At 41.3% G+C, this 129,637-nt stretch overlaps 3 protein-coding genes across 3 annotated transcripts; 2 read left to right on the plus strand and 1 right to left on the minus strand.

Annotated features, from left to right (window-relative positions):
* Nucleotides 1–21,875: 21,875 nt before the first annotated feature.
* LOC311207798 (plasminogen-like) lies at nucleotides 21,876–47,607 on the plus strand (the record flags this gene model as incomplete). Its single annotated transcript, XM_084284096.1, has 19 exons — nucleotides 21,876–21,924; nucleotides 23,235–23,370; nucleotides 24,603–24,709; nucleotides 28,287–28,401; nucleotides 29,310–29,482; nucleotides 30,067–30,196; nucleotides 30,324–30,442; nucleotides 32,768–32,930; nucleotides 33,836–33,966; nucleotides 34,837–34,996; nucleotides 36,560–36,741; nucleotides 37,704–37,852; nucleotides 38,589–38,682; nucleotides 39,900–40,017; nucleotides 41,116–41,190; nucleotides 42,204–42,344; nucleotides 44,719–44,825; nucleotides 46,272–46,417; nucleotides 47,446–47,607. The coding sequence occupies 19 exons, from the start codon at nucleotides 21,876–21,878 to the stop codon at nucleotides 47,605–47,607; spliced, it is 2,457 nt and encodes an 818-aa protein (XP_084140222.1).
* Nucleotides 47,608–57,150: 9,543 nt separating this feature from the next.
* LOC311207797 (plasminogen-like) lies at nucleotides 57,151–82,874 on the plus strand (the record flags this gene model as incomplete). The annotated part of the gene is made up of 19 exons (XM_084284095.1): nucleotides 57,151–57,199; nucleotides 59,918–60,053; nucleotides 62,475–62,581; nucleotides 67,991–68,105; nucleotides 68,941–69,080; nucleotides 69,667–69,787; nucleotides 69,915–70,033; nucleotides 70,794–70,956; nucleotides 71,548–71,678; nucleotides 72,441–72,606; nucleotides 73,450–73,616; nucleotides 74,501–74,649; nucleotides 76,520–76,613; nucleotides 78,120–78,240; nucleotides 79,053–79,127; nucleotides 79,497–79,637; nucleotides 80,356–80,462; nucleotides 81,418–81,563; nucleotides 82,713–82,874. The coding sequence occupies 19 exons, from the start codon at nucleotides 57,151–57,153 to the stop codon at nucleotides 82,872–82,874; spliced, it is 2,409 nt and encodes an 802-aa protein (XP_084140221.1).
* Nucleotides 82,875–87,001: 4,127 nt separating this feature from the next.
* On the minus strand, nucleotides 87,002–113,830 carry SLC22A3 (solute carrier family 22 member 3; the record flags this gene model as incomplete). Its single annotated transcript, XM_084284356.1, has 11 exons — nucleotides 87,002–87,136; nucleotides 87,911–88,010; nucleotides 89,281–89,393; nucleotides 89,618–89,726; nucleotides 92,747–92,961; nucleotides 93,098–93,195; nucleotides 98,375–98,492; nucleotides 99,569–99,734; nucleotides 101,993–102,147; nucleotides 104,143–104,246; nucleotides 113,417–113,830. 11 exons carry the CDS (start codon nucleotides 113,828–113,830, stop codon nucleotides 87,079–87,081), a joined length of 1,650 nt encoding a protein of 549 aa, XP_084140482.1. The 3' UTR covers nucleotides 87,002–87,078.
* Nucleotides 113,831–129,637: the final 15,807 nt, after the last annotated feature.

The following is a 129,637-nucleotide window of genomic DNA, read 5'->3' on the forward strand; positions in this document are numbered from 1 at the left end:
AATGAACTTTTTTTTTTTTTTTTTTTTTCTTTTCTGTAGTAAAAGGTTTTTGTCTGTTAAACTGTTGGATATTTTGTCACTATTCTGATTCAAGAATAAAAAATTAATTGAGTTCTTTAAAGTTCTTGGGGAGAGGATGACTATTCCCCTCACTGTCCCATCCAACTTCCCCTGTACAAACACTTATGGTAGGAAATGCTCTGTGTATCCAGCAGAACTATTCCTGGATAGGAATCCCTACTCAAACTCATATGCATATGCATTCATGAGTCCTTAAGCCTAAAAATTAGAAGGGACTGATGAATTGTTATTCAATATCTGACAGTGAAAAAAAAGATCTTTTCAATTTTATGGTGAGCTACCGTTCATGAAAGATATGGCTGAGGTCAAAAGTGAATTAAAAAAAAAACACAAAAGGATATTTTCTGAAGTTGCATATTTGCATATGTATTCTAATGAATGTCAATAAAGAGGAAAACTACATCGTCAGGCATTACTCAGCTAGTCAGTGTATTTGTACAGCCAATGGTTAAGACTCCACATGCATAGTTAAGTTTATCAAGAATGAAATGGACATTTTTATGGACAAAATATATCCTGCTATTTATGTCATATTGATAACTTTTTCTTTGTTTGTACTTGGTAAAGATATGAATTCTGTGATATTGAGTAAAACAACAAATTTGTACCATTTCTGTACTTTACATGTCATCTGTTCTGTGAAATGTTCCCACACATTTTTGCAGGGCTCCGTACATGAGCCAAGGTGCAATATACTTATTTCTGGGGATCTAGGAAAGATTTATTTCTGAAACCTGGATAATGATATAGCCCCATGGGTCCCGTGGTGTTACACTACTGCTCCTATGGTGAGATGGGAGTACTGTAACCCACACAAGTGTGGCAATGAAGGACACCTTGTTTCACCTGAACCACCTCATGCACCAGGAGAAGCAGACAGTGATATGACAGATATAAACTAAACAAGTAACCAACTTGGGGTGAGTGTGCACTGGTGTGCAGAAGTCAAGGGCTGCATAGGGCAGGCATAGTACCAGCAGCTGCACCCCAGGAGCGTGTATACTTTTAAGCTCCTGACCTCATCTGAGCCATTCCTGTATGTGGTCTTCTGTAGCTTCTGTTCTTTGTCCAAGTGCAACTAACATTCTACTTTTACCTATATCAAATTATTAGTATCTCTGCTAATATTTTATATGCTTTTTCTTTTGCTTATTTCTCTAATTAAAATCCTTGCTGACCGAAACTGTATTTTCCATGTGGTAAAGCATCATAATGGGCAGTTTTTTGGGAAAAAAAAAAAAAAAAGTAGGAAAACATTAAATACATGGTGCTGCAAGGTACTGAGTACTCTGTGCAAGGCCTTGCAAGGAGCAATTTTTTAACATACTTGCAAATGCACACACATCCAGATCCTTCCCTCTGACAATACTGAGAACCACTTAAGCTTAACTTTGCTTTTAAAAATGTTGTCTAATTCTTCTGGCTGAAGCAAAAAGCTTGCAAATGAAAAGCTGGAAATGAAGAGATTGTAAACAACATATTGGTATCTGCTGGAGATGGCAAAGAACCTGAAACAATATCTGTGGCAACATTTTAACTCTGAAATGGGTCTAACTCTACTATATCAAAAACAGTATGATGGAGGCTTCTCAATGTTTTTGTAGTGTATGTGATAGCTGATAGCAGTGTCTACAAATCAACATATTCTTTGAACTGGTATTTTTAACAGACGAATGCTTCAGTGCAATTTTTCTCAGAGTATCAGCCATCAAAAAATCTTCTTTATGTAAGCAGGAGGGAAGAAAATTCTCCCATCTGTTTATTTCCATTTAACTTGGAATTTATCCCAATGATTCACAGTAAAAATATAATTATTTTTCCCCTCCCTTTACATTATGTATTACTGGAAATAGTAAAGATTATCATGACGCAGTCACAAACTCTAGAAGTGGCAGGACTTGTCAAGATTGGTGTTCTGAAGAGCCTCACTGCCAGTTTGCTCACTCCAGACACTGATCCAAGATCCGGCCTGGATAAAAATGTAAGCAGCTGTTAATGCAGTATCTTCATCTGGTGTTGCTTCCCTCCACTCAGACATTCCCAGTCAACACCAATTGTCTGGGAAATTAACCCATGTTCTTGGAATGAACTAAGCATCTAATCTCACTAAATTTTACTGGTATAAGTGGTCAGTGTTCTTTTAATGAGGTGGGTCCAGGAGTCCTGTCACATTCTCTTTCAGCCCAGTGGTATATTTTCTCTCTGGCTCTGCCAAAAATGATGGGTAGCACTTTTAGAGAGGACCTGTCAAATGACAAGGCTTCCTGGCCACCTGGGGACCACAAAGCCTGCTCTCCAGCCAAAGCCCCTGTCACTCCTGCTAGGAGGAACAGGTTGGAAGAACTGCCCTACAGCAGCGAAAGAGATAGAGAGTGAAAATCTATTTCAGGCTTGTTTAGCTATCTTTTTACCACGATGTTCAGTACCACATACTTCTCCAATTTAGCAAATGTAGTTCACTGCACTAGGACACAGAAACACAAAAATCCCATTCTAGCTCCCTAGCAATCTTTTCTCTTCTTCCAACTCACTTTAACATGCCTCATTCCAGGCAGTGTCTTCACTTGTTCTGGTGTTTCATACTCTATTTACTGCTTTTCTTGTGCTGTGGTATGAATCATTTCCTCTACAACCACACAATTTTACAGCTCACTGACCATTCTCCTTGTGATGTGAGATTCTTGGCTCTTCATCAAATTTCAGTGTAGTCTGGGAAGATGTCCTCTTATGTTACTGTTTCCTAAACAAAAGCAGACATCCAGTCATTGCTTTCTTTCTCCCTCCTGATAATTATGAAGATATCTTAGACAAGGGAAGAGCAGAAGGAACAGCAAGTGTCATTCTTACTAGAGAGAAAGGGGATGGACAGAGGAAAGAACAGAAAGTCTATCAACTTTGAAAACTGATTCACATGTTATTCTCTCACTTGTCCCTTCTTTCACATGAAAGCAGCTCAACCTGCTCTTCAGTCCTTCCCCTGCTTTTTATTTGTCCTTAGACCACCCTGCCCTGAGAAGGAAAGACAGTGAAGAAAATTAGGAGGCTGAAGGAGCACAGAGAACTTAGTGCTGGGTTGGCAGAGAGCAAATAAGAATGCCAGTGACAGAAGAAACTGGATGCTCTATACCGGGAACCAGTCAGTAGAAGAGACAAATTCTGTCTTCTACATTTCTGAGAGCTAACAGTAATGTAATTGATGTGCATGTATGTACAGTGTGTACATACACACAGGACAGATATGCATCCTAATATTGATTTTAAATCTCATAATTTGGGACTGGGCATCATCATTGAAGCTAACTGATCTCTGAGGAGAAGTGTGATGACAAAGGGATGTTTTCAGAGAGCAGACCTGAAAGCACTGGCAGTCTCCTCATGGCTTTGACAGTGCCAGTAAATTAAACAAGACCAGATCAAGAGCTATATCTTACCTTGTGCCTACAGAACAACCAGGCCTCATCTACACTGCTTGCTGGGAAAGTCCCTAGGCTGTGTCAGCCCCAAAATTATGTTTTGGCACTGTCTGAGACAATGCTAATCATCATGGGCCAAAGTCAGGGAACGTGTTTAACAGTTGAACAGCTTGCATGATCACAACATAGGGTGCAAGCCCAAGCTTTGGCCATAATTAATTTTCTAGTATAGACATAGTCTTTGTCCTTTCTTCACCAGACAAGGGACATCCTGGTACAAAAATCACTGCCAGTCAGACAGAAAGGAGTAGGATCACTATAAGAGCATCCCAGCTTTGGGATGAGTTTGGAACAATGAAAAGACTGCATGTATTTACTCAGGGAGTCAGCAGCACCTCCGCCTCTGGACATAGACAGCGATCAGCTTCTGAGATGGGTCATAGTTGTATATGCTGAAGTGAAGACAGTATTTTGTGTGTACTACTGAGTCAGCAAAAGATGTGATCCTGGCACCATGTCAGCTGGCAGTAAAAGCCTGGCAAGAGGAGCAGATGATTTAGGACTGGGGAGTGCATCAGGGCAAGGGAGATATCACAAGACACAACCACAGCTTACTAAAATGGAAGCAAATTCAGAAACAGATATTCTTGTCCTTCCACAAGTTCACAGGAGCAAAACTCCCAATGAAGGTGGAAAATAAACAGAAAAAAAGAAAGTAGACTTCTCTGAAAAAGGGCAATGTTGCTAACAAAACATTCCCTTTGACTGTTGCCAGAAAAAAAAAAAAAAGTTCTCACACGTATTGTATGTTATGCACATGTATTTATGTGCATAATTATTTCTGACTGTCCATTTGGACAACATGTTGGACTATTGACAAGCAGAAGGGAACACAGACTGTTCTATGATCATTCTTGCCCTTTGGATGATGCATCTTCCTGCCTATCAAATGCATTTATCTTTGGCTCTTGTCTCAGACTCTAAAGGAACTGGAAAATGTGGATTTGACTGTAATATGGGTAGACAGTAAGACAGCCAGTGAACTAACATCAATTTCAGAAAGATCTTGGTCCAATTTCCAGCTGATATAGTGAAGTGAAATGAAACTCAGTTTCATAAATAGTTCTAACCTAATATTTCCTAATAAACAACTGCTACACTTCCCTCCCAAAGGACCTGGCTTTCAACAGCATAGTATGAAATTCTTTATCCTAATCCACTGACTGTGTTTATCCACAAAAGCCCATAAAATAATTTAAAACAGAATTCTAGAAAGCTTCTTACACTTTTCACAGCTAGCAGAGGAGACAAGCACAATGCCTGGCGCCTACTACTCAAAGCACTGATGTGGGATATGACATGGGTTGGCAAACCATGCAAATGAAAATTACATGGTCCTTGGCCCTTCAAAATATGAGTTACATTGTGCTTGTCAGAGCAATGCCCTTTGCTGCTTGCCCAGTAATATGAAAACTGAAGAGGGGTCTAAGGATTCTCAAGTGTTTAGCTAGCTGTTTGCTGTTGAACTAAGTGGCATTAAGGCTAAGCCAACAACTGGTGCACAGAGCAAAACCCCATTCTCTGTCTATCTCTACATCTCAGGAGTTTTTAGAATCCTGCATCTTCTGCCTGCCTCTGATAACCAACCCTCCTTCTATGTTTATTGTATTTTATTTCTAATGGCTTTGAGAAAAATAAATGAAACATTATGTGCATAGGAAAGACAAATCTGTCATGAACAAAAAAGAATATCAAAACCCTGTTCAAAATTTAGATTTTGTATTAGTGATAGATATAAACTAGGAAATCAGGAAGTATTTATATCTTGAAGCTGAGGCTTTATGTTCTTTATTTCATTCCTTGTTAGACTATTGCAGAAATTCTGATGGAGGTGGTGCTACCCAACAGACCTTGGTGCTATCCAACAGACCCCCAGAAAACTTGGGAATACCATGAAATCCTCAAGTATGGTAATGATTGTTTCATAGATTCTTATAAATCTTGATAGGAAGATCACTAAAAACAGGTCAGATCAGGTGTGGCTTTGCTTCACCAAGGCTTGAAAACCTCCAAGCATGTGTATTCCACAGCTCCCCAGGGACCTTGCTGCAGTACCATTCTCATTATTTTTTTTCCTGGTCTGAAAAACAAACTCTCAAAGCCAGTGTGTGACCGTTGCCCCTTGTTATCTTATCTGGCACTACCAAGAAGAGTTTGCCTCTGTTGTCTTTGCTGCTCCCCTTCAGGTAGTTGTAGGTAGCTGTAGGATCTTCTATTACCCTCCTCTTTGCCAGGCTAAACAAGCCCAGCTCTCTCAGTGTCTCCTCTAAGGCCATGTGCTGTATGCTTCTGACCCTATTGGTAGGCTCATCTGGATTCTCCTCAGAATCTCAAACTCCTTCCTGAACTGATGACTCACAACCAGACAACAAGATTTCAGATGCAGCATCATCAGCACTGGATAAAGAGGGACAAAACCTCCCTTGTTCTGATTCCCATGTTCTTTTTAAGGCACTGAAATACACAAAGTGCCTTATTCCTATCAAGAGTGCACTGCTCACTCATATTCTTCCTGCACTCTGCAACCCGCGCAAATTTTGTGACATCCTCCTCAACCAGCTGCTTTCCAGCACAAGGGCTTTTTGTACCCCTGGTGCAGACCTAGGGGTCTGTCTCAGCCACCCTCCTACATTAATGCAATCCTCAAAGTTGATGATATAACAGTCAGTGCCATCATTTCGACCACTAATGAAGATATTGACCATATGGATCCCAGTTTTGTCCCCTGAAGATCACTGCTCGTTGTTGCTCAGGCAGACACTGAGTCACGGATCCCTGTGCTTTGAACCACACGTAGTTATAAACTCACCTAACAGTCCAGAACACAGCTCCTGAGGCTGAGATTTTGCTTTTGTTTTTGCAGTCTTTTATTACAGTTGTGAAAGGTAGCTTCATTTTTCAATCCAAACACAAAAGCAGTCTAAGGACAGCTGTAGATTTGAATTATGTCCATGTGCAGCTGGCAAAAGTATTTGCCTATGATAAATACCTAGCTACTTATACTAATGTCAAGAGCCCACTAAAGAAGCATTATCTGTCTCAGAGAATCAATACAACATTTTTTCTCTGCCCTTCTAGTTTGTTTGTGCAGTCAGTGTGCAATACATTGTCATTTTAAGAGCCCTAACCAAATCCACAAGAGGAAGTATGAAGTAGGATCACAAATCCTATTCTGCTGCTGCTGTGCTTTCTGAAGGAGCTATTCATTGTCACTCATACTTTTACTTCCTGATCACTGATATCCAAATGATACCAACTTAATTTGAAGTAATTTGTGGGATATTGCTATATGGAAAGTAAAATCTTAGCCACAAACTTTTGCATCAGAAGTGACGTTACCAGTACCCTTATATCTGTTCAGCATTCTTCTTCAGAGAAATCTTCACATTTAACAGCACAAAGCTTCGGGCATGTATAACAACAAGATTTGCATAGTTAAGTGTGCCACCATTTGTGTGTGATTATATCTTACAGGCCATGAAAGCCTTCTTCCTCCAGGTCTTGCTTGGACTATGCGTGGGAAAGGCTTTAGAGCCATCTGTGCAAATCTCAGGGTTTGACTATATTCCAGGGAACCTATGGAGCAGGTGATGTCCCAGAAGCTGAGCAGGTAACATTTCCCTGCCAGCATTCTTTATTAATTCCTTTATTCTGATCTCAGAAAGCTTGAAAACTGGCTGCTGATAATGGTATATTCTTAGAGTATTCCATCTTAGAAACTGCAAAGTGTGATTTACCAAGGCATGAAGTACAGAGAGCTTGAGCATAGTATCTTAGACGAGTTCAGGAGTGTCTGTGCCAGGTGCTGTTAAGGTAAAGTACATCATCTGCTGTATCTTGTTGATGTGGCTTCTCTGCTTTTATTCCAGAGCAGAGTTCAAGGCTCCCTTAGGTGAGTCACATACCTGGCAGAGACAGGTAGGGAGAGGACAGGGATGATCATAAGTAAAGAAAAGCAGACTGGCTCATTGCATTTTGCAGAAACAGCCCCTCATATTGTTCCATAAAAAGATAAAGCAAAAAAAAATTGAAATGTAATGATATTAAATAAATAGAAAAATGAAATAGCATAAAATGAAAGGTCAATCTCTCTTTGCTGCCTCTAGAGCTCTCCATAGCGTACATATTTATGATAGTTATGTAATAGGTAGGAAGAAGTCTTCCCTAGCCAAAGTTCAGGTTATGCTATTTACTTGCCCTTGTGCAGCTGCGGTGACATATTCACTTCACTTCTGTGCCTCCTTCTTGCACATTACTGATTACCAATATGCTGTCACTAACATATTTACATTCTTTCTTCTTTAAAGAGACAGTGGAGGACTGTTAGTTTTTATTCTCCACAACAGTTTTGTCCAATATGGAATCACCTTTTAGGGTCTTGGTTGTGCCCTGCCTAAGAAAATTTCTGTTTTTGACAGAGTTTCTAGTTACTCTTCCTGGATTAAGAACATAATGGGAGCCAACTGATCCTGGGAATGGACTGCCCTCTCCTGGAAAACCATATGCATATTAGAGACTCCAAGTACTACATCAAAATTATATTAAAATTTAAGAGTCACAAACAAATGCCATCCATTAAAAATTACTGTAAATGAACACTCTGATGAGTAGTAATCAATCTCATGGCTTGTTACCTTTTCTCTGTATGTTCTATTTCAGTGTATTCTACAATAAATGCATGTGAAGCACACATTCAGAACATGCTGTTCTGTGTATAGCTGAACCTCACACATTACTTGTTCTCATGGAAACCTATAGAAAGGTTGCATTGTTCTGGGTCTTTGCATTCTCAGTGTTTTCACTGACCTCCTGCATTTTCACATTTTCTCCCAGGGCCTCTATAGGTCATGAAGGCATCAGGCTGAATTGTGGGAGGCAGAGTTTCTTCATAGGTGGGCTTGGGACTTTTGAATGCCTCTTTCAGTCAGCAGTACGTGGCTCTGGTAGTCTACATGCCTTGGAATTTACCTAACAGCCATCACGGGGATTGCTAGGTAGCTGCCTACCAGTATGAGGATTATTGTATCCTCCAGATGCTGTGCAGGCAGAGGAAAAGAGTCAGCAAAGAACCCTCCTGTTTGAGAAGTTCCTCATTATTGATGGTTGGCAGTAGGCAGGATTTTCTCAGGGTATGGTTTGGTGCAAAGGAAAGAGACTTTGTGTGTGTGTGTCTGTGTGTCTGTGTGTGTTCAGAACTGTTAATGAGTCTCAACACTAAAGTACACATGATACAATAAAATACTTGACTCAAAAACTTTTCCATAGGGCAGGTTGATGCTAGTCTTCAGAGCACTTCAGCACTGTTGCTGCCAACCCATTACAGTAAAAAGCAAAAATGACTTCAGATCCTTAGTACCCACCTTCATTTACTGCGTAAATATCAGAGGTGGGATTTAACTGCCTAAAAATAGATGCCTATGGACATTCAAAAACCTATTGAGATTTGTGGATGGGCTGTCAGAAAAATTACAGGGGGAACCAGACCTTTCTGAAGCGGCAACTGTAGTCCAGGCTGGATTCCTTAAGAAGTCTAAACTGGCATTAGATGCTTTGCTTAAATGAGTCTCAATTGACCTGTAAATCTTCTGTCTTATTTGGGTAGGATTTATATAATAAAGAGGCTAATGAGTTGTTGTTTTATTTTTTTCCCCATTACCTTTTAAGATAGATAAATATGTTTACTGCTTGCTCATAATTTAAGCTGTACAACAGAAGAAAACAAATAATATGTAAGGTATTGTAGAACAACGTTCTCTTTGCCATGCTTTATAATATTAAAGTGGTGAACTATCAGATCTCAGCGTGGCTATTTTAATGTTTCATTTTGCACTGGTAGTAGTTCATTATTCAGTAGCTCATTCTATCATGGTCATCCCTACATCCAGACAATACTATTTCTCCCTGTGTGTGTCATAGCATTAGTTTTCTTTCTGACAATATAATGAAGTGCAATCTTTAAGAAAAAGACTGTCAAGCTATCTAGAAATGTCAATACACCCAAAAAATCATCTGCCATTCATAGCCTGAGGAATAATTTTCACCCTATTCTTAAATAACAAGCATCCTGGACTAGATTCAAATATTCAAATTGCACAAGACTTTCATCATCCTGCTCTTCTCCTTGGAGAGCAGAGAATAGAAAGGAATCAGTTTTTAAGGACTTCAGGCTGTCTGAGATGTCAATTTTGCTGCCTGTGGTTTGGTCACGTTAATTCCATTAACTCCATTAACTCATATATACATATATATGTATATATATATATGTATGTATATATATTCCATTAACTCCTTTATATATATATATGCTTTTTTAATTTTTAAAATATTTTTTTTAATAAACTTTGTTTATTTCCCTGCAGAGTCAATATAGATATCAAAGGCTAACCTGACTTTAATCTTTCCTCTTCAGCATCAATCTTCTAAATTCCAATTTAAAAATATTGGTCTGAAAGAGTACTGTCCTAAAACCAGTTTGAAGATATATTATCAGTTAAAATGTTACTGTGTCTTTTATTCCATATCCTCATTTACTACTTTTACTGGTTCAGTAGAGCTGAGAAATCTTTGAAGAAAATAACCCAGTTATTTCCCACACTAAACATTCTGTACAGATAACGTCAATTGAATATCTACTGCCTAAAAGAATTGTGTAGAAATTACTAGATTCATTATAATAAATGCACACTTATGCAGTAGAAAGAGAATAATGGCATAAGACAGGTATTGCTATTGAATAAGTTTTCTAACAAAGCAAAAACCTAAGAGTTGAAATCATGCCCATTATCCTGGCAAGAGCTAAGCAGATGATATATAACAGAAAACATTACAGTAACAGTTCTTTTTCTATCTCACCTATACTATGTCTTGATTCCCCTGCTACGACCTTAACTGTTTGGAGTTAGAGGTAATGCAATTTTTAATTTTTAAAGATAACATATTTTACCAGCCCAACTGGCATGGCTGGAAAAATGAGATGACATTTTGGGCAAAAAGAAGGGCTCGTATGCACAAAAGCTTGTCTAATTTTTCCCACTATATTAGTTGACCTAACAGAAAGTATTAACTTTACCTGTAAATCTTATCTTGATTATGTCCTTAGATCACCATCACAGCAAAAGCAAACAACCAAAAAGCCTTTTCCACCTTTATTTGCTTGGAGTGGAACTTTGTTCCAAAGGATTCTCAGTCTACAAAACGATTTCCACCTCTTTAGAAGATAACTGGACTGACAGATTTTTCCACCTAAATTATTCTGATGTAGTTAAACTGACAAAAATATCCCCAAATAACCATAGGTATAGACGAGTTCATGCTAATGCAGATTCTGGCTGTGCCATGTCCAGTGTGAGCTGCACTTCTGTGTATATTTTTATTCCTATATCTGTATCTTTATTAGAATTTTCATTGGTGTGACTTTGCTAGCTAAGCTTTCTAAATGAGATCTAGCCATAGCTCACCTGTGACTTTTAGCTTAAGATGTACATAGGTAAATCACCATTCTGACCACTAAAAATAGATCCATTAAAAGTGGATGAAAAATCCAAGTCTTTGCCCAGTACCAGGAACAATTTGTTGAAGATGTCCCACAGGTGAGTTGTTCAATTTTGAATAGTTTTTCAGTCCAGTTTTATGCTCTATTTGCCAAGAATATTATGACAGCAATACCCAATACCCTTGACTGTGAACAAAAGCCTGGTTGCTGCTTTAGTAGTAACCCTCCTCCCTTCCTTCCTTCCTTCTCTTTTTAGCAGTAGTTAAGTTGATTGAAAGAAACATCAGTTTTTTGAACATAAATCTCTCTGTGTTCATCTCTCTGTGTGAAGGGTGATAAAACCTAATATGCTTTCTGGAAGAATTCATGAGATGGACAGCTAAAACCATCGCTATCCTAACACATCAAGTGGGCTTGTTTTGCATTGTTAATGTGTGGGCCAGGTTCAGAATAGGAATTGCACTTGTGCAACATCTCTGAACATCGAGGCCTCTTTCCCAGGGTACCTAAGTCTGCATTAATTTGCAAATGTAGGGCTAAACGTTAAAAAAAAAAAAAAAAAAAAAAAAAAAAAAGCATTTGCAAGCCCACAAATCTGCAAATTCAATCATGGTCAAATATCTGCCGATTTGCAGGTGATTAAGGGATCACATTGTAAAGCTTCTGCATTCTTCTGCACTTCTGCCTGAGTGCTCTTGTCTCCAGGTTTGCTCTCACATCTGGAGGTGAGAGTGCAGGATATGAGAAGAGGGACATTTTCTGCAACTATCCTACCTGAAAGGGATCCACCTCCCTTTCACTTCAAGCAGACAAATTAGATCCTTCTTTACACAAGTACATCTAATGCCTCTGTCAAGAAGCAGCAAAGCCAGTGATTCTATTGTTTCAGTCTCCTCCAAGAAAAGCAAAGCAAAGCAAAACAAATCAAAACATAATCTCTTCATGGAAATCTGCAGAATTTGACAGTTTGAAACTCTATAAGCATGGGATAGGCCAGAGGAGAACCTGAATGATGACTGCACAGAGGGTAGAAAATCATGATGCTGGGAAGCTGCTTGCTAACTCACCAGGGAAAAACGTGGCATGACCTCACATCAGAAAAGAAAGGAAAATAAAAATAGCTCATTACAGCATATGTTGGCCAGCCTGTCCTAATACAAACGCAAGTAGCTTCTGCCTGTAGGAATTTAGTGTCAAGTTCTTTCCAAGGAAAATAAAACTGTGATTAAAAGGGACTTCATCCAAAAGCACATAGTCTAAAGTGGTTTTAGAGATGGAAGAGTTACAGCTCTTTTGATCTCCTAAAAGCAGGTCCTTTACAGGAAAGAAGAGTAATTAGGTTTTTCTTTTCTTTTCTTTTCTTTTCTTTTCTTTTCTTTTCTTTTCTTTTCTTTTCTTTTCTTTTCTTTTCTTTTCTTTTCTTTTCTTTTCTTTTCTTTTCTTTTCTTTTCTTTTCTTTTCTTTTCTTTTCTTCTCTTCTCTTCTCTTCTCTTCTCTTCTCTTCTCTTCTCTTCTCTTCTCTTCTCTTCTCTTCTCTTCTCTTCTCTTCTCTTCTCATTTTTCTCTTTCTCCTTTCTCCTTCTCTTTTTTCCTTTTTTTTTTTTTTTTTCTTTTTCTTTTCTCTAGATAGCCCAGTTGCCAATAACACAAAGTTTTGAATTTTCTGGAGAGCAGGAGCTGAGGTTGTCTGAGATCATTTCAGGCTTTATGTTACAACTGAAAAAAAACAATATATTGCTTTCATTTTAATGAACAAAATTAGCTTCTACCTGTGTTCTGAGCTGACTGTTGACAACTCATTTAAATTTAATGTATGTAGTCATCACAGTTGTTTGGCATTTATTTTATGCTAGTGAATTTCAGTGATGGATGAATGGCCTGTGACTAGATATGCAGCTGATCGCTGTCATTTCTAACAGAGAAAAAGGAGAGGTATTGGTAGGAAATGTTTCCCTCAGATGAGAAGGAACGAGATTCTTTTTAAAGGGATGCCCTTCTTAGGACAGAAAACTGAATTTCAACACAATACATGAAAAGGCAGGTAGGGGGAAACAAAACAAATGTAGGGCTAAATAGTCTGGCCATTGTAGATGTAAGATATTGGTCAGCACTGTAGCTTGCTGTGGTCTAATGCATAGTTTTGACATTTACTTTAAACCCAATAAAACATACTAATAAATGTCATAGCAGATTATTATCTCCATGGTTAATGAAATGTCCAAGAGGAATAAGCAAGTTTGTCCAAAAGTTTTGCGAGGTGATTGTGACAAGCTGCCCTGTGCTAGCCCAGTTCCCAGGCCAGAGACATATAGGAAAGAACATGGTGGACAGAAGCATGGAAAAAATCATGGGAAAGGTCCTTACTGATGCTACATTCATATATCTGCAGGTACAGAGATAGCAGGCAGTCAAGTGTCCTAAACATTCAACTTCTCCATTGAAAGAAACTGTTTTCACAGACTTTTTCTCTCCAGAAATGCCTCAATTCTTGGATCATTCTCTGCTGTCAATGCTGAAAGCTAGCTTGGTCTGGGAAGAACAGAAAGGCATTTAAAAGATGTGAAATTAGATGGGCTTCTTCTACACAGAAGGCATTTATAACAAAAGAAACTAATGTGTGGAGAAGTGGGAATTTTAGGTGTGATACAGGTGCAAGACAGAGAAAAAAGCTATTATTAATTTCCTTAGACTGTGGTTGTCAGTACCCTGGGGACACTGCCAGCCCTGCCCCAGACCCAGTGAGGCCACAGCAACGCCGGGCTCCAGTTCCCCACAGCCCTGCTCCACCACAGGCCCAAATCCCAGCCCCGAGGTTCTGCCTGGAGCTGGGGCTGGGATTGCCCTCGTGCCCCCAGTGCCCTGCTCCTGATGCGGTGGGGGACAGGGTAGGCTGCCAGGCCCTGCCCTTACAGACACATGGGCAGCCACTGCTGATCCCAGCTCCAGTTTCTCAGGGAGCAGAATGGTTTTCTCCATCGTCTTTGCCATAAGGAAATTGTTTGTGCCTGTCTCCATACAGTGATTCCCTCCATGGGCAAGGTTTGAGTCCAAGCCAATACAGGAGAGGATGTACAAGAAGTGGTTGTCTGTGCAAGGACAGGTAGCATGGTCGGCTCAGGTCTTCTGCAAAGCACCCTCCACGCTGGCTGCACAGAGCTGCCTCACAGACTTCATGAGCCATCTCTCCACATTCACCCCAGTAGTATTTATGCTGTCTCCAGCCCTGTCTGAGCTTGTTTCACAGCAGGAGCAGGTTAGAACCCCTCATGTGAAGTTGTCCTGAGCCAGGTTTTTCTCTGAACCAAAGATCTGGAAGTGTGCCCTTAGCCCAAGGCTTCCCGTCTGTCAGGAGGGTATTTATCACCTGAGGTGTTAGAGCAGGTGCAGAGTACCAGCAGGTATAGCTTTGGCTGCAGTTACAATCGAGCCCCCCTAGGACTGCTTACAGAAGAATAAACATGAACAACATGGGAAACAACAGAGATGTAGCCCTTCTGGCATTGCCTGTGTGCAAGCTTTGCTCAGACAACGAGCAGCCTGACTGGTTCAACTGGACCACAAATAAGTGGAGTATGGGGACACATGGCGTAAGGGTGGCAATAAGGCTGTGACTCGGCAGAGCGCTATGAGACATGGTAATCTCAAAAAGGTCAGCTCAGATATTTGCTCTCAAACAGCAGTTTAAGACATAATTGTTATAGGCCTACTTGCTTTAGCAATGCTGAAATTTGTCATGAATATCTTATGAATATGTAATATGTAGTATGCATAGTTATATGTGTTTTGCTTGAGGTATTTTGTATGTAGTTCAAATCTAACATTGCATCAAGTTGTTTGATTCCATTTCAAAAAGCCCACCATTGTATTTGTTTATCGGGTTTATGTGGCAAGGCTTTGGTAGCGGGGAGCTGCAAGGGTGGCCTGTGAGCAGAGCTCAGCAGCTGCCCCATGGCAGATCAGAGCCAGCTCCAGCCAGCTCCAAAACTGCTGGCCAGAGCTGATTTAAGAAAGGGAAAAAAAAAAAAAAAAAGCTGCACAACAGCAGCTGGGAGAGAGGAGTGAAAACCAGCCCTGCAGCCCCCAAGGTCAGTGTAACAGGAGTGCAGGAGGTGCTCCAGGCAGGCAGCAGCAGTTCCCTTGCAGCCTGTGGAGAGGCCCCTGGTGGAGCAGGCTGTCCCCCTGCAGCCCATGGGTCCCACATGGAGCAGATCTCCATGCTACAGCCCCCCCGTGGGTGGAGGAGCCCCTGGTGGAGCAGGTGGATGTGGCCTGGAGGAGGCTGTGGCCCATGGAGAGCCCCCGCAGGAGCTTTCCTGAGAAGGGTATGGAGTTGCCATCCTGGGAAGTTTTTAAGTGGTGGTTGTTCAGCCATCAGCCAGGAACGACATGGTACAATTGATCCCATTTGAGGGCAGATGGATTAGGTGGCTCCTGGGGACCCATTTCCAGCCCTTGTATTGTTATAGTAAAGGGCACAAATTCACATTTCGGGCGTAAGCAGTGCATTTCAAATTAGAAATTCAGTTGTTTATATCCACATATAGTAGAAGGAAAGATGGTACCAAACAACTGCAGGAGGAAATCTGTGCCTCAAAGGCAGCAAACTACAAAGACATTCCATTTTGGAAGGAGTTAGACCTAGATAACCAACTGTTTCTGACTATTAATGGGGCCATCATTCTGCTGAGTATGCTCCATCAGAGTGCTCTGTCTTTCAGGTGGGTCTCAATCGTCTACTAAAATGATTGCAGCTCATGCAGGCTAAAGTGAGTGTCAGTCTTTTATTTAGCGAGGCCATTTTTGTCAAGATATTTTTCTGAAGCCTTTTATTACCTGCTAGTTCATTATCTGGCTATTCCAGGTGAAGAGCTCTGAGCACTCTGAGCGGCACTGGGAGCGTGCAAGTAACACCTGTGGTGCTGATGCTGAGAGAGGCTGGCTGCACGGGAGCCTGAGGCAGGACAGCAGTGGCTGGGTGGGAGCCAGACCCCCAGTTTGGTGGGTGCTGGGAGAAAAGAAACTCTCCCTCACCAGCTGCAGGAGAACTGGCAGAGGCCAGGAGATCAGGCCTCAACAAGTCTGATTTGCATGTGTTTCTCATCATAGCTGTGGGGCACTCCTGCTAAAAACAATTGAACTATCAAGGTGAGGCAAAAACAGCAGTCAAAATTATGTTGTGAAAAGCAGGGGCAAACCAACTGTGCTCTGTGTGCCCTGGGGCAGGGGGAGCTTGTATGGAAAGATGCTCAAAGTTTTATGATGAAGACATTTTGAGAAACGAGATTTCTGGACGTTCCCTGGGCAGTTTGGAAAAGAAGAGATCTTTCTTTAAAGAGGTTTATTCTGCTCAGGAAGTCTTCCTCAAGCAGGGATTCTGTGTGTTGTACTCTTTCTGAAGGAAACTAAAATGCTCTAACAGGTGAGCTGCAGCACTGAACTGCAGCCCGTGAACTGAGCAAGGCATGTGGAAATAACAGGGGTGGTTAACGGGCACAGTGGCAGCAGGAGCTCAAGTATGTAGATCTAGGAATTTTTGTGGAGTCCTGGAATTTAATTTCCTCTTTTCATGTCTTCAAGCTGTAACAGGAGACCAGTGGAGAAGACAGGCAGTGAGCAAGTGCAAAGACATACTTCAGAAAAAAAGAGAAGGCTTACTTCCAGTGGCTTGTGGAGCGTGCTATCACTGCTGTTTTGAGGATTTTGGGGGGGCCTAAATCGGATTCACAGAATTAGAGGAATTAGAGGAAAAGGACAACAAAAAGGATTACCTAGTTCAACCATAGCGGGGTAGGAACATAGGGAGATTTGAAATGTCTGTCAACTGTTCATCAAACCTGTTCTTGAAACTTCCAGTGACAAATATACCACAACCTCCCCAGGCAAAATGTCAGTGCTTTACTCTCCATATCTTCAAAGAGATTTTTTTTTTCTAATCTTGATCTTAAATTTCTTTTGTATATTTAAATCCATACTGCTGGACTTATTCTCCACATTTATGATGAACTGACTAACTACACTTCTTTGCAGTATTCATTATATATATAACATATATATATACATATTTACATATATATATACATATTTATATATTTATACATCTGTATTTGAAGGTTATTCTGTATTCCTCTTGTAATATAATCTCTGGCCAAAACAACTGATTCTTTTTTATCATTTCTCCCTTTCTCCAATCTACCCCACACAGCTTCCCAGCAAGTTCTGTTTAATTTGAAGAGTTGTTTAAGTTGGGAGGAGGAAGGTGTTGCTGTGACAGACAGACTTGTTTGATTTTTCAGGTGTATAGATCAGGCCTCATGTCAGCATTATTTACACAATCTAAATATTTATACAATCTGCAGATTTTGAACCTTACCTACCTTCTAGCCTGGTAAAAGGATTATGCTTAACAGTAGTGCAATTTTTTCCTTTTGTCTCCAAAATAAGCCTGGATTTACCTGTCCTCACAACAGAGAGGCAGTGAAGCATGTCTCTGTTTTATAAATAGGAAACTTGCTGCAGTGTTTTCTCCAGGAGACATCATCGATGGGACAGGCATTAACATGCAGGTGCCTCAGAAACATTCTTGAGCTCCTGGTACACATTAAGCAGAACCATTTCCCCTGGCAGGGAAAACTAGCTTCTTGCCTTCTTCTCATCTCCTTTCTCACAGCCACTCCCTCCTTTGGTTAGAAAGGCAAGCAACAGGCTGTTGTGAGTGGAGCTAAGAGCTCACACTCACCAGTTACTGGGGCAGGCAGTGTCCATGTGGATTTCTGACCATACCACTGCCTTGTCTATGACATTACATTTATTCACCCCTTGCCTGCTTATGGAATAAACTCTCCAGGCTTGAGACGCTCTCACATCTATCTGTAGCACTTAGTGTTTTAGCTCTGATTTCAGGTGGAGGCTCTGATATTAACAAAAATCACCATCATTCTTAGTATCCTCTAGCAAAAATGTTAGGTATCTACTAGAACAAATAAATGATTAGTAATAGACCTCTCCAATAAGATACCAAAATTATAAAAATGTCTTTCATGTGTAGCTGATGAATGGAGTGAGGTCCTGTTTTGTGTTTAGTGTATCTGAACAGTGCACTAATAGTCCTCTTGATTCAGTTTTGTGTCAATGGAAAAGACTGCTGTCAAGCAGGAAAACACTAATGAAAGTTAGAGGATGCTGCATTCACTCCCCTTGGAAACCAGGTCGAGAATGCTGATGCTGTGACTAGATAGCTGAATATACATGTAAAACTGAAAAACAAAAACGGCCAATAAATACAAAAGCTGTACCCACCACTCAATATCCACTCAATGACTTCTTGTAGCTGATTTTTCACTTGCTACTCTAATTAATGCATTCTTCACTAGGAAAGAACAACTAGAGATTAGAGAAAGTAGTTTAGAATCTGTTTCTTCAGAACGTATTTGCATCTGATGGGAAAACTGGAACTTTTCCATGTTTTGTGGAGGTCATGACACACATCATTTGGTTCAGGGAAGTATAAAGAGATGGGTTTCAGAGAAATTATTCTGTTATTATGTCCTTGTAGAAGGAACTGTCCTTGATGATGGATGCTTGATTTCTCACTCACTTGTTGGGAGATGCATTCGTTCTCTTTCCTGTTCCTGGATTTGTTTTCCTATGAAAGTCTTTAACTCAATTTTAACATTTACAAATCCCACAGGGCCTGTCTAAAAGCCCTCTGAAGGTAACAGAAATATTTCTATGCCACTGACAGAGTTTACTGAATCAGTGCCAGGAAGTATGTCTTTGGTTAATGGACAAGTCTGCTGTGCATCACTTAAGAAAATGTAAACTGGAAGCCAGTGCAGCAGAGCTGCATGATGTTCCATGTGAAGGTATAAAATGAACAAGCATGTGCAAATCTCTCTTTTTCTTCAAGCTGAAAGCCTGATAAAAGTATTTTACAATTTGACACTAGGCATTTTTTTTTCTGTTTTTATTAGTACGTAGCTTTATTGTGCTGTTTTTCCAAATTAATCTAAAAACATTAGTCTCAGCTCACAAGCCACTTGTTCATTTTGTCCATATTTATTTTCCTTTTCAAGGGAATCTTCCTTCTCCTTCTAATTTTTCAAATTCAGGTGAAATCTGCTACACTGTCTCATTTTTTGTTGTTCTTGTTCCAAATAGGTGCCTTTATTTTTTACCACATCTTTATGTTTTTCAGTATCTTAGAATGATAATGTTTCATTTGTTGTTTGTTTTGTGTGTGTGTGTGTTTGTTTTTTTTTTCTCCACTGTTCTTTCTCACTCATTTTTTTTTCTGTTTTTCACGCTTGTATGCTGTCTTTGATAGAGGGAATATGGTTTTGAGAAAATGAAGCTTTTGAGCCTACTAATATTAAATATTCAAACCAACCAGCTTTAAGTCTCTTTTATTTCAACAATCAATATCTTTTTCAGAAACACAGAAAATGCAATAATGAAATTATTGCGTGTTTCGTAGTCTGCAGGAAAAAGCAAACATCTTGTCAATACTGTCATCTTCCTTTTGTTGGCATCCAGACTAGTGCTGAAGGTTTGTAAAAGCCAGCATGAGACCCTCAGCCTCCTTGGAGGGACACAGCTGTAGAGGTGGTGGAAAAGGACAAATTTGCCTGCAGAGTTTCTGTGATATGGTGGGGTTGAAGGCAGACACGTTTGCAAGTTGCTCCCTGGGTGCACAGTTAAATCTTCTGACAAACTTCCATGCTCTCCTTCTATCAGCAACTGAACTTTCAGTCTTGAATTATCTTTTCCTCTTTTCCTTATCATTCCTTTTCATTGTCTTGGTATTCTACTGATACTGTGGTGGCAAGGGAGGGGGAAAGAACTGAAAAAGCAAATAAGAGCATATTTGCATAGGACAGATTTCCTTATGAGTGCTGTGAGATAAAAAAGGAAATAATAAATCCCTTGGGAATTTTTCAGTTGTATGGACAAACATCTGACACCTTTGCCTATGCTGGGCGTTTAGTGTCACCCGCTTTTCCAAAAAAAATATCATCTGCTGCACCCTTCTGGACATTACCAGGACAGCACATTCCTCAGAAAATCCCAAACAAAATCAGGTAAGATTACATCATAGCTTTCATGAGCGGTTATGTGGCTTCCATTGCTTCTAACAGAAAATATGCACAAAATCACAGAATGGCTTGGATGGGAAGGCAGCTTAAAGACCATCTATTTCCAGTCCCCCTTGCCATGGGCAGGGACACCTCCCACCAGACCAGGTTGCTCAAAGCCCCATCCAACCTGGCCTCAAATGCTTCCAAGGGTGTCCCACAACCTCTCTGGGCAAAATCTCTCTCTGTTTCTGATTGACCCAAGGTTTAAATTAAATCCAAGAGAAAAGGCTTTTCCATTATATTTGCTAGTAGATCTAGACTGGCTTCAGACTCCCTCATTTACAGTCTGTAGCAATTGTTATTTGAGAGAACAGCAAATAATGCTGTTGGTGGAAGAATAAATGAGGTTTGGCTCTGCATCATTCATATCCCTGCTCTTTGTCTCCCCCCTATCTCTTGGTAAGCCCAGATCTCTCCTATACCAAACCTGAAAAACCTTTAGGTCCTCCATGCCTTCCTCACCTACAAATGGTCCCTTAATCCTTCTTCTGATGCAGATGAACCATAGGCATGCTGGTACATGGACACAACTGTCCATAAAACAGCTAACCAAGAACAACCATTTTCCTACTGATGTCTGTTCTGCCCATCCTGGCTGAAGGCTACACACAGGCTCACTGCTGAGAGCCCCTTGCACTGTCTCAGAACTGAGAAAAAAATGCCACCTCCCCACTCCCTTCCTACCTGTGCTCACCTTTTGACCACTGCTTTTTCCCCAGGTGGCCAGTCTAGTCAGCAGTGCTCACAGGGATGTGGCTGCTGCACATGCCATTTCCAAAAATGTCATTCTTCCAGCACAGAGGGGAATTATGCAGGATTCCTGCCTTGCTCCTAACTTTGCTTTGTTCTGCCCCTGCCCCGCCAGCCTCAGCTGCAGGCTTTATCCACTTGGCAAACCAGCTGAAACTCCCAAGGGCACTCAGGATGGGATTGTCTGGCTTGACTTGACTGAGCCCCGTGGGGTGGATGTGTTGCTGAATTGTGTGGGACATTCTGCATGCACCTTGAGGTCTAAGAAGTCTTAAGATTTCAGGAGCTTTACCTGGGGAACAAAGGTACATGACACACAGCACCAAAGCAAACCCTGCCTCTGAAGTCATGAGCAATCCACAGCAGAAACAACCCATAACTATGATAAAACTTAGGGAAATAAGCTTCTTCCCTTCAGGATGGAAAATGAATGTTGTTGAAATAAATTCTGAGACAGAGTTAACATTATGCGTGTCTGGTTTTAGGATGTGGCTTACGAAGCAGTGTAAATCAGAAGCAGTTCCAACCTGAACTGTGCAAGTTTGTGACTGAAAATGGCATTGCAACCTGGGGCAGAATACACAGGACTGTGCAGAATTAGTGTGCCTGGAGATAGTTCCCATACTTTCCACCACCATCACCTCCATCTCTGCTTTAGTAAAGTGATACCAAACAATTTGAGAACAAAAACATGTCTCACAAAACAGGAAAGTGCCTTCACATTTCCCAGCATCCAATAATACAAATGTCTGAGCCTGATTTGGTAATATATCCAATTCAAGGTTGTTTGAACGTCCACTCCACGGCAAAGGGGGTCACAGCATGGGAGAATGATTAACTTAATCTGCCTGCCCTGTTTGTTTGATGCCGCCTCACTCCAGTGCAAGTCAATAAAACTTTGTGCACCGACACACACAACTTCCAGCACCTTCCAGCTGGGCCAAAATGGGAATTAGCAAAGCTGCCTTGCTCTTTCTTCTTGTGCTCAGCTCGGGTAAGAGTCCTTTGCCTTCCACTTGCAAGGGGGAGATGGGGGCCAAATGCTTTCAAGCTCCATGTTGTGAATATGGGTCCCAAAACCCATGTATCAACACTTACCTGGATGAGGGTGGGTTTGGGGCTTGCTGGCCAGCAAGAATTGTTGTTGAACAAAGCAAGAGCTGCGGTTGCTCTGGTGTGTTTGTTAGAGACATGAGAAGAGTAACAGCCTTGGTGTGTGCATGGGAACAAATGGCCTGTGAGAATGCTGTACTAAATATCAACGTAAGGAGAAAATGGATGTAAGTGGGGAAAAGCCCCTTTGCTGATGCAGGGGCTGGGGTTCCTCAGAGAAAACACTTATGAATTTCCTGTGTCTATAACTGATCTTGAAAAATGAAATATTTAAATCGCATCTCTGACATAACTCTGTAGCCTAATGCTGGATATGGAAATAAATTGCTGTTAAGATTAGGAATAGAAACATAGAATCTTTACAGACATAAAAAAAAAAAAAAAAAAAAAAAAAAAAAAAAAAAAGATTGCGTGGCAAACTTCTTTATGAGCATAAACCTTTTAGAGTTAATTATTAAATCTATAAGCATGTATTTCTACACATCTTATGCATATGTGGCTTTCCAATATAATCATACTAATTGATTTACTAATTTACAGCCTTGGATTACTTTGTTGCAACACAGATGCAGCCTTACAAATTCGTTATTAAGACTAGTTGAGCCATTGCAACAAAAAACATGGTGGCCATTGTAAAAGGCCATGCAGTCATCTTATGATTGAGATTTCTTGCTCCAGGGCAAGACAGCTGAGGACAAGCAGCTACTTGGTGACCAGCTCAACTGTAGTGATTGTGGGTTCCATATAGGAGGACATAAGCTCACATCATCCCAATTCATGCTTCTCCAAAACTTTAATATCAATACCTCTTCCCAAGGTTCTCTGAGTGGTCCCTCTCTCTGCTCCTTGTTACTCTGTTTTTTCACATTTCTTTTTCTCAGTTTCAAACCCATACATAACTCCATTCAGAGCTTCATTTCTGTGTCTTCCTTCTGCTGTTTTTTTGTTTGTTTGTTTGTTTGTTTGTTTTCCTATGATGTGTTCCATGCAGCTGTGTTTGTGACTGGAACACAGGAACAGAATAGAACAGGAACAGAAATTTCCTCAGAGTTTATGGCCTTTCACCCAGAATCACGCAAAATAAATAAGGACCTCACCTGTCAATGCTACGTGGAAGAGGGGACTTGAAGTCACAGATCTTAACTGCAGCATTCTCATTTTTAATGCCTGGTTCTTTTTCATCCCTTGTAGTGAAAGGAGATGTACTGGATGACTATTTAAGAACGGATGGTGTTTGGATCCTTACAAGAAATAAGCAGTTTTATGAGACAAATAATGAAATAGAATGTGCAGAGAAATGTGAAGCTGAAAGAAATTTTAATTGCAGGTAATTTCTGTTGAATCTTAAAGCTATACCTTTGTGAATGACTAGTTGATCAGTGATATGTTCCTCCTGTTGTTCAGAAGTAAGCATTCACACTCAAATTTGGATGGAAAGCACTACAAAACAAAACAAAACAAAACCAAAAAAAAAGCCAACAACAACAAACACACACACACAAAAGCTAAGAAGGTGAATTACTGGGACATGCAGTTGGAAAGAGATGATTTGGAAGAGGCAAATGAGTATTTATTTATTTTATTTTATTTTATTTTATTTTATTTTATTTTATTTTATTTTATTTTATTTTAATTTCATTTCATTTCATTTTTAATTTCAACACTTATAGTGAAGTGGGGCATATTTTTGCCAAGAAACATTGTAATACAATAATACTGAGTCTTCTTCAGCCTTTTTGCTCTACACATCCAACTCAATAACATGCTACTCAGAAACCAGGATGAGAACTTCAGTATGAGATTTACATGAACACATTTGTATAAAACAAGTCCAGAGTGCCTGGGGAACACAAGGTGCTGTCACACGGGTGTCAGGTCATGGGAAGCCACTCCTGGAAAGCCACATTTTTTCCTCCATAGGTCAGGGCAGGTGACTGTCCAGGCAACAGGAGCTGCCTGAAGAGCCGATGGCACCATCTGCACCCCTTGGTGACCCAGGACAAAGTTAGGAGCCAGGTACTGCAGCTCTGCCTATAGCAGCATTGCCCATGCCTGTGCATTTGGCTTGTGGCTTTTCTCCACTCATAAATTACAAGGTCAAATAAAGGGTGCATTTACATTGCATCAGTCTTTCTGTAGTAAATGCCCAATTTCCCTCTCCTATCCAATGCTAACTGGAGAGCTGTTTATGCCTCTATAGCTGAATGCTGCCTTGTTTCACAAAGGAACAGTGAGATGTTTTCATTTCGTTGCAGGGAAAGGCACTAACCTGTGCAGCTAGAATGCCATTGGTAATGTTTTGCCAACCCAGTAGCTAGCTTCCCACACAGTAACTTATTCACATAGCCTTGCATCCTGAAAAAGTCAGACACTTCAGAGCAGCAGAAAATGTCACTGTCCCTTGGTGTCTCAGGTACTGAATACAGTCTCTGAAAGACGTAAGTGGATATAATAAAGTGCTGTTAAAATAATAATTTCTAGAAAATGAATTAGCAATTGCACAATTGGAAACAAATTAAAAATATTGTTTCCTATGTTCTGTGTTCTCAATTTCAACAGGGCCTTCCTATTCACCAGGAAAAAGCTACAGTGTTTAACACTGGCTGAAAATACCAAAACAACACTGATATTCAGCAGCACAGATTCAGTTCTCTATGAGAAGAGAAGTAAGTATGTTATATAACACTATACATTTACATATTAAGCCTGTTTTAACTGCATCCTTGCATTCTCTGATTCAGTGCTGGAGCAAGCAGTTGCAGGCAGTGATAGTTTCAGTGAGGTGGGCTTGCACTCACCTTGCACCCCTTATGAACTGGGTTGAATCTGCCAGAAAATTTCCCATACAGCATCAAGGATTCTTACATTTGACTTGGACTGGACTCAGTCCAATCTCCTTTAGTCATATGTTACTGAGACCCTGCAGAATAAACATATCCCAAAGCAAAAATAATGCCTTTTTCTTCCCACTAAGTATTTAAAGTCCTCTGCTTCATTAAGCTAACGGAGTCCTTAGTAATACAAAATTTCAAGGCTATGGGATTATCTGTGTACCCACCTGCCTAATTTTTGTGTAATAATTCAGTTGAGAATTGTTTGACTGAAATACTTTATCTATCAGGTATATCCTATTTTCTGTTGGCACCCAGTGCAGCAGATACTGTAGGCAGCTCTGTCTCAGCTGCAGTTCCCTTCAAACATCCTGGTCTCAGTCATGAAGAACCACAAAGGAGACACAGAAGGCAGTGAAAGATTTGAGATGTCGCTCTTGGCTTTTGTGCATATCTCTTGAATTTCCTTATGAGTCCAGTGTGTCTGTGCACATCTGATATCGTCATAATGGAATAAAAATTAAAAAACACCTTATCAGGTGATGTCACCATAGAATAGCCTGATATATTTATCTTTTCTGCCTCCTTATCTTTGAAGACAAACCCAAGTAGCTCTGATTCATAGGCTTATCTTCATATGCTGACTTCTGTAGTCTTCTGAAAATCACTGCCACCATCTTTTTGAAGTATCTGGATAATCCAAATGGCATGATATTCTACCTGTAATGGTCCTGATCCACCTCAAAATAGAGATATTTCTCATAAGACTGATTATGAGTATTGTAAAAGTGAGATTCAGCTTTCAGAAGCAACCTAATTATCATAGCTGACATCACCCAGGCTGAACTTGAATTTGCAAATAAAGACAGTAAGTCTGTTCTGAAGTCTCAGAAATATTTTCTGTACCCATCATGACTCCTCAGCACTAGGTAACTGCCTCTGTAAAACTCCTTTCAGCTAAAATAAGATGGAATTTCTTCTGCTTGAAGGAAGCAATCTCCAGCACTTTTTGTGACTGCCACTCCCTTAGGCTCATGTTGACTTTACAATCACACCTGTGCTTAATTCAGACCTCGAAGTTTGTAACAGCTGCTCTGGAGTCCTTCTTGACAGAGTTTATTTTCCTTGAGATTGGATGCAAAAGATTTTCATAAAACAACTATCTTAAAACCAAAAGATTCATCCCTCTGTGAGCCCAACAGTTTGTCTGGCTGTGCTAGGCCACACAATATTATGCAGTCACATTTTACTCCGCCACAGAAAATTTCATTCTGTATGTAGACCATATTCTGGATTGTCCATAGTCACAAAAGAAACTCCATGAACATGTGTCTCATAGTTCCAGTTTTATCTTCTCGTTGTTAATAGCAAAACTCTGTCTTTATGAGGAATCCTCTTCTGATTACAACCTCCTTGTTAAGAGCAGCAACAATCCACAATACACAAAATAGGCTTTTGTGGACTATGCTTACTACATTATATTAAGTCAGATTTCTTTGCATGCATGCCTCTGAGAGTCTTTTCTTTGATCCTAATTTTCCTCTCAGAGTTTAAGAACTGACTTTTTTATCAATTTAGAACATGACTTTTTTATTAGATTAATTAGGCACTGAAATATTCCTTAACAACCTGGTTAGGGATTTCCCTCTCTTTATGGAGCAGCTTCCCCACTGGAACCTTAATTTTGTCTTGACATATAGTTTGGCTCTTGGTCCCATCACTCTTTTCAGGAAAGTGGACTTTCAGCAGTTATAGACCATCAGAGCAATCTCCTATATGGGACAGGAAAGTAGGAGAGATATTGGGGGTTAAGCAGAAAGAAGGCTTATTACTGAACATTTTGTTTCAGAGGGTTCGTATACCAAAGCCTCAGTGTGTGGTAGTCTCCATGTGCCATATGAGCCAGGAAGTTACTTGCTTGTTCTTCGTTCCTGATACAGCTATGCAGAACCTCCACTTCCTCTCTTCAGGTGTCATCTAGACGTGCCCAGGCTTTTTATTTAGATAGGTTAACACAATGTAAGAGGTACCTGGCAACATCAGAAAGCCCATGGGCAAGACTATTAACCACAGATAGTCATGCTGGGACCTGCTACTGGAGTATCAGAGTTGAAGTGGCAGTGACAAGACCCCTGGGCATTCCAGGGGTAACCAGACAACCAGGCAGCAGTTCTCACAAGAGGCATTGTTGGTAAGACATGCAGCACAAATGATGCAAGATGTGTGAGGAGCAGCTGAGGTCATTTGGTTTGTTCAACTTAGAAGGTCAAGGGATGATTTCACTACAGCTGACAGATTCCTCAGGAAGGGGAGTGAAGGGGAAGGCACTGATCTCTTCTCCCTTCCAGGGAGAAGAAAAGATCTCTCATGGACCCACAGGAATGTCGTGAAGTTGCATCAGGGGACGTTCATATTAAATATTAGGAAAAGGCTCTCCACTGAGAGGATGGTCAGGCACCCCAGAGCAGTGGTCATAGAACCAAGCCTGCTGGAGTTTGAGAAGCATTTGGACAACACTCTCGGACATAGTTTTATTTTTAGGTGGTCCTGTGTGGAGCCAGAAGCTGGACTGAATGATTATTGTGGGTCCCTTCCACCTTGGAATTTCTATGATTCCATCATTTGCACACCCAATCACACACTGTGATGGCAATAACCATAGCAAGGTGCCTGAGCAAGGCTCAGTTTATCCTATTAGGTTGGTCTCATATTATTGCTCTATCATCTTTATTTTTTATTTGGGGATTTAGGGCATCCTCCATGTGCAAACAAATTACAGGAAAGGGGAAATTAGGGTCACTCCCAATGACTGGAGATATTTCAGTATCTGTTAATAAAAGCATCACCAATGGTCTTTGCATTCTCCCTTTCAAGGAATCCCACCAGAAAGCATCTGAGGTCTGAGTCTAAGAGGAATCAAAGGTGTCACTTCTGTGACAAACATATTCAGATAACTAAAAAATGATCTGTCCTGAAGGGATGGTTGCATGATACCCATACTGTGAATGGCCTTATGAACGATACATTTCTGTTAATCCCCAGGTGATGGTGAAAGACCTTCTTTCTTATCTCAGTAATATGACAATATAAATATGTATTTCATACACAATATATATATATAGTAACTTGTTATATCTGCTTTCCTGATGTGATTTTATTAGCTTCATAACATTCTTCAAGAATTTTCCTCTCTAGTTGCTCAGTCATTTCTAACTATTAATTTTAAAATATCTTATGGAATCACATCTCTGTGTTTGCATGAACAAGAGATTCAAAACATGGGTAAATCTAAACTGTTCAAAACATGGGTAAATCTAATCTGATTAACTTCAGAGTTAAATCTGCAAACTCTCAGATTCAAGAGATGCAATGCTATAACACCACTGAATTAACAAAGCCAATTCCATTTCAGTTTACCTTCTACAATGTAAAAGAGGAATTGGGAAGGACTACAGAGGAACAGAAGCCAAAACTTGGAGAGGTATTCCATGCCAGAAGTGGACGGAAAAAACACCCCACGATCCAAAGTATGGCCTTTTTTATATTTGTCTTCATGTTGTTCTGAATCTTTTCCAAGCTTCTTCATGTATATAAATGACTTTATAGCATGTTATTAAAGCCAAATGTCAGGTGATTTTTTTAAGACACAATTTTGTCTTCATCTCTCTTGTTACTTTTCATTCTACTGTCAGAGAACTGCAATGGTCTGGATAATGAAAGGCTGCATTGTCAGCTAGAGGAGCTATGTCTATGTGCTGGGGCTCCTAAGGAGGTGAAATGCTGCTTCCACCAATTCATGATGAAAATTTTGCTATTTGTGACTGTGGGGCTAGAATTTCTCTCTTTTGTATGAGGTGTGAAAAAAAAAATGAGCAGTGGTAAAATGAGCAGTGGTGTCTGTCCAGCTTTATGACTCCCCTGCTAGCCTTCATTCTAATGAAACTTGGAAGCACTTATCTAGGTCTGTTGTTTAAAACCTTTTAGTCTTTTCTTGGAGGACTGCTATTGGTAAAACCATAGGGTCACTTGCTTCAAAGTCTCTGAAAGTTTGAGTCCACTTGCATTTGGTCAATAGATTCTAGAAATATTCCACTTTTAAAGCAGTAGCCTTAGGAAAAATACATCAGAAAGCCTCAGGATGCAATTAGCTGACTGATCAGCTGGATGCAAGTATTAAAGACAATAATTTACCTTTGAGATTGGCATAGTTCTTACAAGATCGTTCATTAGTGGCAGCTGGGGTCTAGGAAGAGTCTACTAGTAACGGTAATTACAGCATGGTGTTCAGATTTCATTTACGTGTTAGAACAGGGAATCTGTTTCTCTCATTTTTGCTACAAATCAATAGAGCCCAAAGATAGCTGAGAAAGCTGGGCATTTCCCTTCTGCTCTTCTGACTGGATTGAATTAAAATGTAATTTTAATACTGTTGCAGTATTACACCTGAAAAATACCCCAGTGCAGGGTTGGAGGAAAACTACTGTAGAAATCCTGATGACGATGTAAATGGACCCTGGTGTTATACAACAGATCCTGCGATCAGGTTTGATTACTGCAACATCCCAGAGTGTGAGGGACAGGTCATGCAGACTGCAGAAGCTGCAGAAGGTATGTTTATTTTTCAGGGAAGGGGCTTTCAAGTAGGTAATATTATTCCTGCAATTTACTCCTACTTTATTCTTGCCAATTGGTTTCAAATGTGAATTTAGATCAAGCTGGAATGTAAAAATTCATCAACACAAAGGTTGTTTTCATAACTGGCTCCAGTTTCAACAAAATTTATAAATATAGAAGAAATTAACAATTATAATAATTTGCTGGTTTTGTTCTACGCTTAACCCTAATATTTTTTTTTTATTTTAACAACAGTAAAGATTGACCCAAGTGCTGTGTTACATATTGAACCCCTGCTGCTACCAGTACACATGGATACATGGCAAAGCTCCACCCTGATATATAGAGATATCCCTAAAGCTTTTAGGGATATACGTGTCCCTAAAGTTTAATTCACTTGGATAGGGTGTAACCCGTGGTCTTCTGGATTCCTTTCATCATCACCTGGAGCAAAAGCCTCTAAAAGAACAGCAAATATTTATTATTTCTGCTTTCCTTTCAATGTAGTCTTTCATGAGTGGATCAGGATCAGAGTTCAAGAGCTAGTGCAAACCTTGCTTTGTTTTCATTCTGTATAGGTCCCACAGTGGAGTGCATGATGTGTAATGGTGAAGACTACCATGGAAATGTTTCCAGAACAGAGTCCGGGCTGGACTGCCAGCGTTGGGATGCCCAAGAACCTCATATGCATGGATATACACTGAAACAGTGAGTCATACCCACTGCTGAACTGCCCCCACTCATTTCCACAGTGCCTGGGAAACCCTGCCTGCAGACAGCCTAGTTGCTACAGCTAGGCTGACTCACAAACCTGTCTTCCATTTTCGATGTGCAGCTTTCCAGGGAAGGATCTGAAGATGAATTATTGCCGTAATCCTGATGGTGAACTTCGGCCTTGGTGTTTCACCACCAGCCCCACTAAACGCTGGGAGTATTGTAACATTCCTCGTTGCAGTGAGTCTGACTTCTTGAGATCACTCCACAGGGTAGCTCTTCTAATTAAAATTATGCAGGGAGGGGAAAGACAAGAAATGACAGCTGTGAGTATCCTGAGGAAATCCCTGTGAATCAGGCAAATTATGCATTAATGAGCAGAACCACTCACTGTGTTTCTGTTGCATAAAATCATGTAAGGTCACTGAGAGTGGAGGTGTCACAAAGTGCAACAATGCCAGAGGTGTTATGGAAAACAGAATTTGTCTTCAACCACCTTACTTTTCAATTTATCTGAGAAGGCAGAGCTTTCAGTTTAAATCTCAGGTGGTAGTTTTCAGTTGAATTGCTGACTCATGGAAAATACATAAGCCACCATGGCCATTCTGTGATATTTTACCTGGATTTGGCCAGCACAGCCAACACTGCCTTTTCCTTAGTGAGAGATAAATCCTGAGAAAAAAGTTCAGACCTCAGGAGAAAATCTGATTTATCACTGAGCTAGATTAATGCATTAAGTTGAGCACACTAGATCTGGACTTTTCCAAGGACTGAATAATGAGATTAGCACTACCATTAGTAGAACTGTACTGCACTTTGAGAAAAGAAAAAACAAACAAACAAACAAACAAAAAAAAAACACCTTTGCATTTCTATCTCTAGAGCTTGCTTTCTTAACATCTGCTCTTGACAGTGCTCTAAGCAACAGCATGTGTTTACTAGATCTAGTTTACTTCAGCATAAACAATTATAGATGGAAGAATAAGTATATAGAATTCTGCATGATGAAGTAGATTGTGAAAGATACTATAGCATCTCCATTTTGTGCCTAAAACATAAAGTTTAAATAGGACCTATTAGAGGCCTATTTGTCTGCTCTGAAAATTACATATACAATGTAATAGGCATGCATTGTAAATTCATTTTCTCTTTGGCTTCTGCAGGTTCTGTGGCTCTGATCATTAGTCTTACTTTGATGTTCCCCACATACCAGACAAATTCATTTTCTTTCACACTTTCTCCTGCCTCACTTTCCCAATCCACTGATACTGGAGCCTTACCTCTGAAGACTGTTGTGCTTTCTCTCAGCATTTCTTCTTAGCCCTTATCTTTACCCTTTCTGCCCTTCTACCCTACCTATACATATTATCACAGAATCACAGAATCACAGAATCACAGAATTTCTAGGTTGGAAGAGACCTCAAGGTCATCGAGTCCAACCTCCAACCTAACGCTAACAGCCCTCCACTAAACCATATCCCTAAGCTCTACATCTAAACGTCTTTTGAAGACTTCCAGGGATGGTGACTCCACCACTTCCCTGGGCAGCCTGTTCCAATGTCTAACAACCCTTTCAGTGAAGAAGTTCTTCCTAACATCTAACCTAAAACTCCCCTGGCTCAACTTAAGCCCATTCCCCCTCGTCCTGTCACCAGGCACGTGGGAGAACAGGCCAACCCCCACCTCGCTACAGCCTCCCTTGAGGTACCTATAGAGAGCGATAAGGTCGCCCCTGAGCCTCCTCTTCTCCAGGCTGAACAAGCCCAGCTCCCTCAGCCGCTCCTCGTAGGACTTGTTCTCCAGACCCCTCACCAGCTTCGTCGCCCTTCTCTGCACCCGCTCAAGCACCTCGATGTCCTTCTTGTAGCGAGGGGCCCAAAACTGAACACAGTACTCGAGGTGCGGCCTCACCAGAGCTGAGTACAGGGGGATGATCACCTCCCTCGCCCTGCTGGTCACGCTGTTCCTGATACAAGCCAGGATGCCGTTGGCCTTCTTGGCCACCTGAGCACACTGCTGGCTCATATTCAGCTGACTATCCACCATCACTCCCAGGTCCTTCTCCGCCTGGCAGCTCTCCAACCATTCCTCTCCCAGTCTGTAGTTCTGCTTGGGGTTATTGCGCCCCAGGTGCAGGACCCGGCACTTGGCCTTGTTGAACTTCATGCAGTTGACCTCAGCCCATCGGTGCAGCCTAAATTATTATATTATACTAATGTGCTCCCTTCATCCCACTTGTCTTTACAAGACCATAAAGGACTGCTTATTGCCTTTCTAGCTCTGCTCTCAAGGGACTGCAGGCACAGCATCTGGCTTGTCTCAGCAAACTTATTTACTGACTGATGTGAAGGGGCAGACAGAGGACACCCATTTGGCAGCCTGAGTTCTTGTGATAACATACATTTCGGCTTTGCCATGGCTTTTCACCAATGTCATCTCTGCTAAAATAAAAAAATACACGTTCACCATTACAGACATCAAAGGTGTTTTGATATATTTGAAGGCATTCATTAGCTATGTTTTTTTTCTTTTTTCTTTTTTCTTTTTTTTTTAATCCTGTTACAGCTACGCGCCCACCAGTTTCTGGCTTGAGTTCCCAGTGTATTTCAGGGCATGGAGAAGACTATCGAGGCAGGATAGCTATCACAGAATCGGGAAATGTTTGCCAGCACTGGAACATGCAGTTTCCTCACAAACATGGCTGGATTCCTGACAGATATCCCTGCAAGTATGCTGAGACTCCTCATTTTAATGAATACCCAAGAACATAGTTAGCCCTTAGCGAACAAGATGAATAGGCAACAGGAGCACAGGTTTTCTGAGTTATGATGATATTTTCTCTCCTTTTGTCACCTTTCATATTGCTGTTCAGGTCTTGCTTTTTTTTTTTTTTTCTTTCTTCTTTTCTTTTCTTTTTTTTTTTTTTTCCTACGTTCCTTTTTTATTTTTAACCAACAGCTTTGATCTCATGTACTTGTCTCACCTGTACTTGCACTTCTCCTCATCCCATTGCACAGATATGGGTATTTACTGCTTTTATATTAACAGTGTGCTTTTATATTGACTTTGTGCTTTAACACACTTTCAGTGTATTACTCTCCTGAGGAGCATTGCTCCAAGGCCCAAAATGCTCCTAGGTCAGAGGAGATGGGTCTATAGAGCATTGCCAATAGGCAGGGGTAGCTGGGAATGACCAGGCTTTTAGCTCTGTATTTGGATCCAGTGGGTTATGAAATGGATTCTTCAAGTTTCCCTGGGCATGTGAAATCCTGTCCATCATCACTGCAGAAAGCTGCTGAGAGCAGAGAGAAACAAGTGACATCCAGACTTGCCTGGTTTTTGTAGTAAGGGTCAGGTACACCGAAGACTTCAATATCAGCTTTTACTGCCCTATATTGGCTAAAAAACAAGAGCAGAAAGTGTAACCATTGTAAAAGTTCTTCATATAACATCAACATTTAAACGGGAAATTCAAAGGCTGTTGGCTAGCCCAGAATAATGGTACATGAGGCAACAAATCTGTAAGAATAAATATAACCTCTGAGTTGAGTTCTGCATGCAGTAATTGTTAAGTCTTGCACATAACCCTTCTTGATTTCCATGAGTAATTTAAAGCCAGTGTTACTGTTTCAGGGGCTTAGAGGAAAACTACTGCAGAAACCCTGATGGAGAGAAGAGGCCTTGGTGCTACACTAGCAACAGCAGTGTTCGGTGGGAATACTGTTCAATTCCCCGTTGTGATGGGACAGAGCAAGGGAGCGCTGGTATGAGTAACTGGAGTGTACTTGAGATAAAGACTTCAGAGCTGTGAAACACTTCTTGTTTCTCATTGTAATTTCAGTTCTTGTTTCTCCTGGCAAATCTTTTTCGGTCACTTTTTCACTGTTGTTTATGCAGTTGCTTTGCTTGGCATGTTGGAAAACCTGTCAGATTTTGGACTTTCAATGGTTAGTAAGTGCAGTGAAGGCCGTAAGTCATCAGCTGACCCAGCAGAAGAATTACAGTATCAAAAAATATAAATATATTTTTTATTCCTTTTATTTTTTCCCCCAAAGGTAGGGCATTTCTAGGAAGTTCACTGAAGAATGAAAAAGAGCTTTAAAGAGATTTTTAAAAGTGCTAAATAAAAGGAAGTCCTATCTTTGGAAAGTAACCATGGAAGAGAGGACAGTAGATTCCAAAGTCCAAAAATATTAAAAAATCTCATCTGAAACATCCATCCATTCAAGCACAGAAAATAACAAGAAAGTGTTAGTGCAATCAAAAGAGTAATAGAAGAATAGGAGTTTAACATCATCTATATTTTTGAATTATTTGAGACAAAATAGCTAACATCTCTAACCTTTGAGGATTTTTCATTTTCAACTCAAACATTTCCACAAATGCCAAAATGAAACTGAGGAATGCACTTTCCACCAGCCAGCATCTGACATATAAGGGTAATCTGTGAAATCTCTAAATAACTTTGGAAATGCCCTTCCGTTTTTCACACTGGCCAAGATGTTCTCACTGGAAGCCCTCTGTATGAATGAGTCAATCCCTTCTGTTTTCTTGTCTGTTTGATTTTTCTTGTGCCTGTTCAATATGAAGATAAAGCCATGATGCAAGGGACAGGTTTCTGCTGTTTGCTGCAGATGTGCCAGCACAGATTCCCCAGGTGGAGGAGTGCTATCGAGGCAAAGGCCTAAGTTATCGTGGCACAACTTCCGTCACTGAATCAGGAAGGAAATGCCAAGCCTGGAACTCCAAGTCCCCACACAATCTTGAAAAGATCCTGAAAAAATTCCCAAACGCGTATGTATCTCACTTTTTTTAACTTTTTTTTTTTTTTTTTTTTTGCTCTGACAGTGATCATTGCTGAAATTTTTGCTATCTTTGCACATTTATGCTATTAAAAACTAATAGGGAATGTACATATAAAAGAGAATTTCTTTCACTATCATTTTACCAAGATACAGAAACATTTTCTGTTAGTCTCATTTATAAAAGCTGTGTTTACCTGTAATTTAAATTCTTAGTAAAATACCACTGTAACCCTTTATTCATAAACCTGAGCTGGTATAACCAAATCTGGGAGGCCTGTAATCAGAGTTTGGTATCTACTGAATGCCTTTTGTTAAGAATTTGAGATGTTCATGGGGGCCTTTCTACTTGTTTCATCTGGGGAAAACACAGCATTTGTGTTGCAAACTACACAGACAAGTGCATTATGATTAGAACTATCATTTTAGATGTTCTTTGTGGTTGTAACTGGGCATCCAGAATTTCATTTAGAGAATTTTTGCCGTTGATTTATTTACTTTCTTATTCAGAGTAAAAATACTGGATTAAGTAACAACTTAGAGATCTAGCCATAATTACTAATGTGCCAGTTGTCAATAAGCATACAAAAGCAACAAGACTATTGCTATGACATCCATCACTGCTTGGTGGATTACAAGTATGGGCAGGATCTTTAGTATTTTTCTATTTTTTTGCCTTTTTTTTTTAAATAATGTCACCCTAAATAATTTTATTTGGAATTTTTCAGTCTTTTTTTGTCATAAAAATAACAACATATTGAAATATACTCAGAGAAGGCACATTTTTTCACAGACATTTTTAAAAAATGAAATTTAGCTGTGAAAATGTGGAACTTGTGTATTCTGGCATATCTGAAAACAAACAAAAAAAAGTATTTCAACTTTTTTCAAGATGGGGAAATACCACAACTCTGCAAATTGTTGGAGAAAAATACTCTAATTCCCCCCTGCCCCAGCAAGTTCAGTCATGGGAGTATTCCTGCTGAATTAAGTGTTGTGGGGTTTGTGTCTTTTTTTTTGTTTTGTTTTTGTTTTTTGTTTGTTTGTTTTTTGTTTGTTTGTTTGTTTGTTTTTGAAATAAATAAAAAAGTTAATAATAATTTGCATGAGTATTTAATTTCCATGCTTCTTCATATAAGAAAGAACCCTCTGGCATTAAAAAATATATATATAACCTTCCAGCATATTTATTGCTAATTTGCACATTCACACAATTGTGTATGCTCATACATATTGCTTTGAAATAAATTTATTGTCATATCAAGCATTTATTTAACTACTCAGTACTTTGACATATTGCAGCCAGAATTTAAATTTGTGGTTGAATTACATTTCTTTATGTATAAATATATTCATGACTCTGATGTACATGGGAAATATAACTCTCCGGTTGTATCACAGCCATTAATGTTTTTGATGGTAATACGGTACCTGGCAATAGTAAAAGAATTAATACATGTATATATCTCTGCATAGTACATATTCTTTTTGGCAAGATATTCCCATGATTACTTTCTGTCTTATGCAGAATGAATATTTGTACCTATTTTCACAGGGATTTGAGGGAGAACTATTGTAGGAACCCAGACGGTGATGACCGCCCGTGGTGTTTCACCACAGACCCCAACAAGATCTGGGAGTACTGCAATCTCAGGAGATGTGATGATCATACAGAAGACGCCACACCAAATGACCGGAAGGAACAAAGTGTTGTCCTGACTACACCCACCACGTCTGGTAACAGATGGCTATAGCTGTCACCTCCTGTCACCACAAATAGCAATATCTTTCAGAGTTATTCTTGAGTAGTACTAGAACATACGCGTTATATCCCTCCTCCAGATTTCAGAACCATACTGCTGTCAGATTATATCCTGTAGCCTGTATCATTTTACAGTACTTTCTGTGGGATATCTTTTTCATTTAGGGGACTGAGAAGAAAATAGACAACAATTTCTGTTGTTGTGTGCTATTGAAATAAAATAACAGTAAATGTTGTTAAGAGAATTTTGCTTGTGCTGTGCTTTATGTTTTTAGGATGTTGTCCTTATCTTGCTGTATTGTTCATAGGCAACCATGTTATTGAAAATGTGTACACCAACAGAGGAAGGCTTTTGCCCTGTCTTTCATTAATACTTCCTTAATTAATATGACCTCTTGGTCAAAGCAGTGTGACTTTTCAGAATGTTTGGTAGAGCTTTCCATTGAATATTTATTTTGCAAGGGAATTTGGCGGGGTTAGATAAAAAATTCACTCCTAAATGGCAATGTACTCTTACTCACATGCAACAGGAAAAAGTAGCTGAAGTGATGCCCTTGGAAACAACAACCGCTCTCTCAGTATAATGGCCTGATGACCCTTAAACATGCTTTTCTCTTGAAAGGTGTTTACTGATCCTAGGTTAGCAAGGATCTTGGAGTCTTTTCAGATATTTGCAGTATGTTACAGAAAATATTTAGCCTGAAGTTCCTTGATTTTTTTTTGCAGTTCAATTACTCTGTATGTCCAGGAAGACATCCGTCTTGACAAACTAAGAGATCACATCCCAGGGTACATTTTTGTCTTTCCACTATAGACAGTAAAGAGCGTGTAAATCCTGAAAGTACTTAATCTGACTTAGTTCTGCTTACCACCACCAAATATAGATTCAACAGGTAACAATCATTTATTTTTATTTTTATTATTTTTTTTTCCACAGACTGCATTAATGGCAATGGTAAAGACTATCGCGGCACAGTCGCAAAAACTGGAAATGGCAGGACTTGTCAAGAGTGGAGTTCTCAGAGCCCTCATAGCCACAAATACTTCACTCCTCTGACTCATCCAAGAGCAGGCCTGGATAAAAATGTAAACAGTTGCTAATTCACCTGATGTCATTGAACGTTGTCTCCTTTCTCCATGACCCCTCAGTAAACACTTCATATTGAGTCTCTATAGACCAAGCTAAGTGTACCTGGAAGTCATCATGTTGATATCCTAGACCTACAGCAGTGCTGGAGAGGGAATGATGCATTTAACATTACCTAGGATGTTGTTATTTCAAGCACAGCATAAGGTTGATGATGACATGCAAACAATGCAGAAAAAAATGATGCAGGGCTTTTCTTATTTCTGCAAGCACCAGAGCAATGCATTTTGCTGTTTGTCACCAACTGAGCAGGTTTCTGGCATACTCTCAGGGCTGACCTAATTTGCTGTCACTGACTTCAGTAGAAGGATTAAGCCAACAATAGGTGTTTTAGTGCAAAGCGCTTAATCATCCCACATCAAACTTTACTTCTACAAACTTTACTTCTCAGAAGACCTTAAAAAGCATTAAATCTAGGCTGAACTCTTGGTGGATGAAGAAAATTATAGTAGCTTTGTCATATTTATATAATTTTACTATTGGTTTTGAGATAACAAAAATTAGAATTTTGTGTTTAGTGGCAACAGAAAGCACATAACACCTAATGAAGAAATGGTTGGGGGAAATGATTCAAAAATTTTGATTAACACTTTTTAGAAAGCATGCATCCATAAACTTCTTTATTCTGTGGCTAACATTTGGAGTCTTCATTCTTTGTTTTTGTAATTATTACAGTATTGCAGGAATCCTGATGGAGATGTAAATGGTCTTTGGTGCTTCACAACAGACCCAGAAAAAAAATGGGAGTACTGTGAAATCCCGCGCTGCTGTAATTATCCTTAAAGACTTCTCTGTTTTCCCATTCTACAACCTATCATGATAGTTACAAAAAGTTTTCAGTCCAGCAGCAAACAACTCTAGTAGGCAGTAGCTTTAGATTTGAATTTAGATCTGTATGGCATTTTGACAAAACCTGTAATATTCAGCCAGTTTAGATAGCGTGGTGCCAAAAATCATCAATAAGACTTCATAGATAACAATTCATATGCTCTTTATTATCAGTGAGGCTAAGCACTCAGAGTTGCTAGATGAATTTGAGATATCCAGTGAAGCTGTGGAAAGAGGCACTCCTTCCCTGGAGTGATCAAACACAGGAGAGGATTTCCTTGACATGCATGTCAAGGAGTGTGCTTTCCAAGCACTTTGTGGCAGGACTAATGCCTTGAGAACCTGCTAAAACGAATTAATTATCTGTTAGTTGGGAGTACTAGAGATTAATTTTTTATCATTTACTGACATCATTTGTATTCTGATCTGGATGTTAAAATAATTTGTCCCTTGACATGTCGCCTTTCTTTTGGGAAGTTAGTGAATTTGGTCCTGGATATTTATGCAGGTTTCCTTCATTCATTCTCTTCTGGGATAGTAATTGTTATACTGAGTGGATGTACTGTTTGTTGAAAATTCAGCAGAAAAAGATGTTTTAGCTTCTCTGGTGTCCTGGCAATGGATGCCAATAACAATTGTAAAGTACTGGGAGCGCTATGTGGTGCACCTGCTAGAGGCATCTCACTTGCTTTGCTCTTTGATCAAGGTGTAGCCTGTAATGTTTTGAATATTTTAGAAATTCTTATTATATTGAATTGATCTGGGCAATAAACTTACTTTCTTTAACTCCCTTTCCCTTCAATTTCCACCCCAAATTTTCATTTTGGGGGAGGGCTCACTGTAGTTTTACCTATGTTATCTGACGACATCCAAGTACTTAGCTGACAATTTTTGCCAGGTAAATTAATGTCTTATGTCGAAGGTGATGTATTAGCTCCAGGTTAAAATGCTCCAGGTAATGATAACATAATGTCGTCTAAGGGTCTGGTTGTTTCCTTATTCTTAGTTCCTATTAAAGAACATAAACAGTGAAAGCCTAAAGAAGATATAAAAATGCTTTATCTCTTTCTCTTTCATCAGATTGCACTGTGAATAGCATTACAGATGTGCATTAAAACCTTTCATTGTAGCTTTTTTTTTTTTTTCTCAATGCTGTAGCTTCTTCTGATCATGACTGTGGAAAATTTCCAATGAGAAGTGGGAGAATCTGTGAGCAATATGGCATGTGTGATGCATCTCCAGGGTCTTGGCCTTGGCATGTCAGTCTCAGGTCAAGGTATTGATATTCCAGACTGTATCACCACTAGTAAACACCAGGGTTTCACAAGAAACAGGTATCAGGAAGGGACTGGTATGAAACAATGCATATGTTTCTGGAGACTGGACTTGGTTTCTACATAAAATAACTTTACATTTAAAATTAACTTTTTGTTTGTTTGTTTGTTTGTTTGTTTGTTTTGTTTTGTTTTGTTTTGTTTTGTTTTGTTTTGTTTTGTTTTGTTTTGTTTGTGTGTGTGTGTGTGTCATAATGTTGACAGGTAGTTACTATTAAGTCATTAGTCCCAAACTCTCCACTTTCTCCCTAATCTCTAGAGAGCAAATTTGAACCGCAGACCTTGAATATGGTTTGATTTACTGAAATGGGGAAGTAATAATTCCCACTGAGGATAATGACAGTTATTGGCATTCTGCAATGGGCCCAAGAATGTTCAAATGTAAATTGCTGTTGTGACTACACTAGTTGTGCTAGAAGTCCTGTGAAGATCACTGTCTCTCTGTATTAAAAAAGAAAAAAAAAGATTTATGCATAGCATTTCCACAGCTGCGGAGTGGCTGAACAGGATATGAAGAAGGCTAATGAAAATTTGTATAGAATTGTTGACAATCACCATAAAAAAATAATAGCCCAAGAGAAGTTGAAAGTCCATAGTAAGACTTAGTAAATAACTAGTCCAAGACATCCCCACAGATAAGCAGGATGTAGCCTTTTTTTAATTGCTTATCAGGACAAACGCATTACATCACAAGTGAAATTTTTAGGAAATGCAATTACTTTTATTAAATTCCTGAAAGCACACCTCTAGCCTCTAAAGTATACCTCTAAACTGGATCATTGTAGCAAAAGTGTCACCTGGGTATCAAATTTCTGTTTATATCTGTCATGTTTTGATGCAGATAAAGTTTGTCCTTTGAAAATCTGTATTTGACTTCTCTTGCGATTGGTAGGTGACAATCTCTGAGTGTTAAAAGATTTCAATATGGGGATTATTGCTTGTTTGCTAGTAGCTAGTGTTTCCCATTGGGCACAGCACAGGTGGTAGAGAATTGACCGTGCACTCTTACATTAATGTGATTATTATCTTCTCTTTTCTAGCACCAACACACACCATTGTTCTGGCACTCTGATACATCCACAGTGGGTCCTTACTGCAGCTCAGTGCTTGCAAGAGTGAGTATCCACTAGAATGAGTGACAAGCATTCCTTACAGCTTGATGAGAAAATCAACAGAGGTGCAAGATGTACCTGCAAAGGCACTTTACTGACCTTGGAGGGCGGTTCCTTGGCCTGTGCAACATCTGCACAGTCTCTGCATGTTAAAGCAGGCAAGGAGCATCTCTAATGTCTGAAGTGAGCAACTGTGTGTCTTGGGGAATCACTTAATAAGTTAAAGCCTTAATAACACTGATGACTGATAAAGGCAATACACTCTACTGAGACATGAGAAGTTTATAGAATAGCAAAGCCATATCCAAAGTAGTAAGTTACCTGATAGCACAGTTAATGTCATTGCAAGCACTGTAGTATGGTCATTTTGGTTTTTGCCCTACAGTATGCAGGGTCCTTGTTTTGTTTCCTTTTCTTTTTACTACTCTTAAAAGCTGTAGTTCAACTGCTCCCATCATTCTTTTGGTGATGCAAAAAGAAGTAAGTGTTTCCCTTTGAGGCTGGTTAGAGCAGAACCAGGGCTTGTGTCAAGAAATTTCCAGCTGCTTGCTACAGCCTCCCAACCTACGCCTTACTTCCTGTCTTTTCTTGCCAGCAGGTAGATTTGTCTGCTGCTTCTGTCTCAGTCAAATAGATGCAGAGCACAACAGAGGTTACCTCCTCCATCTGCTGTATCTCTCACCCCAAAGCATGCTGAATGGCAGCTGTGATGGTGCTAATTGTACTTAGAAAAATTGTGGCTAGCAGCTGACCCTCAGGGCTTCAGCAGTTAAGAACACTGCAAGAAGGTGCCACATTGTTTACAGCTCATGGGATTTTTCATTACTATAATAATCAAACTGTCAAAAAAATCTAATTTTTCTCCTCCCCAAGAGTAAATGTGGACGTCCATAGTTACAAACAGCAGCCTAGCCATCTTGTTTATTGCAGTTCTCTTGGGAAATGAGCAAATTTTATGAGTGACATTCCTGATTCTATGCATGGGTCTATAACGTTGCTACTGTCATTTCTTCCAGGTCAACAGATCCCTCTTCCTATATGGTCTTTCTTGGGATACAGAATCTAAACGCACCAGCACCATCCCTTCAAATACGAAGTGTTCAGAAATTATTAAAAGAACCAGGCGGAGCTGACATTGCCCTGCTAAAGCTGCACAGGTGCCATTTCAATCCGAGTTTTCCTCACTTTTCTACATCTTTATTCTGAAGTCGTGAGTTACCTTAGCCTAGATTTGTGTGAGTGTGAGAGTCCCTTTGAGTATTAGCTTACACACCTATTCAAGGGCAAATACTGAGCATCTGTCCTCCTGAAAGACCCCCCCCCCGTGTGAGCCTGTGTGAGCTACACACACAGTTTAGGAAAGACAACCCCAGTTTAGGATGGGAGGGATTGCCATGGGGGATTCCACTCACCACCTGCTAAGTGGTGTCTCCACTGAAACAGGGAGTGTGGAGGTAAACCAAAGCAAAGTTGTGGCTTCGAGGCTTTTTCTGCTCAGCCATGAGGGCTGTGAGCACCAGCTGAAGTTTTGGCCAAGAAGCACCACAGCTTCTTTATGGAGCAAGTGGAAAGGTCCAGTTTCCTTGACAGTGCTGCAGGCCAGGTCATACGCATGTTTCATGAGCACCAGATGTGGCCAAAAACTCTGTAAAACCAGACCCAACTTGTGATACAGTGAAAATCCCTGTGCATAATTGCAATTTCCTGAAGCCCTCTTTTGTGTCTCGCTTATGTGTCTGAACAGTCTGCTCAAATCTGTGCTGTTATTCCAACACTATTAGTTTTCTTTTGGAATTCTCCTGCAATTTTTTTTTTTCTTAGTCATTAGTTTTCTTCTTGTTCTTATGCTCACCACACATAGATTAAAGAGAATAAAAAGCTTGTGTTTGACCCAAGAATTTCTCTTTAAAACATTCACCATAACATTTTTAATTTTAATGAATTTAGAACATTTCCACTAAATTTCAAACTTAAGTTCTCAGGTGCTTGATTAATGAAAATTCCACTAATTTCAGGTGAGAATAAGAAACTTGTGCTCCACCTGTTTTTCTCTTGCCATTGCTTCTAACTAGTTCATCCATTTCCTCTTCCATTGTGTGCTCTGTGCACATTTGCATGGTAGATACATGCATGCTACAGCACTGCAGTCAGTTTTAGATCAGCAGCACTCACCATCTGAACACATTCTGCATGTGAGATGCCATAAATAGCAGATATGGATATGGACACAGATCCATCAATTTCTGACTTTGGATCAACTTTGCTTATTTTCAACTGCATTAAATCCTCCCTTCATATTTTTTTTTTCACCTTTCTTTGTGGGCCTCATTATTTCCAAATCATACAGACCATACCTACAGTGGAATCACACCTGAGTTGTTAAATACAACCTTGAAGATAAAGGTACTGGAGAAAGAGTGATAGAAAACTGGGGGAGAAGCCACCAAGCTGAGCTTTCTCACTTTATTCTCCTCTTGCCTATCTTGCCTACCAATTTTCAGGATTATTTTTTTTTTTGACAAAAATGGGCTTTATTGAGAAGTGAATGAACAATTTTTGGAAACTACAGAACTGAATTTCATTCCTAAAAGAATAAGGAATTATGCAGGATTAATTTAATGGAACTATGAGAGAGTGGAGGTTAGAAATTCCCATCTTGAACTTCAGAGATCTGGAGGATAGAGTTCAAAATGGTGGTAATGCATTGGCATATCTGTAGCTTTAGCAAAGGAGATGGTTAGCATCTCCTACCCTTCTGGACTGTTTCATTCAGATCATTGTTTTGAAGAAACTTTTACTATCAAATGGGTCAGAATCAGTTCCATTTAGTCTTCCATTCTCCTGTATCTTCATGGGGCTCATGGCCCTTGCACAGCCTAATTAGGAACGGGGGATTTATTAGTTCCTTTAACTGGACATTGGAGATCTTGTTGGCTATCATGTCACATACTTTGAAAATCATTCTGGGCCTGAAAAGAGCCCATATAAAGAGAGGTTTATTTTACTCTGACCCAACATTTGGAGTTTACTCAGATCCTTTTGCTCTCTTTAAAAAGCAAGACCAACCTTTGCAGGGATGGTTCCTGACAGTGGTACATCTCATTTAATATCTTCTTCAGACACAGCTTTGCTATACTGAACCTTCCTTCCTCTTATAAAGTCTCTAGAAATATCCTCTGAGTCAGGGAGGATCTAAGAGAAGTCAGGCTTACCCCACCTGCAAGGGGTGCTAAGGCTGTGCTTGGGCTTGTACATGTTCCTATTACGCTACCTGGGTAATCAGATATCAGCTTGTTAGCACTATGCTGCAAACACACTCACATTGTGGCTGTGCCCACAAACACATCTCAGAGACTTTTGGTTGCTGATAGGTAACCTGCTGGTAGGTAACTTTAAGATGCTGTCATCTTGTCCATCTTTCCCCATCTACCCATCTACCCACTTCCTGGCACAGCCTACTGAATAAGAAGACTGAACAAGTAGATGATCATTTTTATAAGTATCTTTCTTTTTTCTTTGTTTGTTTTACAGTCCTGTAAGAATTGGTGACCATGTAAAACCAGTTTGTTTGCCTGAAACAAGTCTTATGGTGGAAAGAAACTCAGTATGTTTTCTAACTGCCTTTGGAAAAACAAGAGGTAAAGCATATTCAGTGAGGCTGAAAACTTAGGAGGGTTTTTGAATCCAAATTCCAAAATATATGTACTTTGGGAGCCTGGAAAAATTAATTTTGTTTAAGATTTAACTAAGTCAGAAGTCACTGGGCAACATTATTTGTCCTATTTCTTTCTCTCAGACCTCGATCTCACCTCCTCCTCCTTCTCCCCCCCCTCCCCCCCATCACTCACATTAACTCATTAACTGAATTCATTAAACAAGAGAAAACAGAGGTAAATTTTTCTCTCTCTCTCTTTTTTTTTTTTTTTTTTTTTTTGTGTGTCTTTCTTCAGCTTACACATATGCTGTATTTGCACAAATAAGGACAATAGTCAAGTAATATCCTTGACTTTAACTTTGATATTACGATATAAGTTTTTTAAACATATGAATGAAGTTTGTGCTTGCCTTCCTTTGGTTTAAACATTACTGTCTGCAGAGTCTTCTGTATGTTCACTCCAGACAGGTAGGATATACAAGCAAGCACAAGCCTTAAGGCCTTATTCCTGAAACAAGAGAGCATCCCTGGAACTGTGGCTCTGTTCAGTTAGAGCTTACTCAGACCCAACTACACAGGCAAAGGAATTCAAGCTGAAGGTTTTTAATGTCAGTAAAATCTCCACCTGAATTTGTTTCAGAGTCTAGAGTTAAAAAATGAGCTATGTGGACTCCTGCTGCCCATCTCTCACTCTACCTGTGCTCAAGGGTTGAGAATAACCAGCCATTTTCCACTCGCTTTTGCTGCAGCATTATCAAGCAGCATTATCATCAGCATTATCAAGAAACACTTTTCTCTGGTGTGCTTTTTGTTGTTGCTTTTGTTTAGCTTGCCACACGGTGGCAGCTGCTTGCCATGTTCTTGTGATCACAGCCACAAGAAAATGGTACAGGCTAGATTTTTTCTGGTAGTGCATTAGGGTGGGAAAATCAACAGACTATTGTTGTTCTTAAACCGTAGGAGAGGATCCTGCCATGTCATGCAGCTACTTTCTGAAAGGGGGAGCAGAGCTAGAGACCCACATCTAAATATACTCTGCTTTGGGAAAATTCAACCTTAGTTTCAAAAAACTTTGCTTATCTTTAAAACGCTATCTTTAGGCTTGAAAGAATTCAAAACAATGCAAAGTAAATCCAGGCCTTTTCCCTTTGAAATAAGCATGAAATAATGAAAGCCTACAATAGGCACAATGTTTCTGCATACGAAGCATCTGTTTTTATGTATTTTGAAACTCTCTGCAAAGAAGAATAATCACTGCTTATTGAGAGCAGGCATGATCCAATTACATAAAATTTAAAAGATTTATCAAGGTACTTCAGGACCTCAGCATCTATAGTAGAGCTGGGGACAGATCCCAGTCCTTTTGTTACTCAGGCATGACAGTGCCTAGGCTACCATTTACAGGTGCATTTTCTTGTTCTTCACAAAGGTACTAATGCAGGCAAGACATTAAAAGACATTGAATTCCCTGTGCTTGAAAACAGAATGTGCCATCGCCCTGACTTTTTACATGGGAGTATCAATAATCATGAATTTTGCGGTGGATTTACTTTTCGAAGCGTACGTTACTGCGAGGTAAGAATAATCTAGCTTTGAGTGTGAGCACATCAAACGGCAGTTTTTGTTTTCAAGGCTCAGAAATAGCTTCCGTGTTTCAAGGCCTCTGCATGAGGCATAAGTCCTGAGGTATACAGAGCATTTTTTCTTCCTTCACACTGTCAACCAGAGTAGCTGGGAAATTGCATAGGGTAATTTCTCCTTCCTCCCCAAAAGGCATCCTGACATGTCCTACTGGTAGTAGCCCAAGACTGTGAATATCCCATCCCAGCACAAATAAAGACAGTGATATACTACCTGCACTTTCCTTTGTTCCTAGGCAGAGACAGAAAACTAGTGAATGCTTCAGGTGTCCACCTGGTGTTGTACCACATTTTTATTTAATCCCCTGATTGCTAATGCTCGAAGTGCTTCTGGTTTTCTAATTTTCACAAGCATATGAAAATACTTTTAAAATATGATTTTCTTAATAGAGGATATCATGTCGGATATTCTTCAATAAAAATCTGTTGACTACTTGGTGACAGAAAGAAAATGGTAGTCTGTGTGAGCAGGTATTCAGTGCTAGTACAAATGCCATCTCTGAGAGTATGGATGGTGCATTCACTGATAGGCACATAAATTACTGGACAAGGTATTCATATCCTACTATGCCTGGATTTTAAGAAATAACATTATAATTATAATCATTTTGTCTGGAATTAATTAGGTCGGAGGATGTGGAAAATTGAGAGACTTCCTTTTGCTGTGTAATTGGCCTCACAAAGATCTGAGGATATTCCTATATCCATGACTGGTACTTGGGTCTTTCTTCTTCAGACCAAAGACATGGCCTGTGTGCTTGGGAAAAGCTTTTTCCCAAAAATTTTTGTGTACAAAAGGTAGAAGAAAATACTCTCCCTCTCTCTACAGTCCTCACCTCAGCTATATTTCAGAGTTACCACAATGCTTCAGTTACCACAGTCTTATTCCTGCCAATGTTTTGTTGTTTGCATGTCTAGTGTCATCACTAGGGGACTTACCTTATTCTCTCTTCTTGTCCTTAGGCTGAAGTTGGAGGACCTCTGGTCTGCCAAAATAAAGACAGATTTGTCCAATATGGAGTCACCTCTTGGGGACTAGACTGTAGCCAGCCATCAAAGCCTACTGGTTTTGTCCAAATTCCTAGCTTTCTTTCTTGGATCAAGAATGTAATGGCTGCCCACTGAATCTGGATGCAGGCTAGCTTTTCTGCGTCAGAAATGACATTCCTAGTATAGTTTAAAAATCAAAATAATTCGTAAGAATCTTAAATAAATATTGTTACTGGCTGAGAATAAGTAGTTATCAGAAAGAAATAGCTATGTTGACCAATTATTACCATCTGTCAGTATGTTGGTGTTGTGCACAGGTAAGTCAGCCACGCTGCATGTGGCAGTGGCTGTCAAGTTCCTGCTTCAAACCTCTCCTCTGAGAAATGCTCCAGCTCATGAAAATTACTTCCTTTCTGTTCAGACACCCACCGTTCTGCTTTGTACATGCAAGCAACTTGCCTATTTCTAGGCACTAGGTCTTCCTAAAAACCTGTGCAAGAAACCTTCTCCCAAACAAGCATGTTCCTGTACCCACCACTGCCATCTGTCCCCCTTTCTGCTGCTTCCCCAGGACTGGGAAGGTAACAACCAAACCCAGACACCACCTTGGGTAAGGACAAGACACTGTGACCATGCTGCCAGGAGCTGGTGGCTTTGCTTCTTCCTGGGGCTAATACCCCCATTCTCACCACTCTAGATGAGCTTTGAATTGTACTGTGCAATCACCTAAATTTCCTGGGTTTACATTCGTATGGAAAAAATGACTGTCTATTCCAGTGGGCAAAGTGGTGAGCTGGATGGCATGTAACATGTTTGTGTGGCGCTTGCACAGAAACCCTGTTTTCACTTGCAACACCAACAGTTCACCCCTGACATTGACTTTGGGAATTAAAATTAACTGTTCTTCCTCAGTTTATTTCCAGAAGAGGCAAGGATGTCTCAGAGGGCAGGGAAGCTGGGCAAGGGAAGCTGTGCACCAGGGCACTGCTGCTTGACTCATTAGGCTTGGCAGCCTGTGCTCTTGTGTGCTCCGCAGCAGGGAGGTAAAGAAAGCAAGGGAACCACCAGATTAGTCAAGCCTCCCAGAGCCAAGAGATGTGGCCTGGTTGCCACTCAGAGCTATGGGAAAAGACTGCTATCAAAGCTGTCAAGAAAAGCTGAGTTGGAAAATGTCTCTTCAAGCAGCAACCAAAGGAAACCACAGAGATGTGTTCCAGGAGCAACAGAAACCCACCTGTCCCATTGACTCCAAGTCAGTTACTGAAGCTAGTTCCAGCATTTGCATATGTTGTTCCATTTTTCTGTGTATCAGTTTAAAACACACCACTTCCAAGCAGAATATGTATTGTCCTAATAGCAGAAGCGTACGCCTGTTGGTGGATCTGTAATCTGAACATGTATTTCTGTATGTTTTAGTCTTCCCATTTTGTGTCTGATTTGAAGTATACTACAAGTCTCTATTCAGTACTTAGGTACTTTATTATTGCTCTAAGGAACTCTTTGGAGATGAGGCTTTATAAATTCATTTTAGGATTAAAAAAAAAAAAAAAGTTTTAAAAAAAGAAAACATTTGCAGATTCTCTACTCACTCCTTGGTGTTTTCTAACAATTCCTCATGGTTTCTATTAAGACCAACTCAGCAATTTCCATTGGTCATTGTGATACTGTTTGAGTAACTGTTCTCTAACCCAGTCTTTCTTGACAATATCTTCTTGGATTCCTTCCAGATTCTTAATATTGTCTCCATCTCCCAGCTTCTGCTCTCCCTTCATCCAGCCTGCCCGTGTTCATGTACTCCCACCATGGCCACAGGAGCAGGCCATCTTTTTTAAAGGATGTGGCCCTAGCATGCAGTTTCTCACACTGCCACAGATCTCTGTGCTCTGACCAAGAGGAGCTGGAGATGCTGGTGGGCCTCTTTCACTTTTCTTCTGTGTGATCAACTGAGCATGTGACAAGCTGTTACAGGATAACATACTTCAGGCTACGACCACTTCTGCAGCCTGTCATTACCATTCACCTCACTTAACAACCTGCGAGATGTGGTTGGACCAGCACTTGAAGTGTGTCCCACAGGAACAGTTTGTTTTGCTCTGTCACCAATATAGCACACTCTCCAGTGGCAAAAGTTTTCTTCTTAAGTATAACCCTCAGTGTTTCCCTACGTAGTTCTCCTCTAGTAATATAGCCAGAGGAGAATATAGCCAAGGCATTTCTTGAGGTATATGTTCAAAATATGCTCAGTAAACTTGGATGCTTTCAGAATCTGTTGAGTGTAGTCCTTCCTTGAGCACATGAAAGGCTTCCTGCCTTCTGGCACTTGCTGTCTATTCCCCATGTACTGGTGTTTTGGTAAGTTCTGCCAGTAGTGCTATTCCTTCAAAAAACATTGGCACAAATTCTTTACAATAACTGGCCAGACCTAGAAACTGTTCCTGTTTCTCTTGGTGTCTGTAAGCTATTCCTCAGTGCCTGTAGGTATTGCCTAATGGAATTTTTGAGTATTTGATATCTTTTGCTGGCCTATGCTGAGCTCTGCCTGCTGGTAGTCTGCCTGCCTAAGCAATAGCATTGCTTGCAGAGTCTTTGTACAGTCTGATGGTAATTTGCAGATCACGCAGCACAGACCTGTGCATACTCCACTTGGAACCCAACAACACTGTCTATTTGTTACTGAAATGTTGCTGCTGTTTCATATAAACCAAAGGCTACCCTTGACTTCAACATTTAAGAAAGGCCATTCTGTGTGGAAGCTCATATCAGAGTACCTCCCAATAGTAATTAGTTAGATTTGGGTTGACTTGGATTGATGTAGCTCTCCCTAAACACCCTAATAAATATGATGGTTTTCATGTGACTATTCATCACATTTGGAAATTGGGTTTCTTTCCCAGAAATCCATGAGATTCATTAGCAATCCATCCTACCTCTACATTATGCTTTCAGGGGCAGAAAACTCCACTTTACTTTAGCCTTCACTTTACAATATTCTCTGAATATGCTTTATCTTCATTCTGCAGCTGAGTCCTTTCTGGATGTCTTTTATTCTTGATAACTGCATACATCAAACTTTCTGAGGTGCTGGTTGCTTTTTTGCTGTTGTTTGTATGTTTGGTTGGTTGGTTGGGTTTTTGTTTGTTTTGTTGTTGTTGTTGTTTAGCGTTATGAGGATACAGTTTGGAAATCCTGCATTATTTTCTCCAGATGAGAAAATGACTTTATACTTACAGTGCAACACATTAGTACTAAGACAGGATCAACACATTGTCACAGAAGTTAGGAACATGGACCCTAGAACTGATAATAACACCAGCACTATCATCAGATGGCACAGTACATCCGTGGCACACAAGTACCACCCTTTATTATTTCATCCATGCTTTTTGTGACTGCTTTGTTGCTCTGTATGTTTACTATGTCTTACCTGTAAATGTACCACTGGGTCTGGTTTTATCTGTATCCTAAGCTTGTAGACAACAGCAGCACTTCGAACCTTCCTGACTGCTAGGAGTATATTTTCTTGAAGAAGTTATTGTATACAAAATGTTATGACTAATGGACAGTTGCTAACTAGGGAAGGTGTTGCAAACTTTGAAAGCAAGTTTTGAAAAAAAAAAATTATGAAGATAACTCCAGTTGCTCGGAGTATCACCTACTAAAGTTTTCACCCCACTTTCATCCTCCTTCCATCTCATTGTTTGGGATGAATCTTATAATTTTGCCCTTTCTCTGGCAAAAATAGAATACAATATGTTACAGTCTTTTGGACACATGACATATGTTAATGGCATATATTTCAGAAATTTAATTTACATTAAAATATAATAGAAGGAAATGATAAAGCTGATCAGCAATTTTTCTAAGATTTCTAAAGCAAAGCTCCTTGAGCTTAGCTGAGAATTTTACACATGAAAGTTTGGGGGGGTAGGGGGGAGGGAATTAAAAAAAAAAAAAAATTTCCTGTGCTGCCTCCTGCAAATATATATTATGGATTTTTTTTTTAATTATTATTATTTTTAATTATTTTGGCATTCTTTTTGTAGTGCTCAAAGACTAAAAGATTTTTATATAACATGTATTAAGCTGGAGCCATCATAAATGTTTTTTTAAACTGCTTAAAAACACAGATGTTACTGCTTGTGTTAGCACTGGGAGGTACCTCTGCATTGATGGTTTAGCAAACACCAGGTTAATTTGAGGCATTAATTGGTGGATCATAGAATCATAGAATCATTAAGGTTGGACAAGACCTCCAAGATTATCTGGTCCAACCATCCCCCTACCACCAATGTCATCCACTAAACCTTGTCCCTAAGCATCATGTCCAACGTTTCCTTGAACACTCCTGGGGACAGTGATGCCACCACCACCCTGGGCAACCCATCCCAATGCCTGACTGCTCTTTCTGAGAAGAAATGTCTCCTCATTGCCAACCTAAACCTCCAGACTTCTGTAAATAACTTCAGACTGTCACGGGTACACAGAGTACAGGACTTTAATGAATGACGTTGTTCATGTTCTTAAATAACAAGGACCAAATAATTAGCTATTGGGATAAATCTAATCTAATTCCATTGTTGACCTTCCTTTGAAAAGTAGGTTGGATTAGAGAGCACCCAGGGTCCCCACCAATCTGAGTAATTCTGTGACTCTGTGAAAAACACATGGAACACAACCTTGGACTAGGAACGTAGAAGTGTCAGTGCAAATACCTCAGACAAAAATCAATTTCTTTCTTAAACATTCACACATACATAAACACACATGCTCATACTCATATGTGCACAGACACACACACACATAAAATCTGTTCATTTTTCTAGCCAAAATAGTTAATTCTGCAGGCAATATTCTTACTCCACTGAAATGGTGGTAAAAGTCTCTTTGACTCAAGTGGGTTGAACTGATACCACTCAACACAAACCTTGAGTGAAATATAACATAATTTAATAACCTTTTAGCACTTAATGCAATTAGATTAAACCAGTGAGAACATCCTTCCTCTATGCAAGTCAAGAACAAGCATGGAAATAAACCTACATGTAAGTGATGAGTAGAAACCACACTGACAATTTCAGTATATGTATATATTGCATGAAAAACAGAGGTAGCTTATTCCTCATTTCTGAGACTGTCATAAAAACAAGGACTTACAAACATTCATCCTATTTCAGTGCCATTTCTAGACAGTTGATTTCATAATTAGTACTCAGATGCTGAAATCATTGTTAAATTATACACTGCTACAGGGATAATTGTGTAATGTAGCTACTCAGTATTGTAGTGTGAGTAGAAAAATACCAAAACCACACTTTACAAATCGCAGACATTTGCTTGGGTCTTGGAAAGCATTTTGTAATTGTTGGGGAAAATGCAAAATCTCTTTCTTGACCACATTACCAATTTTTTCCCACACTTTCTCTCTTCTGCTTTTCTTTCCAGAATTGGAAGAGTGGTTATGCTTTTTTTCTTTCCCCCCACCCTTCATTTTCTCTTCTACATTCCACTTTCAAACAGCCCTACCCCTACGGAAGGACTGATAAGAGTTCAATAACCCTACCTCCGCACAAGCTCCAGAACAGCAGTCACAGCTGGGTCCTGTGATTTGGGGCAGCAGAGACAGGAAATACTTTCCAGCTAAACCCCAAACAGTGTAGCCATGACCCTCTGGGCACTGGTCTTCGAGGAGCCCAAGTGCAAACAGTTACTCTCTTCTTCATAGACTTTTCCAAGAAGAAAACAGAATTAAAAATAAATATAGGCACGTGAGTAGACTTTCAGGCCCTATTATATGATGCTTCTCCATTTCTGTTGTGCATCCCTACCTTATGGAGTGTCTAGCACTTGCAGGTAGCATAGTATTCTTATAAAATAACAAATTAAAAAAAAAAAAAAGAAGAAGGTTGAAGGCAGACATGCTCCCACTCACAGAAATGTGCAGTAGGCTACGGATCACCAAAGCAGTGCTACTGCTGGGCATCACATGCTGGGACACTCAGGCAGGACTCAAAGCTGCCCACTGGGTCTCTGTGCTGTACGCCACTCTTTAACCTAGCTATAGATTCTCTGAAGTGCTCTGTCTCAGAAATGGAGAATGGTTTTGCCCTCTTACTTGGTATCTTCTGAGTTTGCTGCCCAAAGTACGCTTTGGCTCTGTGACTCAGGGCAAGTGATTCTTGTTGTTTTTGTCTTTTTCTGATTCTGAAATATAAGCAAATTATGCCTATATAAATTTATTTAATAAGGTATGACCCATGTTCTGACACTGTTTGCAATTTCCTTTGCAGGGGATTTTTCTGAGCTTACAGTAAACCCAATTTCAAGGGTCAACTTCTATTTAAAAAGCCTTCTACTGTTGTTTATATTTTAACCACTGTGCTAACTAAAGTACCCTGACTCTGAAACAAGATCTGATAAACTTCCACCTATGGTAGGCCTCACAGTGGTCAAATAAACGAGAACAAACACTACAGGATCAAAACTGGGGAAAGATTAAGACAATATATGGATCTTATGACAGAAAAGAGGAAAGGAGGAAATACAGAAGTAGACAGATAACTCAACAGTTTTAAACAGCTCATTTTAAACATGATGCCATGAGAGGTCACTTCCTTGTCACAAGACAGTAGTGAGGATCATCAGCCTGGCTGATGAAACACTTCTTGCATTTTGACATTTGCACATTGAGAACTTACAGAATAAGCATTCTTATACCAAAATAGATTTCTGACTATACTCCCATATCCAGTTTTCTAGTACCAGATTCATTAACACAGAGATAGATTATTTTTCTCCAAATTTGGATTATCAAATCCAGAGTTTCTTTTCTCAGATGCACTGAAGTAGACACATTTTAACCAGGTTTAATGCAATGAAATTGAGACAAGAACCAAGCCTAAAAGAGGAAACTGCTACAAACCCGCAGACAATATGTGGGCCTTTAACATGAAGAAGGCTTACAAGAGAGTGCTTGCTTGCATGGTGCCTGAAAATGTTCCCAAACATATGGACTCCTGGATGGAGTGCTGGATGGAGCAACACATCTTTGGCTACACGGAGTAGATCTTTCGGTTTTGAAAACTTTTAGAAAAAGCTTTTCTGACTACAATTCCTAAAACATCATGTTTATCAATGTTCTACAAACTCAGTTTAAAAGATTTTCAAATCCTCCCCCTTCTCCCAAATAAATTGTTGTTGTTGTTTTTTTGTTTGTAACTCAAGCAAACTGAGCCATGGACAGTATAAACAGCTTGCTCATGAGAACCACTAGTGTCACCACCAGCAAAGGGCAGACTTGGATACTTGGAGGGGTTGTCCTCCACCTGCAGCCTCATGTCAGGCCCAGATGATATATAACATGGTGTGTCAGGTACGGCACTCATCCCACAGGCACTTGCAACTCCCTATCCCTAGCCTCCCAAACTCTGCCTGCTCACAGAGGCAGCTGATCAACCTGACACTGAATCAGCCCCTGGCAGGAAAATGGGGACTGAGGATGGTCCCAAGGCCCTGCTGGGAGGGCCAGAAAGGAGGGTATCAACTCCAGTGTGCATAGGAGAAACAACCACATCTAAGCCAAATATGTAGCTCTGTTCTTACACTTTAACCACCAGATGGGCGCCGTAATGTGGCAACCCAGAGAATACCTCTGGAAATGCAGAATGCAGAGGAGTGGGGAAGAAGGCAGAGGCACTGGAGAGGGCAGGGCTGTTCTGAGGAGGAAGGAGAAAAGTGCAGCCAGAGAGCAACCATATCCCACCAAGGCGTTGGGCCCATGCAGCAGCTCCAAGTGGCCAAACCAGACTGCACCAAGGCTGTGGGGCAGCACTGTGTCCACCAAAGGTGCCAGCTGCCCCCTCTGTGTGTGGCAGTGCAAATTCAGGAAGGTCATAGGCAAGCTAACAAGACATGAGGATAGGTGAGCACACACTGACTGGGCTGGGCCAAGATGGTAGAAGGGGCACCAGAGGTATGGAATGGGTGAGAGGAAACCAGGATCTGGAGTGAAAACAGAAAATGGGGTTAAGATTGTGAATATCATGTGGGACTAAATGAGCCTTCAGTAGCTCTCCAAAGCCTGTTTGCCACAAAGCTTACTTTGTGATACGCTCCTTCATTTCATCCTTCTTTCCCAATGATTAATTGTTCCTAAAACTGGTAACCCCAATCCCACATAATTGCAAAGCATCTAATTCCTCTCTATCACTCTCCAAGGGTTTTCCTCAGCTAGTCCAGCTCCCATCAGCTACTCTCTTGGGCCCATCTGCTTTGGTTCCCTGCTGGTCTCCCAAGATTCTACAGATGGCCTATGCTTTGCTGTATTTCACAAGTCACATTAAAATAACATCAAACATAGAAAAATAGATAACACAGTATTATAGCACCCTACATAAAACTACAAGCAGGACCAGCTCTGGAGTTTTCATAGAATGTGTAAAATAGCAGCTAATCTGGTACCCATTTGTAAAATAGCAGCTAATCTGGTACCCACACTACAGTTCTGCTCTCATATACATTTACTCCTTCATCCCTAACCTTATCCCAGACTCTCACTACAATGTGGGTTAGACTTAAAGTAGGTGCAAAAAGGTCATGGATAGGCTTGCTATTTTTTAGATACAGCACATGATTCTACGAACTTTTTGCCTTCACTTGCAAAAGTCTGAACTTCTTGGCCCAGTGGTGCACATTCAAGCCTGTTTTCCTCATCCAGCATCCCATCCTGCCTCAGGTGAGTCACTAGCATATTTGATACTACAAATTGTTTTGAAGCTCCAGCAGTGACCTAACATGCAAGAGAAGCCATTAAACAGTTCTGCATTGTAACTTTTCCAAGGCAAAGACCACTTGGGAAATGCAGAGGAGAGCTGATGTTGAAATCAGTGTAATAATGAACAAAGTCTGACACCCTCACTGGATGAGTTTATGCGTACAATATGAGGTTAAATGTCTGGGAAGGAAGAACACCAAATAGCTATCTGTGGGTCTTAAACATAAAGTTATGACATGCTAGGCATTGAACCAAAATGACCTCTAAGTCTTACAAAATAATAATAAAAAAAAAAAAAACAAACACCACCACCAAAAAAAAAATCTAAGAAACATAGGAGAGAATGAATTATTTGATTAAAAATTAATTAATTAATTAATTAATTAATTAAAGTTACATTAAACCATCTTTCAAGTTAATATTGTCTCAGTCTGATAATACCCTGAGATTACCCTGAGTGCTTACCCTGAGATTAAAATGAAGTTGGTCCTTACACACCAGTATAAGTGTGCATGGCCGAAATTACCAGTGGGACCCTAGTGTTAAGAAAAAAAAACAAGTTCTGCCTGGACAAACCATTTCCCATGCTTCCCAGTAACATTGTTCTTGACTATTCTCTAGCAAAGTGATACCAAACAATTTGAGAACAAAAACATGTCTCACAAAACAAGAAAGTGCCTTCACATTTCCCAGCATCCAATAATACAAATGTCTGAGCCTGATTTGGTAATATATCCAATTCAAGGTTGTTTGAACGTCCACTCCACGGCAAAGGGGGTCACAGCATGGGAGAATGATTAACTTAATCTGCCTGCCCTGTTTGTTTGATGCCGCCTCACTCCAGTGCAAGTCAATAAAACTTTGTGCACCGACACACACAACTTCCAGCACCTTCCAGCTGGGCCAAAATGGGAATTAGCAAAGCTGCCTTGCTCTTTCTTCTTGTGCTCAGCTCGGGTAAGAGTCTTTTGCCTTCCACTTGCAAGGGGGAGATGGGGGCCAAATGCTTTCAAGCTCCATGTTGTGAAGACGGGTCCCCAAATCCATGTGCCACCACTTACCTGGATGAGGGTGGGTTTGGGGCTTACTGGCCAGCAAGAATTGTTGTTGAACAGAGTGAGAGCTGCGGTTGCTCTGGTTAGAGACATGAGAAGAGCAACAGCCTTGGTGTGTGCATGGGAACAAATGGCAAGCATTTGCCAACATGCCAAATGGCCAGAAATGGTGGTACCTTTGGCAAGGACATGTGTTTTTCATGTGTAATTGGAAAATATAAAAGGGGTCACAATTAGAAAAGTGTATGAATAGGTTTTAGCAACTAGAAATATTAGAGGCAAGTCCCAGCATTAAAAATTCTAGATAATGTTTAATATTAAGAATAATCATCTTTAAATTCTAGTTTCTAAACTGAATTTTTCAAAAACACCCTAAATCAAATCAAATACACCTCACAAATAAGTAAGAATTATATAAGGAGGTGGAAAATATAGGATTTTTACTTTTGTCTACAATACTCTATTTCTGCTTGCAAGTCTTTCATTGAATAGCTATAAATATTTGCATTTCTGAAAAAGGCAGTAGTATGTCTTTGTTACACTGAAAAAATCCATAGACTTTGAGAAAGTGGTAGCAAGAAAATGTATCACATTTTTACTGTAGTTGCATGTAGTTTCATTGTTTTCTTAAAGTGTTATGCCCTTCCTAACAAGTTATGACCCAATCAATATTGTTAAAAAATCAAATGCTATAAATATTATGATAATGTTATGCCAAAGAGTCAACAGAACAGAATTAAGGTTGCAAGGAGGCTACACCATAGAGGGAATTCTTCGATTCTTCACTTGAATCTCTTGATGTTGTGGAAAGCATTACAGCACCACTGTGACATTTTATTTTTTTAATCCAGGTTAATGTTTTCATTCACAATTGACTTAATCTAAATGTCATTTTTGTTTTGAAATATCTAGTGGAATCTGTGAGCCCTGTGCCTGTCATGTGAATTTTTATTGTATCCTTTTCCACTTTATCTTCATTTTATTTTTAACTATGCTTTTCTTTCATGCACAAACTGTCACCACTTAGGGCCACTCTGTCCCATAGCATACACACAGAAAAAAACATCTAGTAACTTCTCTGGATTTGCAGTGGTATGAGAGGAAGTATAGTCTAGCTCTTATATCCATGTTATCAACTCTACATTGTAGATGCAAATTTATCAGAAAGAGCAATACTCAACTGCAGGCACTCAATTGAAGGAAATTAACTGTACCAGGACTCATGCCAGCCTGTTTCACACTACAGAAGAACGTTTCTTAGGGAAGGGTGAAGTAGTTGCCTGAAAGAAATTTCCTCAGTATCAAAGACATAACTAAATAGCCCTGCAAAGTCTCTTGATCAGAGGCTATAGGTCTGAGTTGAAGGAGGCTGCCTTCTCCCCATCCTGCTGCCATTGGGCAATGGCTCAGAAGGAAAAGGGTTAGAAGATGAAGAAAGAAGTTCCTCTTTAGCATGTCTGTCACTTATGAGGGGGAAGCCATGATTCGTAGCCTGTATGCCTTTTGTTCTGCAACTGTGTAAATCAGAACGCAGAACAGTGGACAGAGCAGGACGGGGGTATGCTGCAAAGACCATGGGCCAAATGCCTGTTTGGGGTTGAAACCATGCAGAATGGATAACTGCCAGAGCCAAATGTTTGTCAGTAGAATCATAGAATCATATGCTCATCCAATAAAGAAACTGTAAAAAAATCACAAGACTCCTGCAACTCCATGTCCCTGCAGCTGTGAGTCATGAAAGTCATAGTCTGGTCAACTATATCTAAGCATTCAGAAATTGCATAGCTGCAATAGGAAACAAACAAACAAACAATAACAACAACAACAACAGAAGCACTAAATGGCAAACTCCTTTACAAGAGGATTTTATTTGAGCATTTTTGGTGTTAATTGGTTCACACAAGACTACCTTTTAGTGTCACATATATGGATCACGCAGCTGTAGCTCAGAAGCTGTAAGATTAATTTATTTACCGGTTTATTGTCCTGTGTTCTTTCATTGCAATAGAGGGCAACATCTGCTACCTTAATAATTAGGTAAGATCAAATACAGACTTATTTTTTAAAAAATGATAAACTGAACATGACTACAGTGATAACACCAAAATGATGGCTCATTTCTTGCAAGAGAATTTTAACAGATATAAATATGGTGTGACTAATAAAACTGAAATGGTCCCATATGGGTAGAGATCAGCAACGGACAACAGTTTCATATCTTTCCTGAGTCCCACTTCTACACTTTCTCCAAAGTATGGACAATCAATATATTCTTTATGTCTCTGAAAACACACTACTTTTTTTCATTTTTCTTTGTTCTCTTCACTTTATACATTAGGTTTGTGTTATGTTTAATGAGTTTTAGAATGACACAAAGCACTGTTCAAGCCACATCTCTGTCTTGCTTTCCACTGGGTTTTCAGTGACACCACCCTTTACCACACCATGCAAGAAAAGCCTTTTTAAATTAATTAATCAGCTAATGTCACCATTAACTGATTTCTTACTGTAACTAAATGATGATGTTGCTCATCAAGGTGACAAAGAATTTAACATGGAGGTTTGAAATTAATAATTTCTGCACTCACATTCTTACCTCTTTCTCTCTTTTTCCTTTTAGTGCAAGGAAGCATACTAGACAGCTATGTGAGAACAGAGGGAGCTTGGCTGCTTAACCCAAAAAAGCAGATTTATAAGACAAATACTATAGAAGAATGTGCGGAGCAGTGTGAAACTGAAACTAAATTCACTTGCAGGTAATTTCTGCTGGTTCCTATATATATGTTTCAGATGGTGGAAACATGCACATGTACAGATGATGGAGTAGTCTACTTTATCTATTGACTAAACTTTAGAAAAATATCCCAGGAACATGTTCTTCTGAGGTTTGTTGGAAAACCAGAAAGCATATAGAAAGTTAATGCCTGAGAGACACGGATGAAGACAGAGAACAATTAAGAAAATTATGTCAGATTTTTACTGGAAAATATTATTATCTCTTAATGTCTAGCTTCACATGCTGAAAACCAGCTTGACATAGTTTCATTAGGACTCTTACACTCCTTTTGCAGTAGAGTCATAAGTAATTGCTTGGAAATCTATGGTAGCAATAATCACATTGCTCATGTTCATTGCCTTACGTATTATCTTGAAGACATGTCCATTATTCTGAATTTTACATTTTTTGGACTTGGGTAACTTCTATTTACTGTGAGAAGGAGACAGGCATCTAAATCTAAGTCATTTTTCTGGCCAAGCACTCTCTCTGCATTTGCATTTAACAAGGCCCAGGCGATTAGGAAGGATGAAAGATGTTAACCAGTCTATACAACCAGCTTTTGCCCAGGATCCTGTCTTAGCAGAGCCTCTTGCTTTGAGCCTAAGGCTTCTGAGCCTTCCAGACCTCAGCTTCAGGAGCCCATTCATTTTATCTCAGCTGTAAAGAAGGCAACTGGAGTAATGAGGAGAGAAAACTGTGACTGCAGTGAGAGGCTGTCCTCCCATGTGAGGCAGGGAGGTTTTCTCTTCTAATCATCATGAGTCCTTGATCTACCACTTCTGCAGAATATCTTTTTGAACTCAGAATATTGACTGTCTGCAGCGCTCTTTCCAGCACTTGGTTCTTTTTCAGGTTTTTATCAGGCAGGGATACCCTGGTGCTGACTGCTTTATGTATTTTATAACTTTGTGTTTTGAATCTGAAAAAGGTGAGGACCTGACAGTAAAAGGGAAAATGATGCTTATTTTAAAGAGATATAATAACCCTAAAGGATGACAGAGGTTTGCTGACAGCATAAAGTATCACTTACTCCCTTTGATCTGACTCCCCTCTCTGAAAACTACACAGAGAAAGTAAATCTTCAGTAGTACTTAGCCCAGGCAGGTAGGAATGAAGGCAGAGAGGATGAGAGTCTATGTTAAGATTATATATTCACAATTTGTAAGGAGTTATTGCTCCCTTTTGGGCTCAATATCATTCCTTATCTTCTACCTCAGGTCCTTAGCCTCTACCTCAGGTCCATCACATGACAGTGGAGTGACTTTAGGATGTTTTGTCCTTGCATCCCTGATTAATTGTGAGATCTCTTAAGACCAGTAGAGAACAGGCTCTATCTGGCAGGGAAGAATCTGGGGGACGAAAGGTAGATGTTAAGCAGAATTTCAAGACCAGGCCAGCACAGTCATCTCAGTGCTTCAGACCAATGAATGTAGGCCAATACTTCTGCCTTAGCTGACTGTTGGACCATGCTTGTAAGATCCAACCCTAATGTAAATTTAGCGTTACTGAGAGCTTGGTTTGGATCAGGGGGAAGAACTGAGTTCACTTTTGACCTAGAACAACCAGTACTTCTCAGAGAACTCACGGACTCAGCAGGAAGTTCAGATGTGATTGCTCCTCTGGGAAGAGGCTGTGCGAACTGAGAAGTACAGGCACACCTGGACCATGCCAGTTGATCTCGGGGCTACAGAGCAGTTTTGTCATTGTTTAATTTCCTAGAGTAGACCTGCCTGCTTAATGCTATGTTTCTATTGCTCTTCATTGGTTCAGAAAAGTCAACAATAGAAATTACTTAGCCTCCCAAGAGTTTTCCTTGGATGCAGTTGTAAAGGTTACACCACTAGTTTTGCAGACTTAACAGCCTTGACACTTACTGAACAAATAGCTGTGTTTTCCAAAGTGCTTACATTGCTTCAAGTAATGATGACCTAAAACATTTATCACAAGGTAATTTATGGTGTTGGTTTGTTGTGTTTCACCTGTTCCTTGGTAACTGCTGAATACTGTAGAATATTCCGCTTCTTGAATGAACACGAATATTTTTGAAACAAGGTCAAGGTCCTTTGTGCATGTATCCTCTTTGATATGTTCTCTGGCATTTCTGGCACATTATAAATGTTGGTGGGATTTTTTGTTTTGTTTTGTTTTACCCTACGCATGATTTCGTCATATAGCTCCTTTTCAACCTGACTTTGATATGGAGACTCAGAAGTCAAATCACCACTGAAAATGGGAGCTGGGATACTAAATGATTTGTGAAACAGTGGCTGGATCTTAAATGTTGCTGAAATGCCATGCTTCCAAAATGATAACTGAATACTAGAAAGGGTGTTCAGGAAAATAATGCACACATTCAATTACTGTTTCTTACTTTGCTCTCTCCTCTTAATTTCAATAGGGCCTTCTTATTCACCAGTAAAGACCAACAGTGTTTAACATTGGCTGAGAACACCAAAACATCAGTGATATTCAGAAGAACAAATGCAGTTCTTTATGAAAAAAGACGTAAGTTTACATTTTGAAATTATTTCTCTGAGATATCCTTTTGAGTTAGACTAACATAGTGTTATTGTAGCTAGGACCACATTCTCACTGGGTCACACAAAGTGGGTAGATCAGCACTCATCTAATACCACGTTTCTGGAACGTTGCTGGAAAAGCAAATGCCAGTTTTTTTTTTCCTAGATTAGTGCCCCAGCAACTTCCCTCTTCCCTAAATTCTGGGGATCCACAGGACACAAAAAAACACTGTTGCTCTGAGAACACAGATAGCTCTAGAAGTAAAGGAGGTGCATAAGGATCCCTTCTCTCCTTTTAAACCTGCCACTAACCCATCTTCTCTGCCATTACCATCTTCTCTGTCTCTGCCAAGGGTACTAGGAGGAGCTACTTTTGCTGGCAATGATTTCTAAGACAGACCTTTGTCCAGTGGAAAACTGGCAGAAACTACCGAATAATTTCATATGCATCTCTAAAGTAATCATAGTTTACCTCAGGGGTACTCAAATCAATTTTATTTTGGTTTCATTTGTTCTCAGAATTATTCATGTGTATGATATAATTAACTGATGTGGTGGTATTTTGGATTCTCCTTTTGTAAGTGTTTTGTTTTTGTTTTTGTTTTTGTTTGGGAGGAGGCAGTTTAGTCAGATTTTTTTTTTTGTCTAAAGTTAATTTGATTTCCTATTCTATCTGGCAAATAGTAAGTCTACCTTTAAGAAATGGAACCTATCCAATTTTTAATCATCTCTTTAAAAAATCTATCACCTTATGCCACAGGCAGACAAATGATTGGTTTCTAAGACTATTTTTGACTTACATAATCAAGCACTGATCTCTTGCTATATAGAGGGAAGAAGGAATGTATTTCATTTTTAATGTAATGTAAGTTTTATTGTATCATTCCCTGACTTAATAATGCACCAAAAATAACCTTACCGATCAACCAGACGTGAGATAATCAGCTAACCTTTTAATAGAATCAGTGATGCCCTCTGTTAAATGACTTTGTCATCATTGCATTTCACCATTTTTCAATTTGTAACTTTTAAGAAAATATATTAATACGTTTGAGAATGTTCAGAAATTGGAAACTCTAGTAGGTAACATAGATATGGCCTCCTTCAACAAAGAAAGGAAATGAACTGGTCTCTCAGGTGGTACAAATCATCCAGTGGTCTCAGAAAGCCAGTTTCTTAGCAAAAGTCAAGACTCCCAATAATTAGACTGTAAATACCAGTTCGCTCCACAAAACTGCATTCTTACTCCTCTGTTGACTTGCAAAGCTCAAAAAATAAGGTAATGTTATGTGATTAGCTCACATAAGATTTTACACACTCATTTAATAACTTTATCTGGGTTGCAGCTGAGCATCCAAATGAAATTTAATTCAGATATGGTGGATATAAGTTTTCACAGGAGGGTGGGAAAGCATTGGACCACATTGCCCAGAGAGGCTGTGGAGCCTCCACCCCTACAGGTATTGACTGCACAAAGCTCTCAGCAGCCTCATCCAGCTAAGAAGCTGAATGGAGGTTTGAGCCAAAACCTATGAGGGTCCTTCTCAGGCTAATATTTTACATATAAAAATACGCATCTGTGTATTTTTTCTTGTTTTTATAATCTTTGAGGAGATGTTTGATTTTTTCTCTGACATTAAGGTCAACTCATAATTCAGTTTTTGTTCAGGGAGAACTCCCAGAACTAGTACATTTAGAATATTTAGTAGAACTACTAAAATTAAAAAAAATAGCAAATTTAATACTAAATTGCCTTTATTAACTCACTGCCTGGCTTGAAAATCTTTGATGTTTTAAATGGTCAGATTAATATAGGAATTATTTTTTCTGGCAGAGATTTATTTTTACCCATCTGCAATAAGTACTGATAAAGCTCTGATGCCCATAGACAGTTTCCCTTTTTGTATATATAATTGATAGATAATTTAATGTTTTGAACATAAGATGTTTTTATTATAGCCATAAACTGGTGGGAATTTCCCTGAACCATGATTACTAAACAATCTGCTGCAGTTGCTATTGTAGAATGAAAACAGAATGGATCTATCGGCAAGTAAGAAAATTCAAAAATCTGAACAAATGTCTTACTTTGAGATATTCTGTAGTGATTTTGTTTCAGTACTGTGATCAGAAGACTGTTATTCTGGCTTACCCTATCATTTTTGAGACATCATTTGGATTCACTGGCATTAGAACCTGGATGACAGTCCTGCAATATTCAGAGATAATCTGTTATGGTATCTTTCTGTGATAATAGGCATGGATTTTAGTTTCTTGAAAAAGAGAACAACCGCAGCAGTAGATATGTAAAAAAAAAAAAAGTAGTTTTACTGACCTGGAATGTCAAAAAATTGCACATCTACCCACAGAAAGCAAAAGATGTGCTTCATTTCAGTTGTTCTCTTTTCTGGTTTACGAGTTTTTGGTTACTGTTGGGGACATCTCCAAGATTCATACAAAGCATAATAAAGTCCTGACTATGCATATATATATGCACGTCTGTGTATATACACATAAGTACAGTAAAGCTGTAGGAAAAGCTGTGAAACATCCTTCTTTGGATAGTTTTGAGATATCAGACAGTATGTTTATGTAGCCCTTAGTGTGTATGTGTCAGATGGTTTCTCTGTTGCTCATCTCTTCATTCCAGAGGGTCTTAATTACGTGTCCATTCTAATGATAACATCATTTTAATCGGCTGTGATGGAACACAAAGGAAAATGTAGTTTATACCTAGGCAGACCATATCACTGTCCCTAGGACCCGCTTCCATCCAGGTACTTCAAGGAAATTCCTATCACATGCCCAGATATTTTTGCAATACGATTGCTGAAGCCTTTATTATTATTATTATTATTATTATTATTATTATTATTATTATTATTATTATTATTATTATTATTATTATTAACATGTTTATATTAATAATAAATATATTAATATTTATTAAAATAATAATGATAGTAGTAATAATAATGATAATAATATAAAAATAATCACAGAATTTACAGAATCATTTTTGCTATGGCGTGGTATAGAACAGGAATTTGACCTTCTCTGGGTTATGGAAAGAGTAATTAAAAAAACTAGAATAAAATCTAGTGTTTGGGGATTGCTATGCACATACCTGTTTGTAAATAGTTAACCCAAGGGAACACGGGTTGAGTTTGGGGATCAAAGTTAGTTATTTGTCATCAGACAGAAAGAAACTTAAAGGTTATATAAACGGTCAAAAGTTTATGCAAACAGAAAGAGTCAGTGTTTGACTGATTCAATGTTCAGTTATTCAGGTTTTTAATGTTAATTTATTGCAAAACTGTTTGAGGGTTCCAAATGGCTTCCAGCTACAGTTTCTAGAATAAACTTGCCCATATATATACATTGAAGTGAAGATAGGCCTAAAGGTAGCCTCATAAATCTAGTTCTAAACTACCTGTCAGCCCACAGAAGATCTGGAACTATTTTCAGATTCAAGTGTCAGTTCTTTTCACTTTTGTTAAGGAAGATCAGTGTAAAATGACAGTCTTTCTGTAGGTGTATGCTAATCTTGTGCTTGTACATCAGCTTTGGTGTAACAAATGATGAGAAAAGCTGTTGCAAAACCGGATCTCCACAAATATCTGATTTGGATGTTGCTTAAAGACACTGAGACAAGCCAGGTCACAACCTAAAAGAGAAGTTGCTTTATTGCAGCTAGAAGGGAGGAACTGGCTGATGAAACATACCCTGTGCATAATAAAATGTTGAATGGGGGGGAGATGTAAAGAATGCTGAAATTCCTGGGTGGGGAGGGGAAGAAAATAAAATGAAAAAAAATAATAGGTTGTTGTTTCAATTCAATCTATATTTTTAAAGTAAAAATGCTTTATGAAGCTTGTCTTAACCAAACAAATAAGTGGCTAACAAAAATTATTCATTTCATCTGCTAATAAACACAAAAGGTAATTTCACTAAGAAAGATTTAGGAATCTCATGGCCAGCATGTTTGGACTTTGGGGAAGTTGAGGTGGGGGGGTGGAGGGGAGGAAGGGTTATTGATAGATTTTACCATTTAACCTTTACTGGCTGTTTGAGAAGAGAACAAAGTTGACATCATTCTCAGTTCAGAGACAGTGAATGTGCAAGCCCTGAGACTGCACAAGTCTGCGCTGTAGACCAGGCTTGAAACAGATACTTTCTATGATGCATTTTTTAATGCATTAATTTTAATGATGGGTTCTGCACAGAACACAGTTTGGAAAAATGGTGCACTAATCAGTGTTACGGAAAATTAATGAGAGTTTGAAGTTCTGCTTTGTTATGGGTGTCTGATATTTCTCACCCACTGTTTTGCATTTTTTCCCCATACCGTCATTGAGGATATTTTTTCACTATAGACTGTGAGGCTTTTTGGGAAGTTTTCTTTCACGTTAGGTCTTGTTAACAGCATGAACCTGTCAACAGTTGCACTAATGCAGCTGTGCAGGTGCTGTGACAAAGCCTTGGGAAAAAAAGATGCAGTTGGGAGCCAGGAATACCTGAATTCAGTATTGCTGCTGAACCATGTCATGTAACCCACTGCTTTGGGCAGAGAATCTATTGAGTTTCCTGCTTCATTCTCCAAGCTGGAGGGCGTACTGCCTGGCAGTGACTCTCCCTAAATTGCAGAGGCAGAAGCTCCAAGGGAACTTGCAGACATCTAAGTTCGTTCTGCTGTGGCAGAGCCACCACTTGCATGCCAACTCTCATGTCACAGCAATCAGCTCTTTGCTTGGAAAGATGGCTGTTCAGACCCCCCAGGGAGATCTAAAAGGCTGCAGTGGATTTGTGGTTGGTCCCTCCTCCTTCCAGGAAAAAAGTGACAACCTTGTGGTTTCAGGTCTAATTTTATGTAAAGGTTAATAATTTAAAAGAATTTAATGTTTTCAAGGATACCAATGCAAACATCAGGCTCATGTCAACATTAATACTCCCCTTGACTATTATAATGACAGGGTTTCATTACTAATCCTTTCTCTACTTTTTCTTTTTCTTTTCTTTTCTTTTCTTTTCTTTTCTTTTCTTTTCTTTTCTTTTCTTTTCTTTTCTTTTCTTTTCTTTTCTTTTCTTTTCTTTTCTTTTCTTTTCTTTTCTTTTCTTTTCTTCTCTTCTCTTCTCTTCTCTTCTCTTCTCTTCTCTTCTCTTTTCAAGTGACTACTAAGTTTTGAAAGCTAAGGGTACAAAAACATGTATAATTTGCACTTTCAACCAACTACCTGTTTTATCTTGTATTTTATCTTGAATTTGAGCATAATATAACAAATTAATTAAATCTCATTTGTGACATGGTGAACTTTAATGAAAAAATTGATTCTGTATATGCTGAATTCCAATGGACATGTGATGATACCGATTAATTATGCATGTGTCATTTCAGTTTATCTTCTAGAATGCAAGGAGGGAAAAGGGGTGAATTACAGAGGAACAGAAGCCAAAACTCAGAAGGGTGTGCTGTGCCAGAAGTGGGCTGATAGTATACCCCATAAACCTAAGTATGGCCTTTTCATGTTTGTATTTTCATGTTTTTCTGAAATGTTGCTAAGCCATTTATGTATGCTGAGTAGTCTTATAAGCAATGCATTTGGTGTTCAAGTTTTTATAAAATAATTTCCTACAATAATTTCCTTCTTTAATCTGAATTGGAACGCAGACACCTGTGTAATTGGGGCTGCATGATCAAAGGGGAGTTTTTCAGTCTTGTCAGTTGCGTTTAATTTTGTAGTCATTACATGAGCAAAATGATAGACAGGAAAGCTGTTGGTTCTTCTGAAATAAGAATTTTTCATTAATGTCAGCAGAGCAATTTCTTCTCCTGGCTGAAGGTATAAAAAGAAACAGAATACATCATTCTATCAGTGAATCCATAGACAATCAACAAGGCAGTATTTATTGTTTTTAATGAAAAACAACCAACCAACCAGGTTTACTTAGCAACCACCTAGTGACATAGCATAGCATTCAGGTCAGAGAGAGCTCTCACATTTCAGCAAAGTACTTCTCATAGTATCTCCTGGGAATGTGTGCCAAAGGAGACTTTTCTCTGTGTATTAAAAAGTGCCTTGGCTGAGCAAAAATTATTGGAAACTGGATAGCTGGAGCGAATGCAAGTATTAAAGACTTTTCTGGCTTTAAAAACAACAGATTTCCTGAATTCTACAGCTATGGCACTGGTAACCCTTCAGCTAAGGCACTCAGTAGCTGTTAGGAGACTTCTAATGAATGACATCTTCATAATGGTCATCAGATACAGATTTCATGTCTAGAGTCCTCAGATAAACAGTTGGGATATTTGTCTTATTCTCTAATCCCATTTTAATTCTTTTTCAGTTACACACCTGAAAAATACCCTAATGCAGGCCTGGAAGAAAATTACTGCAGAAACCCTGATAATGATGAAAAGGGACCCTGGTGTTACACAACAGATCCTAATACCAGATTTGATTACTGTAACATCCCAGAGTGTGAAGGTCAGGATATGTATACAAATTTTTACCCCTTTTTGGAAGATGTGTTCAAGACTGTGAAGTTATTCTCATACTTTTAATTTTAATTGATGATTTGTTCCATATTTGAGGTTAGTTCAGTTTTTAGTAAAGTTAGTAAAGTTTTTCAACAGCAACCACAAAGATATCAAAAGACTCCCAAAACAGCTATACAAATGATTTTTACTTAGGCAAAAGAATGGTATAAAAATATGTTCTTATATCTTAATCCTAGAATTGAACCACATGATGGTTACTAATGCAAAAGTCAACAAAACATGATAGGAGCAAGGCACAGATTTTCAATTATATCTCAGTCATTCTAATAATTCATCTATTTTAAGAACTATAGTCTGTAATGTATTTTTAAACAGAATACTCTAAAAGTAATCAATTAATTGAATTCAACTCACCTAGAAAATGTAGCTTTTACTTTGCAAAAAAAGGCTGACTTTCAGCCATGGGTTCTGATTAGACTCTTGATTGTCAAGTGAGGTGAGTGTGAATGTTTATGGATCAGTTCACAGGAATTTTCTGTTTCTCTTGTCTTCGTTCTGCCTTGTTCCTACAGTGGAGTGCATGCACTGCAGTGGAGAAAACTATCAAGGAGTAGTTGCAACAACAGCATCTGGACTTGAGTGCCAGCGCTGGGACTCCCAGCAACCTCACTCTCACGGATACCTCCCTGAAAAGTTAGTCAGACTCTGTGATGAGAAGTTTATCATCAAGGTGGCCTGAAGACCACTCTGCCCCAGACAGGCTAATTGATACAGCTAGCCATTAGTGACTTTATTTTTTTGTTGTTGTTTTCCTGTTCAGTTTTCCAGAGAAAAATCTGAAGATGAATTATTGCCGTAATCCTGATGGTGAACCCCGGCCCTGGTGTTTCACTACCAGCCCGAATAAACGCTGGGAATTTTGTAACATTCCTCGTTGCAGTGAGTCTGACTTATAGAGTTCTAGACACAAATACATCTAGACACCTTCTGTTCAGGGTGGTGTAAAGAGCTAGAACAAACAGAAGAGCCACACCCCACCCTACCCCACAAAAAAGAGGAAAGAATAAGAAATACTGACTTTTAACTCAAAAGAAACAGGAAAGTAAGAAATAATAATAATAATAGAAAGAAATTACCTTGAAATGAGCCTCTGATAGCTCTTTTGAGTGTAAAGATTTCTGTCACAGATATTCCTTCTGTGTTCCCTTTTTGATGGTAGTTTAATTCTTTCTGATAAACTTCTATGTTTATTATGTTTGTTTGTTTTTCGCTTCTGGTTCAATTTCCTTTTCCCGTGAAGGCCTGGCCTTGCCACCATACGGGTGGCTTCTCACCAGACATCATCCTTGTCGCCCCTAACTCTCACCAGTTAGTGTACACCTCTTTTATGTTTGCACTAACACCTGTATCTGATGTGCCACTTTCACCCCAGTTTTCTTCACAATATTACCATTTGCTCACTTTCCAGTCGTGTTCTGATGGGGCTGCTAACACTTTGTTGTGTTGTTTCCTGACTGCAGCTAAGGGACCATGTGGCTGCTTGTGAAAATGTTAAAATTAAAGACAAAGAAGATAAGAAAATATTTGTAGATATTTTCTGTACATTTTGGACTTCCCAAACATTTTGGTCTTTAAACCTTATCTGCCAGGAAAGCTATAAATCTGACCCAGTAAAACTCTGTGTTTAACTCTGCAATAGCAACACCCCCACCAGAACCTGCACCAGGACGTCAGTGCCTATCAGGAAGAGGAGAAGACTATCGAGGCACGATATCTGTTACTGAATCAGGAAATACCTGTCAGCACTGGAGCGCTCAGTCTCCTCACAGACATGCTCGCACTCCTGAAAACTATCCCTGCAAGTAAGTGAAACCTCTCCTGTATTCGCTGCCCATGAGAAGTATCAAGGCGCAGAATGACTTCATTTTTCTTCAACTGTGTTGCAGTCTTCAAGCTACACCAGTGCCAATCATCTTTTCAGTTGTTTTTTCACACATTTTCCTATTTTTATTAACTTCTTGGTTTTGGGTACTAGCATGTCCTCTTCTGACTTTAAAGCTCTGCTTAATTATCTTTTTCCCTCTTCAGTTCATCTTTTTACTGTATTGTTGCTTGAGCAAGACTATGTAAAATAAGAAAGTAATTATTATGATACTTGCTTATGACTAGATACTTTCACTCTATGTTTCTTCTGCACTGTTCTTGGCCTCAAAGTATTACATGAAGCACAATCCTCAAATCATCTACTCATCCAGTAGGTGTCTGATTTAGCACATCCAAAACATCATTGCATTGCAATTATTCATCTAGTAAAGGGCATCAGTAAATGCCTATAGCAGTTACCCAGACGTAAATACAGCAGTAAACTGGGCAGCAATATACATTCCCTCCTTGTTCATACCCTTTATCAGGCTTCCATGAGCAGCTTTTCTTAGCCACGTTTTCTGTTTCAGGAATTTAGAGGAAAACTACTGTAGAAACCCTGATGGTGAGAAGATGCCATGGTGTTACACCACCAACAGAACTGCTCGGTGGGAATACTGCAACATTCCCTCCTGTGATGGAGTAGAGCAAGATGCTGCTGGTAAGAGCAATGGGAGACATCTGAAGTAGGGAAGTGTTGTTGAGTTTTATTGCAAAAAACCTTAGGTGGCCCTCTGCTGAGTTGTATCATTGTTATAACTCTCAGTAATGTTATCTAGTAGTTGAATTCCTGAGCCCGGTGTGGAGCCTGGGCTAGTATGTTCAGTCTGATGGAGAAGTGCAGAGAAAGTACTAAGCCACCTACTGACCCAACTTGGGAAAAATTACAGTAACAGAGGTATTTGTCTTTTACCAGAGGGTGGTTCACTCCACTTCTAAATTTTAAATGTTCTATGGAAAAATTAATTAGCTTTACATGCAAGTTCATTACAAATTGAGTTCAAAGCAAAACCTAAGGTAATTTATAACCACTGTACCTAGGCTTCATTAGAAGTAATCAAAATGATATTCTCCTTACAGAAAGTAGGCTTATTTCATGTACAAGTGTGTGGTAGTCACAGACATTCCCCTAGTCTGCAGAAATCTTGATCCACGTGTGAATATTTTGATTGTTAGCTGAAATAAACATGCATGCGTGACAGTATAATTGATGTACAAGTGCTTTAAATCTAGCATATCATGAAATTTCACAAACATTTTAAAGTCTTTTTGATCTACAGTTTGAGAAAGATTTTGTTACAAGGAGCATGCTGTGGCAGTCAGTGAAGTATTCTGGCTTGCTGTCTTCTGTTGGCTTTCTGTGTTCACATATAAATGTCCAAGTATAAAGATTCAAGGGAAGCGTTTCTGTTTTTCACTACAGCTGTTGATGGGCCTGAGCAAGCTCAAGTTACTGAGGAGTGCTATCGAGGCAATGGTGTGAGTTATCGTGGCACAACATCTTTCACTGTCACAGGAAAGAAATGTCAGGCCTGGAACTCAATGTCACCACACCGTCACAATAAAACGTCAGACCGGTTCCCAAATGCGTATGTGTATTTCCCATTTCCATGTTTCCTTCACGAATGACCACTCGTAATCATATTTTTGTTTTTAGCACCTTTAAACAACAGTGATTTTAAAGTTGGCAAGGGAGCATACTTGATAAAAATTCCTTCCTTTTTTTCTTTCTTTTTTTTTTTTTTTAATATGGAAAGATTATCTTTTAATATCATCTTGAAACAAAACACAGTTGTTACTATTATGCTTTAGACTGTTAACTGTTTCTATATTGCTTTTAAACAAATTAAAAATTTTCATAAACTTTTCCTTATACTGAAACAAACCATTTCTATACATTAGTTTATTCCTGAATTTAAGTTTTTGCTTCCTAGTCTTCACGGATGAGTGAATTTCTTATTCTTAACACTTAGTATTTATTTATTTTGAAATTTAAAAAGATATGATTTTCCTAAAATCTATTACTATATTTAGAAAAGCAAAAAGAATTAGAACTTTAATATACATATCTGCATTTACTTATATGGATTTATAAACAGTATTACACAGAATCACAGAATCACAGAATTTCTAGGTTGGAAGAGACCTCAAGATCATCGAGTCCAACCTCTGACCTAACACTTAGTAGTATATGCCTTCAACAGTGAATAAGTACTTGTCATAATTAAATTTTCTTTCATAATTAAATTTTAATTTCAAAATTATTTTCTTTTTTCTTGATTTCCTTATGCTGGAAATAAGATATCTGTTTGACATTGTACATGATAAAAGATATGCACTATCTCTGTTCCAGTCCTGCTTTCTTAAATATAATTTCAAGTTCTTCTCAGACCTGTGGCATGGATGGGCATATGATATGCTTGCATTTGTAGGGACCTGAGGCAGAATTATTGCAGAAACCCAGATGCTGATAGCCGGCCGTGGTGCTACACCACTGACCCAGGTGTGAGATGGGAGTACTGCAATCTGAAGAAGTGTGATGACAATTTACAAATCACTCTACCGAAACCTCCTCAGACAACTCTGGAACCAGATCCTGGTGAGAATAATTTCTGCTCCTCTCAGGAATAACAGAAAAAAAACAAGTTGCTTTTTATGCAAAAGTCATAGAATTTAGTGAGAATGAAAGAGAATTCTAAATAATTACAGAATTTAATATAATACCTCATCCACTCTCATCACTTAATGAACTTTCTTGTAGAATTTTATAGGATAGTTTCTGTATTCAATTTTAGATTAATATAGGATCTTTCATCTGTGATATCAGGCAATATTGAAAACACAAGGAAACAAATGGCTGATAGTCTATACACTCTGGTGGGAGGTCTGCTAGCAGTGACAACAAATACGGAGGTCATGGCATTTTGCTGGAAACTGTTCCAAGAATATATTTTCCTGTGCCATATCTCCAGGGCTCCATTTCCTACCAGACGACAGCTGGCCTTTTGAATTCAGTTCAGATACAATTTTGTTGTATCCAGCTTTCTTTTTTTATTCTGTCCTGTTTTTCAGGTTGAAAAGTAGTAATTTTGGATGACTATGTATTACTGCCTTTTACGTACTGTAAAACATGGTGATGAACAGGTAGCAGTGCCTATAAGGAAAAGACTTCATGAGTGCATGGCCTTTGTGGTCCTGGCTTCTGGAGTCAGAAGGGGTCACCTGAATCTAAGCTTCTTTGATTTATAGCTTTCATAATCATGAAGAAAGCTTTTCAAATGCAAGCAAATTAAAATGTGACTGCTAGAGACCATTGACACTACCTTTTCCTCCTTTCCATGTACACATATTAAGTAGGACATATAAGTCCTAATAACATTTCTTCAAATTTATTTCTGCTACACCACCATCAAGAATGGATGTGGCCCAATAGCTCACAGCTGACAATCATAACAGTCATTTCCTTTTCCTTTTTCTTCACAGAATGCATTAATGGAAATGGTAAAGATTATCGTGGCACGGTAGCGAAAACTGCAAGGGGCAGGACTTGTCAAGATTGGAGGTCTCAGAGACCACACAGCCATGACTATTTCACTCCCTTGACTCATCCAGAAGCAGGCCTGGATAACAATGTAAGCAGCTGCTCATTTAATATTTGCTGTCATTGATCTTTTCCTCCTTTTCATGGCCCCTGAGCAAGCATTTCATGCCAGGTCTTTGTAAATTGATTTGTTTTCCTCAGTTCAATCCAAGAACCTGATCACATTAATTCATGTTGACATGATCAGTCTGTTCTTCATCGGAATGCACAGAGATCCCAGCAGCAACACCAAATGCTTCTGAAGCATAGTCAAAGGGCTTCAGATCAGCATTTGCTTCTCGCCACTGCTGAGGACTATCTGGAGTTGGTCTGTGGGCAGTACCTCTGCCTCCTCTGCCAAAAATATACACCAGGGTCATAGGTTTCAGTGTCAAGAGTGACAGGTGAGATGTGGGGGGTTCAGTGTTCAGTCCAAGTTCCTTGAGATATATACATGATGGTTTGCAGCCCTAAGCCTTTACTAATTCCCTCCCCCTACAAAGCCCTCCAACTTCTGCTGCAGCCCATCATGCAAGGATATAAATGCTTCTGACCCATTCTGTAACTCATTCTCCATCTCTAAACTTTATCTCTAGTCTTAACATGTGTACCCATTAAAAGATTTTATGTTTCCAGCTGTATGTTTCCAGCTTGTAAGATCCCACATACATGCTTGTCCAGTTTGTGGCTAGCTGTGAATGTGACATAAAGAGCTTGCTTGATGCTGCCAGCTTGATTTTTTTTCCCAGGTACATGACTTTAGAGCTTGTTTTAGCCGTTTCTCTGATAGCGTCACATAGACTTTATTGAATTCCAGCTCAGACTGGGGGAATGCTCTATGAAAATCTGCTCACCATAACCTTTTGGCACTTGCATACAGTAATTAGTAGGGACTCTTGTAGAAGGGAAGCAATTACCCTCTCCTTTTTTCTAAGGCATGGGTTATAATTCAAGAGTATAGTTTCTTCTATAACTAGAAAAGTACCTGGTAGAATTTCTTAAATAAAGAGGAGACTACAATGGGAAATCAGAGTCCAGGAGCTCAAACTGTTTTCTTTTCTTGTTTCTAACTTCTGTGGGCAATGTGGCAGTCTGTCTCTGTCTATACCCCATCTCCCCTCCTGTCTGCATTACTTACCGAATGCTAGCTCTGGGCAGGGCACAGAGGGTGAAGATGTTCTGGAAGACCAGGACTGTGTTAAGCCTGTAGGAGTGAGATGCTACCTCAGGGCTGAGTGGTCTTGCTTTCTGTCTTTTAGGGTGGTCAATAAAGGCATGTGCAGATGGTGGGATTTGATTTGAGATGACACTGCCTAAATTCACATGCTTCCATGTGAGAGCTTGCAACTGTATGATGTATCTGCTGATGGAGATTAGTCAGCACAGCCTGTGAACCCTACACAGTAATTCAGCTAACCAAAAACCCTACGTGTGTGGGTGAACACTACACCCCTGCCCCTGGGACTCATAGGCAACACTAAGTTGAGCAAGATCACCTTACACAATACCTACTTACCCCACAATCATGAAAACAGAGTGGGTGTGAAAAGACCTCAGAGCTGACACTGCTGTTCCTGCTAACTACAATGGAAGTAGGAGTTGACAATTCAGTGCTTCAGAAAACCTCTAGGTCAAGATCTCCTACATTTCTTGAGAGGTCAGAAATCCAAGCTTGCTCTAGAGAAGCTTGCTGCCAGGAGACAGTTGAAAAGATTTTGTTTTTACTATCTTTTTTTAAACTCACACAGAAAACAGAAAAATTACACTTTTTTTTTTTTTTTTTTTAAAGAAATAGAAACAATTTATCAGGAAGGAATTGAAATTTATTTCCCAAATTTAATTTGATTTTATTCTGAAACATGCATTAGATTTTTTTTCTTCCTCTTCTTGTTAATAGCTGGTATCTTCATTCTTTGTTACAGTATTGCAGGAATCCTGATGGAGATGTGAATGGACCTTGGTGCTACACAACAGACCCAAGAAAAGCCTGGGAGTACTGTGACATTCCCAAGTGCCGTAATTATTCCTTTAAAGACTAGTGTCTCTCTTTCTTATATGACCATCTTTTATGACCTCTGGAGAGCATTCAGTGATTAATCTGAAAGACTATTCTAAGACAGTGAAATAGCTTTAGAAAGATTAAGGCTGTGGGGAAGTAATGCTTGAAACTAGTGTCTGAATTCTTAAGAGTAGTGCTTACTCCTCAGAAACCCCAAGTAGAACACAAGATTTTCCTGGAGCACACTGAAGCCCATGGGGGTTTTGCCAGGTATTTCAAAATGTGGCTGTCCTGCAGAAATTGTCCCTGCTCCTGCCTGGTCACCTGGCACAACTGAGTCATAAGATGCGTGTGGCCAGGCTGAACAAGGAATACTCTTACCTCAGCAAAATTTTTGCATCCCCTGCTCATGTGACTCTGGTTCTGACCTGGATGTAAAACAGATTGTCCCTCTTCTGGCCCCCAGTATTTAACCAAATTCCCTTGTCTTGTTCACTATTAATAACGCAGTTCAGAACTCTGAATGAGGTGGTGTAAAAATGTAGATAGTCATAATGTTTTACGGCATTTTGATTTCAAATCCTTTCGTGTCCATCACAACAAAAGCCAGGCCAGGAAATAGTTCCCACTCAAAACAAGGGTGACTTTCTTGATGCTTTATCCTCTCAGCTGCAAGCAACAGAAAATATGCATATATGTTTATGTACCTCTGATCAAGACCCCAAAACGGAACAAACAAGAATAAGATGTTCTATAATTTGCACATAGCGTAACTATGAAAGTACTACTGCCTTGAAAGTGTTGGGCTGGGACTTGTAGGGGAAAAAATGCATTTTCAAGCGATTATTGTCTTCATTTGAGGATCCAGTTTCTTTTTAAAGTACTTTTTTTTTTTGTTGTTCACTTAAAAAGCAGAGGAAATATGCTTTTGCCTTCAGCTTCGTTATTTAGTTCCTTTTGCTGACAAAAACAAATCTATATGCCATGTTGTTAAGAGTCAGTTTTCCATGACTAAATAAAATCTGCCATTTTTGAATAGTTCTGAGACATCTGAAGCCTGGCATAAGAGTGGACAGATTTTTTTTTTTCCACAGAGACAGGGATTGAATTTCATGTGCTGTACCACTAAGATTAGTTTGAATACAGCTGGCTCTGCAGCTTTTGCATTGCTGTCATTTGTAAGAATACATTTAAAGATGTTGGGAGAATTTATTTCTTCTTTCTCTTTTCTTCTTCCCTCCACTCCTTTTTTTTTTTTTTCTACCTCATTGGAGTTTTAATCGTGTATTTTGCTAAAAACCAAGAAGCATATGAGAAAAAAAATTACCAGACATTTTTAAGCGTGGCAGGTGAAGGTAACCTAACGAAACATAGATGGTATGTAGTATATAACTGCCTGCAGATCAAAACGTGAAGAGATAAGTATAAGAGGTTCAACTTCTAGTTTTCTGAGTGCAGAGTGAATACATATAGCAAATACTCCAAAGTTCCTCATAGGGAATTTTTTTTTTCTTATTCTGTAGCTCCTGCTCAGTATGAGTGTGGGAAATCCAAGGTCAAACAAAAGTTGTGTGCTCAAAGGATTGTTGCTGGGTGTATTTCACATCCACACTCCTGGCCCTGGCAAATCAGTCTCCGAACAAGGTATAGCCATTCACCATTACACTAGACTTCACAATCAAGAAACTTTTGCATCTCACAGGATGTTATTGTACATGGTTGCAACACTCTAAGGGAAAACTTAATTTGCATTTAAAAACTGTAGAAGGCTTAAATGCCTCTAAACTAAAAGTTGAAAATAAAATTTATTAGGCTATTCATTTATTCTAAATTAGGTTGTTTGATAATCTTTTAGAAGGTAATTTAGATAACCCAGAATACTCTTATTTTATGACAAATACCTATAGAATAGGCACAATTGCTAATTTGAAAAATGCTGTTATTTCACTAAAAGGAAGAAAGAAGTTAAATCTGTTATTATGTCCTGCTGTAGAGTCAGTATCCTACAAGGAGAGGAAACAATTTAAATTAATAGCTACTACAGATCTTGTTTAGGAATCAAGGCCAGTTCCAAAGCTTTCTGACTAGGATCAGAGCTGGACAAAAGCCATGATCTCTAAAAAAGTATACATAAATGCATAAAAAGTATACAAAGTGTGCATAAGGCTTTCCACTAATAAAAACACTGGTTAATAATAATAATAATAATAATAATAATAATAATAATAATAATAATAATAATAATAATAATAAAGCTGTTTTTGTAAAAATGTCTACACAACACTACTGTCCTTGTAAGAAATATTGTTCAAGGAAAGTTAAGTGTTTGATTCCTAATAAAAATGCAGAATAAGAGCTTCAGTTTGTAAAGGCTGTGCTAGAAGAGTTAACTGATGAACTGCAGTGATGTGCAATTGACTTGCCCACCTTAAACCTTAATTTCTGCTGTATTACAGTTTTGGCCTGCATTTCTGTGGGGGAACTCTGATAGACCCACAGTGGGTTCTTACTGCTGCTCACTGCCTAGAAAAGTAAGTATCCATCGTAATCTGCATCAGAATTCAATAATATGAGATAGAAAATAAGAGGAGAAACAAAATGGGCCTAATAACCAACCTGAGCTGTCTCTCTACTCAGTTTGCACATACAAGAATTGAGCCAAGGCTATTTGTCATTCATTAAAGCAGAGTTTTGACTGAAAAACAGGGAGTGAGAAGTGATAAATTTATCCAGCAAGGTTTGATTTTGTAGGCCATAATAAAGGATTACAAAACTAAGCTTATGCCAAAGCTGGCTTTACTTTTCTTCTTTTGATAGCAGAAGGTGCCCAACAGTGTCATAAGAGTTCTACTTCCTGGGTGTGCATTCATCAGCTCATTGTGTGCAATCATTTCCAATAGGTCATCACGGCCATCTGCATATAAAGTATATCTTGGATTACACAGAGAAAGAGCATTGGAGTCATCAGTGCAGAAAATAGATGTTGAGAAATTGTTCAAGGAACCGCACAGAGTGGACATTGCTCTACTAAAACTGAAGAGGTATCATTTCACCTGAAGTGTTCCTTCATTCTGACAGGACAGTTTTGGTGTGCCTCTATTTTGACTAAATAGTGATTGGTTGGGGGTGTCGTTGAAATGTATATTTCTTTACATGCTGTGGTCCTCTCTTTGTTCCCTTTCTGCAGAAACTCCAGTGGAAAGCAGGGTGATTCAGTTGCAGGGCTTCAGAAAGGGAAGGGGCTGCTTTGGGAGGGGAGGATGACTAGGGATGGTGACACAGGCTGGCAATGTGCTTGGTGCCAGCCATTGTGAGGCAAGGTGGAGGCAGCAGAGTAGATGGAGGTTGTGCCTAGAAGAGCTTTCACTGCGCGTCTCTCCCTACACACTTCTACTTTGGTAAGGTAATGAGGATTGAAAGCTGCAATGTTAATATGTGTGAACCCATACTTTTTCCATGATAGAGTGAGGGGATTTTTTCCAGTAGTTGTCCTCTGTGCAGGCAAGTAGTATGAACTTTTGATACAATACCTTTGGTTGGCCCTGCTTGCATATGTTTCCATTGGTATGAAACTCTCTCCAACATGCTGTTGGAGACAACACCACCACCACCAACAAAAAACATTTACCTGAAGCTTAGGATTTCAAGGGAAAAAAAAAAGGCTGACTGTATAAAATCTCTTTAGAAAACTGAAGGTACTATGAAGGATAAATGCTTTAATGATTGCTCCTGAATGAGTGTTTTGTTTGTTTCTTTCAGCCCAGCAATCATCAATAATCATGTAATCCCAGTTTGCTTGCCTAAAGAAAATTCTGTGTTAGGAGGAAGAGAGGAGTGCTATGTGACAGGTTGGGGAGATACAAGAGGTGAGACAGAATTAACACACCCAAAAGCTCCATTTTTGGAGCTGGGTATAGACTTGTGTCCAAAATACATTCACTGTGTGCCAAAAACACTCAAAAAAGAGCTTGTAAGTGTCCATATTTTCCAACCTAGATGATTCTATAATTTTATGATGCTTCATCACAATTCATCAGGTACTGCTTTTCTTTCCAATGTCTCCTGATTTAGATTGTCCAAAATCACTCAGACTGATGTAAATTGAAACTCCCTAAACAAGTACTAAAAGAGGAGAAACAGACCTAAGGACATCAATTCTGTGATTCCGTGATATTTACTCATTTCTCAGTCCACTGTGCTTTTCCTCAAAGTGGTCTTTTACACATTCAGAAGGAAAGTTTTTCTAGATTTAGGCTATTTCTTAATCACATGAAGTCAGTTTGCTCATTCTCTCCAGTGCTTTTTCTCCCAACCAGCCTTGTTCACAAGGCCTCACTCAAATATAAACATGCTCACATTTTCACACCTCCTACTTTGTCTTGTCTGAGAAGAGCATCTTATCTTCTCTGCCTCCTTGCTTCTGCCCGTCATGCCATTTTCAATTGCCTACTTCCTACCTGCTTTCTTCCACAGAGAGAAATTCTCAGATACTGACAAATAAAATGGCTTGGGAATGACTCCCCCAAATATTGTGGGTACTGAATCCATATGGATTTACTGTTGGAACAGTAAGGGCAAGCAGTGCAATGTGGATTTTGGTGGGTGGTAGAGGATTATAAGTGCCATGATGCTGATAACACTTACTGATTTTGGAATCACTCTATGTTATACATGGAAAGTACATGCGTAGTGCACAAATGCTACACTTATTTTACTGCTTATTCCTATCACAATGTTGTTTTGCAGAGATGCTCACTTACCTTTGTCATTCATTGTGCTGTTTTTTATTATTATTTTAATATATATTGTTCATTTGCAAAGGAACTGGTGGTGATGGCTACTTAAAAGAAACTGGTTTCCCTGTAATTGAGAATAAAATATGCAACCGCCCTGAATTTTTGAATGGGAAAGTCAAAAGTCATGAACTGTGTGCTGGGAATATTCATGGAGGTACAGATAGCTGCCAGGTAAGAAATTCTATGAGTATCAGATTTTATTGTAAATGTTTTCCGATCAGATAGTACGTTGCCTTCTGTTCCTTAGAGGCTTAAAATTAGCCTCAGGATGTTGCCACACCACCTGGTTTAAGGGCTGAAAAATGCATGTGGATTCTATTCTTTCTTTGCTCCTTCATATGCTGCTAGGAAGCACGGCAGGTAATTTTTCAGATACTTCTGAACTACAAAGCAAATGGAAATACATGGCAGCCTGAGCCAGGTGTATGGGAACCAGCCTGGAATGACTAATGGTCTGATGTTTTTCCAGACCACTTTGTTTGTCTCAGTTAGACTAGCTCCAATACTATAGCTAAGTTAACAATCCAAGTCATCCCAGTTAGCATTAAAGGATCAGTAGAGTGGAGTTTGCCATTTAGGCATACCAAAGGCCAAAGGAACAACGAGTTACCAAGCATCAATGCCTGTGCAAGTCACTCCATATGAAGCAATCTTCATGCTGAACTTTCCTTTTGCTGAAAAGGAAGAATATAGTTGGCAATTGCTCGTAATATCTCACAAGCAAAGCATGAAGGCTTCTCCGGAATTCTGTTTTGAAATTTAGTTCTTTGGTTTATTTAAATGCATGAAAAGGCTTAGAAATGCTTAACATACTGAATAAAACTGGAGACTTTTCTTCCCTGAAAAGGTAGAGATGACTCTGGAAAGAAGTCCAAAACCAGCAGATTGCCTGCCTCAGTAGGCAAGTCAACACCACTGCCAACACAGCACAGCTACCCTATTCACGAGTACAGTGATGGTCAAGCAAGCCATTGAGGGATGTGCATTCACGTCTTAATAACTATGTCTTGAATGCATGCACTCACTTGGTCTCTGACCATGAAGCTGTAAACACCTCAGAGAAGAGACTGAGGAAGGAAGCACAGATTAACAGTTACTAAGGGCAGTAAGATTCCTGATGTTGACATTTATTTGACTAGAAGAGTTGACAAGAAGAGAGAACTTTACAGTACGTGTTAGAAAGCTCCTTTCTGGTTAAAGCTCCAGTGCTTTCTTTTAACATATGAAGACCTCTCATGCAAGAGATATTTCTGTGCCTCCTGTAAGAGTGCCACGCTTTGCACACTGGTCTTTCATTCTGTTCTTTCTCACTCTGTTTAGGGGGACAGTGGAGGACCTCTAGTCTGTCTGGACCAAGATAAATTTGTCCAACATGGAGTCACTTCTTGGGGCCTTGGCTGTGCCCAACCCATGAAACCTGGAGTTTATGTTCGAGTTTCTAATTATATTCCTTGGATTAGGAGTGTAATGGAAAACAACTGATACTGGGTATGGACTGCCCTCTCCTGGAAAGCAGTATGCACATTAGAAATTACAAGATTCCAAGTGCAATATTAAAGCTACAATCATTCCTTTAAAAAAAAAAAAAAAAAAAAAAAAAAAAGTAAAATAAATATGATCATCCATTTAAAATTGATATAAGTTAATGTTTATTGCCAAGAAACCCAACTGATGGTGTGTTACCCTCCTTCTGTATATTCTGTGGTTTGCTATGTCTGACAATAGACCTACCCACCTTTGAAATACTTGTCAGAAAAACAACATCAACTGGAACTGGACACCTGCATTTCAATCTTATATGAGACTCTACAATGACTTTTTCTTGTTGTATTTCCCAAGATGTTGTGTCTCAGACAAAGGAAAAAAGGAGAATACTTCTCATTTTCTATGAGTTGTTTCATCCTTTTACCAATTCAGGGACACAAAACAAAGAAGAAACTCACTGTATTTGTCTTTTATGCCTGTGAAGTTTTATTAGATATTTCTGATAGCATTAAATACATAGAACAGAAGAAAAAGAAGCAAACACAATTGGTTTGTATTTTCATATTTTTTATTGACATATAAATATGTGTCAGCAGAAGTACAAATGTTCCATCAGAGATATAAAACAGTGAATAAAAAAAAACCCTGACCACAAAGTTAGCCCATAGTGAAGACAAAGAAATAGCTGATGTCAATCACTACAGCAAGTAATGACAATGCATGTAACATATTACAAACTTTCATTGTCCACAGTACCAGTCTTGTTTCACTAACTTTGTTTCACTGTATAATCGTTACTTGTATTTTTTTTTTCTCTAAAAGAAAAGGAAGTACACAGGCTTGTGGTTACAGGAAATGAAATCTGTTCCCCTAGACCAACATCTCTTAAAATACAGCTACTTCTATGTGGTGCTATAATGGCAAATTTCTTCTTGATGTTTGAAAGAAAAGACCAGAAAAGACCCCCAAAATTCAATGCTGATCTGCTGAATATACATGTGCAGTTATACACACTAGGGGAAAAAGCTCTCCTGGTCTCTCTGCCAAGTAATGACAAATTTCTGAACCGTGAAGCATTTCAGAAGTTACCTCTCTTTCCATTATGGGGATTTTATGTTTCATTTTACATTTTTTATTTTTTCTTTGTTCTTCATCTATTGTCTGTTTTCTGTCATCCAAAAAGAGATTTTCCTCCCAAAACACATCATAAAAATAACTGATTTCAGTTGTCCAATAAGTTCCTGCTGTTTGTGAATCATGTCACCCCCCCTAGAAATGCATTCACATTTTCCATGGCTTCCCCCAAGAACAAGTGCCCATGGAGGAGATGGGCTGCATTCTAGCAGTTTTTTGTTTTGTTTTGTTGTTTTTTGTTTGTTTGTTTTTCTCCCGTAGACTGTAATGGGAGATTATATTCTGGCTAGAAATGTCCAGACATGCCTGAGAGGCTACACACAGCCCACCTAAATGATAACTCTTTAAAGCATCTAAATTGTGTAAATTGTGATCTTTTCCTTCTATGAGAGTGTCAATGACAATATATCACATATATATCACAATAGATCACATCATTCATTGAGCTTCTAGAATGAGGTGTCTATCACATGCAAGACAACTAAAGCTGGCAATGTTTGCCACTCACCCAAGGCTGTGTAACCCCATCATCACCTGGCCATGCTAACAGGTTACTTTTCACAGCCTTCAAGGGGCAGCCCAAATTCACACAGACACAGAAGGATTCTCCATCTTACAAAATCTACCTGTTATGGGTAAGAGTTAGCACAGGAGCCATTACTGAATATAAACTTGTCCTGAATTTAGACCTCCTGTTGGCATTCATTGTTATTGTATTAAAGTCAGAACACATACACAGCCTTTTTTCTGATGTTCTCCACATAATTAATTCTTATAACATAAATAAATTTAATCTTCTGACACTGCCTCTAGTTAGTTTACATACAAGAATATTTTACTTGTATCCTCTTCCAAGCAATGTATGGTGCTATGCAAAACAAAGCACAATCCAAAAGGCCAGAAACAAGCCTTCACCCCTCTCACTTCTCAAGCACCTTTCAGTCATCTACAAACAGCAACAGCTGGCAAATAATATTGACATTAGTTCGTCAATGAATTATAGCTTTGAATGACCTTCACCGTCCTTCCCAGACTGCTGCAATGTCTATGAAACTGTATAAAAAATAAAACAAGATTCACGAAGGAGAAGCATTAAAGGGAAAATGGAGGCTTAGCTCATCCAGCATCACATCTGAGCACCTCCCCATGCCTCCCAAGGGCCAGTGGGGTCTGGCTGGCTGCCAAGAAGCCAGGGCTGAGTTCTGTGCTCCCACCCCACACTGAGACACAGCAGCGGGTTTGCCCAGGGTTTGCACCAGGGCAGTGCAAACCCATGGCTTCCAGTTCAGGGCTGGTCTCTGCCAGACAGCCCTGGGGAGCTTCCAGCTGCCACAGGATGATCACATTGGTGTAGGAGGAGTGTCCCCCCCACACCAGTAACTCCAATTTCAGGTCATATGCTAATCACCAATTTGCCAGATGTTATGACATATGCATTTAGTTTCATACCTTCCAATCACTCCTGACTTTTGCTAAGCATCCTATTGACCTCCAGCTATGCCTCAGAGGAAATTAAGAATAGCCTTGAAAGACAGACTTTCATTGCTAACTATTCAGAGCATGCAAACTTTAATTTGAGATTACTAACATAGATCCTGTTTTCCTTCAGCGTGGTTGGTGGTATGGGCAGTTGCTGGGAAAACGGAGGGAGAGCCAGGAACTGTTGAAATGTCTGCTATACTCCTCACCATAGGAAATCCCCATGCACAGCAGTCTTTTTGCGCTCTTAAGATGATAAGACTGCAGCAGTAGTCATTCAGCTGCACTGACCTTAATGTTAGCATCACTCATTTGTGTTATGAAGCCTTAAAACCCATTCCTATATTTGCCTATGCCAAATATTTTGTTCTGAGCTAATAAAGCCCTCTACAACAGCGCAATGTCTTTCTTTGGTTTAATTCTCCATTGTTAACAGTATATCATTTGGATGCCACTCTCACATCCTTCACCGTAAGGACACTGTATTGACTGTCTGGCTCTGGCCAGGACCCAACTCTTGGTGGAGAAGCTCACAGGGACCAAAACAAAGGCAGGTTGTGCCAGCTGTCTGCTTGCAGAGCCACAGATCCAAACACTTGCTACAGGTCAGCTTCAAACAACTGGGTCCAGTTAATACTTCCCTCCATAACCAAACTTGTCTTGTCCCTGCTCATTTTCCCAAGACAGCTAAACATCTCTGTCAGCATCCCAGATAACTTATCCCCAAGGCAGAAAGATGGCCAATGGTGTGAATAAGAGCAGCTCTGGGAGTCAGCTTGGCCCTTGTCAGAGTGAGGTGATTTGGTTTGCAGGAATGGACAGAGACTGTAGCTTAGAACATAAAAAAAAAAAATAAAAAAAAATCAGCATATCTGGCACATGAACCCCAACAGGGCCTGGAAGGAGGCAGCGGTGGGCAGTTGTATGATCTGACCTGCAGAGCTAATGCCCTGTCACAGCCACATAACAGGAGAGGAGGAAGAGGAGTGCTGCCACATTCAAGAAAGACCGTTAATGGGCAGGGCTTTTGTCACAGAGTGTCACTGGGAGATAGGAGCAGGCTGGGGTGAGGATCTCCTGGTCTCATCCCTCCTGACCTCGGAAAGGTCTGCCCTGACCAGCACCCTCCCTCACAAGACGTCTTCTCTTCTCTTCTCTGTCCAGATTCTCCAAGGGCGAAGAAGAATGGGCTCAAATACTCATCCTCCCTTCCCCAAAGTCATCCAGTTCTTACCATTTCCAATTGTCCTCACCCAAGGGTATATGCTAACAATAGAAATAAACAAATGGCTCAAATATACAAATAAATAAATAAGAGCTCACTGAGCTAGATAGTGCATCTTTTTAAGCAGATCTGTTCTACCTAAACCAAAGAATATTCCCTTTCTGGAAACAGCACTTAGAAAAAAAACAAATTTATTCCATATTTACAGAAAAATACGCTGCTTGTTCTGAATGTCATTACACTTAGAAGAAGAACATGCATTTTCATCCACACTCTGCAGCAAACTTCAAAGTGGCAGCAAAGTGCCAGAATAAATTCCCAGTGTGGGAACGTGGTTCTTTGTTCAATGCCATCCTTCAAAGATCAAATATAAGAGTTGGTGTCCCGATGTTTCCTTTTCTTGCCGCATTTACCATAAGGACTGAAGAAATGGAAGAGGAGGGGCGTAAAGGTGGAAGAAAAGAGAAAAGAGAGTTGTAGTTGAAGATACAGTACTGGCACATTTATTATCAGCGTAGAAAGTTTCCTTATTCTTTTGTTTGTGTATCAAAGTGGGGAAAAGTTGCTGATGCAGGATCCAAAACCACACTGTGAAACACTAATCTATGGCACTACCTCCTCAAGAAATCTACTGCCAGGCAAGCCAGTGTGTTCCCTGAAAGCCTGCAGCACAATGAAGAATCTCACTTGCAGTTTCCTAGGAGTGGGGAAACTATGTTTATATCTCTTCAGCTACAAATTCATCTTGTAGGTGACTTTTCAGTGGCTTCACAAACTGTGGAAAAGCTCCCATTATCAAAGGCCCTTCCTCACTTGATGCTTTGACTGAGGTGAGGGCTGGTTTTCCTGACCAGAGAGCTGCAGGCTATGTTTTGCAGCCTCTCCCTTGTACACTATCACTTTCTGTTTCCAGAAGTGCACAGGACAACTTCGTGCCCTTATGAGAATTTTTTCTGTATTTACAGGACCTGTCTCCATAATTTTTTTGTTGTTGTTTCCTGTTTTTTAACAACCTGACTTAGTGGTACTGAAAAAGAAAATTGAGGAAAATATCACCTGCTCATAGTATCATCCTGATTAGGGAATTTACTTTGACACTCAGAACACATCAATCATTTATGACAGATGACAAGGTTAGAGGAGGACACCCTAAGGAAACCTCACATGGGTAAAAGTAAGAAAATACATATCATACCTTGATAGCTGCTCTACATCCTCCACTGTCTCTGGTAAGGAGATTCCCTTTGTCTCTGGTAAAAGCATTACTAGGATCCCGCAGACAACTGCAAGAATACCTACAGTGGACACGGAAGAAACAAAAAAAGCAATAAAAAAGTATTATAGCAATTGTGTTAAAGCAATAAAAAAGTGTAAAAGTGTTAAAGCGATAAAAAAATGTTACTTTTCTTATTTTCAGGGTTTATCAGCTGAGGAAGGCTTACTCTGATTAAGATTAAAGTGAGATGTTTAAAGCGCAACATGTATTTCTGATTAATCCTGCTTGTAAAAGCACCTTCATGATAAATTACTTTAACCTATTAAAAAACAAACAAACAAAACAAAACAAAAAAAAACACCTGAGGGCTATGGGTTCATTTGCAGCCTGAATTACCCCAAAAGGGATCATTTAAAGATCAAAATTTTACGTCCTTCAACAGGTGCAGATAGTGTGATTAGATAATGTGAACACAGTATTTCTATAAATGTCTATTATTGGAATAATGGTAATTTTTTAATGTCTTTTTTTTAATGTCTTTTGTTTTTCCATTTTTGTTTTAAAGCTAAATTTGTCATTATTACCATTAGTACCATTTTCCCTTCTTACTTTATTCTATCCCTTTTGCTTTTTTCCCAGCCACATGTACTTCCTTTAAGATGGGTTTATTTGCGGACTTCAGCTTCCTTGTTGGAAAAAATCTACTTTTTTTTTTTTTTTTTTTTTTTTTTTTTGTTCCCGCAGACTAATTTCATAGGGCTCATTTCTCCAAAATTAAACTGAGGAAAAGAGTTTTAGAGGAAGAAGTTGTGGCTAATATAACATCCGGTCTTAACCATATATACAAAACAGAAAAGCAAACCAACTAACCAAATCACAGAATCACAGAATCACAGAATTTCTAGGTTGGAAGAGACCTCAAGATCATCGAGTCCAACCTCTGACCTAACGCTAGCAGTCCCCACTAAACCATATCCCTAAGGAACAAATAAACAAACAAAAAACAACAAATATTTATTAAAGGACATCAACCTCCATTATCCAGAGATCGAGTTTATTTCTCTGCAATTACAGGACTTAGCTACAATATTTCTCAGTCTCGAAACACCTCACATAATTTCTATGGTTTTTCAACCAAGTTACTGAAAGGGCCTGAGATCTTCCATCGTGTGCTGTGAAACCACCCATACCTCACCTATTTGCTGGTTAGGCTCTTTTGCTAGACATGAAGGTTGAGAGGGGCTGGCTTGAGTGGGAGATGAGGCCCATGCTACAATTTTGCCCTAAGAAAAAAGCTCAGCTAGGAGGAAAATATTTTAACAAAAAGTGTATTTAAAGTCAATTCTTACTGAAAATAATTAGAGGTAGCTCCAACCAAACAGCTGATAGTCGGAAAAGCAGGAATGGGGCTATGATCCCACCTAGGTCACACAAACTCGAGCACAGGGAAACACCAAAGTTTCTGGAAAAAAAAAAATAGTGCCAGATATTTGAGAGATGCTTAACAAACAGATGAGCAGCAGTTTGAGAAGCAGCATGTAGGATTAACTCCAAAATTATCTTGTCAGTATATGCCATCCACACTGATGAGCAGCTTGCTGTTCAGTAAGGAAACTCTGGAGAAAAGTGAGTTTTACTCAAAAGCAGTGAAATAGGTGAAAAGCTGAGGGAAAAGTTTCAACTTACCTCAGTATTGTTGGGTACAACTCGGAGTTCACAAGGTAGACAATTTCAAAAGCGATTGTGATGCCCAGCCTTCCCAGCGTGGCCACCGTGGTTTTGAGCCATGGGATATCTGTCCGTTCAAAAAGAAACCCTGGTGAGCCGTGCTTTACCAAACCCTGTGGCCTGCTGCCAGCCAGCTCTCACTTATAGGGATTTTACTCTGGTACCTGCACTGGTTGCAGCAGAACATTTCTCAGATATAGGGGCACAAGGAAAGCCTCTGCCCTGTTGTCTATGAAGTGCAGATCACAGTAAAACACAAGCAAGGGTGAGAAAACTATATTTTTTAAAAAAAAACTGTGATAGGTGGTGGAACAACTCCTCTCTGCCTGAGTGACCACGCACCCTCCTTGTCAGAGGCTGGTTATGGAGCTGAATGGATCACGGGTCTCCCTCAGCCATGCCATTTCTATTCTCCGGCTCCTAAAAGAATAAGCCCCATGCCCTGTCAGCGAAAACTACAATGCAGGAACACTGAATCAGTGCAAGTCAGACTGAAAAACCACTGCTGTAGATATCAATCTATATTGACATTTATTGCTTTCCGACATCATGAGAGACTGCTTTGGAGAATCAGAAATAAATTCCAACCTTATGATTCAAGGGGTATAACACTGTTCTCCTTAGAGCAGGCCAACTACAATTCACTATTTGTTTAGCCATTGCACATTAGACACACTCCTAACGATGTTAATTTTGAGTACCCTTGCCATGTACCTCGTGAAGGCACAGCCAGCTCTGGGTCGCTCTGACCAGCTCTCCCTGCTCTGCTCAGTTTCTGCAATAGTCACATCTGCACCACAGGGCAGAGTCATCCTGCCTCACTGTATGCAACACTTCAGCAGTCCTCGTGCCCTATCTGGAGAGCTGGTGGCCTCTGGAAGAGAGCCACAAGGAACATAATAAGGACTGCTGCAATGCCCTTGCAAGAGGACAGTCTGCCATATGAAACAACCATGACAGGGCAGGCTGGGAGGTTAGTGAAACAGCAAGCCTGAGCCTGTCACGAAGGGGAGCTCTGCCACTGGAGAGGGCTCTGGCAGTGGCTGTGTTTTCTCATGACTCCAATAGGAGGAACAAGAAAACATTTCAGTTTGCTCTGAAGTGGAAAATGGATGCTTGGATGTTTTTCCCTTCCAAAACAATCAAACAAACCCCCCAACAAATTTCATCCCATGCTGCGAAACTGCCTTTGCCCTGAAAAGCTCTATTTTCAAACACTTGCAAGAAAAGCAAAGGCTGGAAAGAACAAAACAAATTCACATTGTCACCCTGGCACCCCTTCAGTCTGTTGGGCCCCTGAGGTGAGGGTGACGCACGTGTGGCTCCTCCCTCTGCCATGGGACTTGAACTGTGTGAGCACCTCAGGGTGACCAAGCCCTCATAAGTTGCCGCTTCATTTCACATCTGTGCAAACACTTCTCTTGAAAGCAGGACTTGGGACTCAGGTGTTCCATCTGTGATCTCCAGGACTGGGCCCTCTGTTTCTGAATTGCAGTGCCCCATGGTGGAGAGCAGGCAGGCACCCACTCATGGCCTGATGGCTTGTCAAAGAGGCTTGCAGCAGTGGGGACATAAGCGATCATGGGCAAAATCCATCAGCAGAGCAGAGCCAGCCAGCATTCACAGACTTCAGTGGTCTAGCTGATGAACTCAAATAAGTGAGGACAACACTGCATCATCCCAGGGTGCAGTCTCACAGTCACCAGTGCCAGCACCACAACAGAGTACTGACCTTCCTGCTCCATATCCCTGTCACATCATTTCTACTTCTACTGAAGCAATGAAGCTCCTCAAACATGCAATACAATTTTAAGTATTTTTGGAGGAAACCCTCTGAAGGAAGCTTAACTGAGAGGGAGGTGAACTAACACCCCTCTCTGAAGTATTTTATTTTGCACTCACTGCAAACCTGCCTAGTCTTGTCAACGCGTCTTACCTTGAAGCGGCTCCCTGTGGCTCTTCTCAAGAAAAACTATTGTCCCATGATAAAATCTGGAGCTAAAACCTTTAAGGCTAGCCGGGATTGTCACTCGCTTTGATAGGAACATCCCTGGGAGGAATCAGCCTCTCTAATGCCAGTTTGGCTGCCAGTTCCTAGCTATACTGAGGCAAAGCACACTGACATGGTAACACAGGGTGCAGAGCACCTTCAAATGCTTCCCTGGGGATACACACTTGGTGGTACAATAAAACAGCTACACAGGAGGGAAAACAATTTAAAGAAAAGAATGGAGTGCTGGGAAACCTTCAAGCAATATTAGACCCTTTGGTCATTCTTGAAATCAGTTAAGAGTGATGTAATTGAAAGTCATAGCTTTTCTCTACCCACTTCAGCATTGTCCAAAGCCCTGGGAGGGTGAGGGCAGGGAAGCTGTCCTTGTTGCCTGCTGCAGACCCTACACCCTGTTGTGGTTTGGATGGGGATGGAAGGGCTGGGGAGAATAAGGGTGGGCAGAGCACATTGCAGCCTGGCATTGCTGGGCCGCTGGAATGACCTGACAGTGCCAGGAGAGCCATGACATCAGGGGAAGGTCTTGAGAGGTTAGGCCATATTTTATTTTTCTAGGCATCATTTTATTTTTGAATGAGGAGACTCCAACAGTGCCTCAGCTAAATCACTGATTTCTTCCATTTTTAAGTGTCTTCCAAGTCAGGGAATGTATCTTCCTCTCGTGTTAGTATATTCTTCCCTTGCACACATCTTCAAAACAATATAGGGCCTTTATCACAGAATCACAGAATTTTCTAGGTTGGAAGAGACCTCAAGGTCATCGAGTCCAACCTCTGACCTAACGCTAACAGTCCCCACTAAACCATTTCCCTAAGAATATATACATATTTTTTATATACATATTTTCCATGACTACACCCATTTGCTGCTCACTGCCCATCAGAGATCTGACCATTACATGTTCCAGGACAGTCTATAAGTAAATAAGGAATTGTTTCATGACTGTGGTGTTGCTTGAATCACCAGCCAGCTTGTACTTCTATCTACCACTTTGTGTGGCCTCCTGTCCTTGCTTAAGGGGTCAGAAAGAAGATATTGACCTAAAGATCTTGATGTTGGGAAGGGTTGGAAATTACCTTCTGGCAAGAAGGCAGTAATGAGACATGCAATTCCTGCCACAAAGTTGCTTATTGCGAAGGGAAGGCGCCGGCCAAAGCGATCAATTGTCACTAAAATTAGGAGAGCGGCAGGCAGCTCAACAGCTCCTGAAATGAAGAAGTCCAGGTAGAGGTTTCCTCCAACAATTCCTAGGCGCATGACAAGCCCTTGGTAGATCAGGGCACTTGTGAACCTAGACAGCAAAGGGAAAAAATACTGAGAGGCAAACAAATGACCGCAGGCAGCCAGAAAGACCCTAAAATTCACGAGGGTGTTATTCTTGATAACACCTCACCCTTGTAACGAGTAGCACTAAGGTGGGCACTCACCAGGCATACATCAGGATAAGCGTGTTTCTCCTCATCTGAGGAGTCCTCACCAGGTCCAGAAAGGAGGGATTGCTGACCTCTGCGTTGCTAACAGTGATCTGAGGAGAAAGGCAAGCAGCAAAGTCAGCTGTCAGATGTCAGGCAGGCACTGGAGCAGGGTTTCTAAGTAAATGCCGTGCTCAGCAGTATTTCAGTCAAGCAAGCAAAGGTGCTGATGACCTGGTTTGCTGCTTTTAGCACTCCAGAGGAGTGTGAAGTTATGGGAAATAGCTTACAGCTGAATACAGCTGCTGGCTTTCCTTCACAGCGACCATGCAAAAATTGGAAAGAAATCCCAAATCTTGACTAGAGAGTAGAAAAATGATTTCCTCAGAGTAAACTGAGAGAGGTTGACCTGGAATGCCTTGAAAGACAATAAATGGCTTTTGCAATGTCACAGTCACTTGGAGTAGAGAATGTCACAGGATGGCCAAAGCTATCGGGTTGTCAGAAAGCTGCTGGTAATACACCTGGGCACCAGGAAGTAAAGAGAAGTGTGAGAAAAATCAGATCTGTGAAGGCGCTTGGGTGATGCAAAACTTAACTGGTGAAATTCAGAGGAACTTAAAATATAAAAGCACTATGATGAGCAAGGCTTTTGCCCTGAAACAACTAAAAATCCCACAAAGTATGAATTAACAGTTCTCATATGCCTGAGAGGTACCGTAAATCTGTTCACAATTTCTCCAGTACAGACACAATGAGGCAGTCGGTGAAGTTATTAGCTAGAAGGTTTAACACTAACAGAATGGGCAGGGTTTCATGCAGCCTGTGGTTATGTTTTGTAATTCATTACCATAGGATTTTGTGGAGCCAGAACACATCCATGGAGGCTGGCTCATCCAGCAGGTTTTAACCATGATGGGTCAAAGGGACACCCTGACCAAGGGGTTCCCCAAGCTGGCCAGCAACTGGGGGAACATACAAGGGGAAGAATCAGTCTACTCCTGTCAAAGATGTTGCCCTTAATTTGTTTCCCAATCATCTACTGTAGGTATTTACAACACATAATAATACTAAGACACATGCTGGCAGCCCTTTGGTTTGTACATTCACTTTGCAGATGAGGAAGACAAGGAAGAGAAGGCATAGGTGGTTTTAGGCAGGGACCAATATGGGTCTGCCCAAGAACTGGCAGCCACAGCTGAGGTTTCCATCAGCTCTCAGAGAAGCTGTGGAAGACATGGGGTTAAAACTGATGCACCATTTTGAGGAGAACTCCAGGCAGCCTGGCTGCTGGGACTCCCAGATGTTGCCCCCTCTTGCGAGGAGCCTTAAGAAAGCAGATGGAGGAGCAAGCCCTTCTCTGCAACCAAAGCACTCGCTGCCCTGCACCCACACAAGGAGCCCAAGGACACAATCCCAGCCCATGGGGAGACAAGGTGAGAAGACATAGAGGTATGTGGGATCTCACACATCCATGATGAGGCAACAGGCAAAGCCCAAGGCATTTGCCAAGGGGCTCCTCAGCTATGCCCACAGTTCTTCTGTGTTGTTCACATCAGAAGATAGCACAGAGAGATTTGGCTGGCTGAATTTAAGCATGACTTTTTCGTTACTAAGTGCCACAAAACTCGGACAACAAGTGGACAGAGAAATGCCACATTTGTTTGAACTTCCTTTCTACTCTGTCTTGCTTTTCTTCTGCAGCCAGAGCCAGAAGTTTTCTTCAAAGCACTGCCACTACTGTTGCATGCCAGAGCACTTTTAGGACAGGCTGATGTTGCCAGGTTTCTACACTGCTCTTGGACTCTCTCATAATATGGTTATAAAGCTTCCGTGACTTGTTTATAAGAGCAGGCTGCCAGCCATCATCTGTGCCTTTGTGCAAATATGGTTTTAGTCCTCCAAAGGACCGAAGATAAACTCAACATGGCTGTTACCATATATTTTTATGTCTTAATAAAGTCATAATAACCCCAAGCATGACTGAGCATTTTTTATACATGAAGAAAAAAATCACTGTGGAGTCAATGATTTGTTGGGAAGAAAATCCTCTTTTTGTTCCTTGAAGTCAAGGAGAGCTTTGCTATTCACATCACTGCAGCCAGGAATTCTAAGACAGAGCCCATGTTTCCAAGATACACTACCTGGAGATTCTGTAGAAAGTTTTGTAAATAACTTCCATGACATTTTTATGTCCCATCAAATTACATCTCGTTCTTTTCTGCAATAATTTTTAAAGGTTCCTAAAACACAGCACAGACACATAATTCTGCACAGGACAGTACATGCATGCATATGTATAATATTTATGCATGGACATTAATATATACTAGAAATATCTATGTGTGAAGGGAGATGGGTTCTTGATCCACAACTCTCTCAAGGAGCAGTCTTTACTCAGCTGGCCACAGCTCAGTCTGCTTTTGGACAGAGACCAAGAGATAATTACAAGCAACTAGAAAAAAAAAAAAAAAAAAAAAAAAAAAAAGTTTATAAAACACACACACACAAAAAAAAAAGTTAATGAGTTCTGTACAGAGCTGAACTGTACCAGTGTTGTAACTCAGACAGCAAAATAAGGAAATGTTTATCTGTTTTTATACAGAGGTCATTTGTGGCTTCTGCACGCCAATAAAAACACAAGGCTCTTATGTCCAGAGCCATGCAAGGGAGCCAGCCAATGAAACTGTTCTAGAGGTACTGGAAAATCATAACCGAAATGCACTGAAGGATAACGTTTCTCTCTTCTCCCTGCCCCTCCACACCTGCACCTCTCTGCCTGAAATTCTGGAGCTGCAACATGAAAGAGCACTCTGACGTGACTTAAGGCAAGAAATACACTCGATTCCCCACTGACATGCTTCCTGGAGATTCTCTCTCTTCTCTGGGCACAGCACCAAGGATGACAGACATTGTGTATTGAAAAGGTCCTGGGAAGAGATCCAGCATGAATCTGGGTGTGTGGAGGTTAATCTGCTGCAGCTGTGAGGGGCTTAGGGACATGAGGTGGAACTCTTCTAAAAGAAATTAAATATGACTTTAAGCAATAAGTAGTGAAAGACACACATCTCCATTCTGACGTGAGGCTCAGAAAATGCTCATGTCTTGCGAGAGGCAGCAGGTGCAGGAGTGCAGGGCTGAACATGAAGGGAGAGCTGCAGCAGCACAAATTTCCCACTGAATTTCTTTGGCACCGGGTAATGCTGACCAGGACAGGGGAACCTCAGTGAACCTCTAGCCATTTCTTTCTCTTTAGCCAGTCTTTTCAGTTGGTTTTTCTCTCACTGATTTCAATCTGCAGTCCTCCAGTTGTGCCAGAGGCTACTCCGACGTGCTTAGCACAGATCACTCTGTTTTGTGGGACAGCTGGAGTGATTTCCTGACCTTGTCTGGTACCACAGCGATGCCCATGTTCATAGGAGAAATGGCTCACTAATTTCTGGCCCAGCCTATTACTCCTTATCAAAGCTCCCTCTATCACAATGCTTCAATAATGTACAACAGTCTTATTCTTTATATCCCATTTCTTGGCTAAAGAAGTAATATATAACTTTTTCACTGACAACCCCTCCTCCCTATCATTAATTTTTGCCTGCTACCCTGAACCACACAACATTCAAAAAAAATTTATTTTTGAAGTTTTTGAACAGATCTCTGCTGATCTATCTAGTTTTGACTTTTGACTTTACAAAATCATCAGTCCAGATTCACCTACCTTAGGAAGTATAGCATAGGTCAGGGCCCAGCTTCTCTACAGAGTCTACTCTATGAACTTTAACTTGCCAGAGCTGTTATTATCTGTCATTAACATACGCTTCATGAAGTGAAAATATGATCTTACATTGGTATAAATAATCTAGCTATTTCTATAACACTTCTGTTGTTGTATATCTCTTCCTGTGTGCACTTCATGCAAAGTCTGTATTTATACCAAGAATGTTCTTGAATAAGCAGAACTGCTTAGTCTGAGTGTCTGATTTATGAAGCATGCTTCTTACCAGATAAATAAAATCCTGTGCATTTGGAAACAGATATCTGGTGTTTCAGGAAGAGTTCCAAACCTTATTGCTTGGGGTTCATCCAGAATTATATTCTAGGATTTTGGTGAAGCATTTCCACTTTTATTTATTTATTTATTTATTTATTTATTTATTTTGATAAGCTGGTCTAAATTCTCATTTTCTCCCTTGCTAAAGAAGAGCAATGGGAAAGAGCTAGGTAAGATATGAAGCTGTGGGAACCCAGGCTGCCAACTACCTGCTACAAAGCATACACATCATGATGGCCCTTCCTGACAGGGTAGGACACACCAGTCCTCTCTGAACACTGCCAACCCAAAGTCTTTTCCTTTAGACTAAGTGACACTCTAATTAAAAGTCACACATGGTAATTTTGTATATGTGTGAGAATGAATGTATATGCATATGCAAATATGTAGGCTACATGCATATGCTACTACTGTGTACTCATAGATGGCCATTTTCTGTAACTAGTTTCTTTTCAATATGAAAACAATTTCTGAAAGTGTTTAGCTAGTCACCTTCAGGCTAGCAGTCTGCCAGTGTTTTCCCTGTGATTCAATAATGATTTCAAACATTACTGTTAATAGCATTTAATCTCAAAACCTGTTTTTCTGGAGCAAAACCCCCATTCACATCTGTTATCATTAGTCCATGGGAAACATGTTCTAAGAGCCAGGCTATGCTACCCAACAAAGCGAGGCAAATGTTATAATGCATAAAAGTGTTATGTGAAATGCATCAGTCCTTTCAGCTTTGTCAAGACCACTTTTCAAAGGACTCTAACTCTAACATATAATTTCCTATTTTTAAACAGTGACAGTGCTTCCCATATTTTGAAATTTTCTGCATGTTTTCCCTAATAGGGATGGAAGCAAATTGATATTTAGAGTCGTGTTTTCTACATGATCTTCTGTTTGGGTTGTAGAAGAAAGGTCTAGCAAAGGAGCCAGGGAAGTGGATCCTTCCATCTCCACTCACTCTGTCAGTTTAAACTGTAGCTGCTAGTTTCACATATTTCCCACAGGTTTTTAAAATTAGGAGTGTTGCAAATGAAAGACTCAACTAACTGTTTTGCAAACTCCCTTTTTTAGCCTGTATCTTTCCACCCAATTTTCTTTTAACCCTCTTGTACATAACAATGTAGGTATGGGACTGAAAATCTTGTTCTGGTATGACACTACAAGAGTTTTGCCCACCACACAAATCAAACTGAACCTTCAAAAGATTAGGAAAGCTTAGAGAAAACACTAGCTCAGACAGATGACAGTACCTCTGAGTAATGTGGTGAGAGATATTTCCCATTGTGTTTTGCAATGTCATGCATGATTTTTAATGCCTTCTCTCCCTTTTTGCGTGTCAGGAGCCAACGCGGAGATTCAGGAACAAACCTGTAGGAACACAGAAGCTATTAACAGGGATTTCATCCATTACTACCTTAAGTAAAGGATATCCTTTGCCTTTTTCCCACCTTTATACCCAACACACTGATTTTTCAGTCTTGTGGGTAAGAAAGGAGAAAATAGAATGTATCGGTGCTCTGCAAAGTTGGAAAAGGGAGAAAACTTCTCAGGTGTAAAAGACTTCCATCCCCTGCTGTGTTCTTTATTTAGATACACATGGCCAGTGGATCAGGCATTTAACCCCATCTCAATTTCCACAGTGTACATCAAAAGTACACCAAAAGATAACCAAGAAAATGACAGGCTGTCTGTAGAATGGCAAGGAACTAGTGGAAGTCAACATCACCTACATGTAGTAACAAGAACAAGCAGACCAGGAAGCTTCTAGCTGTATCACTATAAGATAAATGCACATGTGCTCAAATATATACATACATGTATATATAAACTGAACCCAAAGCAAGACTACAGATCAGTGTTTCAGTCTGTGCTAGCCCACTGTTAAGATGGCGCACAGTTTAAAAGTGCCACAGCAATGACAGACAATGTTTGAAGAAGCAGTACAACGTACAAGAAGAGAATATGGGGCTTAGTTTCTTTGCATTCAGCCCACAGGATTGCTGCAGTCCCCTGGGATGGGTGGTCACCTGGGCATAGTGCTCTGCTTTCTATTACCCCTACTGCCCAAATTATGGGACCTACAGGGCAAGTTTGGACTGAGTACATAATTAGAAGTTAAGGTGGAAATAATGTCTGAAGGGAAAGCAGACAAGTTAAACTGATCTGGGCAAGTTAACAGAAACAGCCAGTCCTGGGCTAAGAAGCAGCAGAGCAGGGTTCTGGGAAGGACTGGCTGTGGCTGATGGCAGAGACAGACCCTGAGCAGAAAAAGAAAAGTGTGTGTCTGTGATTCACTAAAAAAACATTTAGAAAGACAGAATCAACAGGTGTCTTCTTCCTAATTTGCACCATCTTGCACACTAGAGACTTTGGACCACTGTGGGGGTCTCAAGGTGCTCAGGTAGCAATAGTAATAGCAACAAGAGCAATGACTGTAATGTTACCAGTAGTAGACCAGGAAAAGGAAGTTGGGCAGTGAAATGGCCAGCTGGATCCCCTGCCAAGTGGGAAGCAAGTAGGCAATGCCAGGGAGAATCATAATTCCCAGGGTGAAAAATATTTGTATGACGATCCCAATGATCCGCTGGGAAGAACCAACGATCTCTGTCACTGAGGAGATAGAAAGCCAAAATAAACAACACAGAAACAAACCTAACTCAGAAGAAGAATATTAGTGGTGGAACATAAGAAAAGATAATACTGTATCAACTCACAAATCTGTCTAGCCTAGCATCTTACATTCAGTTTTTTAAGTGTGTCACTGAAGTTGTCTAGGGCAAGCATGGGTGATACTTCTCCATCAACTCACTCACAGGTCTTCAGACACAGAGGTCTCTGACTGCATGTTAACTAATTAATTAAAAAGGGCCAGGACAGGGCTTGAGACTGCATCATGATCATGCTCAGTGGCAAATTCTTAGCACTCTCCCTGGCACTATTTTGGCCCATGCCCCAGAGAAGAGGATCCTGTGGCAGGGGCTGCACCCAACAGTTAATACGGGCAAGACTTCTGTCAGAAAAAAGTTTAGCCCTACCATGCTTATTTGCTCTGAGGGCTGAGGTACCAGCCCAAAGGCTTGTTTTATTTATGGCTGAAACTTTCCCTAAAGTCTGATGGTCTAATCTGAGTACTGCAAAATGAAGAAAGAAATGTTCCTTTCTTGTAAAACTTGACCCTGTCCAGGAAGTCAATGTCATGAAACATTTTGCTGGTTAGAGCTCTTAATAACATTGTAGGATAGGATCTCACTTTAAAATTAGACAATGTTCTTGAAAATGAAGGGGAAAGCAAATTCTGGCCCTTTCACCAGACTTTGGACCTGAGCTGCTCAGCAGTGAAACTTTGGCCAGAAAACTTAGGTGTTTCTGTAAGGGGCTTGGTGGAAGCATGTTTGTACCCATGTCCCCATGATGTCCCCAGGTCTCACTGTAACCCTTTATGTCTGGTTGCAATTCTGCTCTTGCTCACTGACTACATACAGACATGTTAAAATACTATCCCAGGCCTCACAGAGTACAGTGATGGTACACATTTTTGTGCTATATGATGATGCTTCCACTGTGTTTTGGAATATCACAGCAGATTATTGAAGGGCTGATCTTCCTTTTAAGTAAATCTGATGCATCATCTCTAGTAGGATACTTTCCTTGGTGCCATCTTATTTCATGTTCTGCAAAGGAGCTGGAAAGTCTCCCTTTTTGAACCTGGCAGTCAATCAAAATGCCATAACAATACCCTTTTCTCATGAACAGTAAGTTTGTTATGAAGGAGCTTCATTGCTAAGCCATGACTATAACCTACTAAACAGTCTGGATCCCTGCTGTTTTGATGCTATTTATAAAAAAGCTCCCCTTCCTTCTCCCTTTTCAGGAGGTAATAATTTTAATGTGTACCCTGATAGACAGTATGTCCAGCCTGGCACTGAGCAAAGCTTCCCAGCTAAAGGATGATGAACAGCCACCTAAGTGTCTGCCCTCCAAGCGTGGAAGAACAGTTAACTCCTCTGAGCATCTGTGGAAGATGCCCAGACTCTGACAAAGTTAACCGTGTCTGTATTTGCACATCCTGTTTGAATCTGGGCTTACTTCATGTATTTTGATCATCTCGGTGATCTTCTATGTAATTATTAATAATAATAATAAACTTTATATACACACATTCCACTCCTCCACCTCTTAATTGTTTGTTAATACTCTACCCCTCCCCACTGTCCATAGATTAGATAGCCATAAAAGCTCTCAGATAACGTCAACAGAAGCATTGTATGGCTGCTGAATTGCCTACTACCAGCTGTACACAGCCATATTCAGGAGAGCAGAACCAAGACAGATCTGAAGGACGTGGCACTCTTGCTGGGCTGCCCTTGTGCATTACTTCTTCCTCACTCTTCCCCATTGGAATTCATGAGATCAGGCAGGCAAGTACATTGCTGCTCATATCTATCTCATATCTGTACTCAGCACTGAAAAGAGTTGCAGTCATTCCCAGAGGGCACTTCTGTATTAGTAAATGAGAAGACATTGCCAGGCAAGAAAACTACCTTGTTAGCTGCTAGAGGGGTCCCTGGCATGGTTTGGACTCAGGCCAGTAGCTGTTTCCCCAAATATTGAGTTCTGGCTTGAGCCCAGACCAAGGATCATGCCAAGTTACATTTTGTATACAGTCACACCTTGTCTTGCAGGATAGTGCATTAGAAGAACGGACATGAGTTATTCATCATCTGCTCCCCCCAGGGCCAATGCTTTTTCCAAGGAAAAATTATTATTAAGGGCAGACATAACTGACTCTTTGTCCTCCATCCCAGCTGTTCCTAGCCAGGGGAAAAATAAAAAAAAAAAAAAATTTAAATGAAGATAATAGCTCTCACCAATCACATAGCATGTCATCCAGGTTCCCTTGGCAAATACGCCTTGGAGAAAACGGAAGATCAGAAATACAGTGAAGTTTGGCGAGAATGCTACTATGATTCCACATATCCCATCCCCAAGGCATGAGAGCAGGTAGATGAGGATTCTGCCATATCTGTTGAAGAAAATAAGAAAGTGAAAATCATGATAGACGTAGAGATTTTTTCTTGTCATCTCATTTTAATGTTAGATCCCAAGGTGCCTTCTTGAGACCTGCCTGGTTCCAAATGGAGGCTGCCTGAAATTTTGTACTGTTTGCCCCAGGATATGAAACTCTTTTCACTGTGGTAGTTATCCCTGTCTTGACATCACTGATTTTAAAACTCTTGATGCCCCTTTTATTTTAGAAAACAGTTTATATTTTTGTAGCTAAACTTTGGCCTATACGTTTTAGTTCATAATTTTGATACCACTGAAATGAGGGAAAAATTTGTCAGGGATTTCTACTTTCATAAATTAGTCTCCTAATCTTAAATACAGCCAGCTCTGTGAAAACAAGTCATTTTTTCTTTAGTTACTTTATCTGATTTTCCAGTGTTTTGTTTCAGGTTAAGACCACCTGTTTTTCACGTCTGCCTAACATTTTCAGGAATCTCATCTTCTAACAAACAGTGTCATAAGCAGGTGAGCTGAAGGTAAGCCAGAATCTGGGAAGAAGAAGAAAAAAAAAAAAAAAAAGAAAGAAAAAGACTTCCTGTTTCCTGCAATTGTATAGCAACTGTGTCCTTGGAACACAACTAGAATTTCCATCTTGATCTCTTCTGCCATTGTTATTGTTGCCGTTTTAAGAAGAAATTGTGAAAAATTGTGAAAACTGGTGTAGCTGTTTATCATATCAAAAAGTGTTAATAAGAATATGTTTGTTCGTTTTGTTCTAAAGGTTTTATGAGAAGAATTGATATGGGACAAAGATCAGGATATTTTCCATCAGGCCAATTTTGTTGAGTGCTGTCAAGGAGTGTCTAATGGTCTGGCTGCAGCACATTCCCTGATTGCTATCAGGGTACAATGGTCGTATTTGTACTGTAATTACATTATCATTAATACACAGGTACTCCTAGACATAATATCTTATTTTAATAATTAGCCATAATATCTCTCCATTTACACAGTCTTAAGGTACCAGTAATATAACTGCACAGCCAGACACTGTGAAGCGTTATCTAAAGTTTGCCAGTGCCATGGCACCTCTTCCACCTTCCCATATTACTTATTCCTATATCCCTTGGAAAACTCAAGTTTTTCTTAAAAGTATTTTTGTTTGGTAGTTTAAAATTTGTTATCTGAGACGACATTCTGGATAATCCTATAAGCATCCCTTCTTACAAAGAAATCATACTTTAAGTTAGTATTATCATTACCACAAGTACTAAGGAAAAATAGAACAGTCAGATGGAATGTATTTTACAAAGAAATATGCTCTGCCAGTGAAATCATCAGTGGTGCTCTCAACCAACACATCGTTTGCCTGTCAGTAATGACCAACACAAAGCAGAAGCCAGGCTCCTTCTTTCGCTTTAAGAACAAGGTAGGGCTAGTGGAGGCATGAAGGCTCCCAGCTCTGGGGTGGGTTGCTGCCCAAGCCTGATCATCATCCATATATTTTCCTCAGCACTCATCCAGCCCTGACACAGCTAAGGACCGCATGGAGCCATGAATTCAATGGTCGCTGTATGATTCCATCATAGGAAAGGAGAGTTACTGTACTGAGTTCACTCTTCCTCTCCTCAGGTAGCTGCTTTCTTCATCAGTGGTGCCTTTAAATGTCCTCCCATAAACACCAGTCCAGAAATCTCTTCTGAATGCCTCCTTTTCATTTCTGTGTCCTTCTGCCCTTCCCAGGTCCAGATGTGAACAGAGCACATTAGAAACCACAAAAAAAGGCTCTTTTCAGGACATTTTAAAGTCCAAGCATGATCAGGCAGCACCACTGTGTGAAGTTTCCAGCCCAAAAGGAAGTGAAGATTACTGGCTGGGTCTTGTTAACTCAGAATGGGGATATTCACCCAAAGTGAACTAAATCTCCAAAATGGTTAAACATGCTTACTGCAGGTTGCTACAAGTGACTTCATCTCCCAAAAACTGAAGGACAGCAGTGCTTCTACTTTACCTGTCTGCCGCATAGCCGAGGGTGAATGCACCAGCCAGAAACCCCAGATTAAGGATAGCCTGTGAGAGATCTAGCATCCAGGAGTGGCCGCACACAAGGTTATACTGTGGGAACAAGGGAGAGGTGTAAGTACTCCAGGTGGTTTATTCATCATCCCCAGAACAAGGTGTATAGAAATTGCATAGGGCCAAGCAGGAAGGGAAAGGATGGAAGGATGGGGACGGGGTTCACTGGAACTGGAGTTTTGATCACTGTGGATTCGCGTATAGGAACTGGGTGGTTTGGTGCAATGGAGGGTTTTTGTTGTTGTCTAAGCTCCCTGAAGAGGATGCTGAGGGTATCTGACAAACGTTTCTCCTTCCCAACTGTTACCTCCCTCCTGTCTCCCTTTCTGGTCATCTCTGCTGTTTCAAATGTGTTTGTTCAACAAGTGCCGGTGGACCAGGGAAGTGCAGCAGCCTGAGCAGCTTCAGCGCTCTTCAAGCCATTGTTATGATTGAGGGAAAGCTCTTCTTCGCCAAACGGATGCTGTATTTCATACATCATTTGTCCAGATAGGGAAAAAAATATTAGGGGAAAAAAATAAGGCAAAGCCACAATTTTGTTTAGTACAGAATAAGGGTGCACAGCTATAACTAACAAAACCTGCAGCTTAATGAAATTGTTTAATTATTTCTCTTAGTGCCTCTTGGATAAAAGCAAAAACATGTGGCTACTGAGAAAACTGAAAGCAGATCTCAAGCAATTTGGACATATTAAATATGTGCTTTTTTTTGGTGTAGCTTTGCCTGACTTTTATATTCATTATACTGCAGTAGACATAACTTCACACACTTCTTACTTTTTAACACCACATTAGATTGGTGCGTGTTTGAAGAACTCATTAGCAGGACACATCAGGCACTCGGATTTAGGTTTCATTGAGCCTGAATCTGGCTTAGTTTTGGTGCCAAATGTAGTGTTTGCACTGTCACTGACAGTAACTATAACAGATTTTTGTTGTTAGTTATGATGATTTTACTGGAAGTCCAGGACGTGGGTTTGCTTGTGGGATTCTACTTTTCTTGAAGTCACAGATCTGGGAAATTTGTGACTGAGAACTGCAGCTTCCAGCTGGCTCTCACAACTGGCAGCAACCTGGGCCAAGGGAACCCACAGGTCCCTAGCCCGATGGATATCCCAGCCCCACGTACTGTTCACAAAGTCATGGCTTTGATGTCAGCCTCAGTGCTCCAGTGAGCCTGACTAGCCGCCTCTCAGCAAGTGAGGCAGTTAGCATTTGGCTTCCACTTCTGTAAATCTCAACCAGGGGCTGCAGAAAGTTCAGCTTCCTCTGGAAGGAATGAAACCTCTTCTCAGTTATCGTATTCAAGACCTATTGCAGTGCTTTCCTAAAATAGCCTAGACATAGAGCAGCACATTCAGACTTCAAACGCTGCTTAACCTCTTGCTTTTTTGAAACTATGTCAGTCGTGGCAAATCACACTAAGTGATGTGGCTTTGGAAAGCAGTTTGTTGATAAGAACAACCACTAAATTAAAGCAGCAATGCAATTGACTGTGACAGCACATGTTGGGACTCTCAGAGGAGCATCTGAGGCCACTTGCAAAGGTTACCAGAGGGTTAAAAGTTAGCAACAAGAAAGTGCTGGCTTCAAAAGTGTGCTGCTGAAGTGTAACGGGGAAGGAAATGACCACATGAAGAAGTAGGCAGAGAGGGCAAACAGGAAGAGTGGCTTCAGATGAACTCTAGGAAACCTCTCTAACCTAGCTGTACCAAGCCAGAAACCTCACAGGATGTGTGCCCAGTGTGGGACCCCCAGCCAGGGCCCATGCTGGCACTGCCATGTACACACCATAGGGACCATCTGGACAGCTGCTGGACTTGTACATGTGAAGATGTGTGTATATTGCCAAATCAGCAGTGTGTTGGCACAGCTCCTCTGGCCAGCTAGGCCTGCATTTCAAGCACAGCAATGTGTTTGAGCTGGCAGCTGAATGCTGCTGCTCAGCTGAGCTTCAGCACAATGCAGCCACTGCTCTCACAGGACTTCAGTCTGCACCTGTGCTCCAGCTCTGAACATGATTTCACATGAAACTTCGCACCCCTTTATTCTCCTTCCAGCAGACACCTGTGGAGTCAGCCTGGACGTGCCATTCCCTGAGAGAGGCAGAGAGGAGTCCTCACACATCTCTCCTGAGAATCCTCGGGAAAAACAGAGATCAAGCTCACGTCCTGTGGAGCCTCTCCTGAAGGCTAAGATCACTCCAGCACCGCACAAAGATCTTGTCAGCTCCTTGTCAGATTGAGACCTTGGAGAGAAATATCAGGCTGGGAAATTAGCAAAGAGGGCTGCATACAGGACTAGATGTTAGAACCCTCACAGACTTGTCTGAATCAGAGAGCAAAAAGTCCTCTGACACTTCTGATTGCTCCTACAGAAGATGGTCATGAGAGAAGATTCCCCCTCATAAATCAGAACAGTGAAAGAGAAAGCAGGGAACCAATTAAGAGCATTACTGCCTTGCCAGAAACACCCATAAATGAGTGTGAGAACAAAATTAAAAACTTATGTAATAACAGAACCACTTAAGCTATGTCAAAATGAGATGATGTTTACGTGAACATCAAAATCAACAAATAAAAACATTGTGAAGCACTTAAAGTCTGTTGTTAATTTCAAGCCCAAAACTTCTAACACCTAAAAGCTGCGTTGGAAGCATGTACTTTTGATCCTTTTTCAAGGTATATTTTTAGTCTTTAAATAATTTGATCCCTCTTCACTATAAACAGGCAGTGAATAAGCAGTCATGAAAGAGGGTTGGAGAACACGTGCCAGAAATATACAGGGAAAAATGTGCTTACTGGAGAACACTCTTTCATCTCAACATTAGTCTCAGATGACTTAGGCAACAGCTGAAACCAGCCCTTGTCTAGCAACATAGTCAATTTTTTGAATATTCTGGGAAATAAGAAAATACGGGAAACTTCTAGGAAGCTATTTGATCTTTCTGAAGGGATTAGTGATGACACACTAACCTGTACCACCTTATTCAAGCTCACTCAGGACAACGCAGCAGAAAGGGAATGTCACCATATACTGCATTCAGTCCCCTTAGCTCTGTAGACTTGAAATTTAATTGCAAAAACATTTACTGCAGTGGAAAGGCAAAGGCAAAGGCTTTAGGTTATTTTCCCCTGCTTTGAAGCCTACTTGTTGGCATGTACAGCACTGGTTATGTCTAGAGCCTGTAGAAGCCTTGCCATCTCCTCATGGCAATCGTCAAGAGGTGAGCTAGCTCAGCCGGCCAGCCCAGCAAAGGGCATGTCTCCTTCTTCAGCACTGTCCTGCTCTCAGCTAGGTGCCTCACTGCACAAGTGCTCTCACCCAGCTCAGCACTGCCCACAGCTTGTCTCAGCATCCAGTGCTCTGGAGGCCTGAGCATTAACATGAAATCCCAGGGCACACTGCCCTGCGGTGTGACTGGAAGGAGTAACGCTGGTGCACTTTGCTGATCTCCAAAGCAGCAGAAAGCCACCTGAACCAGACCTCTCTGCGAGAAGAAAGAGGTTTTGCACTGGGCCTCTCTATTTCATTAGTGGAGCAATATTTATAAAAGGAGTGGGAAGTGGTTAGGATGAAACAGAAGAAACGCTCATACATGACTAATGACCAGGAAACATAGAAGCTGTGGCAACCTCTCATTTCCCCATAGTTCTAGCAGGAAGCAAACATTTTCCATTTCACTTTGACGTAAAGACTAACAGCAGATTTGCAATTCCTTATCTTTGAGAGGACTTATGCACTGAGATAGTCCCAGAATACTTCAACACACCTCTGCCTGCAGAAATTCATTGCCTTAAATGACAACACGTTATTAAAAGCTCCTCAAACATTGCACCTTTGAGTAGGAGTTTGGAAGAGCTTTTATTGTCTGTCGCAATTAAATTGCAAAATGATGGGTAAAACTCTTTATTCAATAAAGAGATCTATGGGGTCCATCAGTCCAATTCCAACAGCATGGGGAAAACCCACACCTGTTGAGTGGCATCCATACAAGTGGCCAAACAGAGGCTAGTTTATCTTCCCACTCCCAGTGACAAAGATTTTAGGACAGGGTTCATTGTTAAAGGAAAACTTGGGAGATGCACGCAGTAGTTCATTTGTTGCTGAGCAACTTTTCTCCCACCTCTTCCATCCTCTGGGCAGTCAAATTGTTATCTTTTGTTATCATTGAGCCTCCTAGGACATAAAGCCTTCTGTGTCGTTCCCTTTTCTCTACCCATGGCCAAAGCAAGTGGAGGTGGAGAAATGTATCATCTCCTAAACAAACAGCAACTCTCCAAAACGCAATGAGAAATCTCAAGGCTCAAACCCTCAAGCAGCCTCAGATGGCTCAACTGCAGTGACAGAAACATGACTCCATGACGTAGCCCGTGCAGGGAACTGCTCCAGCCCCTCTCATACAGGGAAGTTTAGAGTTTCATAAGGAATTTAGCAATTTCTTCTCTCTCTGCTCATCTGTCTGCCCTTTTCCCCTTCCCTTCACTGCTTAATAGTAATCCCTCCGTGACAGTAGAAATAAGACAGGGTCCTGCTCTGCCAATGACAATTATCATACCAGATCAGCATGTGGAGGGTGAATTGTGGTCTTTATTGTGTCAGAGGAGGAGAGCAAAAGGACCAGCTGTGCTTTATCCACCCTGAGAAGCACTGCCACAGTATCCCCTGCTCTGAGGGACTGCAAGAACTCAGAGACAATCATTACTGCTCTGCTTGCAGGTTCCTCTGCAAATGTTGGCTGACCATCATTTTCTGAGACAGCTGGCAAGCAGAGAAGTGAGAAGATTTATTCACAGTAGGTGCAACAGGATATGTTTGGATGATCATTTGCCCACCTCAGACCTCACACTTCGGCAATAAGTCATTGCCAGGTGTCCAAATGACATCATCTGCAGCGTGGAGACTTGCTGCAGACAGGGAACGTTGTAATCGGTCCCTTCTGCTGAGCTTCTGCCAGCCGAGCTGCTAATAAGCCCCAACTATGCCAGCTGTGCTGGAGCTGCTGATGAGCACATAGACTTTCCTCATCCTATCTATCACCCGCCCCGCCAGAGGATCCAGCCTGCAGGTGTGACTGTAATTCATGCACATGCCTGCAGGAGTCATCGTCGCCAAAAAGTGCCTGAGTAAAATACCTACCACTTTTCAGACTCTTACCTTTCATAGAGTGCTCAATATTCCCTGCTAGGACTAAGGTGCACAGTGCCAAAGCCCGGCAGTATTAAAGGTCAATGACTCAGCACAGTTTCCTGGGGGAATTAGGCTTATTGACTTCTGTGTGTCCTGTGTACATGCGGCCTTTCACTGCAAGTCTTGTAGTGACGGGCTGGTTTTGGTCAAATGAGCTGCACTGAATGCCAAACAGTATGGCAGCCCACAAAGGTAGTAGACCTCAAAGGCAGTACGGATGCTCCTCATCAACCTCCGTAAGGCTCACCTGGCCGGGGGTGGCAGGAAGGACCCTTCAGGTGTTACAGGGTTGGGGGGAGGGGGAGCTGGGCCGCTTGCTCACTGTCCCCAGCAGGGATGGCAGAGAGAATCGGAAAGGTAAACGTGCAATAATTCATGGGTTGAGAGGAGGGCAGTTCACCAGGTGAAGCAATAGCCAGGAACACAAACAAACCAAGCAAGGGATCTCCTCGCTGCTTCCCATCAGCAGGCAGGGGTTTGGCTGCTCCCAGGCCAGCAGGGCTCAGCATGCTGAGCGGCTCCTTCAGGGGGACAAACACCATACTCCCAGTGTTCCCCCTTCCTCCTCCTTTGCCCCAGCTGAGCACAATGCTTCATAATATGGGACACCCCTCTGGCCAGCCCAGGCTGTCCTGGCTGTGTCCCCCCAGTCCCTGGTGCACCCCCAGCCTCCTCGCTGGCCGGGCAGTGCCAGGAGCAGAAGAGTCCTGGGCTCTGTGTGAGCACGGCTCTGCAACAACTGAAACGTCAGGGTGTTATCACCGCTATTTTCATCAAAACCCCAAAACGTTGCATCATACCAGCCTCTACAAAGAAAATTAACTCTATCCCAGCCAAAACCAGGACACTGATACATGCAGTGACATCTCCTATCTTCATGGGGAGCTGCACCAGACCCCACCAAGTTAAATGGGAGCAGAGGGCCGACTAGGCTCAGTCTTCTGCTCAGACCCACCATCAGCGACAGCACCATATTGAAGGGATCTCTGCCAAGTTTCACACATAGCGTAGCCTTTGCTCATGCCTCAAAACTGCTAAACCATCCAATTTCCAGTTTGCTCAATTCTACTTCAGGCACTGCAGTGCCAGCAGGTGACTCCCACCCTGATCTGGGTGCAGAAGGACCTACTCTCAGGTTCCATATGACATCAGAGGATTTTAAGAGGGACACCTTAGAATCACTCTCTCTCCTGTCACTAGACTTAGCTAACTGGCTTTGCCAAGCACTGATCTTATAATAACTTCTTAATAGATTTTACTCTTCTCAAATGAGGAAGATGGAAAACCTTGGCACGCTCCCAGCACCCCACTGTACCCCAGCACTAGGACTCGGGGCTCCCACAGCCACAGGTGTCTCAGGTACTGCTCACAAAGCAGCAGGGGCTTTTTAATCAGCCTGTGTTCCCCCTTTTTCCTCTACTTCCTTCTGCTGACGGTATTGTAAGCACCTGCTGAGCAGATAGCCATCTAAAATGAGATAGCTGCTAGTGAGCAGCATCCTCTGGTTACACAGAAATCAGAGCAGTGACATCAGGTACTGCAATATCATTCATTTCACATCTCCTTATAAGTCAGTCCCTGCAGCCATAAGATCTAGCTTCTTTGGGGAGCTCAGGACTGCAATAGCTTGTGCTTTGGCTGTGACATGTGAAAAGTGACATCTTTTTCCAGTGAAGGTTTCACATGCCTGCAATTGCCCTCTGCCTCCCCTGCCATGCTGCAAATCCACTCCAGAGCTGTGCTGGCCACAAGCCTGGAAGATCTCCTTTGGTATCCCCTCTTCTTTTTTTTTTTTTTTTTTTTTTTCCTCTCTCCCTGAACATGTGCTCTTCATGTAACTCATCCTTTCCTCTAATTTTCTCTCCTTGGTCACTTGCACTGTTAATTTCGACAGACACAAAGTGCCAGAAACCTTGAGATAGTTGAAAGAAACAGAAACATTTCTGCACACACATGGACAAAGTAATGCACTTGCAAGCAGACACATAGGAAAAGAGAAGTTTGGTGATCTGATTAAGCAGAGTGCAGATCTGCATTAATAACGCATTATTAGATATCGAGTTCCTTTTAATAACCGATTTCAAAGCAACTGAACTGGGATGTGCATGCCACAAGTTTCCTTTTTACATAAAAGAACAGAGCCTCATGGAATGGAATTTGTCTGGCAAATGTTGCACAACTGTAAATGAACCCAAGTGCCACAGGACGAGATGTCCCTGCCACCCCTGTCAGCCAGAGCCCCTCCAGGAGCAGCAGTGACACTGATGGGGGACCTGCTGCCCTGGTGCAGGGGACAGGCAGTCCCAACCTCACAGTCCAGTCCTTTCTGGCTTTGCCAACATGTCCCTTTGGGAGCAGAGGTGGGGAGCACTTCCCTGAGCATCCCCACATCTCTCCTCCCCTCCACATGGCCCTGGAGCATCTCCTGGGACAAGGAGAGGGAGGTGCAGCTGGACAAAAGCCAGTGAACACTCAGCTTTCACTCCCATTCACTACAGCAACACAAGCAGTGGTTTCATTTTCTTTAAGCCGTACCCAGAGGCTCAGTGCTGCTGGGAAATTACAGCGACTACTAGATGCACCAACAGCTGCCATAAATATGGTGAGCACAACCCTTTGGGTGCAACTTACATGCTTTCAGCAAGGTTGAAAGGGGAAAAAAAAAAAATGAAAGAAAAAATGGAGAAAAAAAAAAAAAAAGTAAAGGAATCTCCTTATTTTTTGGTTTTTTAAGCTGTGACGGCAATGTCTAGCGCAGCTCACCCAGGTAAAAGACACCAGGACCTAAAACTCTCCTGTCCCCCAGCAGAGTCTCTGGCAGGCAGCAGCACAACCTCCTCACCACATCCCCACCAGCATTTGCCCTCCCAGGTGCCAAAGTTTGACACAGGCTCCCCACGAGTCTCTTACAGCCCTCATTGCAGCCCAGATTTCGGCAGTGGCACACAAAAACTAGTGCAAGCACTTTGCTCCAGGGCCAGCCAGTTGCTCTTATTTATGCAGAGTCTGCTGAAAGCTGCCCAGATCAGGTGCAGTGCTTAGGGCACGGTGTTCCTGCTCTGAAGACCCTGCAAGATGCCAGCAGGGCTGTCCTGGCTGGATGTCCTGGGGACAGGCACTGCTTTCGGCTTGTGTTTGCTCAGGGCTTCATCTGCTGTGCCCGGCTGTGTGTCGTGGAGGGCATGGCTCTGGTGCAAGAACTGAGTTAAAAGCTAATGTGGAAGGCTCGTGAGACAGGCAGGAGCCAGAGCCCATGGCTGTGCTGACACATTTTGCAGAGCACCTGGATTGTTTCCGACCCAGCCCTTCGAAACACACTTCTGGTTTTTCAGCACCACACCGGTGACACAGTTACTGTCAGGATGACCTTAAAGCACGCGCTGCTGGTGAGCAGACCATGCTCTGGAGCCACACCACAGCACAGCCACCGCCTGATTACAGCCTGCACTGGTTACCTCTTAGGTCAGCATCTTAGTGGCCTTTCTGTGCCTTATAAAAAGCCACCACTTCTGCCAGCGCCTACCACCAGTGGTAACAGGCAGCCTGCAGTACTCCAGGTGAGACATTTCAGGATAAGCAGAGCAATGGCTTGGGGCACAAGTGTGTGCTTTTCTTCTTCATAAAGCACACCCATCTCCACTGGTTCCTGTCAAACCTCAGAAGGGCAGCCAGCCACCAGTTTTCATTATTAGCCTCAGCTGCAAGGGCATCACTCTCTGTTTTAACCTGACGTCCCCCCAGTGACAGGGCGATCTCTGCATGGGGCGTTTGGCTGGCAGAGCCACTGAGAGAGGCACCATGCGGCTCAGCTCACCTTTCCCTAGAAGCCTGACACTGACACTTGATCTTACTCATTCTCCCCGTCTGTCTGCGGCTTGGACCAGAGCACACTCGCTAAGAAAAAGCAGCAGCACCCGAAGCAGCGACCCTTCCCCACACCCTGCAGCAGCAGCCCCGTTCCCCTGCCTCTATCCTGCCCCGGGACGGAGGCGCTGACAGGAGGACAGGGCTTCTCCTTACCTCGCTGACGATGGACGAGTGGGGCTGGTGGTACACCCAGCTGCCCTGGCAGGCTGTGAGCCGTGGGCTGCCCACGCTGACATTGGGATGGTGGGCGAGGGGGCTGGCACAGCTGGTGGAGGCATACCAGGAGATGTCCAGCCGCTCACAGTGCCCGCTGGCTGAGCCGTTCACCAGGCGCAGGGGCAGCAGGGTGAAGTTCTGCTCCTCTTGGAGCGACCAGTTGCATCTTTCGCTTAATTCGTCTGCCCCGGGGATCCTGCACCAGTAGCTGCCTGGCGCCTTCCCCAGGAAAACCACGCTGGCAAACAGGAAGGAAAAAGTGATGCCGGTCTGGCAAAGGAGGAAAAAGACCCTTTTCTGAAACCGGCCGAATTCCCCGGCTTCCTTCAACACTTCATCGAACGAGGGCATGGTGCGAGGTGGCCCGACGTGCCCGGAGAGGTGGCAGGGCTCTCTCCCACGCCTGACGGTGGCTGCCGGCGCTGACTCCCCACGGCCGTGTGCGTGTCCTCGGCGCTCATGTGCACAGCCCCAGCACCACAAGCGGGGCCGTGGCGGGGCGAGGCAGCACCCACGGGTGCGCCCACGTCCCCGAGCACACCCAGCCGGCCGCTCACGGCGTGGAGCTCACAGGCAGCCCGCGAGCAGCGCGATTTAAAGTGCACGAGCATATTGAAGGAGAGGAGGGGCGTGCGTTTCCTTTTTATCCAGAATGTTAAACGGATCGTGTAATAAAACCTGTTAACTCCTTAGGGGTGGGTGAGGCACTAATGCCCGCTGCCACCCCAGCTGTGGTAAGTACACGGGCATGAGGGCAAAGCAGAGAGCTGAGTGGGAAGGAGGCCAGGGGCTGCTGCTGAAAGCAGCAGTGAGGGATGCAGCTTCTCTGCGGGGCAGCAGGGGCAGAAGGAAAGTTATCTCAACATGAGCCATAAAGCCTTCCCTTCGGCAAGGAGAAGTGAGTACTGCGGCGATGTTTATTTACTTTGCCAGGGCTCTACTTCACCCCTCACCTCCTGCACAGATTTAATTCACAAGTCTTTCCTTTGTACAGTGGAATTAAAGTGAGGCTCACAAACTATTCTGTCCAAAATACAGTTTTTTGGTGGCTTTTTTTTTTTTTTTTTAAATTGGCTCCACCTATTAATAAAGAGCTTCTATATGACCTTGTTCATTTTATTTTCACAAAGTCTCCCAAATATTTAAAAGATCAGTTATGAGTTTCTCCTTCTGTCCTTCAGAATGAATGGAAAACTAGTCTTGTGCTTTTCTGTTCTGCTGTTCTTTTTGAGTGAGGGGAGAAGGGAAGGGAAAGCCAAGGCTGGGGTTCATTCTGTGTGCTCATGGGCACATCTTGTTGCCCTGAGTGAGATCAGTGGCAACAGCAGGTATTTTGCACTTTGCTCAGGATTTTAAGGTCCACAGCCCTTCTCTTCCCTTGCAGGAAGAAACACAGGGCCAGCACTGATGAAGAATGTCTCCAGAAAACCCTTGTCTCCTGTTCCCTGTAGCTTTGACCATGGATGTCTATGGCTTTAGGTAGAACTCAAATTTCCAGAACAGCCAGATCCTGTCTAAGGAAGGCTCTGATCACTGTACAGACTATCTGACATGGATTTTGTAACTGCCATGAAGACCAGTGCTGTGGTGTGAGCCTGCAAAGATGTGTGTTGCAGGGAGACAAGCTGCTGTGCTTGCATCAGAAAATGCTTTCAAGGGAATTTCTTTTGGCTCCTGGTTATGCTGTTTTGCAGTAATTGAACTTAGGGGTGATGAACACGTCACCTTTGGGTCCAGGTCTGTGTCTAACCAAAAGGGGCACAGTCTGATGGCTGGTTTTGAAAAGGAGGAGCTATTTTATCCCAGCTGGGCTAACTGAGGGCTGATCATGCTGGGATGTCAAAGGTGAGGTGGCTTATCCTGACAGCTCGCAGTGGCCAAGAAGGTTGTCTCTTCAGGGACCTCCACAAAGACAAACAAATGGGGACAGAGCCTGATGCAGGCATCAGCGCAGCCTGTGCACTACCCTCACAGCTCCGCTTGAGGGTGTATCTAACATCCATGGCTCCTCAAGCCTTCCCCAACAAGAAATGTGGCTTTTAACCCTCTCAGGTATGGGCTCAGCTCTGAACCACGAAGGCTGGTCCCCTGTCAGCCATGTAACAGCACAGCTTTTTACCTATTTAAGAAACAATCAGTTTCCAGTTAACCAGTGGAGCTAGACCAGAGACAGTTGAGGGAGAATTTGGTCCAACATTTAAACATTGCTTCTGGAGCTTCTTTATTTCCCCAAAGTACATACGGTCTAGTAGCTGGATCTCGAAATTTCATGGATCTCACCCATTATGCTCCAGTTATGCATAGCATGTGCACCACAGCCTGCCAGAAAACCTAGCAGCTGAGAGAAATCAGCACTAATGTCACAGCAGTGGAAATCTGTGAATGTTCATAACATTCCCCACTGTAATTTCTCCTGGTAGATGTGAAGGTTCATTCAGCAAAGTCAGTTCAACTGTCTGGTATACACAGTTTCAAAGTGACCTTAAGTTTGTAGTGTTCACTAGTGTTTTCATTTCTTGCTCCAAAAACAGCTTATCAGTATTTGCCACCATATCAATGTGCTGCAAGACTCTGGTTTGTGAAAGAAATTTAAATATCCCAGTGAGAGGTGCATGAGATTATGTATTACGGTTACTCTGCAGCAAGCAATTCCCATTTTTGCTGAGGCTTTCCTGGAACTTGAACTTTGCATGCTGCGAGAGATGAACATGTCTGAGAACGGAAAGATGATGGTTTGTATACAAAGCCTGCAACTGTAGCCTCTTGAAAAAAATGTTTTTGAGGATGGATCTTGAGGTCAAACCATAATTCTAAGCATTTTATCCTACGCATACAGTAAAAAAATATTCTCTTTGATACTGGGAGATAAGCAAGGGAAGAAATAGCTAAGGAAAACCTTGACTGGTGAAGAAGACAGAAGCAGTAAAAATAGATGAAGAGAAGTGAATAGAAAGAGGGAAGGGGAAGAGTGGAAAGGCAGCAAGCCAGGGAAAGAGTAGAGGTAGAAGGAGCCATGAAAGGGGAGCAGAGGAGAAAGAGATGTAGAAGAACAACTAGATTACAAACATAAACATCTTTATAGCTGTCTTAAAACCCTAAATGTCACAACTATTTCAAAAACAGAATGAAAACTGTGTAGTCTAAAGGAGGAGACACATACGTTCCCCGTCTACTCATGGCACTAGACTACTGTTTATACTAGCCTGGAGAGCTACCCCAATCAAACAAACCCTGGAAAGTTCCAGTTTTAGTGCAACACCCTGTATAATTGTTACCAGTACTTCAGAGAAACACTTAAAAACTTCAGTGTTCTTGTTTTGGACAACATAAGCAGTGAGGCAGTGACATCAATTTGCAGACACCACCCTAGATTATAGCATTATTTCCATGATAAAATTACACAGCAAAGCACGACCTAAGTTTTAATGTCCTACGGACATATGCCTCTTGATATATGAAAGAAGGCCTGGGAGTGAGACTGGACAGTCATCTACCACCATTCATGTTATGCAACTGCTTATGTGACTGCTGCTTCGTTTTGCACCAAATTTTTATCTCCCAGACAAGTTTACTACAGGCTAGACAGTCCTAAGCAGCAGGGGTGCAAACCAGTCTGTGTCACATCATCCTAGGGCCAGGAGACTGCCTACACCAGCCTTTCTTCAGCCCTCCATGCCAGGAGAAGGGGCTGCCTGTCTACTGGACCACAACCCTGCATTTCAGGGTTGTCTGAACCTCCACTATCTGGTGACCCCACTGCAGAGACCACCACAACTAACTGGGCAGTAGTAGCTCAAGGCATGTTGAGAAGATCTTAATGGCAAAGCTTGGTTCAAAGCAGAAGATGGCAGGGCCCTTTTGTGTTCTTGTCCACTCACTTCACCTCCAAGAACTATCTGCATCCCATGGGTCTGGCTGTCCTGTACAGAAAGCATTTTTATGCCATGCTGAAATGCAAAATTTTCATCTCCTTCTTTTATCTCCCCATTCTTTCCCTTCAAGATTTCCTTTTTCTTTCCAAGAGGTGCAAATCTATTCAATGGAGTATGTCCTTTCCCAGGCCTCCAGGATCAGCTTAGCTATCTGCAGGCTAACTGTGAGACATGGGAAAGGTCAGCTCCAAACAACAGGGTTTCCACCTTTTGGCAATCCATGAAAGCAGTGCACAATGCACTATACTCCCCTCCCTCACTATTTCCATGGCCTTTAGGCTATTTTTACCATCTTGGTTCCAAGAACAAATATAAATAAATGTAGTTCTAGGAACTGTAGAGTACAACAAGAAGGGGGATCTGTACTCATCACTAGGACAGCAGCTGAAACAGCAGAGAAAAATGGGGACATGGGGAGAAAAGGGAAAGCCCAAACAAGATAGAAAAAACAAAATGTGAAGGGAAAAACAAAACAGAAGCGATGAGGAACACACGGGGGGAGCAGTAGTGACCACTACAGTGACAGGCTGTATTCCTGTCACTTTGGGCAAGTATAGACCAAATTTACAGCAGGGGAAGAAGACATCTTCTACCCCCCAGCCAGCACTCACTCCTACACCTGTAGCTTTTCCTCCTGCCACCCTGGTGCAGAGGGTGGGAGGCTGAAGGGTTTAGGTACCAAAGCTCCAGGGGAGCTCGTCCCTGCTGCTGGCAGTGACAAGGGCTCCCTCTCTGCTGCACGAGGCATGCCAGGGCAGCTGCACACTGTCCCTCTTTGCCTGCCAGAGAAGATCAGGTGCTGGGCATCTGTGTGCCCATGGATAGTGTGCACCCATATCCCACTGGCTTTAATCCTACTCTTGTGAGGGAACAAAAAGCATCACAGCTTCTCTGTGACCAGCGGAAGGAAGGACAGCCAGAGGAAAAGGGATTCCTGCGCACGCATTTTTACAGTCGGTAAGTGGCTTCCCTTGTCCTTTTCCACTTCACCCGGTCACTCTGGAGATCCGCAGAGAGGCTGCACTACCTTCCTGTTCAGATAAATATGCCATGATCACAGAGTACATTTGTCAGGACTCTTGACAATGACTTTGAATAACCGAGCATTTTGGTCACAAGACAAGACAGCCCAAGTTCAACAAAGACTAGTTTACACAATGGAATGTACAAGGGCTTCTCCAGAGATGGGTGTAAAAGCCTGCTTAAAAAAAAAAAAAAAAAAAAGTATTCTCCTGTTGTCAGACAGCTGTCAATCACAAACTTTTGTTCTCTCTCAGCTATCCCTGCCTCATCTGCTGCCTAGAAAGACAGGGAAATTATGTCATTTTTGCTTGTGTTTTTTGTTGTTGTTGCATACCCCTCCCTTCTGATTCTGTTTGCATCCAGTTTGGAAGCAAGTGTTTCTCAATACTAAGAAAAGGGCTGTGCGTGAAAGTTTCCAGCCCAGATTTGTGACAATAAAGGTTAAATATTTACATTACATCAAGGATGGTGTCAGTGTAATTTGGATTTCCAGGGCTGCCACTCAATAGCTGCCTGCTTCTCTAGCTGTTTTGGAAGTGTGACTTCACACACACAAAAGCACAAAAACCCTGCAAAGTTTCTAGCATTAGTATTTTTAATATACTTCTGTACCATTTCTCAGTTTGCTGTTTTATCAAAAATTGTCAATGAACCTTTTTTTGGTGATCTTTCTATTGCATAATCTCTCTTTCTGAGAACACTTATGAACTTTGAAAACCACTCAGCTGGTGAGTGTAACGAGAAAGCTGACAGTCATACATTTCAGGGAAGGTAATAGAGCACTTCTCTAGAGATCGCCACTGTTCATCTTGGACAGCTTTATGTAGAAGAAGCATGACTCAGTATAGAGAGTAACTGAGGTTCAAAATAACCAACAAATCTGAATATCTAGCTGATCAAAATCAACATGGGAGAATTAATATACACCTCATACTTATGAAAACTAACAAAATAAACAAAACAAAACAAAAGGCAAAAATACAAAAAAAAAAGAAAAGAAAAAAAAAAAAAAAAAAACAAACAAAACAAACAAAAACCATAGTCTTTGTTTCTGCCTTTTTCAGATACCTTTTTTTTTTTTTTTTTTTTTTTTAAAGCCATCACTGAGAAAGACCCAAGGTACAGCCCTGCAGAAAATACAAAAGGCTGCCTGAGCAGGGTAAGTTCAGAGCAGCAGCAGGGACTCAGCGCACTCCATCAGCAAAAGTTGGAGTCATCCTGGAAGGATAGATGGGAACAAGTAATTCTTCAACACCTTCCTCTAATCTCCATGTAGTTGTTTTTGGAAGCTCTTAGTGGTAACAATCTATTTATAGTTGACTTTGTTTTTGTAGTTTATCTCTCCTGTAACACAGTGTCCTTTGTCCTAACTGCAAAATACTAACCAGAAAGAATTCTGTACAGCTGGGTTCTCACCCCTTGCTTGATGAGCATGCTTTATTAATAGGAAGAGGGACCAAGCCACTTCCATCAGGCTGTTTAGCTGGGCATACACCCTCACTCTTCGCGATCCAACACCTCGTGTGCTACTCAAAATGGGCATCTTTAGATGTGTGGACCTACCACAGGGTATTCCAATTACTCTGTACTTTCAGCTGTTTTAATACGTATTTGCTTTTAAATGTCAGTACATTTATTACACAGGATTTGTTTTATTTTCCTTTCCCTAGTAAATGTTCCTGAGCATACTGAAGAAAAAATACAAAGATGTAAATGAATAGTGTGGAGACCCAAAGCAAGGCTGATTCAACAAACATTAAAAATCAAGGCAGAAAAGGAACTGATTACATTGGTCTGAGATTCTGAAAAACCGAGCAAGCAGATGAGCTGAAACAAAGGGAGTTCAAGCTGAGTGTTTCTTAAAAGCTGCAGCATTCCCATCCATTTTCCTGTGAAAAAACCCTGCAGTGACTGGATGGAAACCCTAACACCTACGTCTTTGGAAGCTGGACCAGACAAAATAATACAGCTGGCAGAGGGAGTCTGGGGCTACCAAATGGTGAAGGGATACCAACAGCCATGGGCAAGGGATGGGACCATAGCTCCAGCCCAGCTCCATGTTGGCCAGTTGCAGTGGAATAGGGAAGCAGGGAAGGGCCCCTGTGAGGTGATGGAAACCCTGGGGCAGTGCCATCAGGGCACGTGGCCTTCCCTGGAGACAGGCCTTGAAGCCTACAGGGCAGCCACTACTTCCAGTCCTAACCATCTGCTCCTCTGCACTGAGATGAGGAGACAGGGATGGACCGCCTCAGTGAACACGCAGTTACTGGACTAACAGCCAGATCCCTCAAACTCAGATTTAAGAGACTCGCCCAAACTTGAACTTTATTTAAATGCAATTTAGATGATTAATTCATACAGCATTTTTAGCAGAATGATAGCTGAAGAAAAGCAGAAGGGGCTTACTTCAGTTTTGTTTGATAAATGAAAACAGCAGTGTTAGCACGATTTCCACATATACATCAGCACAGCTGCTGGCACCACCTTGATGGTGCCTACACCAGCCGAGCACAGAGGCTGTCAGAGCTCCTGCAGGTGCTCCTCCTCATCATCAGCAGGACAGCAGCAACTTGAAGGAGTTGCTGACCCGGGTGGAAAGCACTGAGGTGTGCATGCCTTTGGCTGAGGTTTGGTGAGGTTTGGTGGCACCACACTGGTGGCCAGCGGTGGCAGCCAGTGGTGGCCAGACCAGGCCCTGGCAAGGTGGCACAGGTGGCTCCCAGGGGCAGCCGGGGTGCTGGGAGAGAGGGGAGCTGCTGCTCCACAGGTGGCTGTCACTCCCGAGGGGGTTGTCAGTGCTGAAAATCAGCACCTGTGACTGCTAATGCAGAAGTAATGCTATCACCACCTCAAATGTCCTTAGGGATGTGGTTTTTCTCTGCACTCACTCAGCCCACATCACCGGCCACCCCCAGTGCCTGCTTAGGAAGCTTAGCTCATTTCCTTAGAGCTCCTTTAGCCTTTTAGTCACCTACAGTCTTTCCAGATATTCTTCAGCTTCTCGCTTGCTATCCAGCGGTTTTATTTAGCAGCTCTAGATGCATTTTTTTAAGATTTTTTTTTCATAGAGTTCACTTTGCCTGGAAACCCCAAGATAACCACAGCAAGGCAGAAGTTTAAACAAAGTTCTTGTGTGCTATCATCTGACTTAAAAGCTTTTCTCTGAACACTTGCCTCCTGCAGTTATCTAAGAGCACATACAACTGTTACAGTAAGTTCTTGATAAGATCAAAGTTTGGGAGTCTGCAATGTATTTTTTCCCTGCTTGGTAGCTGTCAGATTTGTTCTGAACCAGGTACATCTCTGTGCTGAGGTTTGCATACCCAGCTGCATCTACCCTGCCCAAATTCACTGAAGAAGATGATGTCTCCTACTTGGTCTGGTCCTTGATAGATGTATTTCTATCTGCTATTCCTATTATGTCTATAGAGTTCAATACAACAATGTTTTTCATGAATTTAAGCCACATGTATCCCAGACACCAGACGTGTCTGATGAGTATTTATGCACTATTGGAAGCAATGGCAAACATGGAGACTCTCATCAGTATGGCTGCAAGGCTCCTATCACTGGGTAAAAATGATGCCAAACACTAAGCTGGCATGGGGTTGCTCAGCTGATAATGGTTCTCCCAGAAAGTACTGAAGAGACCTTCTGGCTGAGGTCCCTCAAGTTATGCTGTCATCCTGGGGCTGGCATTGAGACCCGTGTAAAAGCAGAAAGTTGGCACAGACCCTACATCATGTGCACTAATTCAACAGAGGACAAATGCCAAATGCCCAGGGGCAAATCAGGTCAGCACCGTGTGCTCTGTGACCTGGGACCCAGCGCTGATGTTACTGGTGTGCTCAGTTCTGCTGCAGGCCGCAGTGGAGGCATACATACCCTGAGGTCGGGTAGAAAAGTTGAGATCGTGGCATCTGCTGCTGCCACCAAGGAACAGCTGTAGTAATATATCGACATCACTGCAAGGTAGCTATAGGCTGCCTCCCCACCCACCCACCATCCGCCCCACACCCTAAGGATGTAGTAACACATTTATTATCACATATATCACTGTGAACAGTCAGTCATATGGATGCTCCCCACACTGTAACTCATTGCCTTGGCCACCCACTGCCAGTCTTACAGGCTCATGGAGATACATTGAGTTCAGGCTCCTAATTTCCTGGTGCACTCACAGTCCACCTGCTTTTGCGTTTAATCCCCATGGGAATAGCCCAATAATTCAGAAAGTCATTGAGAACCTCTTGTAATGGATGGATGGCTTGCTCAATAGGACTGTCAGGGCATACATTTTACAAGGTCACTCAGTCCGAAATACCTTTCTGCAGAACAGTCTGTGCTCTGTAAAACCGTCTGTGCTGCCGGTTTTACCACCTCCACCTGGGAAAGCCACCGTGAGCCCAGAGGGAGGTAGTGTTCGGATGTCAGTGCCTGCTGGCCACAGGCGGCTGTTTGACCACCACCAGCTTGGTAACACAAGATCCTCCCTGTGCACACACTGCTCCCATGCACTCACAGTGACACACCGTTTTTGCCATACATGTACTTGAATCTTCTGTGGCTCCTTTTGTGAACGCTTCCTGCACTTTGTCCTTGTTTTTATCTCTATTTGACTTGGAGGCCAAGCTTCCGCAGTCACTCAGCTAATGTGCTTGACTCGGCACCTCGGCTCCAGGCCACCAAGAGACTCTTCCACTGGGACCTCCCCTGACCTCAGCTACCCAGGTCCTCTGAGCCCAAGAGCAGACCCAGTCCAGCCCCAGAATGGCCCCGCTCTGGATTTATGGTTCACCTGTACAAAACCCCGCAAAATAGTTGTGATTTCCTAAGCCCTATTCCAAACAGTATGTTTGGCTTCAGTGCCGCCTGCTAGCAAGTTTCCTTGCCCTTCAACCTGGACAACCCCCAGTTCTCCAACCAGCCTCTTTAGTCTAGTAAAGTCTCACTGCAGTTACAGGAGTCTGGGGATAAACTGAAGGAGGACTGTCTGCATTCATAATGGATCCAGCCCCATGACTATTGTCCCTTCTGGAGTTAAGCTACTGGCCATTGCTCCTTGGCAGCTTTCTTTATTCTTGCAGACCCAGTGGGATTGCACTTACCTTATCTCATTTGTAGTTGCAACTGGCCTTGTGTCATCGGTGTGTTTTATTATCTCCCAGAAGTGCAGATGGATGTCCAAATGTTCGTGAAACCAAACTACAGGATATCAAACCCCAAAATCTTACAACTCAAGCTAAGATATGTAAATAAAATTAAAGAGCGGGAGCTCTCGTGTTTCCAGAAGGGAAGGCATGAGAACACCTACCATGAGAGGCAGGGTTGGATAGCCCCTTCCACAGGGGCAGCAACTCACTTGCACCCATACTGTGCCAGAGGCAGCAGACCAGAGTCGAGCACTGAACCTCACCTATAAAAGTGCCTTTTCTCAGCTACAAGAAGGTGGGGTTTACAAGCAATTTGAACAGAAGCAATAGCTTCATCTGCTACTTTATGGAAAGCCCTTTTAGGAGGACAAATACCAGAGCTAATAGCATCTGTGTTTGTAAACAAACACTGGCAGGCTACATCACAGCTGTGTGCGTCTGATATTTACTTCCCCAAAGATTCAAGCTAGCAGAATGTATCTGAACTGCTTTTGCATCCAGAAAAATAAAATAAAATAAAATAAAATAAAATAAAATAAAATAAAATAAAATAAAATAAAATAAAATAATTAAACTCAGAGGCTGAAAAGTCTTTCGATACAGTCTTTCAGCCACCTTAGCAGCTGCTCTGTGATATGTCAAGAGCAAGGCTGCCAGAAATTCAGAAAATTGGGTCTCATAGTGCTATACTTTTCACTCCACTAGGGCCTGCAACAGCCCAGCACTCCAGGTAGCTATATATTTCTGCCTTGTAAATCCCAAGGGATTTCAGCTGAATGCCCAGGACAAGGCTTGCAGGCGCAGCCAGCGGTTGAGGCAGGGCATAGAAGTGAGTTAGGGTCTCCAAAGAGAACCAACTGGTCTTGAAGGACAGCAGCAGTCTCTCCCCATGCCCTCCTGTTCCTCTCTGTGTTCCCTGGGTCAGGGCGTGTTGCTCCAGTGATGATGCTGAGGCTGGTGGGTATGTGCCAGAGCAGAGCTCCAGAAGCAGGGGATGGGGGCTCACTGCCACTGGGATGCACTGGGAGCAGAGCCCCACGGTGGGAAGGAGGCATCCCCGCTCTGATCTCTATGGGCAGGGCAGCCTTCCCCCCCCCAGTTTGCTCCTGAGCTGGTGTGAGGTGCCTGGGGCACGTCCACACTTCACGTCACATTCTACAGCTGTAATACCCTGTCTGAGCAGAGACAAGTACATGATTAATATATGTATTGTAGGAACTAATTAGGCACTCACACACCCAAGAACTTACTACAAAACTAAATGCTTGCAATTGACTGTGTATTTAAGTCTTGCTCAACAGGGCCAGTTCTCAGCCCTTGTAGAAATGTATCCTTTGGCTCTCCTGACAGCAAACCCATTTGCTACATTGCCGCTGTTTGCTTTCTCCTATGTTTTTTCTCTTCACTTACAAATTCACATGCTTCCTTTGGGCTATACTTCGTCTGAAACCTATTTAATCCTCCTCTTCCTTCTTACAGGAAGGAGAGAAGGAATAAATGTGTTTAAATTACCCAGCAGTAATGACGCCCAGGCTGAGAACTGTGAGAAAGGTGCTGCCTCAGCATGCTGTGGACCAAAGGGTGCAATTACCCAGCACATTGCCTCTGACAGTACAAGTGGTGCAAGCTACCTTTGCCACCAGCAAAAACGTATGTTACGTTGCAGTCTCCCCAGGTTCACTCCATCCTCACTTGTTTATCAAGTTTCTTGTGTAGGATCTATTTTTGTAATATTTCCTGTAGTGTTTGCACTGCTCGTCTCATGCCAAGTCCTGCTCCCTTTAGAGCAGGTGCCAGCAGTTCTCATACACAAGGGAAATAGAACTGAGATTTAGACTGCAAGCCCTTTGGGGAAGGGACTTGTAATTTCCAGCCATAAATGGATGCTCACCATGAGGCTGAAGCTCCAGGACCTGTGTCCTGTGGATGACAGGATGGGTTGAAACATGAGGATAACTGCAGACAGCCCATGCTCCAGGCATGTGCAGAAATTGTGTGACTAGATAGGCAGGTAGTTGTGAGGAAAAAAAAACAATCACACCATCTAAAGAAAAAACATGTATTTTTCCTCCAGTGCTAAGCACTCCCTCCAGACTCTGTACCAGTAGTTGCAGCGCTGTCTGGGCTCCTTTGCTCCCCTCAGTAACCTTTTATCACTGCCCCTCTTGATAAGAGTGGCTGCACACACCCCAGGTGCATTGCAGGATGACCTTGCCATCTCCTTGGTGAGTCAGGGCAAAGCAACAGGACCCCATGGCATGGGTTCACAATGCCCTAGGGCTGCTTCCCTCTCCCCGGCGCAGCACAAGCATCCCTCCACCCAACCACAGGTGGCCCATGCACCCTAGTGCTGGTGGCAGAGTAGCTCAGGAGCGTTCCCAGCCCTGGCAAAAGCCATGTCCATGCACAAGTGCACAAGTGCTACGTGCAGAGAGCAAACTCCAGCAACACGTCATGCTCCATGCTGCAGCAGATGACAAAGAGTGAGTACTGGGTGCTGAGTTGTCTTTGTCACTGGCAGAGCTACTCCCATGTTGCACAATACTAGGTGGTAATTAGTGTTCAATGAGGAAATGAGCTCAAGCTGTGACTTTTGGATCTAAAGGCAAATAATGAAAAGCTAGAGGAGTTTGCCAGATATAGTGTGATTATCATCTAAGAAAAATATGTTGTTAGTGCATGAGCCAACCGTAAGGTACACTTTGTTTCTCCAAGTTATAAAATATATTCTCATGGTGTAAATAAATACCAAGTGCAAACACGTGTTGCTTCTAATAACTTAAGCAGCCTAAAACAAAGTGTGTAGGCTCCCTCTATAGCCAGCTCCTAGCTTTTAGATACGTAGCTCCCACTGCTGGGTCTGAAAAATCGAGATCCCATTATGCCAGGAACCGGTGGACTACAGACTCCTGGGCAGCCCAAACTTGCTAAACCATTTTTGACACGCACCTTTCTCCCAGCAGGAGTCAGGCCAGGGCAGGTGCTGCCTGGATGCCCACAGTCAGTGTAACAGCGCAGCCCCACTGGTGAGTTCAGTGCTTCATGCCCTGGTTAATTTGCCAGACATGCCTGCATGTGTCAGCACCTCATCTGGATTAAATACACGCTGCTTGGTGCTCCAGCTGCTACTGATAGCTGTGGGTGCTGACCTCTGCTGTCAGCCACCACTGAGCCTCCTGTTAGACATCTGGATATAGATGTCTGGAGATACCTGGAGCATCCTGGGCAACAGGCATAGACATCTAGCTCAGACCAGATGCCCAGCATTTGCATGGCTGAAGTTAGCTGAGGTGAAGCCCTGCTGAAAGCTGAAGCTATTTCATCACAAGGAGGACATTCTGCTTCTCTCCTCCTGATCCCAGCCTCCCTCTCTTGGCAGCTCCCAGCCGTGTGGTCCTGACCCTTCCCTTGCACTGACTCTGCCCCTTCTCAGCCCTTTGCTGAGCCCTGCAGGGCAAAACTGCAAGGACAGCAAGGATCAGCCTATGCCTAGTTCACGAGTCGGCTCCACTCATAGAGCACAGGGACCACAAGTGCCAGAACTGGGCATGGAAAAGGGATGGGGAGTGTTGGGGACCTTCACATCAACAGCTCAGACTGGCTCTCCCTGCCTCGTGTATCCGCACCCTAGTGTTCAGGCTGTGAACCCCAGCAGGAGTACAGCTCACCATTTGTTTGGAGGCTTGCGGCAACTCTCCAAGGCTTTCCTATGAATGTGGGATTCCCTCCTTAGGTCTATGGCAGCGTGTGATTGTGACACGCAACTGGTACCATGCCTATAGCTCACTGTTAAATGCTTACATCCTTGGTATACTCACAGGAAAGAGAGTTGTGATAAGGCCTACACATACAGCAAAATGCCTCACCAAAATCATTACTACCTGATGTGGATGACAGAGTGACTCACGAGAAGGAATTCAGTGCAGCAATGATTACTCATGCAAGACTTTTAGAACACCTCAGGAGACACCTCAGCGGAAATGTCCAGCGCACGTCTAGTAAATCATTTTAGCCTTGAAGACCTGAAAACTAAGCTCTCAGAAGAGCTAGCCTGTTATATCTCTCTGCCTTAGTTTCTTGGTCTTCAGGAGTAAGAAGATGCTTTCAGATCTTTGAAAGTCAGGACTATTGTTTGGTAGCAAAGTGTTATTTATACATGTATATGCTGTAATTATCAGTATGCATTATTATTATGGATAAATTAGACCTGCCTTGCATTTGTATCCATATTTTTTTAGAACATAATTTTAGCCTTTGCTTCATTTCCATTTCACCCAGCCCTGTGAGCATACCTCTAAAGCTCAGGAAGGTCAGAGTACAGGAACACTTAACACATCTTTTGGAAGGCTGATTGTAAAGCAGGCAAGGTAATGTTTCACTGCTTAAACTGAAGAGATTACTGATTATACACAGTAAAGTTGTCACAGCTGATGGTTCGTTTCATGGACCTGCCACTGCAGGGCAACATGGTTCTTCTGCTGGAGGCTCAGCCAGCCTTTGCTAGCAGAGCAGCTTGGGCTTTGTTCACCTTGCTCCTCTCGCTGATGTTACACATTGTGCATCAATAGAGCCCATATACAATCCTGTTTAGGTTCTTGGAATAAAGATGTCACCCTGACAAGCTATCATGCTGCCTCTGTTTGCATGCACTCGTATCCAGCAGCAGAACTGCATGCATGCTTGCTCCCTGCTCCGATCCCCTCAAAACTGAAAGAGTCTGTCTGCAAAACACCTTAAAGTGACCAGACAGACAGACTCGAGTATTCTCAGGTGATGAGAGTGACATGCCATTATGTTGGCAGGATGAACCACTGAGGGTGTACTGAGGGAAAGTGCCGTAGCCAGGGCATGCCCGCTCCATCCCCTCAGCCCTTGTCATACCAGCACAGACACTGACGGGCACACTGAGCCCCGCTGAGCTGCTGGGTGAATCCCCTGCAGATAGACAAGTCCAGGAGGATGGAACCATCCAGACTGAGCTGTGCCCTTGGCCAGGGAGCAAAGCTGAACCAAATGGACTTTCTTCACAGAAACTGCTTTCCAAAGTGGTCACTGAGGAACCAGCACATGAGGAAGGGTTAACGCAATGTTTTTTAGGGAAAACTACTCAGTTCCCCTAAGACTGGTGTCACTGTACACAGGAGAGAGTCTTGCTATGACATTCAAGGGCAGCTCAGATATCGATAACAAAATCTTCTGGATCCCATTAAATATCCGCAGCTACTCAGTAGCTTACTGGCAATACAAGAGATGGCCTAAGACATTTTCCCAGAGAAGGAACATCAATGTACCTTAAAAGTGGAGACACAACCTTCTGGCAGAAAAACTGGCATTGGACCCTGTAATTGTATCAGTCTTGTATCCTCCATTGTGAAACTACACTGGACAGAATCAGGAAAGGGAGTAAAGTGCATATCCAGGATGCTTTATGCGCTTCTTGCTGCAATTAATTAAGCTTTGGCTGACCCAAATTTTAGCTAAGAATGAACACGCCAGATACATGCACTGCTGAGTCGTGTGTGTGCAGGTGGGAGTAAGGTCTGAAGGATGCTTGTGCAGCGAGGTCCTGTCACTGACCTGGAGCATTCACAAAGGGAATAGCCTGTTCCCTGCTTCTAATGTAAAACAGACTTGAACAGAGATAGCTGAACAGTTTCATTGTAAACGGTCAAAGGTCTGCTCCTTTCTTAACGGTAAAAGATGTTTATTGCAAAGCAGCAGTCCCTTTCATGATTCACGACAGTTCCTAGGTATGACTGTCATAGCAGTTCAGCAGGGCTTGTTATTAATAGTCCTTTAAAATATCACATTACTTATCACTTCTGTTTTCCTCCAAAGTTCGTTTAGTTTTGTGCCTCGTAAATCTCAGGGAGGTCACTGAGTGTCCCTGGGAGAGGCATTAACTCTGTGACACCCACCTGCCCAGGGATTCCCTTCAGAAGCACTGAGCAAGCTGCAAAGTCATTTCATTTTGGCTGGAAAAGAGCGACAATAAAAACTGTCTTCAGAACATTTACAGGAAGAATTATTCTTTAAAAAAACAAAGCCTT

The sequence above is a fragment of the Netta rufina genome (assembly GCF_964035555.1).
Source record: "Netta rufina genome assembly, chromosome: 3".
NCBI lineage: Eukaryota > Metazoa > Chordata > Aves > Anseriformes > Anatidae > Netta > Netta rufina.